The sequence below is a fragment of the Nothoprocta perdicaria genome, unplaced genomic scaffold, assembly GCF_003342845.1.
Source record: "Nothoprocta perdicaria isolate Ctin4 unplaced genomic scaffold, notPer1 scaffold_20, whole genome shotgun sequence".
In the NCBI taxonomy this organism is placed as follows: domain Eukaryota; kingdom Metazoa; phylum Chordata; class Aves; order Tinamiformes; family Tinamidae; genus Nothoprocta; species Nothoprocta perdicaria.
The window spans coordinates 221,167-365,345 of record NW_020455205.1 but is presented as its reverse complement, the minus strand read 5'-3'; the positions used below and the strand labels follow the sequence as shown (position 1 = coordinate 365,345).

Genomic DNA, 144,179 nt, shown 5'->3' with positions numbered 1-144,179 from the left:
ACACAGGGACACCCAAAACACTTTACTGTCTTCCAGCTAGTGTTGGAAGAGGGAGGAGACTTGGAAGATCSCTTGGAAGGGATGCCTACATATTCTGTGGGTTTTGAAATCTAAGAAAATTTAGGGAAGCCTGGGRATTACTTTAACTCAGAAAGCTGTGCTGTATTGAACTGCACCAAGATCAGGGAGAATATATGACCATGCTTTACAATGACTGTCTTTATTTAAGAGCATTGTAGATGATAAATCTAAAGTAGAGAAAATGCACACCAATTACATTTGTTCAGAGTTTACATGATAGTTAACTTTTACCTAGCAATTGGAACATTTCATGTGAAGAAAGTTAAGTAGATACATTGCGACATTGGTAACTAGATATATTATTTTGCCCTTTAGTCATTTGGGAGACAAATCTACACCTCACCATCTGTCCTTATCGAACATCTATATCGCTTTCCCTAAACGTTAGCAAAGGATGGCAAATCTATTTTCATTTCTGATCCCCTTTGTCAAGTTACCTTGAATGGTATCTCATAAAAACATTTCATAAAATGGTTTTACAAAATCTGACTGAATGTAAATGATGTACCAGATGCAATTGGAAAAATAGCATAACGACTATGCAATKAGCAAGAGACTTGTAATTTTGTCCATTAATAGTTGAAATATACAGAATCTTCTGTTTGTGACTGTTTCATAACATCAACTTTTTAGATGGATTTTCTGGCCTGTCTGATATCATGCTGTATCTGTTGTCTAATGTAATTAGCAAATTGCTACAATTTGCAAACTGTGGCTATAATAACTGTGCTGTGTTTTACTGCCTGTTTTTCTGTAGATTTTCTTATGACTGGACTGGCAGCTAAATATTTGGTATTGAATAACGCAGGCAGCACAATTCCAGCAATGGCAGTGTCCCAGCTGCGGACACATTTCTTTGGAAGAGTTACTGATCCCTTGGAGGTAATTGAGTCTTCCTGCAGGTTGCCACCTAACCTCTTGCTTTTGAACATCACCCAGTTGGTATTTACCCTTTTTTTTTCTCTCCCCGCTCCCCCCACCCCTCTCTTCTCACAGGTGGGGATAAGAGCTGAAGGGCTGCAGGAGATGTTTGCTAAAGGTTACTCCCCTGACCAGGACTGGGAGACCAGCTATGATTTCAAGGAAATCCTGAAAACGGTAAATTCACAAGAAAAAAAAAATCTCTAAGGCATTACTATATCCCCAGTTTTATGAAGAATCAGACTTTCTCCTTCTCATGCAGCTTTCAGACTGGAAGGCCTTCTCTAGTGACAAACCTTTTGTATCAGGCTACCTGAAGATGTTTGGCCAAGAGTTATTCTTCGGCGGACTTGAYAAAAACACCATCCAAAATGCACTGCAGGTATTACTTTGATAACATCACTGGATAAGCATCAAAAGCTTTAAATGCTGCCACACACATTCCCTTGCCTTTTAACTTTTTAATTCAATTTTTTGTCCTTAGTATTAATCAAGGCAAATAAGTTCAAACTTTGATCAGGATTAGCTATAATCATTGCTAGCAGAAATTCTCCTGTGGAACAGTTAATGATACAGGTTGTGATATTCAAGTTCTGCTTATTTAGACAAGTTGAACTCTGCAATTTCAGGCATGGTATGGACCTGATGAAAAGAYCCCTTCAGTAAGGAGATTACTCAGTAGCCTTCAAAGTGGTGTAGGGAGGCAGTGGACCAAGGCTTTACTGTCCTCTGAGATCCGCCATATTGTGCCTACCTGTACTGGATTGCCAATGGAGACAAGCTTCTATCATACATCCGTTGCAAAAGCGGCAGGAAATGGTAATGTATTTCAAGAATTTAGCAATACAAATGTGGGTTTTATTTATATAGAAATATATATATAAAAAATTCTTATATTTTCATGCTATATATATTTCATATTACTTTTGTATATACATATAACTTATGTATGAACGCTTTGCTTTCTTTGTAATAGTTCAAGCGCAGATTACACCTTCTCCAAGGTCTGATTTCAGACTGACTGACTTACTAAATGCCAACRTTAGGCTGCGATCCAAAGCGAGTCTAAGGTAAATATTTAGTCTAGAATAAGAGAAGCCATATTTCCAAGTGACAGAGGCCTGTCATAAAAATTCAACATCTGTTTACTATATGTACATAATTTTACCATCTCATTCTAACTTTTCAGCATGGCTAAGGACATGATCTTTGTAATGGGGATCAATACACAGATGATCCAGGCAGGACTGGAAACGCATGCAAAAATGAATGTTCATGTCCCTGTGAATGTTGTTGCCACCATCCATATGAAGGAAAAAAGCATCAAAGTTGAAATTCCAGCATGTAAAGAAGAAACTAACGTTATTACTTTAAGGTAGGCTACAACATTTATTATCTTTCTATATAGCAGTACTGAATTTTTCCAAATAAGATGAATCTGTGTAGGGATCATACCTTCAACTGACAGTTTGGGTAATTGACAGTATAGTTGATCTAATTTAAGCAGAATGATATGAACCTTTGCTTGTAAATACGCTGTTTCCTGTGGCCTTCACTTGAAACTTGAAGTCCTTGAGAGTCCCGAGCTAACATGTGGCATTTAAAACACATGTGGCATAAAACTTTTATCCCAATGCATGTATTTGTACTGAATTTGTACTGAAGACTCTAGGTAAGATATGTCACGTGAATCGTACTAGTTATAAAAGACGAGCCAGATATATATATTTGTGCTTGATTCCTTAAAGTGTAGAGGACTTGGTGTTTCTTGCGTTTTTATCTGGTTTCCCTGTGGCTGGCATCTGGTTTTCTTGCCTCTTAGGTCTACTTGATTTAYTATCAGTGTATGCAGTTAATGGAAGACTATTGTAGCCAGGTGCCAAACAAATGAAAACAGATGGAAATACAAGCACAAAAAGAAGGAAAAAAAACAGAAAGAGTATGTCCTAGGAATCAAAGCAGTAGACCAAAGCTTAGAAAACCTTTACACACATACACAAAAAAAAGACACTGAGAAAGACAAGCTGAAAATTCATTACATGGGACAAAACTGATAAAAGAAATCAGCTGTTACACAGTCCCCAGAAGTGTTAACAAGATTCCACTCTAGAAATATGGCTGTAACAAAAGAGCTCAGCTGGTTGATCCAGCTGCAATTAGCAGTCATGGCTGCTGGCCCAGGGGAACTCTGATGGCCCAGGGGAACTCTGCAGGCCCCTTCAGTTTAGCCATCATAGAGGCTAATTCTCCCTTGCTTTTTGATGGTCACAGACCATCTTATTAGGCATTTGACACCACAACCTCCTTCTAGAGATGATTCCTCCACTCTCTCAAACATGGCTGTAATTAAGTTCTCCGGCTTCCTTGAGTGTAACGAGCACATCCACAGAGCAATGGTTAGGCATGGGTGAGCTTCTTAGGCACCACAACCCTGAAGTTGTTTGTTGGGTCTCTTGTGAAAACCATGAGAGCACCTTCCCAAGTCATCTGGGATAGCAATTGGCTGCTCTCACTAGCTCTTGTTGGAGAGGGCAAGACAGACATCAGAACTCAGAAAGGATACTGAACTGAAATAAGAATATTGGGCCTTTATATGGAATTTAGAGACTCTAGGTGAACTTTAATGTTAGCAGAATGATCCTCCCCGCAAAGCAAAATAAAAAATATTTTCCTCAGTTGACTTTGGGGGGAGGAATCAAATCAGAGAGAAAAGGGTTAAAAGACGGGCCAAAAAGCATGGATCAAATTAGTATTGAAAGTAGGACATTACAGCAGAGAAGCGTATATGTTCCAGCTCAAGCCCTGCTCTAGACCCTGCAGCATTATCTTTTATGAAGTGTTCAGCTGGAAATAGTTCTATAATGCCAAGCGTATAACAAAGCTAATACTCAAAAGTTAAGTTTTAGCATCACCATTTTTTTTTTCCTAAAAAACATTCCAGTTCACTGTTACAAAACAAATGACCAGTGGAAATCACACAGAACAATGAAACAGCGTTGAGTACAATGAAAGTAAATCAGTAATTGGAGAATGTAACATCGAACCATACCTCTGAGGAGGTCAAAGAACAAGCAAAGTAAAATATGAATAGTATGAGGAGAAACAAATAGGCATGATATATAGAGAGAAAGAATGTGTGTATATTCTGTGTAAAAATAATTCCAAAAGCTTAGTCTGAAAGAGCCTTTCTCTTCCTTTTGCATAACTCCTCCCCCCCAAAAAATAAATAAAGGCAACCTAATTTTTTTTAGATATTTTTAGAGATATTCTGACACTATCCCTTGTGAGCTTTAAATTCTCCATTAAGGGAAATGGTTCTAGAAAGTTATCGCTCTTTCATTTGTTCATGAGCAACGTGTGAAATATTTTGATATAGGCACTTTTACTTGATGGTCAGTAACTTGTCTGCTATTGTATTGAGATATTAAGGCCTGTTAAGATGTATTATTACTTCCCCCATSGTCTCTTATGCCTAGATCCGGGGAAGTAAATAGTTTTCAATAGCATTTAGCTCAATTATATCATATATGCCACACAGGTTATAACCTGTCACAGCTRTGGGATTTATATGAATTTCCAAGAGCCATATTTCCAGGAGACAAAGCACAATATTAAAGACTTAACTCTCATTAGAGAAAAATCAGAGCAAAATAATTAATCATGCTATGTAGAGAATATATGTGTTTCATTTCAATCTTCTCAAAGTTAAATTTAATTAAAAATAATGGTTATTTTTAAAGTGCTTTTAACATAATTATTTGGTATACTACAGATGGCTACTTAACTATATATTTTAACAAAATTTACAGGAAGAAGTAAAAATCAAATAAATTTCAGGGAAAATTAGAGTCTGTGTAAAGTACAAATATGGAGAGTTGCCAGAGAATGCACTTTGCCAATGTATCTCATATTCATAATGACAGACTACTGAAGTGGATGCATAATCTTGAATAGAACTTGTAAAAACCTGGGCTCTTTTTTGCTTGCTTTAACTGCAGGAAAAAYAGAAATTGCTTCCTATGGCATCTTATAATATGAATTACAAAATTACAGCACTGTATACAACATGTATACAACATACATAAAGGAAAATGCAAAAGAGTTGGCTCACGAGTTCACATGAGCGCTGAGTTTGGGGACAGAGGAGGGAAGTGACATTGCCCTCCATATCTTCGTTTTTATAATACCTTTATAATACCAAGGTCAGGATGACACTAGGTAGGAAGGACAGGAATCTTSATTTCACAGCTTGGAACAAGAGTTTAGGATCTGGTGCTAGGATTGTCACTTCTCATTTGTTTAGGTATGTTGCCATGCCATGCTTTAAAACCTCGTAAAAATAGTCTGGGGCTGATTTTTCTTGTTTTAAACAGACATTGAGCTCTTGTGTCTCTGAGTCAGAGATGTATATAAGGCCACACTCACTGAAACATTAATGGACCCAACGGAGTTGAATTGCTTGCCCGTTTCCCATGCAGTGAATTTGGCTTGTACTATAGCACAGCTTCTTCTCTCATCCAAAAAATACACTAATACATATTGGAAAATCTCCCTTTTATTTTTTCTCCCTTGTGTGGGATCAGAGAGAACAGATTCTTTCATACCATAGCTTTAGGCCTTCTTTGTGACTGTTTTTCTTGTTAAAGCACCRGAGCTGGCTCTTGTAGCCTATTTTTACTGTGTCGTGTGATTCTGCAGACATTGACATGTGTCACCTGTGATGCAGCTACATTTGTCAACTCTCTGTGCTCAACAGGGAGGAATCGATCCTCTACTTTCATTAGGTTGCAGAAGTAGACTATTGGCATAAAAAATACAAAAAAAAAAAAAAAAAAAAAACACCCCACAACAAAAAAAGAAACCCCAGAGCTTTCTCCTTGGAGACCCAGCCTGCAGTTCAGCGGTCATTTGAATTATTGAATGGGATTAAAATAAAAGCCACTTCCTTTCTTTGTCCCTTTACCTAGATGAGCCATCTGAAATGCAAGTTGATTTGTATTTTCTTTTATCCACTCAGCTTGTTAGGAAGAATATTTTATTTCAGATTCCATTCTTCAAGGTTCTACTCTCACCCAGCATGGAGCATTGCTGTCATGTCCTTATCTAAAAAAAGAAAGAGATGGAAAAGAAAACAAAGCCCACAGGTGACACACGTTTTTTGAGGTGTTCCACATGAAGTGCAATTGTGCGCTTTRCAGTGCGCACAGCACGGCAGGAGCCTTCAGGAGGAAGAGAGCACTATCAAATGAATACAAAATCATCTTTCAAATAGGTTAGATTGGAAATTCTCAGACTGGTAGTGTGGACCATACTAAAATAGAGACCATTTTGAAGGCCACCTTTCCATTCACTGTCACAAAGGCCATCTCCATTGGCATGCCACAGTGACCCCATGGCACTTTATACATGAGTAACAATACATGGGGAATTTTGAGCTCCATGGTACTGATGATAAATGGCTAATAATGTAGAGTTAGAAAATGCTATTAGCTGAGGCAAAGAGGTTTCTTCTCTCAAAAGTGTTCAGTGTACCAGATGTTTCCCTGAGCCAAGACAAAATGTATAGTTGTCGTAGCACTGCAACAACTTTATAAAGAACCTAAAGTAGTCRGGACTGAAGGATGTTGAGCTGTAACAGCTTCAGCTTCACGTTATATCTTATGCCACTAGAGCTGGATCCTAACAGTCTTTAGCAACATAGGAATCTCGGTGTTGAAGGTTTAATGTAAATAGGCTCTGAACCTTCTGATATGTCTCTGATATCTTGCCATGTCATGAGTTGGTACTAGTACAATTAGATTGAGCTTCAGACACTGACTTTGATGAGTCTAGGCTTCTTTCTTAACTATAATTTAACAAGAGTTGCAAAGGAAACGCCATTTAGTAACCACCACTCCCTAGTGCTCTTTTTTGAAATTATACCAGTATTATTTAATTGTAACATTTTTGGAAATAAATTTAGCAGCAAATACACAGATCTGGCTTCAAAAATTTTAAAGAACAAAATACACAAACAGGAGGACCAAGATTTTAGTATCTTAATGCACAGACAGATTTCTAAGTGGCCTATTCTTAAATGCATTAGGCATATAAAGATTCCATCAGCTACAACATTATTAACCTGTACGTGATAGTCCAAAAGTGCATCTGTGAGCTATGCGCCCCTGAGATGGGTCCGATTTTGTATTCATTATTGGCATGAAAATATCAACAGCAGGAAAGATGCTGTGAATATCTGTAAAGCATTTTGTGAGGTRTGATACTGTTGCTGAGTACATGCTACAAGATGTTATTCAGATCTTTTCCTTAGCAGATTCCCTCTAACATTTATTTTACAGGTCTAAGACKTTTGCTGTCACTCGAAACATTGAAGATTTGGCTGCTAGTAAGATGATTCCAGTTCTTCTACCTGAAGCAGTGCCTGACATAATGAAGATGTCCTTCGATTCAGATTCTGCATCGGGCGAGACTGATAACRTCAGGGTAACTGATGTAGCATCTGACTAGTTCTTTTTTGACTTGTAATCAACGGGAGACCATTTCTTTCTATGCGTTGGAGAAATGTATGGTCTAACTCTGACCAGTGCTGTGACTCTTAAAGTAGGCCAGGTTCAATYTAACTACACAACTAGCACTGTAGTAACATTATCTTAAAATCTGGAGTGTAATCACATCCGACGTGCATCGCTGTTTTCAGAAGCAAGAGCATTTCTTTGGTAATTAATTTTACACTGCCATCTACAGGATAGGYTCACAATCTTTAAAGTCTATTGTAACCACTGAGCCATCATTGCATCCCTAGAACAGGCATAACAATTTCCCCCAATGCTTCAGCACCTGACTGGTGGAACAAAGTYTGTAGGCCTGTAATGTTTGTAGGCCTGGCCTCTCCTAATTCAAGGATGGATATCAATTTGTGTGTCAAGTCAAATGACTTTATAAGCTGCAGTTTTCAGTAAAAGCMAGCACCAACTTTCTGCTAAGGATCATCATGAAGACATCACCATGACAATTAATTCAGTGCAAGATTGACAAGGGCRAAGAATACACTGCCCTGTTTCAGTTTCATTGTAGTCCCTCAATTTTAAATGGTTTTCAGCTAAAATAAGGGACAACTGAAGGATGAGTAGAGCACTTTCCTACARAGAAGGTCCATATGCAAACATTCAATCAAATACAGAAATTTCCAATGTACTGGAACAAGACAAGTTCTTCCACCTTGTGCCTCTATGTTAMGTTCTGAAAATATAGCAGTTTATCTTAAATGAGGAGCAATTGAAAAAAGGCACTAACTTAAGCAAGTTAGCAAGTTGTGTTTTGTTTCTTTGTTGGTGGGTTTTGGGTGTTTGTCTTTTTTTTTTTTTTTTTATGCTTCATACAGCTTGGGAATTTTGTCAGACATAATAATCTGAGCAAAAATTTAATTGCAAACCTTGTCTAACATATAAAATGAAAGCTTATGGTTATGTGTCTTCAGCTATTTGCTTCATTGCTCCAGGAAATCATAGCTTTGATTTCATGGATTTGATTCTTATTTTAATTAATTCTAATTCATTCTTCTGGGAGCATTGCTTAGCATATGYGTATTATATACTTTGGAGTAGAAATTTCTAATATCTAATATACTTTGACCATCTAGGAAATCTCTATGATCGTCTTGCTTGATATATCCTTGCTAGATTCATGGACTTGGATAAAATTTTGTAGCKTGACCAACCATAAAATAAAGAACTCCAGTTGGTCTAGAGCACATTCAGATTCACCTGGAATCCGTTAATGTAGTTTAATACTCAGGGAAAAACAAAATGAAATATTTAGCATTATTTTTGTGATATAACTTTCTGGATCCTGAAGCACTCTCTGCTCTACATAGTGTAATCAAGCGATTCAGCTAATAACTTCATGGTACTGAAGAACAAGCTGTTCTGTGTGATAGTCTTGCTATCTCAGGGTAATTGGTTAATTGCTTTTGCAGAATCTATGTTACTCTGTTACTGAAAAATTGGAGTCATAACATGCTAGAATTGCTCTTATTTTGTCTGACATGACTTGTGTGTTACCTAATAGGGCAGACAGTCTGTAGAAGATGTTTCAACAGGARATTCCTTTTCTTCTGGACACTCATTTTCCGGGAAGCAACCGTTTGTTCACTCCATGTGCTCCAACGCAAGTACATTTGGAGTTCAAATGTGTGCTGAGAGGAGAAGCATCCATGCAGCGTTCATCAAAAATGTGCCTCTTTATTACCTTGTTGGGGAACATGCAGTCAGAATGAGCTTCAAACCAGGTAAATACCTYCGATCAATAGAATATAATGAACGTATTATTGTATGTGTATTTAGGTATGTACATACCAGTTTTATCGGGTTTGCCTACTGTGTGCCATTAGAACTACTGGTACAGCTCTCAAGACTGCAAGTTCTGCCAGCAGGTTGCACGTGTGGCGGGAATGTTGTTTCTCCCCACCTTGGAGCAGTGATTTCTCAGCTTCCTTAATGAGTGTCCACACGGCAGAGCTCCTCTGTGCGGGCGCAGTGTGAGGCGGAGCTGATCTGCGCTATCGCGAAACATTGGATTTGAGATGCTGGCACAGAGCAATTGGACATGGGCAATGGATCTGATGCAGTGTCCTGCAGCTACACTCTAAAAACCCAGACTCTTAAAGGGAATTATGGATTAACCTTGCCAGGATCTGCTCCTTAATGTCTTAATCCCTAATTTCATAAGAAATGGCACAGCAGGCCACTGAATCTAGGTCTCCTAAGTATCACACTAATGGCCGTTGGACTGTTCTTTACAAGAATGCTTGTCAAGAATCAGGTTTCAATTCCTTTCTGATGCCTAATTTGCTACCCCACAGTGTTATTTGTGTAAGCAAACCCATTCAGTGRCTTAGATCTGCTGATTACTGGTTTTTGACTTGAAAATAGAGTTGCATTAACATTGTAAAATTTGCTTATGAACATTCAGCTCTTAAGGAAATATTTCACTAGTTGCTCAGCACCAGAAAAAAATTTACATTTTCAGATGTGAAAGACTGAATAAATTATTTGAAAATACTTATTCTACAAATAGCTGTTGCTAATGTTAATTTTTGTTCATTTGCTAATACRCATTTTTGGGCAATTTCAGTTTCTACAGAGGCACCTATTGAAAAAATACAAGTCACAATTCAAGCAGGTGCCCAGGCTCCTACAAAAATGGTACGTCTAGTGACATTTGAAGATCCAGAGACACAAGTATCTTCCAGCAAAGAAGCAGTTAAAAGAGTAAAGAAAATCCTTGATGATACTGATGACCAGGTACTTTTGTAAAAATCCACTTTCCAGATTTGTGTGAGACAATACATAAAGCATGGTTATTTATACTGTTTTTACTAAGTAGCCTTCATTTTTTAGCTAGTACACTAAAAATGTAAAATACAGACAAGCTTTTAGGTGCATAACTCTTTCCACACTTTTGTGGGGATTTTCTTGTTTTACTTTTTTTTTTTTTTTTTTTTTTTTTTTTTTTTTTTTTTTGAGTTCATTTCTTTTGGTGGTGGTGCTTCTGGTAGGTGAGATGAAGGGATGATTAGGGAGAGTAGGTTCAGGTTGGTTTTACTGGCTTCTCTGAAGGTCTCTGGCACAACTATGTAAGGCCAAAGATTCTGTCTGCCCAAAAGATTGTCTGTTCTTTCCAGCTACTGCAGCTGTTGCAAAAAGGTATGGTTTCTCCTTAACAAGATATCTTGAGAGAGTCACAGCTGCAGCACTGCCATTACTAACATTAGTTATATAGCTGTATGATCAGTAACTTCTRCACGTGTTCATTATCACATAGGTTTTTGATCTGCTACTTAACTGTGTTTTTAACACATTATTAGGAAWTGGTTTTATTGTGATGTATTGCAAGGCTGCTATCACAGGCTGCTATCTTATCTTCTAAGACAGCAAGGAGTTTCATAGCACTCTAATTTTGCTTATAGCTTTCTACATGGATATAGAAAAATAATTCTCTTTTTCCAATGGTACTTTTGACTAGGGAACAAGAAAATCAAGAAGTTCGTCATCCAGTGCCAGCAGCGCCAGTAGAAGCACTGAGAGTACCACGAGCAGCCCCTCCAGCAGCGACTCTGACACCAGGGCTTCACAGGGAGGCACCCGGATAACTCTGAAAACAAAACAGTCTAAAGCCAAAGCAAAGAAATTCTATCCCTTTGGGGACAGCAGCAGTAGCAGTGACAGTAGCAGCAGTAGCAGCAAGAGCAGTAGCAGTAGCAGCAGTAGTAGCAGTGGTAGCAGGAGCGGTAGCAGTGGTAGCAGTGGTAGCAGGAGCAGCAGCAGTGGTAGCAGTAGCAGCAGGAGTAGTAGCAGTAGTAGCAAAAGCAGCAGTAGTAGCAGCAAGAGCAGCAGTGGAAGCAGTAGCAGCAAAAGCAGTAGGAGCAGCAGCAAGGGCAGTAGCAGCCAAAGCAGCAGCAGAGGGGACGGTAGGAGTAGTAGCAGCGGCAAAAGCAGTAGTAGTAGCAGCAGAGCATCTGGTATGAAGCAGGCAGGCCGAAAGCATCCCGAGACCACATCATTTCCCCGTGCCAGTGCTGCTGTCGAAGGCACAAGTGTTTATGAGCAGAAGCCTAAAATGCAGAGTAGCAGCAGTGGCAGCAGCAGAAGCAGCAGCAGAAGCAGCAGCAGTGAGAGTGCACCCCATGGCCACAGCCAGGAGCGCTTCAGCAGATACGACAGGCGAGCTGGAACAAACCACGTCAAGTCCCAATTTAACAGTCACAGTAGTTACGACGTTTCCACAGAATGGGTAAAAGTTTCGAACTTTTTACTAGGAGGTGATTGTCACTGAGCTGTTGGCTTTAACTTATTCTGGAATTTTGCAGACTTACCTTCCAAAAGTGTACCGGCTCCGCTTCAGATCCGGCCACGTCCATTGGGTAGGTCTGAATTCAAGCATGCCTTCCTGTCGTTGTAGATGATATGATCAAGCCTGTCACTAAGGGGATTTGGTAGGTTCATTTCACCAGGTATTCTATAGAATCTACCTTTATTATTCAGTAATACCACTGATGAGGCCCAAAGTAAGCTGATATGTTATTAAAATATCTGTCAAGTAGCACTTKCAATCATAGATTTTTGGCAAGGACATTTTAGGACTAGGTACTGAACAGTGCAGTGAAATCTRGGACAAGATCCATAGAGGAAATATAAAAACATAATCCCCAAAGACCTGTTAACTTTTCATTTTTTTAGACAATCATAGCAGTAAAGCAAACTCATATTGCACGCAGATGGTGTCAGAAACCAGACTGACTATGCRCTGTGATACAGAGAAATGTTAACTGTGTAGTGGCTTTTGGAGGTGTTAGATGGAAAGTTGCTATTTACCTTATTTGAGAAGGATGATGTTTTTGCAGCATTTTAGATTAAAAATGGGTACTTTTTAATCACTAAGTTAGGATTTCACCTCGTCTAATGTTAGACCTCTACAAGGTGAAATCCCCATTTCGAGTCACTCTCTACATAGCCTTCTTGATCAGCAGAGAGGTACAGGTGGATTCAAGACACATTCCTATCCAATGTATTTCATGTTTAAATAATAAGAAACACACTGAAAATATGTCTGAGCYTCTCCATTGCATTTGGATTGATACTGATAACTCCAGTTTAGATGCCTGTGCTGTAAAAATATAATTTACAAGGATGAATCCTGACCTGTAGTATTGTTTGAGGACACTATGTGTCCTCATATATTTGTAATGCTAAAGAAGTAACAGCTTCCATTAGCAGACACTTTTCATTCTCCTGGATCTAGAAGCCATGTCCATAACTTCATAATATATTTTTGTTCCGTAGCATCCAGATCAGAAGGTATCAGACAGCTCATCGTCTTCCTCCACATCAGGAAGCAGTCACAGCAACAGCAGCAGCAGTAGCAGCAGCCACCACCACSCAGGAAATACTGGCAGCAGCTCCAGGAGGAGCCGCGTTAGCAGAGGACCGGGCCTTGGTCACGGGAGTGATTCCAGCTTAACACATGAGGTAGTCTCTGCAATCTGCTTGTAAATGGTAGGATTTGCTGACTGCTGAGCCAGAACTTTAGAGGCGGCTGTACCCTAACTGAGTTAAGCCCAGGAAGTACTTTGCATGCTGAGTTTGTAAATTGAAAGTCAAAGTAATTTGGCATTTTTGTGAGTTTGCTTGGCTTTAGAGTTTCATTTGTTGTTTTCCTGAGCAAGGTTTCTTTTAGTGTTTGCGGCATGTGAAAACTTGGATTTGGAAAGGATAAAAACTGAAGGCAATGGGGTTGTAAGTTAAAGCGGAAAGAATTTTATTTTTCCTATAGAAACCCTCACAATAGAATGTTTCGCAGTTACATAAAAGTGTAACTGGTGAGGACATAGATTGAACTTTTTTTTTTTAACTTAAATTCTCCGACTTATTTTAAAATAGTGGTAGACTCAGGGTCATGGGAGCATGTAGGGTATAACTGAAATCAGAATCTTCATGCTTATTACTGGTTGCTATATAAAAAGCCCCATTAAGCACTAGTTATCCTTACCTTGGTATGCACTTAATTGTACAAAGTTAACGTAGATCTACATAATAATAGGACAAAAAGCCCTGCAAAACAGTGAATATGTAAGAAGACTTGACTAGTTAGAAGGATTTCAAAACATCTGGTTCTCTTGAAAAAGCTGTAACTGATATTGTGAATGCACCAAAATGAAGATATTTACAATCTCATAGGCATGTTTCTAATATTACAATAATAAACAAAATCTTTAAAAGTATGTAGAGCTAGTTCAAAAAAATCTTGAATTCTGCATCCAAACAATCAAATCTTTGAAAATGGTAATGAAATAATTAATATTCTAATCAGATTTATTCTTAAATATTTCTAACAATCAGAAATATTCTTAAATACGTGCAACAAACCAGGATGATGAAAGATGAGGAATGCTCCCTGCTATCACTGCAGCATAACTGGACTGTGGGTTCTCCAGAGAATACTGAGAAATATGTAATCACAGATGGTTGGGGGTTGTTTTTCAGCGCAACTTCCTGGGAGAAGTTATTCCACCTGGCATTACGATTGTGGCACAGGCAGTAAGGAGTGACAACAAAAATCAAGGTTATCAAGCTACAGCATATGTTCGTTCTGATGCTGCCAAAGTTGACGTGCAACTAGTTGTGGTTCAGCTGGCTGAAACCAGTTGGAAAGCATGTGCTGATGCTGTAGTACTGCCTCTGAAAGCCCAGGTAAGCACACAGKCAGCTTTGCCAAGCGAGAGCTCTAGAAAGCCCAGAATGTATTGAACAACCACATAGCTCCTGCTGATTAGCATAATCAAACAGGGAAACATACATATTTTAAAATGTGTCTCACAACACGTTCTTAAAACTTCCGAAAATGTACATGTCTTTTCCCATCCTTTCAAATTAAAGAAAAAGACTTTCTAACTGTAGAGAAAAATGAGGACTTTGAAGATGTATCCAAATATGACTTTTAAAATACGAASAAAATTTAAAAATTGACTGACATGATTTGTTTCAATGACAGTTTGTTTTTCTGGGAGTCTTGTTATTTTTACTCTTCAGTGCAAAGTTTCAGTGGCTGCTTTGGAAAAGGAACATCTCTGTGAAGCTTAGCGCAGCCTAGTGAACTTCATTTTTCAATTAGCCTCAGCTTTATCCAGATGTACTCAGAATTTCTCCATGAGGATATTTCAAGGGTAAAACTTAGAGGCAGTAAATATCGTTTTGACGTTTCAGGAAAGCAGGAACATTTAAATTTTCAAATGGCATTAAGTGCTGTGATTCCAATTTTGAAATTTGTGTAACCATTTCCCTGTTTCTTAAAGGCCAGACTGAGATGGGGCAAGGAGTGCCGAGACTACAGAATAGAAGTCAGGGCTACCACAGGCCAGATGGCGAGGAAACCAGCCGTGCAGCTAAAGGTGCAATGGGGAAGTCTTCCATCCTGGATAAAGAAGACAGGCTCAGAGTATGTAATTTGCTCTCTTCTGGGTTGTTGTGTTGCACTCCTCACATTGATTGGGCTGTATAAAACCACTGAAAGAACTGGATGAAACTTTTCAACCTAACTTTCTTTTTTTGTTTTGATGGAAAACACAAGTTCAATGACACACAGGAAATGTTTTTATGTTTTTTATTTCCCTGACATTTCATATTAACTGTGTCACATTTTCAGATATTTGGGTGTTACCTTTTAATTTTTGAAATTTAATGTTCTGATATTTCAGTTCAAAATGGCTTTTGTTTTGAATTTCCTTTTATTCTTTCTCAAAAAAAAAAAAAAAAGGCAAAAAAAAGCATGTTTCCTTTAGATAAAACAAAGCATTTAGTTTGACCTGAAGTCATATTTTTCTTTTCAGTTCTCCCATTCTCTCCTCAGTTTTTCAGAACGGCCAGCAATGCTCATCCTTTGTTCATGGATCTGAGTTTGTCATATCTTGTTTATCTCTAGATTCATGCAATATGTTCCTGGAGCAGCACTCATGTTGGGCTTCTCAGAAGTGCATCAGAGAAATCCATCTCATGAATTTACAGTAAGGGCAGCGGCAACATCTGCACGGACAATTGATGCAGTAGTTAAAACTTCTGGGGTACGAGTCATTTTTTTCCCCCCTCCACACCTTGAATGGATTTCAGCTAATTATATTAATATAACATATTAAATATTTTATATATAGATGTTCAATGTTTATTATTAATTATATTAATATATCTATTAATATATAGTTATAGATATTTAATATAAAAGAAGAAAAAAAGCAAAACGTTAGCTCTTAGGGAAGCTGCTCTGTCCCTAAAGTCTGGTGAAGTTTAGACACCTACTCCTACAACTCTGCCTTAAGCAAACTAGAAAGGTTGTACTTGCAGAACAGTTTGCATAGGCTTCATCTGCAGAATCCCAATGATTAATTGGCCCTTGTCCCCCAAATCCCTGTGCACCGTTTGGAAAAAAAATTCCCATGTGACTCTGTGGCATGGTAATAACAGCTCGCTATTCATAAACAGAGAAATTATTTAGTCTTTAACCTCAAATGCTGCTTTAGTACTGTGGGATCTTTAATATATGGTAATGAAGAAGTAAGCACGTTAGGCATTAATTTGATTCTCTTGGTAAATGTAATTTGTTTGTAATCATGGTAAAGGATTTTACCACTTCGGCACATTATGCCAATTTTTAGCCTGTAATGGATGCTGCCTGCTTCTGCCAACACATTCATCCACTTATCCAGTTACTTAACTTGTTGGGGTTTTTTTTAAGAAGTGAGTTAATTATCACTTAGACTTAGTCTATTTGTGTTAGCTTCCAGTGTCCATTTCTCATAAAACTCAGGAAGTGAGACTAGGGGAAAAAAAATAAAAAATAAAAAAATAAAAGACAATTATTGCTCATAGAACAACTCCTTGTTTTGTTTTTCTTGTTTGTTTGCAGTTATAATCTTTGAATAAATGAACTTAAATTGTTTTCCTGTCTTCTTTTTCAGGTAACATTTTACTACCAGGCATTCCGACTTCCATTCACTCTGCCCTTAGGCCCATCTTCAGCTTACGAGGCTCAAGATATCACTGCTTGGAATTTCCTTCCTGCAATAGCCTCACAAATAGCGCAAGAGGATCAATGTAAATATTACTTGCATGCCTATCTCATAAATAAGCAATGCTTATAGATCCCTCYTCTGCCATCATTGGGTCTTGCCTTTCCTTGTAAGAGAGGCATAACATACGCTTTCCCAGCAACTTCCATCACTTGGAAGYGTTATTGTTGGGTAGTGAATAAAGAGACTTTGAAGTGCTGTAAAGGTTTTTCAGAGGGACTATTGTCTTTTGCCCCTTCTAATAATTTGCCATCGCTGCATTGACAGGCATCAGATGATGCGTAAACTGAGATCATGAATTTCTTGCCTATTTATTTTCACCAAAAGATATATGTATTTTAGCTGACTGCTAACACTTTGGGGAAATGTTAATGATCATGGTTTCTCAAGAATTTAGTACATTTCAATCATTTTTTACCTTGAGTTTAATATTTAACATGTAATCAAAATTGATGCTAGTACAGTCCACATCTTTTAATTTTCTGTAATTCTATCCTGTCCTTAAAGACTTTGGCAGCTTTGAAAACTTCTGCTTAGGAGATGGTGAAGATTTGCTAGATAAACAAATCTCCAAGGCAGCCTYCAAATACTTAGCAGCAACACACATACTCTTGTTACACCTGCCTTTTCTTTTCTGTTTTTTTTTTTTTCCTGCAGCCACATGTGAAGTCAGCGAGGGAGAATTCAACACATTTGATCATGTGAACAGTACATACTCTTTCAATAAAAGCTGCAGCCTGATAGTGGCCCAAGACTGTACTGAACATCCAAAATTTATCATTACTACAAAAAAGGTTGATCCAAAGTCCTTCTCAAGAGAGGTTCACATAAATACAAGCTCACTGTAAGTGCAATTTATCTGAAGATAATGAAGAATTAAATATAGAAGTTTAGAAAGTTAGTCTGGGGATGGATGATGTCTCACTCCCACACGAAATTAAATTGCAGTCAACTATTGTAGMGATTCCTGGAAGGAATCCCTGTCTGAAATGCTCTTGTTATTTGCCCTCATCAACATATCACAACCCTCGCTTCTTYGATGACTTGCTCAACACGTCCCCATTCTCTCTTTTCTTTACAGGTYGAATCTCAGCAGCCAAAGTCACAATGAATTTTGGACTTTGGAAAGAAAACAGTTTAATTCATTCAAAATCCAGATGCTCAGATTGTTTTTGTTTTGTWCAGTTTGGTCATAAATAATTGTTATACTCTGCATTATTAAATTAATCATGATTTTTTTCTTTTTTTTCTCCCAAGAAACATCACTATCTGTCCAGCACCAAATTCATCTCTTCTTGTGACATGCAATGAAGAGCCAGTACTAACCTACAGTGAAGATTCTGAGTATGAAAAAGGTAWGCTGTGATACCCACTTTTTCAGCCAACTTAAAGATATTTAGTTTGTAAGACTGTATTTCTGTAAATGTTACAGAAACATATCCTCATAAAAAAAAAAAAAGTGTGATTAAGTATAAGAAAAACTACAGACTTCATTTTCTTAAGATTTGTATTACTTTTGTTCCTATATTTCCTGTACTAAGTATACTCTTCCTTTTCACTATCATAACTGAGAGATAAATAAGAAAGGACTTTTTTATTTATATTGTATGTCCCTGTTGGTGTTTGCATAAAGAAGTTGCTTGTTCCAGATATTTAGCTGGACTCCACTCATACTATTAGCACTTCAGGATTTAGGAACCTGGATACAAAAGTCCATTTCAACTATATGGCCCAGCAGTAGATTTTTCTATTTTTCCTTTTTCTCTTTGCAATAGAAGATATATATTCCATATTAACAGCAAATATATAAAAATATTATATATCAAAATAAAATACATTAAAGAAAATACATTGTGCTAGTCAGTTTCTTTATTATTTTATAATTAAGTAGATCACCTTATCTTTTCACAGGCAATATTAAAATTTATAAAAATGGGACAACAGTTATTGTGGAAGCTCCAACATATGGACTGAAGAACGTGACTTTTGATGGTGTGATCCTTAAGGTATAGAGCCTTTTTTAAGGGTCACTAGCTTTCTTACTGTTTAGTGCCTTACAGTGTAACAGACTTCAGTATCCACTACAAAGATGTGCTGTTTTGTAGGTTACTGTTGCTTCATGGATGAGAGGAAAGACCTGTGGAGTTTGTGGAAATAATGACCGAGAAAAGCACAATGAGCTCCTAATGCCAAATCATAAGCTGGCACACAGCTGTTCTGCTTTTGTTCATTCATGGGTACTGCTAGAAGAAACCTGCTCTGGTGGTGAGTAGAGCTGAAAGTAGTTTATGCTGGGGAAAATACAATATCACTTTTACATTACCAATTACTGGAAAGATCTTTTATTCCTTCTTTTTTTTAATAGAAAGAAAAGCAGCAGATACAATTTACTTAGAAAAGACAATAGCGCTATATATCCATTTTAACTTCAGTGACTACTGACTGCTTAAAATAGTGTTTGTGAGCATGGAAAATTTGTACTCAGCAATAGTCTTTGTCTCATGTGCAAGTCAATGCTAAATAATTAATTTGACTCTAACGCTTTACACTGAGTAGCAGCTTTCTTCAAGAGGCAAAATCAGCCTAATTTTTCACCCACAGAAGTCTGTGTGGTTTTCACCAGCCAAAGCAGCCTCAGCTTTTGTTTGTAGAACTCATTTAATCAAACAAGTTGCAAACATCATAGATGTCACACACAATGTACACGAATGCAGTAGGTCAGATCTTAGATTTATATACATTTGCAGATTGTACAAAATTCATTTTTGTTCTAAACCACCTGAGGGAGAAATCTCAGAGAAATACTTAGGAATATTTCTAAGATAAAAGAGTTTCCTCTCATATGGAGCTGGAAAAATAATCACGGTCTCTCAACATCATTACAGTTTTGTTCTGCAGGTTTCCATTTACCTTGGACCTGAGACAACTTTATTGAAGTTAATGGCTGTTTTCTCCTTGACTTCAGTGGCAGTGGAATTGTACTTATCTCTGTGTCAGGAAACAGAGTSATAGCAGAGATCCCGTTAAGTTACATTATACCTTTCTAGTGAGATGATCGCGACATTATAAAAATCATCCAATACAAAAATTATCCTTGATGTTATTATATAAATGCTGCCATTTTTTATCCATTCACTCCAGTTGACATTTTTGTGTAATGCAATTAAGTAACCATTGTGCTGACAGTATCTGTTCTTAATAGCTTTCAGACATGAGGAGTTATTTTCTGTGTATTATGTAGTTCTAAAAAACTGGGTATACATGAATCCATTTCAGTTATATTGTGCAATTCAATTTTAAAAATAGCTCCCCTTTCAAAACCTTTCCTCTATCTTCCAACTTATTATCATCCTATCTTGATAACCTCACTATTGTGAAAATGGGTTGTCAGGGACCTGTGTTTTAATAAAAGCCGAGGCGAAAATATGGGCCTTTATTATTGTAAGGATCAATTGGGATTTATTTCTACAATTTTAACTACCTTTCCTTTTTCTCATAGGGTGCAAACTACAGCGCAGTTACGTGAAGCTGAATCGAAATCCTACTGTTGATGGAGAAGAATCTACGTGTTACTCTGTTGACCCAGTACTGAAATGCATGAAAGAGTGTACTCCAGTTGAAAAAGCTCCAGTTAAGGTTGGCTTCCACTGTTTCCCAAAAGGTACAGKGTTTTTTTCCTCTTTCTGTGTCACATACTGTAGGAGCTCTGTCAGAACACTCGGAAGAACAAAACAGAGCACAGCCACGCACAGACGTGTGTTGCTGCAGCTCCTTGAACTGCTGCTTTTAAACCCATTAGGATTTGCAATAACCACTGACGGTACTGGGTAGCTAAAAGCTAGTTTGGATGATGGCAGGTAGCATCATCTGAGGAAAGCATTTGAGGTGGTAAAAGGGGCAGCAGTAATCGATAATTTTTTCTTTTGCACCTTTTCAGGATCTCCATAAAGTTGTGATAAGCAACAGTGAGTYCTCTTATGCACATTACAGCCTGCAATTTTGTGCAGACCAGGGCAAGCAAGGCAAGTGAAAGTCAGTCAAGTAGTCTGACACAAYTGCTGTGATTAGACTGCCATGCTATGCCACTGTGCAATATATCACCAAAAACACAGTGCTGAGATATTCTCTAGATTTTTTCMAAAAAAATTTTTTTTTTCTGCTGACGTTTTATACACCCACACACTTGTGTTCAACATTTTTCAAAGAACTGGGCCTTTTGCTCCTTTCCCTTACATTGATTTGTTATGTATGCAATATATTTCCTAATAGAGCTTTACACTCAAGTTATAGAAGCAAGAGAGAAGAATCCAACCTTGAGCTTATAGGTATTTTGGTGTATTTTTTACTACATCTTCTAAGATATCACACAGGACATATATAATATCCTAGCAGGAGACCTACATTAGGAAATACCTACTGAACTGGTCTGTTTTCTATGTTAAGCATGCCAGCTAAATCCACAGCTGGGATAATACGTTGTAATTTCACTGAAGCCAGTGAGATCTCTATGACTTACATTAAAGAGAAATTATGTCYGATTTAGAACAACTACCACATAGAACTTTACAATTTGTGCATGTTATTAATATGCACAATGTGCTGAATCAGCCTCTAAAAGCAATGATTATCTTTCTGTAATAGTCAGCCTCCTACAACAGCCAATTCAACAAGTAGCCCAGGGAGAGTGCTAATAGTTTTCTGACAGCTCCCTGAGATGTGAATAGATGCATCCTTTTATAAAAAGRAAAACCCACCTTCAACAAAAAAACCTTCTAAATCTTGTCATATCCATGTTTCACAGATTTCTTTTGTATGTCCAAGTCTCTAGCTCTGAAATGTCACCACCCCAGGTCACTCGCTGCTTCAGAATATTAGGCTATAATAAAGCTGTCTCATTCTCTCACAAAAAGTGTGAGAAAAGAGGGAAATCAGAAAAAAAAAATATATTAGTTGTCACAGCCAGTGCTGCTTTTACAGCAACTGCAGGCTCCTCTGGTTCATTTACTGAACCAGAGGCTGGGAAGGCTGCTAGCAACACTCCTAATCAAGGGCTTTATTTATTTATTTATTTATNGAGTCCCTGGAAGGCAATAAATTAATAACACTGAGTTCAGTACTACAAACCTTCTCTTGGGAAGTCCCCACGAAACCTCTGCAGAGATTTTTCCTGCATAGTTGTGTGCATTTTGCTGCCAAGTAGTTGCATGGATCTGCTTGTGTCTTCCTGAAATTGCCACCATGCATCTTCCTCCTCTTCCTTTTTTTTTTTTTTTCTTTTTTTTAGTGAATATGATTGCTTTTTCTCAGGCTAAGGATCAATAGGAATACAATGCTTAAGGACATAAGGAATGTCTTAAAACATTCCTTTTCTTTCTTTCTTTGATGAAGAGGAATAGCAACAGAAGCACAAGTCCTTTTCCCCCAAGTTGAGTGCATGTATTTTCATGCACAATGCAAAGACTTTCCCTCAGCCTTTTATAGAGGAATTTATACCTGAGAATCAATGGTCTCAAAAGAGTGGAACCACATCCGTGTCAGCAGTGGAGTAAGGACAAAAGGATGTAGAATGTCCTCTGTTAACCTTGAAATCTGGTAGTCTGTAGGCTTAGGAGCTTGACTAAGGCAGACATGTTTATGTTTCAACTATGCCACAAGCCTTACCTTTATGGTTCATAGTTACCTAGTCATGATGCAGTTTGCACAGGAAACTGTTTCCTATAGGAATGTGAGGAATATCCATACTGTACACAAGAGGTAGAGCAAGAATTAATGTATATAAGGAAAAAAAATAACACACACACTTATGTCTTCTCTCATTTCCTAGCTTGAAAATACCTATGTTTAGAAAGCATCTAAAGCAATTGTCTAGGAAGTATTTATAACCTGTGTATTAAGTACAAGTTTTGCCTAAGGCTGGACAGTAATTCAGCCAAGAAGACCGTTAGTTTTTCAGGAGGTGCTGCCTCATACAGCCCTGTGATGAGAGAAGGCAGGCTGCAAATGTACTGTCCAACCGAAGGCTAAAACAAACGGAGATAAAATCATGAAAGCTTTGCACATTCTCATTATGCAATTTAAATGGAGGTCCTAATATTCTTCCAGATGCAATGATAAACCTCCAACTACCTAAGAATATTTATTGGGAGGATGAATATTATTATTCCATTTACATTATTTCAGCATTAAGGGATATGGCTCATTCAAGCTGCTGTTGATAAAGCAGTGTGGTGAGGTTAATACTGCAACTGACAATGCTCTGCCAGATTTCCCAATATATGGGAAACTTTAATTAGAAGTTTATGAACCTCTGAAAATTCTCTGAAGGGCTTATCCTTCAGAATCAACTTCAACAAATAGTGAGTTGAAATATGCAGTGATATGCAGCAGTTCCTAAAGCGAGCTGTCCATCGCTACATGATGGTCTTCACTTGGAAGGTGGCTACCTCCAGCACCTTCACAGGCTCCTGCCTCTTGTCTTTTTGTTTCATGAAGCATTATTATATGCAAAATAATATGCTATTATAGCATATCATTATTGTTTTTAGGAAATTATTAGTATACCTGGATGAAAATGCTGCTCCAAGTCAAAGAATTGGTTAGATCTCAGTTGTGAGGGCAGAATTTCATTCTTTACATGGTGGAGTCAGCAGCCATCAAAACAGTATTTTCCTGAAATGTGTAAGTTTGCCTGGTGTTAGTTAACAAGGGCTTTTCTCTTCTGACAGATACAGCTGTAAGCCTGCTGGAATGGCAGAGAAGTGGTGATAAGAAATCTGCAGCTGAGGATGTTGTGGAGTCCGTGGATGCCGACATCGACTGTTCCTGCACTGGCAACTGTAGTTAAGCTCATGKGTTAGTGTTGTGCTACAGTCAAACTAGACAAATAATTGAATAGCTGGACAGGTAAGAAGGCAAATAATAGCTGTAGTAAAATACTAAGAAATGTGCTTGAAGACAATAAGCGTATTGCATTGCATCCCAAGTCACATGCATTATGTACAGTCTGCACTGCTTAATAAATATGTTGTTCATTAAATAAGTATTCATGTAGTCTCTCTCTCTCGCTCTTAATTTCTTCCCTATCAACAAAACAATCAGGCGGCTATAATATTATCCAGAAATTCTGCTTCCTTTTATCTGAAATATAATTACAGCAGTCCTCTCTTAAAATTACGTTTGCTAGGTGATGAAAGGAAAACATGATTACGGCTACTGCTAACATTCCATTGTGTAAAGAATTTCAGATTTAGCATACTAAAGACACAGTAAGCATTTGTTTTCTTTTATGTTTTCTGGTAAAGAGCAAAGCCTGTTCTTGGAACCGTTCTGCAAAAAAATACATTTTACTCCCAGCAAGACCATTAGCCTTAGTACATTGTACAAAGGATTGAATTGGACTGCTAGACTCCCACTGTAGCTTTCCAGAGAGCTATAGTGTGCGACACAGTCCCCATTTTGATTTAAATTTCAATGGGTTTGCTGTTACTTCATGAGCTAAGAGCATGAATAGGAACTTTTTTCTTAGTTTGCCATTTCATATTGTGTTTATATATGAAAATGATGTCTACAAAAACTTCAGGGAGCAATAAGGTAGCAGTCCAAAAAAAGTAATGTACGGAAAGCTCCATAACATCATAAAGCTAAAATGAAGTATAAGCAGGACATCAGCCTCTCTTTAACCAGTGAGCCTATCACTTTGGTCACTTGCACTTGGCCTGGGCAGAAATGCAGTGCCCTCCCACGCTGGGGGACTARGACCTGGTGGCACCTTCAAAGGCCACATGATGGGCACAAAGATCCGTTGGCCTCAGAATGTATCATGATCGACCTTCATACCAGCGTCTAGCACGACCCTGGCAATACCAGATTGCCTCATRCCAGGCAGTAGCCCCAGGCACATGCTGGTTCCACAGAAACCTTAGTACGAGCTACATAGAGTTCAGAAGCTGTTATTAAATAAACCACATTTCGTCCTAAAACCTGAATTATCAAAAAGAAGAGGACTGAATACTAAAGAGCGCAACACTTACAAAACATTTTTTTTCAGAGCTTGATTTTTTTTTTTTTTACCAAGATTATAAATGTTCATCTCCCCCCTCCACCCCTGCATTGGGGTAAACCCCACAAAGCCGGAAATTAGAAAAGATCCAGTCTTTAAAGAGATTAGCAACATCAAACTAAAATTTGAAAGGGTAAATTACTGTCACCCTATTGTATCCTGACTTTGCTACGTGGTGGAGAGTAGGTCATTCTCAAGGTACTGCAATTAGTTAATGAAGAAAATAAGGCATTGCACSGCCAAAGCTAGGGCCATGGGCTGAGTGCTGGAGCTGGGTGCAGACCCCAAGCCCTTCTGCCTGTGCGTGGTTGCTGCTGTCCTGCTCTGGCTCCTTGCTGAAGTTAACCAGCTGCAACGTGCACAAGATGTGGAGTTGGCCTCTATACAGGGACACAATGTTCTGCTCAACAGATTTGTTGGGGTTTTGTTTTGTTTTTTCCTTTCTCTCCAGTGAAGTATATTCATCTTAGCTTGAACAGCACAGATTTCTGCACTATGCTTTTATTTGTGATAAAGCATTCACAAATTCCCTATTTAAAAGCTGTGCTGTTTACTAACTCAACAGAAGTGCTACCCTGCAGAAATGTAGCYCCCAAACAAGAAAGGAGATGACTAGTATTACATTCCACTTCCCTTCAAAAATATCACACTAGCATTACACCCAGAGAGCCTTTTTTCTTCCTGCTATTGTTTTTGCTGCAGCTTATAGGAGATTTGCCATTGACTTTCATAGGATCAAACTGGGGTCTGTCATCTTTAATCCAACACCTTTCTATTTAATCCACTTGTTTACAAAAGAGAAACTTTTGCCAGTCAACCACTTCAGATGAAAGAAAGGTACTGAAGAGATCTAGTGCAGGGGGGAAAAAAAAAAGAAAAAAAAAAAACCACTTTGATGTTTAACTACTGGAATAGGAATTGAGTAACACCCATTAGTAAATGAAGTAATTATGCTTGTAGTAAAACATAGTCATCTACACAAAAGCATGACACTATTTAACAATGATCAAGCTGGAATGTACAGTAGGAAAAAATACAAGCAGCTCATGAAGGCAGAGCCTTGGCCCTGAAACAATTTACAGACTGGTAAAGTCACTGGATCAGAAGCTCTAAACACAGACCATAGACAAGTTCCCGTCAAAGATGTTAGCATGTCCAGATGGGACGAACCACTAGTGAATCCAAGGCAGTCTAGGTGCTTCAGGACATCGCTTAGTCCCAGCACATGTTATTTCATTTTGTCCAATTCCTGTTCATTAGCACCTTCTTACTGAGATGGTTCGATATATTTGGCTGAACGACTCCACTGATTCTGCAGTGGTAAAAAGTCCAAATATGTCAAGAAAACCTGAGGTTGGCATTGGGTACCATGAAGCAAAACACTGAGAAACAACCTATTTAGCCAAAGGAATTAGGAGGACCATTACCAGTGCAAGTATGAACAAGCCAATTCTGCAGTTCCTAATACACTACACAGACATTTCTAACGCACCTGGGAGGCTATCTGRAGTCCAGATTTAAAGCTCATTTGGAAACCATGCCTGCCCTATCTTATAAAGGAAACCGAAGTTACATCRCCTAGTGCGCATTAAACTGTGTATTTCACAGGCTGAGCTTTTGTGCACTCTACTTTTCTTTACCAGTGCTTCTCAATGATGTGAATAAATCAACTTTAGACTTTACTGTAGTAATCAAGGAAAATGACCTTGCAATTATTATAGTGCTCCAATATTGTTTTGGAAGAATGAGCGCTAGGAAGAAAAAAAAAAAAAAAAGCTATAGTGCTAAGCATGTGCCAGCCTCCAGTTTTAATCCTAGCGTTGCAACTTCTGACATAGCTTTCTGTGAGGTTTGGAATTTCTCTGCTTCATTTTTTTTTTGCATCAAGATAGGGAAACCTACCTTCTTGACAGAGTCAGAAATACTTAAAAATTACATCCTGTATGGCTTTTGCAAGTTCTTCAGCRAATCTAGAGATGAAAAGAAAAATTATTTAGAAAATAATATATAATTTTAGAAAAATTATCTAGATCTCCTAACCTCATGAGCATATTTTGTTGCTAAGTTTAAGATTTTCATTTTCAGATTCAACCAACTGTAAAATAACTGTACATGTGGAAAAARATCAAAACTATGTACTTTATTTGTTCATGATCAGTTTTGGTTAAACCCTAGTGGATTATTCATAAGCCTAGCGTTGGCTCACGCTCATACAGTGGAGCAGGCAAAAGCTGGTGAAGACGGAGTCTTTTGTAMCCCGGACCAAGCCACCGAACCTTCTCACCACCAGCCCTGGCTCTTTTGACACACTGATTTTAAAAGGCACAGTGACTCTAGGGAAAGCAGGGTCATTCCATCCCCGAGAAGGAGCTGCAGCATGATAGGAAAGACAAAACCATTAATATCAGAGCCCCTCCTGGAAATAAAACACCTGCTCCACAGCATGAGTATTAAAAAAGATAACGGGTCCAATTCTAAGCCCACAGAAGTCCATGGTTAAACGCAAAAGAGCTAGGATTTTACTCAGCATGTTTAAATGAGTTATTAAATGAACTTTAGTTGTTCCTAAAAATAAATGTACTGTGTGGATCTAAGTGTAGCTGATGAATAAGAAGCCTCAGGAATCCAGCAAATATAGTGGTTAGGCCCAAAGCCAGAGCCAGCCCAAAAGGTTGCAGAGGAGAATAGCTATTAGCGGCTGTCTGAGCATCATGTTGGATCTCAAGGTCTCTCGTGCCATCTACTGGCTTCCTCTCTTCACTAGCAGTGGCTTAAGTCTGTCCCAGGTTTATTTATAGGTCTGATACATTCCAGGCCGTTTTATATAAATTCTAATCAAGGGTTAGGATTTTTTTCCTCTCTAACCTCCACACTTGATTACTATTTGTTTTTTGGTTTTTTTTTYCCCCCGCTCTAACTACATTACAATTCTCTACCTTTCTGAACACCATTTCACACGGTCTCTGGAGGAAAAAGGCATTGCCTAAGACATTCTCATTTCAGTTATTGCTGGATAGGCAGTAATTACATGGCAAGCAAGGCTGAGAAAAGAGTTCACTAAGAAAACCCAAAGCCGCTCGAAAGCAGTGCTTATGCTTCTTCCTCAATCAGCAGGAGATTGTTATTTTGGTACCTGAAATCATTTCAATATACCAAAAAACAAAACAACAAAAAAAAAAATCTAGTCTATTTTTTTTCTTCTTCTTTCCTCCCCTAGCATCTCACTCAAATGGTTACTAGGAATTACAGCTATTTGTCCTCATGCTGTTAAAACTTACTTTCAGGGGGAGTTAGGGGAGAAGGAATTACATATGCAGATGACTCTAGGTATCAGCACTCCCCTCTGCTGTCTTAAAGCTGCCCCCCAGGCTCATTTCTCCACTTCTCACTGAGCACAGACCTGCTCCCCATGAGCAGGATGAGCTGCAGCACCACGTGGCACCTGCAGCCAGCCTCTACAAATGCACCTTGTGCCAAGCGCTGTCCCGAGTCCTGGACGCCCCGCGGGGTGTCCCAACAAGGGGCCATTCAGGAAGAGACAAAATTTCCTTTGCACCTTGTGCTAAGGCACTGGTTTTTTTTTTGCAGCACTTCAAGTTTGCATCTCTCACCATGCATCCTCTCGTTGCACTCTCTGCCTCCAGTAATCCCACCCAGTGGCTACAAACCAGCTCAACCCAGGCACCACGTGCAACGCCGTGGTTGTGCTGCACAACTCGCTGGGCTGACCATGTTACACGAGGTTGGAGTTCAGGGCCCTGGAAGAGTCCGGACATCCAGCACCTCTGAGGGTAACCCTGGAAGACACGGATTGCCATCTGCATTATGAAGGCAAAATAAAAACCAAAATCTTTACAGTAGCAGCTACTAAGTTGTAGCCCAAGTAAATGTGGGTCCTATTATGTTTTAACCAAGTTCTCCATTGTCTTTGATATATTTTCCCTTTATTTAAATTGAAAGCGCTTTGGAGAAAGAATAATAATTGGAGATTCACACTGAGAAGCCCTGGGTCCTGCATGAACTCAGTAAGGTTTACTAAAACAAAAATAATGCTAAACTACGATGCTGAAATAATGATCCTTGGGCTTTTGCCACATCTTTCTTTTATCTCACTGGGAAAATGGATCACAGTCTCTTTTAGTTCTGAACCTTCAGGGCACTTTCATGACTCTCAAAAATCTTCTTCTGGGTAATGAAATGAATTTCAAAATATAGTAAGTGGTGAAAAATGCATGAACATTGTGACTAGCTCGCCTCAAACCTGCCTCCATTATTTTTTCACATGATTTCCTGCATGTATCGTCTTCCCTTCAAAACCAGGAGTAATTTGACATATAGGCACTATATGAGGTAGTATTTAAACATCTTGTTTAATAGTGGATATTTAAATGCCTTCTTTAGTAGTGGTCTCATCTGTCTCATGAGGTTTAGAATTTATTCTGGCTAGAGTTTCTTTGATGCTTTGCTTCTTAGCAAGCTGAGAAAATAATTGTAGGGAGAAAAAAAAAAGAAAGAAAAACATCAAGAATTTGGGCTGAATAAGCTAGCTCTAGAATCCTGCTCAGATTCCTGCTTGTGTGCTCCAAACTAAATTGTTAATATTCAAGAGCTGTTCATGAGCGTGAAACTTTGGGGACCATACACAGATTAGACTCACCATGGGCACTAGAGACTGGCGCAGGCTCAGACTAGGGCTGAGACTGGCAGCTATTTTCCTYGTGATGACACCAGCCAGTACTTTGGACTCCATGCGGATACGCYGTGTTATACGATATCATACACAATATCCGAGGCGCTGACACCTACCTTGGCCCTTCTGAAACACAACTGGGGCAACCAGAGAGAAGTYGTGGCACATCTCTGGTAACTAAATCACTGTATGAAAACAAATGGGAACCACTGCTGTATCAGTGAGTGTAAGCACAAACCCCACRCAGCAGAAACACTTTACAGCCACTAACATCTACAGAGACAATCCTGATCATTAGCCTACTTTCAGAAACATTCAGTGAAAGCTTTTGCTCAAAAAACCCATTTTAAAGTTTTTTTTTTTTTTACATTAAACTAATTCTACACTTTGAGATTCAGTGATCAGGACTGTATATGTGAATTGCCACAATGATTATATAGTGGCACTCTATAAGATTTGCAATTTATAATTGCAACCATCCCTTCCCCATGGCTCCAAGCACCAAGCTCCTTTTGGCTRCAGCCCTGCATTCAGCAGTGAGCCAGGCAGGGCCCTGCTGCAAAAGCCTTAGCTTTGCACAACCTCCACCAAGCCTTGTGCCGACAGCATCCCGAGATTTGCACCACTGCCAGTTCATATATATATACACGCATATATATATATATATATATTTTTTTTTTTTTCTGACTCAAGTCAGAACACAGGAAGTTTTTCTGAGCAACCACCTGCGAGGCTGGATCCCTTGTTATCACAGTGCAAATCTACCCAAAAGCAGGGCTGTAGCGACGGTGCTGCCAGCACGTTTCATCCAGCAGAACAGAGCCTCGCAGCACAACCCGGGAGCTGCAACCAGGGCCCCTGCTCCGCACCCGCTGCACAAGGGCCTGGGGCTGCTCTCCAGCCTTGGTCCTCATCTCTTCGGGAGCAGGCAGGGAAGAACACGCGCTTCACCAAGATAATGCTTCCCTTATTAGGGGTGGGAGGGATGTATAGGAACTATATGCTCACCACAGAGACCGAGAAATAGACTGATTCATAAAGCAAGCCACAAGAGTTGAACAAAACCATCATCTTTGTTCTTTGCAAGGTGCCTCCACTGTGCTGGTTTCTGGGAGCCCCTAGTTTGTAAACTCTCTACCACTAGAGGGTAGACTTGTCCAAGCCATTAGCAAAACAAAAGACATCTCTATACACCAAAACATATTTAAATATAATCATGGTTGATTCTCTGGGAAGAAACCTTTTTGCCTAACTGTACCTTCAGAGAAGTTAAGGCAACTGCATCATAGAATTTAGTATCAGATGCCCTAAAAAGATTCAATTTCAACCATGCTAAAACAGRCTACCACTTCATTACATGTGGCCTTAATTATAAATACCCAAGTCAAACACTCCCATCACCTGCTCCAGTAAAAATCTGGTATACATCTTGAGATTAGTCAAATCAATACAAACGATAACAAGTTAGATCCATTTCTCCACATGGAAAAAGAATGATTTTTGAAGAATACATTCAAAACAGATTTTCCAGAAAACCATTAAGATACCCTCTCTGGGAATGTCCTATTAAGGGAGAAAGCAATACAGTGAAAAACCTACTGATCGACTCCTACAAGTCCTAGGCCTGATTTTTGTTTTATTCTGAAGGAAAGCATTGGCRGTGCTAGTCCAGTTCAATAGCTCCCCAGAATGGTTTCAGAGTCTGCTTCTGAAGTTAAGTTTCACATAATATGGGCTTTTAGCACCGAAATACAAAAGGCAGTCTGCAATATAACAAATTGAAAGAAAGAAAGCAAACACTGCATAGTGAATATCCCAAAGTGTAATTCCAGGAGGAAAAAACACTTTCTCATAATTTCTTGAAAGGTTTATGCAGGTGAAAAAAATATAGCTTTGGAAAGATCCTACAGCCTTGTAAGACTGCAGAATTGGTATTAAAGCTCAGGAGCTGGTGAGTCTGTTCTCCCTTGAATGTAAACAGAGCCAATATTTTCTTAAAAGGGAGATCCAGCATCTCTAACAAGATGCTATTCCCCAGATGTCTCTGAACTTGCATCTGCTTGCAGCAGCAGCGTGACCCTTCCAGTGTCAGGATTTTATAAGGATTATCCCAACAAGCACACAAAATATCAAAAGCTATAGGAAAAATTCAGCGTTTTCCTTCAGCAGCTCAGAAGAGAAGTTGTCAAAGTAGCTGTCTGCTAAACGTATCATCTGCCTTACTATAGAAAGCAGGATGTCAACACTGCACGTCAAATGCAACCCTGAGAAGTTTTTTTTTTAAATGGACAGGATCTGACTTAGACAGATCCCAAATCTCTCTGCAATTACCTGCATCTGTAGGAAAGGCACAAAAGGGTTTATCTTAAAGAGTTCTCAAACTATTTCCAGACCTGCTTTTGTGAGAGAGGCAAAGTAAAAGTCTTAGGAAAATATTTTCAGGAGCATATTTTGAAGAGACTGTAAGTTTTAGTTGCTCCCATGCCTGCACGCAGGCCATGGCACACAGTGCCACTTATGTGCAGAAAGGGTGCAGAGCTGGGGCAACAACAGTCCACCCATCCGCCCCATCCTGGGGTCTTGCAAGTCTTGTCCCATGAGCTCAAGCCCCCTGCCAGGACCTGGGCACTCAACTCATGACGGAATTCATAAAAGAGTCTATATATAACTGAATGTTATATATCACCTGAATGATGCACCTATCACTGCAGCCCGCTGCCTTCAGAATCAGGGGTTGGGAGGCTGCAGCATGGTTTGCTCTGGAAGTTATTAGCCCTGCACCTTGCAGACATAGGCAGAGAGGATGCAAAAAATACAGATACATGATTAGCAAGCTGAGTGCTCCCAAAGCATATCAGCTTGAGCAGGGTAATGCATCAGGCATGCAGATTATCTCCTGACACACACATCAAGCAACCTACCATAGCAGCTGGAAGGGACACTGCTTCCTAAAGCCGAAGTTCCCAGGGGCACAAATGGCAATTTGATTCATTCATACCAACACAGACTTATCTTTTCCCTGCTAGCCTTCCTATCCGCTCAAAGCATATTTCAGTCATGAGAGAACRTGGCCCAAAGACTAAATCCCAGCGCAAGCTCTAGCTTCTAGGTGCCCTTTCCTTGGCAAGGGGATGTCACATCAGCCAGGTGTAAAAATTATCATGTACTGTAGCTGGTTTCTCACATTCATTTTTCACATCCTGCTGTAAATAGTCACTTTGCAGCTGTATCCAGCCAATATACGTAATTAATTGCACTCTACTAGCACAAGAGCAGGGATAGTGATGCAAATCACTAATGACAATAGTTTAAGACTGTGACATCCTTAGCAGTCTCTTGTTTTGCTTCATATTTACACCTACTCAAGGTGGGTAGAGAGCCCTAATGTGACTGTTTACAATAACCTTGCTAATAGAAAATTTTTTTAAAAATTAATCTTAAAGAAAAAAAAAGAGAATCAAGAGTTCATAGTCAAAGGTTTCTGGTTTAAGTTTTGTGTGTATGTGGGTTTTTGTTTGATTGTTTGGATTTTTTTAGATTTTTCATCTTCATAACAAACCTTTATTCTCTCCTCTGTCAGATTCACTGAGCATCCAAAAATGCCCTTTGGTGCCTCACAGAAGCAAATCTCTCAGTAGCTTTTTCAAGTGTCTCAAGATTCTTAGCAGCCAGGCACCTGGGAACTGCTCATAATTAAGCCAGCAGTGCTCAAATATTAAGGGACAGCACATCAGCTGCTAAGCCAGCACACCTGAGTGTCCTATCTCATTTCTGCCCTACTACACAGGAATCAAAATAGCATAAGTGCTATAGAAAATGATATTTTGAAACTGTGTGAAATACACAACGAGAGAGTTCCCAGTTGAACAGCTATAACAAAACACCAGCCATTGCGAACTGAACTAAGACAAGGGGTTCTAACTCTTACTTTTTATGGATTATCGTATCTTTTTCAGCTACATCACCAATTTATTATTTGAGGGATATGCAAAATTTCAGCACATCTTAAAGTGGAGGAAAGGCAGGACATGCAAGGATCACATTTATTGTGTGCAACTTTTCAAAGTGTGCCAGTCCATAAGGGGACACAAAAGCTACTGCTTACCACTGYATTTCTCAGTAGACTTCCTTGTGCCCGAGTACCTTCCTCAAAACACTTCCTTCATGCAGGGGAAATGACATTCTTGTACCAAGCAACTGGGCAATCTTCTAGAAACCATTCCCTAAATGGCCTCACTGCAATTGCTTCTGGTGGAAGACAACGTAACTACTCTGTTTTGCATAAAGGCATCAGGTAGAAAAGCTTTAATAATTAAAAGTGTGTGAATTAAGCAGATACTGTGCAGCACCTCCAGTGCCTTGGTGAGAAGGCACTCTGTAAACAGAATTATTATTTCATCAACGCAGTAGACTCCTCACTTAATGGCTCACTAACTGGGCCAGAGATGAGATTCGATGTAAAGAAATCAATGACTCAAAGCAAGAGATTCAGAGAATATGAAACACCTACTGCTTAGCTCTCAAGATCACACATTGTCTCCTGTGGAAGTGACTCATATCACGCAGGGAGAAAATAACAGTCCTGCTGCTGCGTCCAGCTGTAACCATAGGAGGTAACAGAGAACTCGTGCATGCTAGTACTAGACTCCCATACTTTAGGGGTTTTTTATTTGCCTTCTAGTGCTCTCCTTCTGTGCTGTAGCTGCTAAATAAATATTGCAGCTTCATTTTTCCAAAATAGTCCTATTGGCTTGCTTTAGGAGGAAGGAGGGAACCAGGAGGCAACCTAATTCATGACATCAAAGTCAGTATTTCTCAGTATTAGCAGCTTTATCTTGGTGCCTACCAGACGGATGCATCAATCAGGACAACCTCTCCTGTATTGCAGAGAAAGAGTATAAAAGGGCAACTTGCAAAACTAAATGGCGAGAACAAAATGCAATCCTTCACAACTACTCTTTTTTTCTTTTCCTAACTTTATAGTAACTCAGAGGAAGAGAATATTTAACACGTGTGCATGACTTCAGACGAGAGCAAAGGTGAGAGGGTAAAATCAGTTCAGTACCTCTCCTCCCCAGGAGAGAGTATGGTTCATAGATGAAGGATACTTTATTTTCCTACTCACCTGTATGTATACTCACAAGACTTTATGGTGAAATTACTTCTTCATTTTYCCTGTTGCCTTCAGTGCTAATTTAGAGACATAAAACTCACCAGGCAGCTCCACTTCTTCAGCTTCTGTTCTGAACTCCTAGGGAAAAACCTCGGCTTTAAATCCATCGGCTCCTAAACAACAAACGAGATTCTTCAGAGGAAGGTTCTTGGTGTGGTCTACAGTACCTGAACAAAGAGGAAGGTGTGTTAAACTACAAGGAAAGCAGTTTTTATACCATCATAAGATGGTATAAAACCTAAAAGAGAGAGAGAGAGCCTTCTTTAAAGGAAGGGATTATAATGTCCTGTTTTACAKGGAGAAAAGTAAAATAACAGAAGTAAAAGATCAGACAAATTAGTAGTCAGGATCTCAACAGCTTCAGTTTCATATTCAATTTTGGCAGAAAGCCAAAACTGGTCAGAAATTTTTCTATTTGTGGAGTAGGGTTTTTTTTAATTTTTCCAGAAGAAACAGTCCATCAGTATTTATTTGAAGTGATTTTGTGCAAAAGACACTATTGTTTTGTGTTGGTCTAGTTTCATCTCAACATCTGKTCCAAATTTTTGGAGGTAATAGGATAGGATATTAGCAGTTAATATGACAGTAAACTATTAGAAATGACAGAATTGTGTTGAAGCCAAGGTGTCACCTTTCATGCTTTTATAAGATATCTGTCTTTCTGACACATCTTTCCACATGCTTTTGGATGAAGGGAAATAGCACAGCACAGAAATACACTGCTTAAAAAATGGTAGTTTCCAATATATTTCTCAAAATAAACAGAAATATTTCTCCATAAGTAATGGCATTAAATTCGACAAGAGCATATAATAGACATGGAATAGAGAATGAATCATAGCATTTCTATAAGAAACAGCTGCTTCATGAACTGGACATGATACGACTGCATCCCTAGTTTGGAAACAATTAGCCAGAAGCAATAATTTATCTGAGTTGTCACACTTGTTTTATCATCTCCTCAGGGGATTCTCATGTAATCATAGAATTGCAGAGCTGAAAATGCTTGATTTTTCCTGCTTCCGTTGGATGAAGAAATAAATTGCAAATCAGTGACAATATGCACAATATGTTTAAAAAAAATGATTTTATTTCATCCATAATTTTTTTCCTTTTCTTGTTGAGACAAATATTGGATGCTCTCAAACATTCAGGAGATCTCAAAACATAGCTAATACTCACATCTGTATACTGGAACCAGGAGAACGCAAATAAATCCCTTCCTTCACTTTGTACTTTATACTTCTTTGTACTTTCCATTCTTCCAATTTCAAATTTACCACTGCAAATTAAAGAGTCTTCTTTTGCAGAAAGAGATGATCACTTTCAAGTGTTCTTTGCAGTCAATGGGACATGCAGCTGGGACACTCAACACCTAATGCAAATCCAGGTTGAGTTATCTGTAGTGAGACAACTAATGCAGCCAAGAAAGTCCTGCTATACCCTCGCGTAAGAGGGCAAAGCCTCAGGTTATATGCAGCTCTATTAGAGGTAACTCAATGGCATTAAAATAAAAGTAAGTAGCCTTAGGAATAAGTTAGAAGTCATTAGGAGGCTGGCATTCAAAGCGAAGCAGTGTGCAATATACAGCACCATCATGCATTCAGGAAAACAGGTTCAGGTTTTATAAGCCATAAATGCAAATAAGGCCTGGTAAGCTTTACACTGTGAACATGATTAGATTTAAGGTATGTAAAGCATTGTGTAGCTCAACTGGAAGACTAATGAAAGAATTTATCCAGGTAATGTGGTGCCCACATAGTAAGAAGTTTATGACTAGAGTGAGATGAACAGTATCCAAGACTCTACTGTCAAGCTTTCAAACTCCACGTTTTCGAAAGAACCATGATGCATCTTACAGAATTGCCTTGCTTTTACTGCTGACACCAGACATGGTTTTCCAGGAGGTCCGGAGCAGCTAGCCAAGTGCAGCATAGCTTCATGAAAGAACCTGCTATTACTCCTTTYTAAGTTATCTGACTTAATAGCTATGGGACACAATCTCTGGATAATCACTGAGCATACTACACTTGCTAACAGTAAACATTTTTTCCTCATGAAACTAGGAAAGTTCACGTGTTAAATRCTCATGTATGTATTAGAAGACTATTTTCTTTCAGAGCTGAATTGAAACCATGCATTTGTACTTATGCTTTTTTTTTTTAAATGTCCAAGCTATTCTCTCCTTTTATAAGCATCTTTTGAATGCACAAGCAGACTTGGGATCTCCCTGTTGAAACACTCACATGACTTTTGGGCTGAACCCTAATTCGCAGGGTCCCAGACGCTGCCAGGCTTGTGCCCTCACACAGGCTGCAGCGCCGCTTCCTCCCTCACTCCTGCACTGCTCTGTGGGCACAAAACCCTTCAACGGGGCTCTGGGGCCCAGCTGCTAGAGGTGCACAGGACAGACACAGCTGAATCCTGGATGCCAGACGCCAACACTCTGCCTCACAGATCAGAGGGTAATGAGAACYGAAGGCACACGGGGATTTTGCACTGGATTTTTGAGAAATCCAAGATGAGCTGGCAACCTAGGCATTTCTCTGTCAACAGAGGCTGGCTGGGATTTTCAGCCTAGCTGCTCCTCCTGAAGAGTCTGGTTTATCTGGGCTGTTCTGAGCGATCCTAAGGCATGCCAAGTTTGTATTCATAGCCATGACATTTTGCACAATACCCAAGAGGTGTCTTTGCTTAGGAAGTAGTGCAGCTGGATTCCAGGTGTTCCCCAGCTGATGAGGGCTCAAACTACAGCTCCCACCTCCCGCAGGAAAATACAGCAGTGATTAGGCCTGACAGAGCCCCAGAGAAGCTCAACCATAGATCTGAGTGGAAGAGACCTGGAACAGAGTTTCTGCTCCCTGGGGTGCAGAAGCATCTAACACTAGATGGCATCTGGATTGAAAAACAAAAACAAGCCAGAAATAATCAAGGACATAGAGACTGGAACCAAGAATACATGGCTCTTGGCTAAGCTCCATAATCACTAGATTAGATAAAGATGCCACTCCTCTTGGCAGACCTCACTTACAACATGCTGATGCGACTATATTATTTCTATTTTCTGCAACAGCTTGAGTGCTATTAAGTATGTGGCTGTGCACCTCCTGTTTAAAACACAGTGTACAACACAGTACTCTCATCTCTTCTACTAAAACGGTTTGGTACGAACTACTTTACCCCTCCGTGAAGAAGAGGACACACTATGGTTACTGACTAGTACTTATAGTTTAACTATTGTTGCATTATTATCACACATTACTAAATTTGGACTGTATATATCTTGGTATCCATGGCACTACCTGCAAGAAGAACAGGATTCCTTCCCTTAAAATTTCAAGGAAGTTACATAATTAAGATAGTCCTGTCAAGTTCCATACCTACCCACGGGAGTGATCCATATCAACAGGTAGCAACACTTCTTGACAACCATCAACATCACTCCCTGGTGATGTTCCCTGACTCAATACCTCTTGATCTACACTGACCTCTAGCTTTGACTCTCAGGAGGCACTGACTACCATCAGCATTGACCATTCCCAAAACTGAGGCCTTGAGGAGCGCTCATGTCACAACCTATCACTATGGAATGATATCCATAAATATCGAAACCCACTGACAGACACTGATACCTCACATTCTCAACAGGTATCTAGTGCTTTCACTCTCAGGTTCATTTTGCATCTACAGTCAGCAATATCTCAATATCAAGAAGAATAGATGCCTAACAATGTCCATATCTTTATATAGGAATCTATTGATCCCTATGAATAACCATCAATATTCTCAGTTTCAGTGGGTATCTAATGCTTTCACTCCTAGTAGCATTGACTGTATCAATATCATCACATCTTGTCTTCAGAATCTTCAATGAGGACCTATTTCCATACTTATCAATCAACATTGATGACTGTTGATAGAAATAGGAAGTTAACAGGTATCAATGTCTCTTGATATCAAAAGGGGTCTATATYGGTATCAGTTGATACCTACGTGCAGCAACATTGGCTCTAGACAAAAGACACAACACTGAAACAGCACATCTCTTTCCTTATACTATTTGTTTTTCAGGCCTATSTTGGGTCAAATAAACTTAGTTATTTTCTTTGCCTTAATGACCAATATCATGCTACTGTTTTTATTGCACAGAAACACTGCTCAGTAACTGGCACATCTGTCCTTCTTAAAGCCTGAGTCAGATTGCCGAGACATGCATGTTAAAATAAGAACCTAATTTGGCTTTTTCCTTTTCTGATTACTGGCGATTTTGATCACAAATATTGATTTAGCAAGGCCTCATCAGAAGGAAGAGATTTTTGTCACTCGACTAGAAAATATTTATATTCTAATCCTTCAAATGATATTTTCAAAACAATTAAGTGATAAAACATGTATTTATTTATATAGATAGATTTAAGTATTGATAGATGTATTGTTATCCTGAAAGCATTGCAACAGAGAAATTGAGAATGGTTATTTAATAATGGAGAGCAATTACTCTATAAGAAAGAAAGAAAATTGTACTCAGTGCATTTACAGCCAAAGCTTTTAGGTATAGAAGTAAGAAGCCCTAATTGTTGAACTATGGTGTATGCTACATTTTGAGAGAGAGAAAAAAAAAAARRAAAAAAAARRAAAAAAAAAGAAAATGGAGAGAAACTGGAAAGCACTGAAAGCACTGCTTTGAAACGTCTTAAAGCTCCACTGACATTAACAGAAGTTTTGCTACTGGGATTAGAAATACATACTGTAGTACTGACTGACTGTACTTTATATCCAAGTCTAATTCCCCAAACACGGGCACAGATGGTCAGAGCAGTAAAATAAAGGTCTCTACTTCCCCTCACCTGCACATTGGCTGTATGTACCTGTCCTTGCCCGATGATCCCTCTGCAGAGGAACGATACTGGGAGCTGCAAGGCAGGGCAGAAAGATCAATAAGGCAGTGTTTATTGGACAAATTAACCTACTCAACCCTGTTTGCTCTCACTGTGCCCTCCCAGCATGGTGCTTCAAGCTCTCCTTGTTACTACTAACTTGTAACTACCTCTGATCCTAAAGTTAAACACTCAACAATTCATTCAAAGTCTCATTGCTAGCACTTAATCTGAGTAACTTTGTGGGCAATTTCATACATTTTTGCCTAATAGATTTTAGGCAAAGGTACTAATACCTAATATTTGTAAACAAAGATATTTGTGTCTTAGTGATATTCAGGAACAACCCCATGCATGGGCTTCATGAAAAGTACAAGTACTTCTGGAACTATGTAAAGAGGTAGGTTATAATCTCTTATATGAAAAGCCAAGGAAAAAATATTTTCAAACTTTTTTGTTTGTCATTTAGTGTTCTAACCAAACAAGCATACGTGATTTCACTATAAGAGATCAGCTTTCGAATGGGGGAAAAAACATTAAAGACAAAAAAAAAAACCACAAGAACAACAAAAAAAAAAAAAAAAAAAGAAGTTTCCTGCAAACAGATGCAGTTGAGAAGTGAAGAATGACCAATTTTCTACGTACCTGTGCATTTAGTGGCACTACTAGAATCCTGTACAGATGTAAGGATTTTGAACAAAAAAAACAGGTAGTTATTCCTCTCAGAACAAAATGCAGCAGGTTTACCACAGGAGGCACCAATACCTTCAACAAACACAATTTCACAAATAACAGCATTCAGTTCAGACTAAGCTGTCTGTTACATGAAAATGTTTCTTTTAAGGAATACTTCTTTGTAAAACTATATTTCTTCATACAGTATTTGCACCTAAAGAGCATTTYTTTTCACTCTCAGAGGAAAGTAAGAGATGAGAAAAACAGTCTTCTTTCTCCAGTGGTGATTTATGAAAGGATGAAAGAAGCGATAGGGTTTCAGTAAGATTTCAGTTGACCTGGAAATGGGAGGTAGAGAAACCCTCTTTGAGGGCAATAAAAGGTCTAGTCACAATGGCAGGGATTCAGTCCTCAATTCTATGAGAACATRCTCACTACAAAAAGTAAAAATAATGAGGTGTAATTAGATTTTGAACTTAATCTCAAAATATATTCCTGTGAGTTCAGAAATAGTTAATTAAATGATTTAACCGTACATTTTTACAAAATTTAAACCCAACCCTTTCCACATCTATAGCCACCTCAGTTGTGCTTCATCCTATCTTTAGAAGCCTCAATTTTGTCTGGGACCTGCTTTGACTTTCCTCTCACACATACCTCAATATCCCCATATCCTCTTCAAAAAGATGCTTGTGAAGTGGCTCTGGATGATATTTGTCTTCTTCCACCGCTCTGTCATTAGAAGACAAAAAAGAAATATGGATGTCAAAACTTTTAAGGGCCAACTTTAAAGGGATGTTTCCTTCACTGCAACTTTGGATTGTGGTTTGTTTTTTATACTTCTGTCAAAGGATATCTTTTTTACTGATGATGCTTACATTGCTTTAAAGCTAAGATCAATAGCTTTACAGCACTTAACTACATGTTTGAGTGACTAGGAGTGATTCAGGAAGTGTTGATGTTTTGCATAGACTTCATAGAATACCCAAGGTTGGAAGGGACCTCAGAGGTCATCGAGTCCAAYCCCCCTGTACACGCAGGGTCACCTAGAGCACGTGGCACAGGGCTGCATCCAAGCAGGTTTTAAAGATCTCCAAAGAAGGAGACTTCACAACCTCTTTGGGCAGCCTGTTCCAGTGCTTTGTCACCCTCACAGTGAAGAAATGCTTCCTTAAGTTCCTGTGGAACTTCCGATGCTTCAGTTTGAAGYCATTTCCTCTAGTCCTATCACTGTCCACCACTGAAAAGAGGCCGCCCCCCTCCTCCTCACTGCCTCCCTTGAGGTATTTATACACGCTGATCAGGTCCCCCCTCAGCCTTCTCTTCTCCAGGCTGAAATTGCATAGTTTGGAATCTTTTAATCAAGATAATATATTTACTCAGGTATTTCAAAATAAACTATGTGCCACAGCTAATCTTCTCAAGTTACATAAGAGAATAATAAATTCTGCATCAGTAAGCATAACCACTACGAAGAAATATATGGTTTCTTCTTAGTAATATTATTCAATATCATASAGAATGGAGATATTTCCATTACATTTTAAATCAACATTTCACTTAAAAAAACACAATTAGGTAAAGATTGGTAACATTATACTTACTCCTCAAAAGTCAACAGCTCAAAGGAGGATGGAGAAACAAGCTCCATTCATTAAAACCCATCTCTCCCAACAGAGTTGGCACCTAGACTCTGACTCACCTAATTTGGGCAAATCAGCAAGGGAGTGAATTAAAAACTGGTGTAACATTTCACGATGCTCACAGCTCTGTGCGTTTTGTTCATGAACAAATGTGGCTTTGCTTTTGTTCCCAYAAAACAGCCACCCTCATAACAGGGCTTGGGGAACACGGGGAATGGACTTCACCCAAACATAGTCTGTGGAATGCACTACCGCAGGCAGTCAGCAACTACAGACAGTTGTTCTATTTACACACTACATATTTTTAAGCAAGTAAAAGCTGATCAGCATCCACATTGCARAATCTAAAATCTAAGGGATGGAAAGGTAAGATATTATTTATTTTCCATACAGTAAGAGAGGTGCACCACTCAGTGAAAGATATCTGAATGTGCCACACTGGGGTCCTCTTCCCAAGAAGCTACTAGATCAGTAGTTTGGACAGAGGCAGTGGTTGCCCACAGCATTTCAAAGATAAACTGTTCTAATAAACTGCAACTCAAATGCTTGTTTCTACAAAGCTGCTTTGATTTCCACTAATGTCTGTTGTACCCAGCTTTTACTAGATTGAGAACTGTACGTTCCCAATGCCCTTTTATTGAACTTTCTTTCACCCTAAATGTATGAAAGTAACATTGCAATAATATATTAATTTTTATAATGCAAGCACCAATACAATTACCAGTTTGAGAAGCAGCAACATATAGAATCAAAATTCTTTAAAAAGATACATTCCACTTATAYGCACTATGAAAAAAAACAYGCACACACACACAAAAAAATCCTGCTTCTTTTAACAGAATGACTTACAGAATGTCACTTCTCATACTCACCACTTTTAAAGAAAAAAAATCAAAACATCAAAAATTACGGTTTAAATGTTAATTTCAGTTTAGGACTTTACAGTCCTAAACAGAAGTATAATTTGTGCTAGTTTTTCTCCCTCTACTTACTCAGAGTTTCTCAGGTACAGACCATGCATTTCCTCGATCTTTTCCTTCTGCTTCAAGTTCGATTTATTCCTAGCGACAGCTTTGTTTAGTAGCAGGCAGGCAGCCATTTCTGATACTTCACTTATCCCCCAGTCTCAGTCATATTCAGTTTTGCAGCTCTAAAGAAAACATCTTTGGGGAGTTGAGACACTATTCACACATCTTTTTGCCCACCACCCCCACCCCAATAATAATCATCAGAGACAAGGTGTCCTTGTTCATTCCTTGCTGCCAGAACATTCACGATTGACAACTCTATATTGAGTTGCTCGGTTAATCACACATGTTCTGCTGGAAATTATTACCTTTATTACAAAGCTGTGTATAGATAGAACTAAATGCTCATCTCTGCAATAAAGAAGGTGCTCTTGTGTAAAATAATTACTCCATTATCAGATGTGCCTAAAGTATTGTGAAGCTGCTAGTCATTTTTCCTGCTCTATGAGGATTATAAGAAAGAGCCGAAGTACAGAATTTAAGACTATCAATTATTTCCTTTGTGGGGCCATCCTTTTCCAAAAGGAAATAATCTTCCCTGGAGAGGGTGTCATTCTGATGACAACAGATGGGTGCAATATCACACATTCGCTTGGAACGCAGGCCTCATTCAAAGCCCAAAAATTCAAAGTACTTGGAAAATATCTTATTAACATTAGAGAGCTGTTGATCAGATCCCTTGAATACAATCTCCCCTCTTTTAAGGCCCTACTAATAGTTCTCAAGGCCCTTAAAGTTTTGACATCCTGGTTCTTGTTACAGCAGCTCTCAGAGAGACACTTGCACAGTTTTTCAGCTCATCATTAGTGGCTCCATTCACTCCTCTGTCCTTGCTTGAGGAACATGTTTGATGGAACTTAACTTTTGGATATTTACTTTACTTGCCCAACTGACAAGCATTATATGGTCCATACTGACGGCAGTACTAACGCAAAATCACRACCCTTTTGGTATGCCCAGGTTTTTGAAATCCAAAGAATTCCTCTGTGCATTACCATTCATGCAAGAGTAAGTTTTAAATAAATGACTGCTGCATAATTACCATTTCGCACAAAAGATGATCACTAAGATGACTCAATTTTCTGATTATCATATGTACCTGAACTCATTTATATCTGCAGAAATGTCAAACAATTCTTTGATTAAACAAACAGTTTTGATAACCRATGGGCTAAACAAGTATTCCTGGCCAGGTGTCATCTTTTATAAAATAAAGCATCGCAGAAACGAATCAAGAAAAAATAAAATTAAGACACTTACAAGCACCAGGTAGAGACAGAGAGAAATAAATATCACAGGACAAGACTGAACAAAACAGGAAACTCAGGCAGGCAAAGAGACAGGCAACACATCTTACAGTACAGCAGGTAAAGGAAAGAGTATAAACATAGGCAAGATACCACAGGAGATTCAAGTCAAATTCAAAAGCCCTTAATTTTTTTAATTTTTTTTTTTTAATCTAGAAGCATCGTTTTAAATTTTTACTGAGTTAGAACTAAAGACTGAACTAGAATCACAGCTGAAAACAACACCACATTAGAAACTATCTCCATTTAACACAGCATTTGATAATTGTCCCCAAGAGGGCAAAAACAGTCCTAATCAAAATCAGCCCCAAAACCACAGAGGACCTTGCAGTCCTCCGCTCACAGGCAACAAGCAGGAATAATTCAACCTGCATGAACCACAACCGAAGTATATCCTTTGCATGTGCCCAAAGAGAAGATTAAAAACAGGAGTTGCTCAGTATTTTTCACAAGAGATTGGTTTGGTCTTTACTACTTTACTATGGACAACACATTCTTGAGCAGTACTTACCACAAGATCCTCCCCACAACAGTCAAACTCATAGCAGCAAAGGCAATCAAAATTGAGGGAAAATAGGTAATACCAGCTAAGTGAGGCAAAGCTATAAAAGCAGCAAAGCTATAGTGTTCATACACCTATTACTACTTCTGAAATAGGCCCATCAATCTTGCCAGTACAGTGACATAGTCCATGGCAGCACGGTTGGGCTGTTCTCAGTCCCAGTAGACCCAGTAGTACAGTGCAATATCACACTATGGTGTGGCACTTTGGTGTGACATTACACTTTGTTACGACTTTACAGTGGGGAAGAAACACTGCTGTGTATTTTGGAGCGAGGTGTCTCTCTGGACACTCAAGCTCTAGTGCTCTCTGAAGGGACACCGTTACTCTGAAGGACACACCAGGATTTTGATCTCAGAAGACCCCATCCTGCTCCCTCGCCTCATTAATGTCAATCTTCTCTGCAATAAATAAGCTCAGTAGTAGGTCTTCACTAGCCTCTCCTGGATGATTTATGTCATCAGCTTGCAATAAGTCATGCTGAAGTTTCCCTGCCCTAGATTCACTCCAGTATTGTAACTAGTTTGGTGACTTTCCAATCTTTCAAATCCATTATTCAGAAAGCGGGTGCTGATGATGCACTTTCAGCCAGGTTGCTTTCATCTTTCATTTTATTAAACACAAATTGGATTTGAAAATGAAGGCGGACAGTACTGTAATTGTACTGGCAGGTAACAGTGTTATTCAGCTGTCAACAGAATTCAGCCTAAATAGATCACAGCACAAGCAAGAAATTGTGTCAATGACTTTGCTTACTTGTCTTTAAATATTACATCAAGCCGATACTGTCACAAGGGACAAAAAAAGCACGTATAAGCTGCAAACGTAGCATTCTTATTTTACATCCTTTTTCTTTCTTCTGGCCCTTGCCACATCCAGGGAGAGTTCTTACATAGGGAAATTTGTGCAGTGTTTTCCAGAAAGCTGGCAGAGTGGTAATAAAACTACATAGCACCAATGCCACAGGGCCCCATATTCTATTATTATTTTAGATAAGCTAATTAAGTAAAAGTTAAGAGCATGCTATGTGTGTGAATGCTCCAAGTTCTACACGGTTAAGCATACATCAGCACAAAGTACTACACAGTTGTGTGCCTTTAATACTGATATGCTCAGTGGTATGTTATTTATAACAACATGTTGATCTGCTTTTATCAAAGCAGATATTAATAATTACTGACATTAACCCTTTCTGAAATATAGATGAGTATATGCTTGATGTCAAGTACTGTGGAAGAGTTGAAATTTCTTTCACATCTTATKGAGGCAAACAACTTCACTAAGGGATATGTAATCTGAGACTGGACCTGAAACAAGCCGTAAGTTGCTTTCCCTTTCTCAATTTAAGAACACAAATGATTCGGCTGCCTGAGTCTTAATTAAAAACTATAAGTACCTTTATACGTGTTTTAAATGCATCTTGGATAGAAATGCTAMAAAGGTTCAGAAGCTCAAGGAGAAATATTTCCATCTCGCTAGTAACATTTTTATCTTTTAAAATATCAACAAGTGCTAAATAATTTTAGAGATTATTTTAATGAGGCCTGGTCTGTGATTTAGGCAGTGGTATTTTCCATCATTGCTAACATTTTAACATTTAGGAGCATGTTATTGATCAGTATTCTATTATTAATATTAAAACATGATGAAGWTTTATCTATCCAGACTAGAGGATGGTTGTTTATATTTTCCACACTGGGGTGATTATTCTCTACAAAGAGGAAAGCAGTGCAGCTACAGTCCCTCCAGAGGACAGATTAAATCCCCTGAAATGTCCTGGCACATGACACAACATTGAGCATTGTCACAGATGGAAAACCATTGCTTTGTTTCTTTCAGTGGTTGCATTTTAATAACAAGTGGCAATGCAGAAAATAAAACCTTGGCAAACGTATGAGGCTGAGGTTACCGCATCCATCTGCTCACTTTCCCTTTGCTCCCCAAGCCAAATCTTCTTTGCTAAGCTCAGTCATCCTAAGCAACTGTCCCAGCTGAGCTGCAGTCTCAAGCTAAGCTCCATTGCACATTTCAGCTGTTTTTSTTACTGAGAGTTTAAAGGGATAAGTCACTTGGGGAAAGGACTGTGAGATCTGCAGAGTCCTGTCCTACACAACACTGAGGATGGGATAGAGAAATACCTGAAGGCTCAGGTGCAGCGTCAGCATCGTTCCTGACAGGTTTCATTTACTCTGTACTTCTGTGCAAACATCAAGTCTGTTGTCAAGTATCTAATTGTTTAATTCTGATGGCAGCAAGCAGCTTTCTCGCACTAAAGAGCTATAATTTCGTGCACTTGCTGCTCACAACAAATGCTGTCAGAAATAGAAATGAACAAGCGGGAGAAGTACTTAAATCCTGCCRCTATCCCAATTAAATGAAAAAGCAGAAGGGAGTTAGTAATCCTGTTGGCAGAGATAGAAAGACAATTCAGCCTTTCCACTTGCCCATGCACTACCCGAGGCGAGAATTGACCTGCAGGCTCCTGCTGCAGCCTCTCCATGCCAGAGAGTATCCAAGGCAGCCACATGCCAGGACACGGGTGTCCCCGTGTGTGCCGACAGCTCCCCAAGACAGCCTGGACCCAGGAGCCTTACAGCTCGGGGACCTCAATCGCCCAGATGGGAAAGGAGGTAGCATTAGAAAGCAGTTTTCCACCAAGTTTTCCCACAGACTTAACATACATATATGATAATCCACCTGCCAGGCTGTATATATTTCATATCTGGTAGGGAGAGTTATTTTTTCAGCACCACAAGCAAATTCATAAAAATAAATTTCCCTGAAAAAAGGGAATTCTGAAGTACACTTTAACACCATAACTCATCYCAGCTCGCACTCCGTTAGCGTGTCAGAGATTTCTTTTCCCCACAGGCACAAGTAGGTGCTGGATACTGACCTAATGAGAAAACCCCCTGTCTCAGCTGACTGCAGACAGAGAGCTCTGCTGTGACTTAAAATCACGAGTCTGCAGCAGAGGGCACTGGGGAAACCTAACGTGTGCTCACCTCACATCAAAACATACACGCCGCTCGTGCCAAGCAGCTGAAAAGGGAGAAGCGACATCACCGCAGGGGACCAAACTCCTGCTCTCTGCTGCTTCTCTCATTCTCCTCTGGAAAGGTGGCCAAGGGTTCTTCCTCTAGGCTGCCATCCAGAAGGGAATTTGCTTCATCACATTGTGCCAGGGCCAGCTGAGTCCTACCTGGTGCTGTGGACGAGACCTCCTTGCAGAGGGATCTCTCATGGCTTTAGCTAAGGACGGGTGCAGACACCCATCTCCCAGGCACTGCTGAGAGGCAGACTGAGCTCGATCAAGCTGGAGAGACCCAGCACCCATGAACAAGGCATGTCAGGACCCCGTGGCCACCCAGGAATGCACCCGCTGCACATCTGCGTCCGCCTTGGCTGGCCTAAATTGCAGGAGAACCCTGGGGAAAAGAGCGCCTTTCAGATACAGGCTTTGCGTTCAGTTATTTTCAACTGGAAGCTGAAGCGAGCTCCTCCGCTCTTCTTTCACATTCAGCATTGTCAGATATTCCCAAATTCCCTGCACAAGGTGGGACTAGGCCTGTGGAACTGAGGAAGTATTTACAGCAGCGCTGAGCAGCCAGTGTCTCCCAGGCTACAGTTCCTTGAGCAAGAAAGCAACTCAGCCTTTCTCTCTCTCTGCACATTGACATAGAAGAATAGTTGTAGAAAGCAGATGAACCATTATGGAGCCATTAAAAGAATTAAATAATCCATATGCAACAGCAAAATAGAACAAAAAGGAAAGCTCGGTGTTATAAGCGAGGTTTGATATGCATGCAAAAAAGCTGGCTGACAACAAGAAAAATGTTTGGTGACCCCGAGCTGTCTGCAGCAGACCTGCAGCCGTGTGCAGCAGGTGGCACAGGTGTGTTTTCATAAACACACTGCTCCTACAACCGAAAAATCCCATTAATCAGCCATGGATCAAGGTCCTGCAAACTAAGCAAGGCTAAGCAGCTGCTTCCACTGGGGATGCRTTCAAAGAAAACTCCTGCCTTCCTTGGGAAGTTCCACTGTGGAGGGAGGGAGGGGAGAGCAAGGGGGAAATGGATGAATTTTTACTTTGTATGAAATGAGAGAGAAAAAAAATCATATTCAACTTTACGTGCCTGTGATCCACTGCATTTACATGGGCAGGCTTCGCTCTCAATTCAGTGCTGTTTGTCTTYTGTCCTCAGTACTGGCACAGAGCTAAAGAATGAAAGAACTGAGGAAACAAAACCAGAAAGTAATTAGTGCAGACTAAGTGCTTTGGATGATAACTATTAAGTGAATTTTCATTCTTGTTTAGATGCTTTATTAAGTATTAAAKGTATTCTTAACACTTGCACACTGAAGGTATTTTAATCCATGAATTTCAAAAAATTTTTCTACCTTGGAGGATGAAAGAATTTTCCAAGACAAACAGATATGAAACATTGATCAAGAAAAAAGCTCTGATTCTAGTTATTACTCCTGCATCAGCCTTCCCAACTCATAGAATAGTTTTTTCACAGCATTGGCACAGGATCACAGCTAATGCAGCCTAATTTATGCTAGGATTAATGACCTGAAATAAGTGGAGCTGCTCTGTTCCATAAAGCAGATTCAAATCAATTTCTAACTATTGAAATCTAACTAGCAGTATCTTCAGATATAGAATAAACAGAGGATAAACTTCCTTTGACCACAAGATGGCCCTCCTAGTATATTGTGTGCGCTAAGGGATAAACATTCTTGTTATTGTACATGTATATTTCAATATTCTGGGGTTTTTTTTTTTCTGTTTTCTTTTTTTCCATTGTTACCTTTTGTTAGCATAAGACAAGACAAAAATTACAGGAATGAACTTTTCTTCAGAACTACACGCCTACAACACAAGAGCCCAAAGGCAGCAGATGATTTTACAGCTGAGTCACTCGTCCCCAGGCTGGCTTTGTGGCCTGCCTGTCCAGGGACACGGGACCTTGCACAGTGGCTCAACACAGCAGCAAACACACACGTTGCCACTGCTTCCTCTGCGTAGGAGGAGACAGGGATAGCATCACCCCACATCCCAAACACATCCCACAGTGAAGCCCAGGCCTGCCTTTCACCGAGGTGGGAGCCAGGCTATGTGTGTTCATAGACACTTAGAGGTCTTGTCCCYGTCTGCAAGGGCAGGATTCAGCCAGGCCAGACCTGGCATGGGCAGAATCCCCCTTCCACAGTCCCTATGCTTTTCTTTTCTTGCCTTTCTTGAGATTATATTGGTTTCTGGCAGTCCTTCTGCAAGCATCTGCTTTCTGACATCCTTTCCCCCTGTCTAAGGCTGAAGAAAGGCAAGTGAACCCCAGCACTGAGGTTTTGATGAGGCCAAAGTCCACAGTTTCATCTTCTCAGACTCTCACCTGTCACCTCTGATAGGACGTAGGATGCAAATTGCTTTGAGCTACCAATCTATGATGCTTTCATATCCTTACCAGTTCCCAAGTTTCCAATCTATCACAGAATTTGGATTAGCAAAGTATAAGAAATAAAATAATAATAATAATAGTTCTCTCACCCTAGACCAAAGTCAGTTTAGCCCAATATTCTCTCTCCATTAGCGGTCGTCTAAGAAACAAGAAGAAAGCAGCATTTTTCACTGCAATTCTTCCCATCTGAGTCAACATTACTACTGCTACCRCTAGGCTTACTGATCTCTTCCTGTAGCAGATTTAAAACTTATGCTGAAAGCAATAAACAACTATAACTGAGAATATGCATATCAATAACAGGCTTCCACAGTGCAAAACAGAGGGCTAATGAATTTTAAAAGTACAAAAAACTCTAAGGAAATATGGAACGAAAATAGATTTCTTTTGTGAAAAACCTGGAAATTTTCTAAACAAAAAGACACCACCACCAACAACAAAGTATTTTAGCTCAGTGTATGATGACTCATGACTGTTCAAGCAAACATCCAAACTACCCCAAAATGCACCAATCTCTCATGCTCAAAATCGGAAGCCCTGCCTCACGTCTTCARTTTGGCAGGGCACAAATACGAGTTTTTAGGTCTCTCCTAATCCAAACCACAGAGGGGTGGGGGAAAGAGACAAAATTCAAACAGAAAAGATATCAGCAAAACCATCAGTTCATTCCAGTGTCCCCAGAATATGTCTGGATCCTAACTTATTGAGCTTACTCAATATGGAAAAAAAAATGTTAATGACATTTTCATTGCCCTCTCTGTGACCCTTCTTTCTCTCTACCCCACACTCCATTCAGTTTCTTCCCATCTTAAAAGGTGAACACTCTTGCCCTGAACACTTTCTTTATGTGAAGTTCTTTGAGCTTTACGTAATTTGCTATTAGGATATACACTCCTATCTATTAATATTAACTATATAACATGCTCTATATATACACACACAATTAAAAAAATATATTTTTTTTTTAAAGAAAAGCTGTGTCCTCAATGTGACTTCTCTAGAACTGCCAGTCACCTCACTGCTGTTAAACAACAGTGAGATTGCAGAAAGATGCAATGYCACTTACATTGAACAATGATGATGATCACATTACAACAAATAAATGCAGGTCCRGATACTAGATGGCAGTAAACTCGCATTTTCCCATGAAAGACAAGAGAGGAAATAAATGCCAGATATGGGTTTAAATAGCTGTCTGGTATTTTAATTGAATGGTAGGTATAAGTATGGAAATGAAAGCTGAAAAACAGATTATATCACAGAAAGACACCCTAGGTGTGAGCAGCAAGAACAGTCCTTGCACAGTAACACATCAGAGCAGACAGGCTACGAGGGGCACAGGCAAGAGCAGCTTTACAGCATCTGTCAACTGGGTGCAAGAGGCAGAGGAAGGGAGGAAGARGGGCTCCAACAGCTGCCCTCAAAGGGTCATTCCAATTTCTCTCTCTCCTCCAGAGATGAAAAGTCTCCAGGCAACAATCCATCATACTGAAAAATCTGCTTCACAGTCCTTTGATGGAAACAGAACAAAAAAGCTTATACCRCATTTTATACCTCCTGCCTTTCTGACCAACAAATACAACTGARAACCCTCAGGCCTGAGAGTCTTCATGGGAAAAGATTTCCAAACCCTCTCCAACCGATACACTGTTCTGGACTTTTTTTTCCCTCCTTTCAGCGCTAACAGGCAACATTACAGACTCTCATTTGCAGAACTAGAGCATAGATGTCATTGAAGAACAGCCTCTTCTGCTGCTGAACACTTCCCCACTGCTATAATGCAAAACATGTCGCTGCARACCATTTCCAGAGCAATTTGTGTCACTGCCTCTGCTACTTGGTTGCACAGGCAGGTGTGCTACAAGACAGAATTTTGGCTGTGTCTCCTCTTCATTATTTTCTAGCCATCTGCTCAGAAACAAAATAAATTGRCCCAGTCTCTGCATGCAAAATTGAGCAATGAGAGTAGGAAGATAATTTTACAGAGAGCTACTCAAGAAAATTAATGCAAGCGTGAGTCCGGGTGATTATCATGAACCACACCACCCCAGCAGGACAGGCAATAAATAAGAGAATGACACACAAAAAAGTGTTAAATTAGGAAAAATAAAATTTATTGCCAAGTAATTCTAAAGCTGTCTTTAAAAAGTTACAATTAAAAAATTTAAGGCATTGAGATCAGTATCCATAAAGGCATCAGTATCAAGAAAAAAAAAAAAAAAAAAAAAAAAACTCATTGCCTACTACGGGCAACTAATTTTCTTGAAACTAATGAAAGTGATTCCTTTTCACAGCAAGCTGGATGATCACACCATAATTCCACTACGTTGTATTCACTGATGTTTTGGAGATTATTTCTCTTAATGCTGATATCAAATTTTTGACTGATGTGAGGCAAACTACATCAATACAGAATGGCCACAGGAGGGAAAAAGAATAAAAGAAGAGAATGGTTGGAGGGCATTCTGAACATAAGCCCTRTACTAGAGTGATGGAAATAGTACGTTACACCCACCAGGGTGTCTCCTATCTGTTCATCCTTGTTCAATATTAAATGAAWTTTTTTTTAACTGATTCACTATTCCTGACATGTTATATGTCCTTACTCTTAGGAAAGTATAAATTTGCATGTAGCCACTAAATAAATACCAGTACACAAGCAAGAACTAGTGCTAGTTGGAGAAAAATCAAAATAAAAATCAGGTAACGACAGAGTTGTTTGACTTCATTTTACTGAAGTTGAGCCTGCTGGTCTTTTATACACCTTGTATACTATCACCTTGTTCTGCTGTGCTTATCGAGTTTTCCTGAGAAAATTGTAACCATTTTCAAGGAAATGACATATATTTTAAAATAAAACATGCTTTAAGAATGWGTATGTTTATATGAAGATTGACATTTTCTGGTTTTACACAAAAGTCCTTTTGATTTGTATAAATTCAGGATGAACACCCATAGCCATTTGTGTTCCTAGGTCATAGAAGTCTTATACGATGCTGTGAACAGATAAATAAAACAGCTGCAAATCATGGTTACTCTATCCTTRCACTTGACCCAGGTGCAGGAAACACTTATTGTAGCTATTATATGATTTACACTATCCCTGTACAGGGGACACACGAGGAGGGGGACACATGTTGCTAGAAGAGGACAGGTCTAGAGCACACAGAGCACCAGCCTGGTAGATGTCTTCTTTCATGACTGATATTCCTCAGAGACCCATTCAGGGGCATAGGACTGACCAACATCACCRATGAAAAGCCAGTTTTCCTGGACAAGTGGGAGCTTACAGCATCTAAAGAACCAACATCAAAACCTTGGAGAGATCTGCATTTTTCTTTGAAAGATAAGATCATGTTTCACTCTAAACATATATGTGCTTATTATTTCCCTCTGTCCCTGAAAACTATAACCATACAATTTCACTGTAGCTGTTYTTATTTCAGTGAGCATCAGGATTCTGTTGCTCCTGAGAGGCTCTTATTTTGCAGGGCTATCAAATTGACTGCCTACTGACACATGGGTTTTGTTGCTGCTTTGATGCTAGCAGCCCTCAGAACGGATTATGCACTGGGAGAATAATTTGAGCTGCTGGCCACTTAATACTGGTAATGATATAGAAATAAAGAATATGATTTGACTGCCAGGACCAAAAATGAATTTTCTCTGCTGACAGTTACAGGAAAAAAAGATATATTATTATTATTTTCAGTTGAATACTGAAGATATTTGTCTTTAATTCCTGGCACACAATTTGAAGAGACCCTTGAAATATATCTGAGAATGAAATTAGTTTTTAATGCAGTTCAAACACAAGGGGGCAGGGAACATTTGGATTCCAATATTTCAAAGATATCTCCCCTAAATGGCGACAAATATTCTTACTCTTTTCAGACTAACCCTCAGGGTTTTCATACTAACCTATTCAGCCAGGCCACACACAGTGATCAGATACAAGACATTGCTTTTTCATCAATGTTTGATTTAAAACATTATCATCTTTGGCAATCTGCTTTGCCAAACACTTCATGAAAGGCGGGAATAAAACACTGTAAATCATACAGCCCAAAGACAATACACACATTTTCATCCAGGCAGGTCTTTGGGATATACTAAACTTTTTGTCATTACAATTCAAAATATATCTGCAAATCATCACATAGTTTTTGTTTGTGAGGAGTGAGAATACGAGCCACCCCCATTGCGACAGTAAAGAAGAGAGAGACCAAAACTGGTCTGAAAGTGACTTTAGATTTGCTAATTCTTTCAAAGCATCTAAGAAAACCRGAATGTTATCCATCACACAAAGCACATTGCTAGTGTCATCGCTGTCTGATGCGACATCTCCAAGAGCTTCACTGACCTCTCTGTAAAACAGGGCATTACTTGCTGATCTCTGAATGTTGAAGTCAAAGATGAATCAGCAGGAATGAGGGAAAGGGTAAAGGAAAAGTGATTCGCCTTCATCACACGCTAGGTTCAGTTTCAGACCATCTTTTCTGTTCAGTAACTTCACAGTCAAGAGGGACTGAAGGTGACTTGAACAAGACATTAGAGATTCACAGCATGCAAGAGTCATGCTAAAATGAAAGAATGGGTTGCAATGTATTAATCATATGAGGAAAATCTAGAGGGAAGCCTCAGCACTTCCACACTTCTCTTTGTTGGGGCCAGACTTCACAGTAAAGTTACTGCACTTTGCTGTATGAAGCAAGGAAGCTTCTGTCCTGCTCAGAAAGATATCTTACTGTACCAAAAGAACAAACATGCTCTCAAGATCCAACAGCTTTAGAGACATATTTACTAATTCCAGGCCCGATTTTCTTAGACACCAGAACTCTTGGATCTTTAAATGCTGGAGCCCTCCAGAGAAACAATTTAAAGCACCTCTGGAGCATCCACGATACCTTTCTTCATGGCTAACCAGCTGTATGAGACACTGTTAAATATGTTTAATTACCTCTTTCACAAATGTTGCATTTTTCAGATATCCTATGGAATGGAGAATTTCATAACCTTTTTAAACTTGATCTCTTCTCRGAAGTACTTCATGTTAATTCCTCAGATTCCTCATTGATCATCTCACCTACCGGGTAACAAAACTTTGACAGAGGGTAGTCTAGCTCTCCAACCTTTGGCTCAATTTCTCCTCACCTTCTCCAGGAATTGTGATCTATTAACAGAAAACAAGTATCTTCAACACAGCAGGCCAGAGTTCTTAAAGCATTTCCCAAGGAGAAAGCACAGAGATTTTGGACAAGAGATTCATCCAGCTGTCTGTTATCCAGAACAAGAAAAAAACTCTATAGAGCTATTTATATACAGAAGCCTTAACCTTTTGGCCTAAAAAATGTGACCCACACGTTTACCCAGTGCAACCCTGGTTACCAGCACAATCCATCTGCTATCTGGCTTCCAAACATTGCTTTATGCAACATCAATGTCAGATGTTAAAAAGACCAAGTCTATTGCAGATGCTCCATTTTCTTGGAAKCTTTGGCAGTTTATTTGGCAGTTTAATTCATAGCTGTCCATATAAATCTCAAGGCAAAATATGAAAGTCCACAAAAGRTGCTGAGGACAAGCAACTTAGCTTTACTGAATGTCACAAGTTGCTCTCAGCAAACTCTTTTTCTTCTGCATGAAGCATTACCTCCTTTTCCCCTCAATTGCATCTTTTTTGTGATTAACTCAACAAATAGGTCATCTATTACATATTGGGAAAGCCTCAGTATACATTTTAAAACTAAATTAAATTCTATTAGCTTCTAGTTCAGAGATAATACCAAAAGTCTGTCTCTGTCTTCATCTTGAGTAGAAAAGTGCTCAATAAGCATCTATCAGCCCCAAACATTTTGAATATAACAGGTAGGTTTATTGCCTTTTTTTTTTCTTCCCCTCATTTTAAATATTTTAAGAGGGCCATAGGTCACATTCTCATTAAGCTCCTTCTCTTTGAAAAAGTTCTTATTCTCACAGACAGGACAAGAGTTCATATCATTTAACTTTACCTTGAAAACTAAAAGTAAGTGAGCACAAAATACCTTTTCAATGAACCAGATGAGTGTTTTACCAGACAGGGTTTGGTCTTATGCAGCTCTGTTTTGTATGTGAAAAATCACATTTTCTTTGTCCATTTAACAGGTAAGTGAAGTCACCAGCTCCAGGTTCTTACTGAGGCTGTTATTATATGTTTTTGACTTAGTGCGGTGCTTTTTAATACTGTGAACTGAGGCTGAACTAGCTCAAAAAGTTTTCATATTTTCCCAGGAAGGGTCAAACAAATCATGAGGGTAGAAGGAATTAAAAGGTATGGTTGTCCAGAAAACAGCACACACTTTGGATTTAAAAGTTCCGAGCCTGTTGCTATAAGAAAGGAGAGAGTGACAGAGAGAGAGAGACAGAGAGATCCTTGTAAGAGAGATTTACATGAAGCAAATGGCAATGTCCACGTAGGATGGAAGAAACACACATTTAAGAGCTAGCTTTGCTCCGTTTGGACTGGAATCTCACTCTTCCACATGCTGTAAAGCTGCTCCCATTAGAGGATATTTTTTGTCTTTCTCTATGTTCTTTAAAAAAATTTTATGCTGAAAAAGGTCTCAGAACTAATGCATGCACACATATAATGAAGATATATTTATGTGCATAAATATCCCAAAGCACAAATATTTCATACAGCAAAAACTTTTTTCTAAATATCCCAAATAGCAAGAACTTTTTATAAAGCAGGTTTATTGGCTTGCTGAACACTTTTCAATTAAACGCTGGGAAGAGGGAAAAAAAAACAGCAATGGAAAAGCATTTCCAGATGAGTCTGCTCTCCCGAAATCTCTTTTGGCTCTGAGCCACTGGGGAAGAACATTAGGAAAGCAACATGACTACATACTTCCCACAATACAAGTCACAGAATAAAATTAAATGAGTTTCCTGACATTAGATGCCATGCATTCCCCCACTCCTTACCTAACCCAAATCTTGTAAAGCCTAGAGGGATGATGTAGAAAGAAGACCTGGCTTATTCCCAAAACACCTGAAAGCACAAAATTCCAAAAYGGATGAGAGAAAATAAAATGCATCTGTTTTGCTTTTGCAACCAGTACCCTTTTTTGCTCAACTATAACCTGGGACTCTGAAAGAATAGAGATACCACAAAGAAACTATACATTATTGACATAACTCTTTAWTAAAGTTGTGAGTCTCAAATCTTTCTGTCATTTTTCTTCTATGACRATACGAAAGTGACATATTGACCTTTTTAAGGCGCAATTATTTGCCCTAGTTCATATTTAATTAACTTTAAAGGASAGCTGTGGGCAATAATGCAAATCTCAGTAACTTAATTGAAATAGGCATATTTAATCCACATATTCAGGTTCCATACACACAAGTATCTATGTATGAAARCAAAATTAGTTACAAAAATTACTTTAAATGTGTAAGTTTGGTCTACGGAAACCAGCTCGTAGCCTGTTCAGTTGGGCTTGATTTCTAAAATAACAACTGAAACATTTACAGGTACAACTAATGCACAGCTAGTACACAATATGGAAAAAGTCGTATCTTAGCATGCTTTACTCAAAGTACTATATGACAGTGGCCCACTAGTTAAAACACTTATGCTTATTTATGAGGTTAATCTATATTAAGAAAAAATAAAGGTACTAGGATACTCTTCACTGAAGCAGATAAATATAACAAAATCCTATTGAAAAAAAATGTCACTCAAATTCAAACAAGAAATAGAGTTTTTGTTCTAAAACATAAATGGGGTTAACCCAGAAAAGACGCTTCCAAGCGATGCAACAAACTCTTTTCTCACTGTAAGGCTTTAAATAAAGCATCATGATTCCTCTAAAAGGAGGCCGTTTTCCAGCCAGTCATGGACCGAGATTAAAAGTCTGTTGAATGAAATCTCTGAGCAGCGTTTGCTTTCTGAAGCTACAAGACTTGTCATGGCAACAGAAGAAAACCACCAGAGATTAGGCYTTCAGACCTTCTTTTTTAAACGCTTTTATGAAACTAAATCTTATCTATAATGTAGTCAGCACTAAAGCAGCTATTCCCATTTTGCCATCATTCCCTCCACAAGTTTGTAACTATAAATACTTGCAAACGCGTTTGTCTTTCAACACGCACATTTAGCTGTTATTTGTTGAGCGCACAGCAGCGATATTCACGGACTTGTTTAGATTCCATGCACCGAAAAAGAAAGGCATCATCCCCACGTAGGAAAAAATCCCTTTCGAGTCCCAAGCACTGCTTGTTCCTTCATGCCACTTGGTGCCATGCTGATAGAAGATACATCTCTTTTCTGACAACCGTCCCAAAGCTCAGTCTCATCACAGAAATGCAAACATTGGTGACTATATGAACGCCAACRGTTCAAGTAAAGCTACTTGCCCAAGTAACTCAAATGACCATAAAGAACACAAGTACTACAGATACAAATTCCCTGCCTTTTTCAACATTTTGAAATAGCTGTTGAATATTTGCACATTTAACCCTTTGCACAGATGTAGAGGGAAGAAAGGCACAGATTGTAAGAGTGGTTTGAAATCTTTAAGTTACCAAAAAGCCAAGCCTTTTAGCGAGCACACCTTGAACTCCCTTGAACTCAGGTGGAGCTGAAAGCCCCAGGACACTTGAGCATCTCTTTCCATCAGCTGAGCACTGCAAAGTGCCGGCCTTGAGGGGCTGAGATGAAGAAATCAAAGCTGAGAACASTGAGGTAAGGAAAGGGTATGGAAAGCTCACGTTCAAATATGTCAGACATGGTGCTCTCAACAACCAGAAAAAAAAATGTAAAACTGTAAAATGCACAGTGCAGAACAACTATAAAGTCTCAGAATACAAAAAAAAAAAAAAAACCATTAAAATGGTTACTAGCATGAGATAACAGAGCTTTCAAGTGCATAGTTACACCTATACATTGTTATCCTTAATAGGTTTTTTCAGGGAGCGTTGTTAGTTGTTTTCCAGGAAGTATAGATGAGACCTTACTCTTATGTAAAAGTGAAAAAAACATATTTTTCTATTAAAGACTTAGAGGTGAATCAGTAGTAATTAGGAAATTAAATTATACTGTGGAAGCTCTGATTACAGAAGGAGGATGAAAATTGGATTTTTCTACAGAAATCCATTTTTTCTGGAGCAAAAAAAGGTTTGCACTGAGAGTCAGGAGATGAAAGACAACACACCCTTGCTTTCACCTTTCCTTTACTGGCAATATACTTTTGCCATTTTTCTCTTAAAGTAGGTTCCTGGCTCATTAAACTGTTAAAACCACCTGGCTTTTTTCATCCTCTGTACTGCATCACTGAATTTTGGTGTTCAAATACTGTTTCTTATGCTAACAAAATCTAGCCCTGTTACTAAAGCAAGGAGAATGAGAACTAAAACATTTGAAATGAATGCTGAATTTCAAGAAATTTCTATATATGATTCAATAACGGTAGTAAAGATGGTGGAAGCTTTTCCTGCATTTGCAAACTATCTGCACATTGCCCTGAACACCATCAGGGATGTTTACTATTATGAAAGATTTTCAGACAAATGTGTGATCCAGAGCAGCRGATCAACTTGCTTCTCTAGCAGAAAGGGCAAGAGGAAGTAACAGTAAGAAGGGAAGAGATGGACAGCTCTGTAGCAACTGCTAAAATTATCTTCTTTACTACAATCTAACTTGTGCTTAGACACCTCTGTGCTTGCACTAGCTAAGAGTACTACAAATATTTCTCAAAGATTCATTAAGCAAAGATATTTCACTTCCTGGTTAGCTTGGACTAACATAAAAATAAGCAAGTTGTAATACCAACACCTTTGGTTTCTTAGTTTTCTGAGAAGTTGCTCCTCCACATTGTCTTCACAACCACTCGTTCCTGTGAATTTTATTAGCCCAGTAGCACCAGAAAGAAAAGAGAGCAAGAGTGGAGCTGCCAAATGCAAGATCAAATTGCACCACCACTTAGCCATGTACCACAATACATGCGTAAACACACTAAGGCAGTATTGTCACAACATACTAAAAATAACAAATAAAATAAAAGCACACAATAAGGAGCAACGAGGAAACTCCATACTGAGTCTCACAGCACAATTTTAACCCCCCCCTTTTTTTTTTTTTTATAATTACTCAGGCATTCAAGTACTTAGAAATAACAGAATCTCATTCAGATTTCTACAGAAAGTGTCACAGATCTTGCTTGCTTTAATTTATCAGAAAAAAATACAAACACGTTTCCTATAGAAATACATTTTTCTTGCCAGTTACATCCTGGAGGACAGCTACTCCTGTATCCCTGGTCTCACTGCACCTAACTTCAGGGGTATCACAGGAAGAACTGACACCGGCTGCAATGCACAACTTTTCTACAAAGTAAGTGTTGTTCTTCACAGCAGGCTCACAGACAATTTCCCTTCTAATACATAGAAAAAATAAAATCAATCAGAACTATTCCAGGAGATTTGACAGGGAATTTAATGATTGATAAAGAGTCAGAGCTGTTGGGGTTGGTTTCCTTAGAAACCAAGGAAAGGTTTCTACTCCATCTTCATGTAAACAACAGTGCAAAGAACTGAGGAATGTCCTGTTATCTTCCTTCCTCAGGATGCATATCAAACAATATAGCTATCCTTTTCCACTTCCCAATTGCCAAAATTAAAAACATTTGGCTTTACATGTAAATTCATGACATTTTGAAGCTATCCTGAAATCAATGAAAGATCATTTTTCTACCRCTGAATATTCTAAACAAGCTGAAATATAATTTCACAGTATTGGAAATCAAGGGCTATTGATTGTTGAAAGAGAATTCAAAGTGGAAATTTTTATTAAGTCAGGCTGTTTTTCAGCACCAATGCATGACATGAGCTTCAATAATGCTTTCCAGACAGGCCAGCCTTCTTAGCCTAATCAGGGTATTTCTGCCCAGCGCACAGGACTGAGTCCCTGTAGAATCAAGTCCTGTTTCCTTTTACTGACCTCCAGCACATTAATTTCTCTCTATGGACCAGGAATGCTGATTTGCAAAGGCCTTTGTGATAAKCAGGTGAAAAACACTTAGAACACTCAGTCTAATCCTTACTCATTAATACCAGAATAACTGGATCAGTATTATTGTTTATTACTATAAAACAATTCAACCTATAAAAAACTGTTTTGAGATCACTGCCCAGTTAATAAGCAATACAAAGTCTTAAGTACAAGAAATGACAGTTTAATCTGTATCCCACTCACTCCTTCAGAGAACAGACACATGAGCCTCATTACCTTCAGTTCATTGATAAAGTGAGGATGCCTTCAGCCATAACAAATTCTTTATTTCATTTCTCTAGTTCATAATAAAGCCCAAAACGCAGCAAGCAAGTCTAGGTTCTCTTTATTGATTTGATTGGTGCTCCCTGACTTTCAACAATTAATACATTCCTCTTCTCATATTTTACTATGTTTTTCATTACTACAATTGTCAAGCAATAGAAGACCTTAAACTGTTTTCTACATTTGCTGCCTACTAAGCCTACTGGCAGTTCAAGCAAACTGTTAGCAGCTCTGGAAGCTTTCCTCCAAACAATCTGAAGTCTACATAATCATGAATCTCTGCCAGTTCCTTTTAATTCACAGCACAAACAAAAGATCACTCRAAGCCCTTGGAAAAGCTTTAAAGCAACTCTCACTCATTTTAGAAGTATCTACTTTAATATACTCATTTTCTGCCAGGCCGGAGCACTGAAGTTAAAGATAAAAAATAAGCACACACTCATACTTTTTTTCATAATTTATAATATATTGCAGAAGTTTCTTCAGACAGTGTTTCTTGAGCAGTTAAGACCAGCAAAGGGAGAGCTCGCTAGCTGCCCTGCTGGTCGTTACCATCATTGATAGCACTTCACTTTCTCAAAAGTAGGAAGCTCTGGATGTTTAGACTTTGTGGGAACTTGAGAGTAGTTGAACTTTCAGCCTAGACTATATGCCCCACTGTTGAAAGAACTGTGAGAAAAATAGTTAAAAGCTTACTATGTCTGCCATATCTGTGTAATGCTTTTGGTTTTATTCTTCTGTGTCCGTCCTGTGGTTCTGTAGAATTATGATATCTACAAATATCTGTGATATCTACAAAAAAAAGGGGAATGAAAGTGAAGTAGGGAAGAGGTGAGAGGTAGAGAAATGTTAAAAGGAGAAATCAGAGGATTTCTGATTTCTAAAGGAGAATAAGGAAGGATGGAACGTGGAACAGAAAATATATATATAATAATTAGAAATACACTCATACAATACAATTGTCTTGATGTTTTTACCTCTGCAGCGCAAGTTCATTTTGGTCCTTGCATACACGAGGAAGATGACAAGGAGGGAGGATAGGCTTTCAGCTGTTAGGAAGAAGCATTGGCCAGCTTTCATTTACTAAGAGGAGCAAATATGCTTACCAAATGAGCCACACCAAGCACGAGAAACTTTTTAACTGAGAAAAGGCACTGGCAGAGCAAAGCTCTCAAGAGAGATCTGTGAAAGTACTTGCATAAATTACTTCAACCACCCTAATAAAACAATCAGAGCAATTGTTCTGTACACCTGGAACGCCTGGTTTTCTGCTCTTTGGTTCACTGATCGCATCCTCATGTTTCAGTTTCATTAGAAACCTGATGTTCTCCAGGCCAGTCTTTCAATATTGAAGAGAARTATCCTGGTAAAACCTCCACATTGAAGTGCACTAAAAAAAAAAAAAAAAAAACACTGAATTGATGCATGAGAAAGCATATGGTACACATATGTACTTTGAGTTGTATCCCTTTGCCATCGCTCTTGGAGAATACCTTACTGTTCCATTCTGAGGAAATGAGGAGTAAATACAGCCTCCAGGATTTCCTGGTGCTCTTGCCTTGTTATGGTTTTACTAGTTCATTTTGTCATGTAAACACTTTCACAGATGCATTTGATGACCTTCTCTATGGAAAAAGTTCCATTACACAACTTTCCTTAACAGATTATTTATACCAAGGGTTGATTTCTTGGGTGAATGTTTTCTCCCATTTGCATGAAATGCTTACAGATGTTGATGTCAGCATAAATTAATATTTTAAAGGCCAAATTCTTTACTCATTTGTTAACCCATAGGCCACCTTCTCTGCACACTAAATGAAAAAGCCTGTCGCAGTTACATGTGAACCATAAGGCAACACTGATCAAGGCCATCCCATCAATAAGATTATTCTCAAGAATAAATCTAGAAATCCAGATATTTTTCAGAAAAATAATGTGCTTAATGTGATAGACTGGGCTAATTATGGTATAGTGATCCCGGACTTAAATGCTTGAATCTGTTAGCAGGATATTTGTGACTTAGCAAAGATTTTTGCAAGAACCTTAAACAGGCATGGAAAAAATGACTTTTGCACCCRGAGTATTTTGCCCCAGGGCAAGGCAGAGGCTGATGTGAAGAAGCTCAGGGAACTGAACACAAGAGTACTGGCAAGCACTTTGCAGGAGTGGAGATGCATCGCTACCTTCCTGTGCTCCTGTTCAAGGCCCTGTGTGCTTCTTGGCATGAAAAGCCTCGTGCTCACATGGTACACAGTGATGAACCCCTGTGTTTCCCTAAGCTTTTGCTAGACAACCAAACTTTGGATTTCATCTCATTGTGGTCTGACCAAGTTTGGTAAACATGGAAAATAGCAATAGATTTTTTTTTTTTTTAAGTTTAAACTGCAATTGCATTTATAAAGGCCAGTTTGTGATCAACTTACCATATGTCATACATCTGGTAACAGAGATTGCAATTAGAATCCATTTTTTTTTTTTTTTTTTTTTTTTTTAATATTATGCCTCTCCCAGAAGGGAAATTGAGAGATGTTCGTTCATACAAAATGACTTATTTTATTTAGCTAAATGCTGGCAACAATATCATCAAGAGACCTCTCTACATTAGGCACTATTTAGTAGATTTGAGAAGTACATCATGTCAAGTGGCACTTTCCTGAGGGATGAGTTTAACGCTCAGTTTCTCTGTTCAGAGATCTTAGGAGACAAAACTGCTCAGAGAATCTGTCACAAAGCAGCTGGAACCAGCAACAGGCTGTGAAAGAGACTGTAACCCAGGTGGGTACTGGAAATGTAATTTGAGTCTCACCAGCATTAAAGCACCAGGAAATCTGGAGACAATAGCAGCAGACACCTGTATCTATAAGCAGTGGGAGGTGAAAGACAACAGGTAGCAGGCATATTTATTTCTGGAAATTGCTATTTCTCAAATTGTTTTTAGACGATTAAATGAAGTATAAAAATGCAGAAGTTGTCTGAGATCATTTTAAGAGTAAAATCCTAGTCAAGAGTCAATCTCTTATGAGTGGAGCTTTTTTTGGACTGTATTACAAGCTAGGTCTACAACTGAACGTGCAGAAAAACTGAAAGACTTAAAGACTATATTCGGGAAAGTAAAATTAGCCTAGTTTGAAGGGTGAATGGGATCCTGACACCCAGAACATAAGAAAGAATCCAAAATAATGCAAAAATAGAGAAATAGAATTTGAACTTAAAATTTGAATCTGCAAAACAGAAAAGAGAAAAATGTCACTAAACAAGGCCCCAGCATTTGGGGAAAAATGCAAGAACTTCAAAGGCTTCTAAAAGTTCATAAGAATTTGGGAATATCAACAGAGCTTCCAGAGCATAAACACAAAAAAAATAACAGTACCAGTAACTCCAAGGAATTTTTCGCAGAAGTGGTGAACAGCATTACACCAAAAGACAAATGAGCTACATCAGAAAGGAAGCGCCCCATCAAGTTTGAGGCATACATTCTTGGCTTCACATTACAGCAGATTCATAAAGCCAAATGAATATTCCAAAGTACTAGAAAGTTTTCATGTCTTGGCTGGGCTCTGCATTTCTCTACCACCTCTGTTTATATGGTATTTATGTAGTTGTTTGGAAAGTAAGAACTAACAACAGATTTGTTGAAAAAAAATCTGAAGGCTGTTGCACATCCTGCTCCCCGTCTCAGCATCCACCTTGCTAAGGCCACTAATAGAGCATCACACCCATGGCACTGTATCCAAACCTTCATATTTGCACTCCATGTAATTTTATTTTCCATGTACTAGCCTGTGTAATATTTGATTTAGGAATCATCATCCYGATGCTTTAAAGCTTTTAGAAACAGGAAAGCAGAAGACTTTCAAGTTACTTTTGGAAAAGTACCTAAAAAAAAGCCAAAAATTATCTCAAGCAGCTCTGCCACATGAAAATGTCTTCTTGCATAGATAAAACTATAGGCCTAACCATATAGGAGCATCTATTCCAGGGGCATAAGAAAGAGAGAAAAGAAACAAAAAGCACAGTGCCCGGCAGCAGTGTCACATTATAATCTTCATTATCCCAAGAGAAAAGTGTATCAAGATATTAGAGCTAAGTGCTTGCCAGATCTGACATTAGACCATAGTACAGTGGCAYGACTTTAAGCAGTTATCAGTAAATTGTGTTTTGAAACATGTTACAAGTTATTCCAGTTTCTCTCTAATTTATTCTTACTGTTTATCTAACAGAATTAGTTTTATTATATCTGAATTATCGAGGTTWACATGCTTTAGCACATAGCATTGCAAGAGGCAAAGCCTGCAGTGCCTCATCCTAAAAGAACATCATCAACTGAAGTTTTCCTTAACAAAACAAATAAAGAAAAGCATTGTTTAAAGAAGACAGCTCTGTTTAAACATTATGTCAAGCTTCCAAAGGCTCCTTCACTCAATTTGTTGAAAGTGTCTAGTAAAATATTCTGTATCATTAACCAGGCCTAAATATTTTTTTCCTATTTTATTCTACACAAACTTGTGTTTGGCTGGTTGATTTTATTTAATTCAAAACTTTTCAATCATCCTAAGAAATGAAATGATGTGCTTATGCCTCACTTAGAATACAGCAGACAATTCCATGAGGAGGGATTTTCCCGTTATGCACATYAGACCTGTGGATGGGATGGAAAATATGACCAGCAGCTTGTTTCAATGTTCTGCTCTAGAGTCTTTCAGGACTTTGGGAAAAGAGGCCAATTTTCTCTTCTCAAATATCTGAGGAATGAAGCACATCTCCAGCTGTTACCGGCATCATCTGGGCAGATTTCTGCCGCTTCCCACATGAGGAGTTTTACCACTGAACTAAAGGGAACAAGACCAACTGATGGCACCCACAAGAGCATTTCACAGTCCTATGTTTTCTAATGGATAACAAGTTCCCACCTGTCCCCACAGTTATCCATCAGACTCTGCCTTCATAAACCCCTGTGTCTTCTGTACATAAAACCAGACTTTAAACATCATGTCATAATTTCAAAATTTAACAGATGAAGTCATTAGTTTGCACTGGCTCCATCTGCTCAGCTATGATTTTCTTCCTGCAGGGCTAATAAATGCAAATGGGCAAGACAATTATACTCAATTATTTCTTTTTACTTTTAAAATCTCCTGGAAGTTTGGATGGGTGGATAAATGAAAGAAGACAAACAAATGTGATAAAATTATCATCTAACCCAAATAAAGAAAATAAGCAATTTATGATAATCTTGTGATGTGGAATTTTTGAAGAGAATTTACTGTAAACCATTACTGGATAAAAACTATGACAAAAATACAGTAAGTAAAATAAATTAAAAGATATGAGCTCTAAGATGTGCTAAAGCAATTTTTTTTTTCTATGCGTCATATCTTCAAACAAAAATTCTTTCAATTTCATAAACAATTTCTGGCATTGAGGAAAGAAAAATAATTTTTAGCCTGACAAGTCCCACTTGAGAATTCCCTGTTTTCTCAGTCTTCCCATCATTCTTCCTCCCCTCATCACAAAAGAAAAACAGAAAACCCCACAAATACACATACATCTCAGCAGATATCAGCAAAGAGCTTTGAAGTGTGTTAATAAAACCAGCTAAAATCCCTGAAACAATAGGTTGAGTGATCATTTTGGAAACTTGAAGAAACATTATGAATCTTTAATACATCCTTTTTATGAACATAAATGCATCCTTTTTATGAACACACACTATCTTCCATAATTTCAGGAAAGTGCTTGGCAGTACATCCATGGCAAGGAGCAGTCGGAGCAGGAAGGGAAGAAAGGCACAGACTCTTTGCAGAGCACATGCATCACTTCTAGAAGCATTTGACAGAGTTCAGGGACTGAATACTGGCTGATAGGACGTCAGTGGGTCCTATGAGATCCTTAGTGGGTCATATATAAACAAGACAGATATTTACCTGTAGCTTTACATACATGCTATGTTTCTCTGCTTTAGGAAGTTTTCATATTTGCCCTAACTGATGCTCTCTTTTGAAGGCATCCAAAAACAAATTTCATTCATGGGWTATTTCGCAAACTTTAAGCTAGCAGGAGTATCTACATTCTTCAATACAGTTAATGATATTAATAGTTACAGGGCTAAAAGTCTGTTACTGCTCAATTAGTAGAAAACCAAAAAGTGCTGTTACTGGAGGCTACCACTCCAAGACAAAGGGCAATTGACCAATAAAACTGCCACAAATTTCATGGGAAGTCAGTGCCATCTGAGCAGAGGTAGCTACAAATTCAATTAATGAGACAGAAAATATCAATTTATAAGGAAAAGTTGGAAAGCAATACTTTCAATGAAATATTGGGTAGGGAGAGTTTTTCAGSTCAGCAGCAGAGATTTTCCAAAGTACATTGATGGTCAATGTTTGAACCCTCAATCAACATTACAGAAAGCAGGGACTTGAACTCTTATTACCAGTACAGCACAGCTACAAAAAGCACATATTGCTAAGTCTCCCTCACTGCAGCTTTTCCATTTTGAATTATAAGCTCCCTTGGTAGCAACAGCTTTATTAGTTTCCCTCAAATTCTACATCAATACCTCAAAACTACCACTTGAAATCACAATCTCTCACAGGTCAAAGCCAGGAACTTATGCTCAAACACAACTCCTAATGGAAATTATTTGTATACGGGCATACTTTTCAGTGCAGAGTTACATGAAGAAATTACAGAAAGCTCAGTGCAATAATTCAGAAGGAATCAAAATTCCAGTAAGGCAGCAGTTTGGGGTTTCCACCTGTAATTTTAAGTTCATTTTCTGCTAGGAAAAAGCAAAATAGAAAACATTATTTAAAAATAAAAATAAAGAACAATGTGCAGGAAAGAATAAAGAAATATATATTATCACATTCTCCTGTGGTTTTTAATTGATTTAAAAAACTTTAATGCCTTGCAACACTACAGGCAATGATTTCACTGTAGTAGTAACAGATGTAAAGAATCACATCCTCCCAAGGGTGTTCCTAATTATAGATGAGTAATACGATGGTGAACACTGCACACAATTACGTGATGATTTATGTAAACTGCAATCACTGCACTGTTGAAACAACCATCTCAAGATGAACTTAAAACATATGCAATAAAACTATTCCAGATACAGAATAATAGCATATCAGGCTGAAACCATAAAARTTATCCATTTTAGAAAGGCTATACATGGCTTGTCCTTGGTTACATTTGTACCAATGTAACTTCTAGATTGAATTCTAGATATCATGTATTTTATTTACACAGGTTATTTACCTGTAATAGACTTTTTGCTCACAAACTTGGTCTTTTTCTTGGTATAGAAGTAGTTTAATCTTGATAAAAAGTAGTACAGCCTTGGAGGTTGTGCTTCTGTACATGAAGGCTTATATGGAAACCTTTATGTTATGCGTGTATGTACGCACAGCCTTTGCGTGTGTGCACATCTGTGTGCATACCCGTACTTCCAGCAGAAAAATARCTTGGACTCCTTCACTACTTCCTTTACTATTCAGTCCCAGAAAACATACATCCTTGATGCAGAATACCAAATTCTAAAAATGGATAAGATTTATTGCTACCATTTGTTATTAGTGCACGTTAGACGTTAAGATCTTTTTCACAAAAGATAGGAACCAACTTGGAGCTGTTCTTCTTTACCGTACCAGTAGAGCAGCTGAGACTCACCAAGTACTACTTGTCAGCATGAAATGAAGTTTTTTAAAAATCTTGTCTAGGAGTTCGGACCAAGCAAGCAGCTCTCCATGGAGCAGGTCCTGTTTAACCTTCATTCCAGACCACCCCATNAAAAAAAAAAAAAAAAAAAAAAAAAAAAAAAAAAAAAAAAAAAAAAAAAAAAAAAAAAAACCACCCACACACACACCCCACTTTCTTTGGTTTCTCTTTTTCACAAGTCAGCTGTACAACAGGCTCTTCACAGCTATCCCTTCTGTAATTCCAGAAATATTCAGAATAGATACAACACAGGGGAAGATTTACCAGCTGCTGAATGCCTTTTCAATTTCTCAATGTTGAGATTATATATTAACCTTTTTTTTTTTTTTAAATAAAGCATGTTGCTCGATCACGTATACAACAGTATACAATATATACAACAATAAAAGTCTACATTAAAGACATTATTGTTGCGAAGTCTGACATTCAGAAGTTAGAAAATGCCCGAGTTAACATTCTTTCTGGTGCACCAGAACAACAGCAACAACAACCGTGCACCATGGAACCACTACAGAGAGTGGTGACAAGGAGGCCAGTTTGATTTCACACAAGTTACATGTCAAAGAACTTACACGGCCCTTAGAACCATAAAATGCAGCCCCACCACTCTGTGAAGTACTTCTCATTTCAGCTATAAAAGTTCATAGGATTTCTTTATGGGAGAATTTGAATCATTTTTTTTAAATAAAAAGTGAGCCTTTTAAATTATTTTTACTGTAATATTATTACATATCTATAAATGGAAACAAGTGGTTTTTCTGAGATACCACTTTGAGTAAATCTTTGTCCTGAACACAAGAAATTTTTTTCAGCCTCTAGTGAAAACAATAGCTTACCATGTACCGTTTGCTTTTGACTGGGCAGCACTTTTTGCCTATTATAATATTTCAAAATTAACCAGACATTCAAACAAAATACTAATTTTTACACCTTTTCAAATGCATTCAAGTTGCCTGAAAAGCCTCATTCTGCCTTGCATTTCTTAGCCACTGCACAACCAGCTTTTAAGCTGGGAATCTGCTGCCCAGATTTTCTGGTTATTGGAAATTTTGACTATAGAAGTGACGTAAATATAAATAGAATTCTATGCAGACAAATTTCTCTTAACATAGTTAGAGGAATAAGGAAATGTGTAAGTTAAATAGGCAATTTAAATTACAAAAGAGCATGTTGTAGAAACCATTCTATGATTTTTCCCCACCAAAATCCCTTGAACATAGGGTAGTCCTATTACTTTAAATAGCCRGTAAGGTTGGGAGCCTTGTTCACTACTCATTTTTCAGGAGTGATAGACAGGAAGATTTTGGGGGCAAAATTTAAAACTGCAAAGCTGATTTTTCACGGAGCACAAAGAAACAGCCAGAAAAGAGCAGAGCCCAGGCGCTCTTTGGAAACTCTTCTTTCTGCAACCTCTACATAACCCTTAATATTGTGGTAAACAGTTTGCCAAAGTCACATGCATTGCTTCACACATGTTGCCTCACACATACACACAAAGTCACTAGCTGACAGCAAGCACGTTTTACATAAACTCTTATGCTCTGGAAAAAAAAAAAAAGAGGGAGGAGAGAGAAGAAAAAAAAAAAAAAAGACACACAAGCAAGCAAGCAAAACCTTCTAATTCCTTTTCCACAGGAAAGTGGAAATTTTCCACTTAATCATAGCTCCAGTTAAGTCAAATCTTGTGAGAATTGATGTTCTTTCATCTAAATTGAGGAATTTAGGAGCGTTGGGATTCCCAATCTAAAGCTATCACTTGATAGAATTTTCATGTATCATCTTTGGCAAAACTGACCTTACCGAGTACCATAATTTTAATGCCACCAACACATCCATTTCTAATGGATGAAGGCCACATGATTGTCATGTTAGATTGAGGAATTCAGGACTAGTAGACATTTTAATAGTCATATTAGAGTCATGGAAAGCTGCAATGTGAATCACCATTCACTCATTTACTTTGATGCTAAGGATTGGCATGCAGAACAACAGAAGCACGTTGTTGACCATCTCACAGAGAAGTGGTGGAGATGGACTGCTGATAGAGYGAAGTGTGTTATAAAATAAAATACCAAGAGGTCCTAACAATGTTGCATCTCACTATTTCCATCCTAAATCCTCACCACCCACACATGAAACATGAAGCAATCAGAAAGGGGGAAAGGAGAAAAAWATAAAAATAAATAAAAGCACGAACACTAAAGAAAAGATTAAAATTAAAAACTGCAGGAAAGCTTAGCAAAGCAAGGGTGCTAATTAGAGCTTTTGGAGTGACCTTTCATCTCTCTCTTCTTTTGTTTTCCTAATAGTTTCTTACATASAATGTTATGACTACAGATGAAGCTAAATGAATGAGTAAAAATARGAGATTTGTTCTCAAAGTGAACACTGCTATATGGATTTGAAGGGGCACCATCTTTATGCTGGGATTTACAGAGCTTTAAAATGAGGTCTCTTCACATTTAGCTCCACATTTAGACCAAGCAAAACAAACCCCCCAGGATTCTTTCATATCGCCTGATACAAGATAATATCAGAAATTCTTCAGGGGTACAAGGGGAGAACAAGACAAAAAAGCAAATAAATATATATATAAAAATCTGCTTTCATATGCTTTTCAATTCACAAAATAAAATCACTATTTGCCACAAAAAGGCTGATATCTCTACATTTGCTCGAGGACATTCCCCGCAGGTCCCTCCTCTCTCTGGTGCTGCTGTGGGCAGCACAAACCACCTGACCCTGTGTTACTGATTTACACCCAAGGGCGCTTTACTCCTTGGCTTTCTGAACCTCATAAAAGTGCCACAACCAATTGTGGACAAGCTGAAACTATAAATATTTTGGATATGCTACACTGAGGCCCCTGTTTAGCTGAAAGGAAATAAACTGCTTCAATCTTTCTCCATGCCTGCACTACGAGAGCCCATTGTGCTGAGCACCACAAACTGCACAAGACCACATGCTTTTAATCTCACTCCACAGAAAATGCTTCCTGTTGTTCAGGCACAGCCTCTTCACTTTTATTTATATTGCATTGTGTCACATCGTACATTTGCTTTGTTAGTACTGCAAACTCAAGTTCTTCCTTCAGTAATTATTATTGGCACTCTAAATGAACTCCAAAACCTCTTCAGAATCAGAAGAGGTTCTTGCTCCACATGCCCTTTCCACCTCCCAAGCATGTTATTTTATTCTTACCTCTACCAACTCCACATGCACTGTCTTGGCCAAATCATCCACCTTCCAACTTCTTCACCAGCATCTTTTGGTTTTTTGCCAGAGAAGAAACACCAGCAACTGCAGAGAAAATAGCAGAGCAGCTTGCACAGAGCTGAGAATACAGCCTCCAGATGAGAAGGTCCCCAGCAATTTATCTGCGAACTTGCCCACTCTGAACACACAGAAAGGCCTGAGGTAAGTGGAGTTTATAATTAGTTATTGTTCTCAGGTGGCTTCAATCTTCCTTCACACGCACAAAAAAAAAAAAAAAAAAATTAGTGTAGCTAATTGGAGCTGACTCCTGGGTACAATATGCTCACAGAAGAATCTTTCATGTTAATTGCTTTATTATTTAAAAAAAAAAAAAAAGACTCCATCAGAATTGGGTGCTTTTTTCCACTCTTTTCACCTATGACAGGAGTTTCTATTCAGCTTGTTATCTCTCTCACAGAGCTGCTCACCTGGTGTTTCAGCCACCCAGGATAGAAATTTCACCCACCTGTGATGGAGATTAGAGGCACCTGGGGAGCTGGACAGTGGACCTCTCAGAACTAGAAGTCTTTAAAGGACTTGAACCTCCACCCCCCCCAACGGCAGGGACTGTGTCCTCATCCCACTGATCCCCATCATGTCTGACATTGTGTCCGACCTGGGAGGGTCCCCTTGGGGGGTGCCCACACGTGGTGTTTGTGTGGGGCCAGGAGGTATCTGCTGTGTGAGGAGGAGGAGGATAAGGATACACATGGCATTGCCTCCTGGCACAGGCACCGTCCAAAGGGAGGCTCTTCTGGCAGGGGTCTGCTGTGTGACACAGCAAACTTCTTTACCCACTTTATAGATTTATTCATTTTTCCTCCAGCCAAGTTTTCTCCTTGTTTGGAGATACGGATTAAAGTATGGAGATACAGGCTAAGCTCATTCGCTCAGGCCTTTGCACTGGACTCTGTCAAAATCCATTTTGAAATCAGGAGGGCTCTATCTGCACCTCTCCCCATCACACAGACTGCCTAAAAATAAGTTTACCAGGCAGCATCAGACTTGAGATTTTACCTTTTATGAAGTTATGCTGGCTTGGATTTGTAGTGCAGGATTTTTCCAGATGTTTCATGTTCTCACTTCTTATTAAGATATCTGGGACACAAGCCGAGGATTAAGATCGGTCTCAGACAGATGCTCGCAACAGGCAAACAACAGTCTCCATTTTATTTTATTCCCAACTCCCAAGCTTTTTCTAAGGAAAGCAAATAAAAATGCATGCAAATAATRAGTTAGAACATCATCAGCTATTCCTATTTATCTCTTTGAAATTAATGATCTTTTTAGATTTCATGGTTTAGCATGTATTCTGTGAAACGACTGTAATGCCCCATCTGTAACAGAGGATTGCAATTGGTGCACAGACTCCACAACTCTGAAATTACAGGGCTATATTTTTTAGCTGAAGAAGCGAAATAAATTGAGCAAAATKTTGCAGTAGATATGACAGTAAAGCACTAATTACTACATTGAGAGGAGCCRCAGGCACTGTCATCACAGTTGGGGTACATTTATACATCCCAGAAGCACAGCATACAGAACAAAATCAAACAAAAACAGTCATAGCCCTAGGAAGAAGGCTCTGACCCAGAAGGCTAATTTTCTCTAAATGAATATCCTAAAATTCAGTCCACCCTCATAAACTAGTGACTTCTTAGCACTAGCAGGACTAATTAGAGCACAAACTGCTAGCCAAAGACCAGTGCAGCTTTTTGAYGCAGTAGCTGGTATTCCACCACTGGCATGTCAGCACTACAATGCATGTCTTGCTTTGGTTTTGTTTTTCTGTCCTTTAACAAAACATCAACCTTTCAAATTAGTAACACTGAGGAAGGTAATTCTTAATAAAGGCATGCAAATTGGAAGAATCATCCCTGCTCAATTAGACTGAGAAGTATAGTTACTGCTTGATAATCTGCAATGTTTTTATTACAAAAGTAACCTAATTTTTTTAAGGTATGAATCATGCTAACATTCACTTGGCAAATACCTTTCTTTATTTGAAGACAGGAATATTACAAAGATTACAAAAGTTCAGGTGAGAAATATGTTTATCCCTTCTATATTTTTAAATCATGTAGTGCATTCATTTTAGACTCCCACAGAAATAAACTGGTTTGCAGCAGGCCATACACACAAGCAGTGATGCTTCAGCTAAACATGGTGAAACAATAACATTTACGTGGAATTGAAATGAAGCAGCAAGAGATGTTTAGATGGATTCACTTACATCAAGTTGAAAGTTATTTGCTAGGARGAAGTAATTTAAAATCAAACAGTATTTCTTCAAACACAGAGTGGTTTATTATGGCTCTGTCARATATTCTCCTAGAACTTAAAACTGCTCCATCTAAGTCAATGGGAAGTCTGGCAATAAACTCAAGAGGAGCAGGCTTGCAGTAAGCATAGCAAATAAAACATAATACTAAACATTTCAGCTCTTTAAAAGTCACTTTACTGGTTCTTACACTCTCTTAAATTGAACCAATAAAATACCACAGCCTTAAAATGATAGTCATTCACTTAAGTGGTTTAGTGGTTACTAAACTGTACTAGATTGGTATTTCTGTATAAAAACATAACTACTTGTTGTACAAAAGAGAATAGCTCAATCAGCACTGAAAGAAAAATCATCCAAACCACCATCCATCCTTCTGGCCATCAGCCTCTAATTAAGCACAGGAGAAGGCTTACCCAAAGAGCAGGAGCAGAGATGCTGGCAGACACAAAAAATACATGAGCTGCAGCTGTGAGGGGATTGTCTACAAACACATAGCAGCAGAAAGTGAAAGGGGTCTTTTATCGCCTGATGCTTCTTTGAGAATTGTTATTTACTTTTTAAAGATAATTTTACAGGATTATATTTTTGTTGTGGTAGTTTTTGATTTTCCCAAGAGCCTCTGCCATTTGCACAACACATTGCTTTCTATGATTTTAACTAAGGACAGGAGAAAAAAGTCAAAAGCATGACTGAAAAATAAGGCGTTAACCGTATCTTGTTAGAGTCATACACTTTAGATTGAGCATATAGCATTACATGGCATCAGGGGTTTTTTTGTTGTTATTTTTTGGTTTTTTTTAACAAAACATTCAGTGGGAAGAAAGCCAATTTCAATTCCAGCTTTTCCCCCCAAATTCGCCCTGCCAAAGCTCTATTAATCTGCCAGTTTCTCATTCTACCGACAGTACAGAAGTAGAAATGACCTCCTTGTTAAGTCTTATTGCAGTGAAGCATATAAAGGCTGGCGCTCCTTGGGGGAGATAAAATTGAAGGGGATATTTTAATGTGCAGCATATAAAACTGCATTTACGCAACACATTCTCAAATCAAATACCCTTTGGGTTGCATGGCCTGCCTCCTAAAATATAACAGGGCACATTATTTATTTACTTACAGTGGATATGCATCATCTCACAGAAAAGCAGGAGTGTGATTTTTAAGACAGTTATATTTTAGGAGGCAGGCCATGCAACCCAAAGGGTATTTGATTTGAGAATGTTTTTTAAAAAAAAAAAAAAAGATTGTTTCTATGGACAGCCTGGGAAATAAAGGAAGGTTTCATATATGGATTCAAAGGAATGCAGTTCCAGGGGCTAATCCCTGCATCTGTCTCCTGGACAAAAAAAGAGATGCAGAGTAGTCAGGAATCTACTAGCTTAAATATTACATTATATAAATGTATGTTAAATTAAACACAAAGACGTTGTAGTGATCAAGGGAACATTGATGGGTGAACAAAACTAGCCAGACTAGCAAGGAGGATGAGACTTGCATATCTGGGACTAGGGAAGCTTGAGGCCTGCAAATACATCCAGAATTTAAATCTGAATGTAATTACACAAAGCCATTTAATTGCTTTTTAAGAAAACATTTCTTTTGGACAGATCTAATTCATAGCTATTTAAATTGTGATTGGGAGTTTGAAARGGAAAGTCCAAACAAATCTAGCATGAAGTTTGTGGTCAAAAAAGATGACTTGAAAGTACCTACAAATTTGCCAGTGCGCCAGTAGCTAGAGTAAAAGTCTCTGCTCTGTGTTTCAGGTTGATGCTTTGGAATCAGTAAACACCAGTTGAGCAAGTTGACTAAGCCTCAGATACTCTCCTTCCATTGCAATGGAAAAATACCAGAGAAAGAGAAGGAAAAATTGTAACAGAGGTCACAACACCCACATACCAGATGAATGCTTCAAGTTCAAGGCTTCGTATTCACAGAAACTTGGTTGTCAGGAGTGAAGCAATAATTGGACCACTGGGCTCACCACAATTTTCTATTTAAGAGTGAGGACTCAAGCCATGCATTGCAGAATCTTGCTCCTACACTGCTTTGAGTGTTTGTTTGTTTGTTTTTTAATTGCAAACCAGACTATTTTAATGCAAAGGATAGACATTAAATTACCATTTTAGAAGGTGGATTTGGATGTATATTGCTTCAGGCAACCATGGATTCACCTTCTGCCTTCCTTATCTTCCTCTTGTGCCTATGTTACACAGAACAGAGGAGCAGCCCCTAGCACGGGACACTTCAGGCACATGGTGAACTTCAGAGCTGAAAACTAAGGCACACTAAAAATTACAAGTCTRTTAAACAGTGTTCACCTGGGATCTTAAAAATTTGAACTCTCAAATGCRTATGTATAAATATATGTATAAATACATATAAAATGCATACACATATTAATATACATGTGTATACATACACATACATTCACATGCTCCCCACAAACACATACACTTTTGTAGGGAATTGTAGCTACTTGGTAGCACTGACGACAAATTTTAGTCTTATCTGTTTTAACAAGTCAACCCATTACTGCCAATAAATGGGAAAAAAATGGAACAATCATTGCAAGATGCTGATGTGTGTTGTACCTATCTGTAAATAGGCAGAGCTCCATCTGCTATAAAAGTTGGAATGCAGAACTGTTTTGATTCACTAGGCACTATTAGAGAGAAGTCAAGCTAAGAAAAAGTATGAAATATTACTTACCAGACAAGAGGTAGAGATGATACAAAAAAAAATAAGTCTGCAATAGTCATTGCCTTTTTCAGCCTTCATGAAAATAAAATAAAGGTGACCTAATTAGTTTAAATAACCAAGGGCTTGGAAAAACTTGAAGAAAGAAGAAATTAAAGAGTATGATTTACACTTCAGAAATCTATAAGGATAAGCAATATAGGTCCTGCTTACCAGCCTGATCTCTGCCTCCCAAGGGCATGGGTTCACCACACAGCTGAGTGAAATTAGCAGCTCTTCCAGGAGAGAGGTCCAGCAGTCCCTTGCCATGCTGCTGTGCTTCTCCTTCATGCTGTTTCTGGCATAAAGTGATCCAAGTTTGCTCCTTTTTTTTGATGGGTTAATTTTTTTTTGTTTTCAGTCAACTCACCTCATCTCAGAGCAGCACCCAAACCCATGSTGGGAGCACATGGCCAAACACCTCCCCTTTCCTTCCTTCCAGCCACAGGGAGCTGCAGAGTCAGCTTGGGGTATAATTGAACCCACAGCCAAAGCTGTGATTTAATTGCAGCCTGGCAAACATTTGAGTGCAGAGGGGAACATCTTGTTGACAGTAATCGTCGTATTTACCATGAGAAAAGGCCTCCTTCTAACGCATCCATCTGGACATACAAATTATCAGAGGAGAGGGGATTGTGACAATGGTTGTTCCCTGTTGAGAACCAAATATAGGGTATTTTTCCCCTTGTTTACCAAGCCTTAGGTGAGAGTGGAAGCAATTAGACCCAATATCTGTCACTGCCAGATCCCACAAGGCTGCGTGCACTAATAATGAGCAACACACCTTTGAGAAGCCATTTCTGTGAGGATAGAACTAACTGTATTTGTTGCTGAACCAACATATCAATACAGTACTAATGAGCACCATTGCTGAGACATATATTCATGTCATCTTTTGACCAGAGGGCACTGGATATTATACATTTTTTCCTTGCAGTTTTTTATCGTCACAGAGAGATAAGCACTGGGTTGTCTTAAAGACACAATATGCAACCACTCGTGTTAAATACTCTTCTTTTCCATTACCTTTGGATCGGCATATTCCCTTAGTAAGTATTCAAATTAACCCCCATCCAGGATGAAAACATCATTTGTTTCATGAATAAACATTTCCCTCAACATAATGACTGAATTGGAAGTCATAGTTTATGGAAATCAAAGAACAGTTTTGTCATATTTGATGTTGGTGGATCAAAGAAATTTAAGCTAAAAGATGTGTTATTTTTTGGCAGTAATRTGAGTTATCATAGTTGTTATAAACTCCCTTGTGACTTTAGGCCTTCTTCAGAATTTGACTGTTGAGAATTAGATGCCACGCTAGTCTCTGTGGCTGCCCAGAGGYGGGCTGTGTTACCAGTGAGCTCCTGGGAAGTCTATCAGGAGGATAAACTTGTCTAGAAGGCGCCAGTACTCTGCTTTTAGGGATCACCTGGCTATGGTAGTGGTACATAGTCATTAGTGATCCTTAGCTTATTAATAGCATCAGACAGAAGTAATAATCAAATAAATACTTGCATACAAATATCTGAAAATAAACACCCAAGTAACAGAAAGGGGAAGATTTCCCTCAACAATCAGGTTGAAAAGCCCTTGAACTCTTTGGCCTATCTCTGTATCTAGCTAGCAAACTACAGGTATTTCTGTAATCCCTGTGATGAGCAACTTGTTACTGATGTTACCTTTGCCTTTGGGACTTGGTTTAAAATATCATGCTTTCTTATATAGCTTACCTTTTCTTTCTCTTTCCCACCTTAAGGATTTCCTCGGTCATTAGTCAGGAATGTGATTCAACTTTCTTCCCACCAGAACATGCCTGCCTGCTCCAGAGATGCTCATTACTGGCAACTAATGACTGCAGTCATAGATGAACTCCAAAGCGATCATTACTCACCACTACCCTCTTCTCCTTGCATGGGTGATATTCAGACCCTAGTGTGAAGCTCCTCTCCTCCCCCTTTTTTTTTTTTTTTTTTGATCTTATATTCTGCAAACCACTAAACCACACAATTGCTATTCACGCAATACAGCACGTTGCTGAGTCTCCTATGAGACCAAATGCAATGATAATCAAATCATTTTGGTAGCAGATCCTTGGGTGACTGTATCCTGCACTGTCTGGGTAGGCTACCATGTCAATAAGCAAAACAAAATAGTTAGCGGAAAAGCTTCATTTTTCAGTGTATGTGAAACTAATCAGAGGCTATGTGGTATGTTGACAATTATTTGAATAGAAACACATTAATCCAAACACTTGGATGCTCTCAGAGCTGCCTTCAGTTRTGCGCATCCTCAGCGTGGATCATCTCAAGTTGGCCTTATTTGCCTTAAGCTCTTGATTTCAGCTGTGTTACTCATTTAAAAGAAAAAGGATGTAAAGTCACACCTTCCATTTAAACTCTCACTGTCCTCCTAGCCACCTTCACGCTATTACCACATGTGTGAAAGGCACTGGTTAGTGTGAAGCCAATGTGAATTTTTGTACTAATGGTTATCCTTCAGCAACTTAGGCTACCTTTTGTCAGACAAAAATATCATCACTCTCAAGGTACAGTTTAATAACTTTAATGAGGCTCTGCAATTTACATTCAATACATATCAGCACACAAAATATAAGAAATCACATATACATATAAACTTTTTTGTTTGTTTTACAATTCAACCAGTATGAAATACACGAGCTACATTTATTCACATAACAAAATGGAACATTGATGAGCTTCATTCACTGATCAAATATTTCTACAATTTATGGACCAACATTTTTCTGCAGTTACTAAAACAACTATTTCTCTTGAACAACAAATAATTTATGTCAACAGATACATTGGCATCACAGTCTATGAAATTAAAAGGTCAGACTGAGCATCAACTTAACACTCTCACAGATATCAGTAGAAGCGACATGAAGCAATGGTGTCTGACTTATATCAGCACCAGCTCTGTGAGTGTTTTATCAGCTCTATAAATGAGGAATTAAATCACATAAAAAATTGGGGTTTTTTAACTTCATTTCATTCAACAACCACTGGGTGATTTAACCCACTTATTTCTATCCTTTTTAAAGTAGGAAGGAAGTAATTTTTAAACCAAAAATTAAAATATTTAAACCTTTTATTTTTTATTTTTTGACTCAAATTGTTCTCACATACAAAATGAATTTGTATTTTGTAAACAGTTTTGGTCCCTCAGTCTGCCTCCTTGATGGAATAATTTTTAACTGCTTCATCCAAATATACCAACAATTCACTAATGAAGCTATTTGAACATAAGCATGTAAAAAATAAAATTTACATCTTAAAACAATCTCTCTGCTACAAGGTCTCCGCTAATCTCTTTTTTGCTTTTAAGCAAAGTACAGTCACAAAAATTAAAGCTTTTTCTAGCAGCATTAAATCAAAGGGTTCCTTGCTGGAAAGGAACTGGAAACTTCCTTGTACCATCAATTACATTGGATAGACTCAGCACTTAAGACACAGACCCCACAAAAACTGAGCACCCAGTTTGCTTTAACAAACAAACACACACTGACAGTGAGGTTACCTGCAAAGGTGCTCATCTGTTAACACAAAATTTTAATGTGAGACAAGTGTGACCATTTATAAATTAAGCAGATGTGCCTTACAGGCATTTCAATATATGTATTCAATACATGAGGTGAACTCATTAGGAAACTTGCCTCAGCCAGGAGAAAATAAGACTATTCTTTATACAGACTGCAAAAGTTTATGTCTGTCTGTTAGTCAAAACCTAGTGAAAGGACTAAAAACTGATCGATAGATCTAAAAATGTAACAGTAAACAAGCTGAGCTGATCTACTTCTAATTCCCATGGGGATCACACGGTACCTAACAGTTTATCAGGGATTCGAAAGCAACATTTCCACTGATAAAGTTTGCATCTCAAAAATTGGCAGAACAGTAAATACTTAAGAGCTCAAGTCACTGAACCAAACCAACTAGGTCATTTAGCAAGCTGGACACAAGCAAAGTGCCTTTTATAAATCCAAATGGAAAAATTCAACGCCTAGAAGCAAAGAGTAYCCTTATGGAATGGATGGTGGACTTAGCCCTAGGAAACAGCAACTCCAAAAAGGACTTCAGGGTATCATTCATAGTTACAACCTACCCCTCTCTAAAAACACCTTGGAAACCATCTTCTCATTTGARTGTGTTCTTAAGAATTTTGGCAGGATTCTTAAGAAGCTTGTGTACTTTACTGTGTGTAAGGAACTCTGTTCACTTAAGTACCTGGAATGAGAAATACATGACGATTTATCATTATTTTATTACTAGTTTTGGAAGGAATGCATTCCAAAGTCACTTAAAACATTCAAGTGCATCTTCTGGAGTAGCAATATCAAAATGGTAAGCAACAAAAGCAAACCACTCACAATTTTAAACAAATACCAAACCACTGAGCCTTACAAGGATTCATGTAGGGTACTGCCAGTGTATGATCCTTGCCTCCATCATTTCTTCATACACCGTGTTTAATTTCATTGCCCTGTAATGCTGAGCGGCTGTAGATTTATTTGTTTGGAACTTACCGGTGACTCAGATATTGCTGCAACCTTTAAAGAATTCTTGATGGAGCTGAGTTCCCACATGTGCAAGTTTATGATGYTCATGCCACAACATCCTCTGGTAATCTTGTACAGGTTTTTAAGTACAGCTTTCCTAAGAAGAATGTATACCCAGGGGTCTAAAATCTGATTCCACGTTGCCATTCGGAGAGCAAAAAGTATTGTTTCGCAGGTGTCCTTTGAATGATTTTCATTTATCCCAATTCTAGCCATAGTCACCTGAAAAATGGAATTTTTTTTAGTTATATAACAAAAGAGTACATCACAAGATTGTGTAAATGTGTGAAATCATTTCAAGATTATCTTTTATCTTCCTGCCTTCAGAGCATTATATTTACAAAATAAACACTTTTGTACATGTAACATTATTCTAGAAAACACCTCGTATTTTATAAAGGGCGTACATCTATGTCTACTGAGCTACCACTGATCAGACTTGAGCAGAGGATGGCAATCAGCCAGACAGCATCCTCCAAAAATAAGGATGGATTTGTGCAAAGATTAACAAATTAGCCAGAATTTGAGGTGGCAAAGCAGGACAAGGCTATTCCAGAACTGACTTTTTCAAGCATATAGGCCACTGTTGTCCCAGACCAAAATATTTTCACAAAGGGTTTTTACTTTTTTTTTCTTACATTTTCCAAATTAAAAAATCTGCCCAAGGAATATAGAACCTTGATTTCATCAAAAAGCTTCATAATCATAAAAGCTTCATAAATCTTAAGCTGCAACAGAACACAGTTCATTTACCTCAAAGAAGAAGGGGTTCATATGTTTCTACCACAATTCAAGTCACGGTGACAAAGGCCACCGCTTTCTCTCCTCTTGCTAACGGGGACAGAGAGGGCTTCATTCACCTGTGGAGGCAACAGAAATGCTGCACATGGACACACCTCACCAGCCTATCATTGACTCWGTGGTTTCCCATCACTAAGGGCACTCATTTTGCAGCACATCTCAACAGGATTGCTGCTAGCCGAGGATATCCAAAAGCTACGGTAACTCTCTACAGCTTCCCAAGTAATGCCTGTCTTTGCAGAGCTGCAGCCTAAGCTGTGAAATACCAGACTTGGTGAAAATCAGGCTGATGGTGGCTCATGCCCTGCAGAGACCTCCTTTGTGGGCATTCTGCCACCAAAGTTTTGTAACCTGAGTTCCTGTGTGAAGAACACCCAGCAGTGCAAAGCCAGGAATCTGCCAGTAGATGGTAAATTATCTATCTCTATTATTAATGCTAAAAGCACATGAAGACTTTTTTGGTAGAAGGATGAAACACTATAAGGCTTTTAGTTCCAAAGCCTTTAAAGTGATAGAGTAACTAAGAAACAGGGTATTTTCCAGCTAATGCTATGAGTTATTGGGCACTGAAAGGTAGGGTCAGTCTGTCCAGTCCAAGGACTGGTATTTGCACAAGATATGTTACAAAAAAAGAAGATTAAAAAAAAATGAAAAAGAGGAAATGCAGAGAGAAAATGCAGAGCAGTAGCTACAACTCAAGAATCCAGTAAACCTCTCTTATTTTTTTGCAAGTAATTCACTGTATTCCTGGGCCCTGCCTACACCTCACAATATCTGTGTATAAACATGCAGCCTGCAGCAGAACGAACACATAAAATGAAACTGCACATCTTTGCTTGAGGATTTGGTCAAGCATTTCTATATGGACATCTGTGGGAGCAAAGACGAGTCCCAGAAATGTTCTTAGGGAAGCTGGTAAGACTGGCAGCTGCACAGTTGGGAACCAGCAGAAGGAATGTCTGAGCATCATGCCAACACAAACAGTTATAATTCAGTTCCCTGAATCTGCTTTTCACCCTACCACTGTTGGGTGCATTCCTTRCTGACATCAAACTTGGACAACTCCGTTGGCTCCTTCATGGGATGTTTTCTCAGGACGGTCCTACATTTTATTCATCAGAAGTCCCACACTGCAAACCAGACTCAAGTAGGTCTCTTCCTGCTCATGCAAGCAGACCTGGGCATGGGACAACAGCACTATAGATTTCACATAGCAGTGACTRTTTGATTTATTTTATATTTTCCTTAATACAGACATATAGCTTGCTGACCTACTTCTTGATGTTTGTGTGTGTTCTTCAAAATTCCATTTTCTTCTTCTTGTCTTGCATTCTGTAAATTAATAAACGCCACATCCAATGGAATTGTACACTTGTACAAGGAGGCAGCAAAGATTTCCATCTAAAAATAGTTTTTGTAAAACTGTATTGTTTTCTCACATGTTATCTAGCAAACTTCTGAGATTTTTTTCCATATAGTATTAATCATCTCTAAATTATTTTTTTTTTTATGTTTAATTTGCTGGCAAAACAAAGTCCCATTGTTTTGATTATAGATTTACCATGGATTATGGATTTTCCTCAGGACAAGGAAATTTGGTATATAGTTGTATGTATTTCAACACTTGGAGAAGCTTCATCAGCAGGACTTCAAAGTTATTCTTTGTGAATACTGGATACGCACAAAGTAATATATTTAAACTCATAAGTAGCAAGTAAAGCTTATTTACATAACTAAATGCTTAAGAAACTCAGCTGGGAATCCCATTACTGGAAGTATTGATACAAAATAGGTTACCTATAGATTTTGTTTCATACAGTGAGATTCTTTTAACTGTGTTATTTAAATTATTGGGGAGTATTATTCAGAATTAAAATGCTGCTTACTTGTATTACCAAAAGCAATACAAAATGTTAGCCTGACTTTTAAAGCTCTATGAGCTAGAGATTACCATACAGGCCTGAGCTAACACAGATATCCCAGTCCAGTTCCAGGCATTTTATCCCAAAATTCTTATGGCAGAGTAGCAGTAGTGACAGACATGTTACCATAAAATTGCCCCTAGTTGTGAAGTCAGACAGTTTCTCCACTTCTCCAAAGAGCTTACATTATACTGGGAGCTCTTCCACATCTTCTGAGAAATAAAGTAAATGGAAGACAGGCAAAACCAACTGCAAGCTTATACTAGCAGAGGGAAGTCAAACGGGAAAATATACGTTGGCTACTGGAGCATTTCTACAAAAGTAGTCTCATGAATTGCAGAACAATACTCTAAACTCCATCTAAAGAAGGGCAGAATGAAGACTTGCTACTTTATCATATTTTTTGTTTCAATATTTTTCTTTAAATTCAAAAATACTAAGACATGTTAAAATAATAAACAACAAAAAGGCCTACTATGCTACCATCTATTTAAAGTGCTTGAATTAAAASATTCAAACAGCCTGTATTTGCTCCATATGTTTATGAAGGCCGTGCCCCTCAACCGGCAGAAGTCACTGGCTCAGGAACTGCAACAAGAGCTGCCGCACTAAACTAACGTCTGAGAGTGGCACCTCTTCTCCAGGCACACAAAGGACGCTTATTTTTCTTCTTACTTCAGTAATTGTGTTCAACAATAAGTAAAGGCATGAAACCAACTCAAAAACTATTATTTTTCCTATCCTGTAGGCTCATCAGGTTAGTATGATTAAGGAATTCTGCTCTCTTCCCTATAGCAATGAGTACATAGGCAGGGAAGTGAGAAGAAGCAATGTGATTATGTTCGTATCTGGTTGCCCTTGATATCTTTAACTGAATTTAATACCCACACAGATTCAGCAGTTTGAATCAAAYAAAAATCCTTATCTGCTACATAAATAACTCAGAATATTTTTATTAGGAATCTGAGTAGTATTTTGTTAAGCTATATATTATTTACATGCATACAGCTGCAGTATGTCTCCCTGGTTTGGAAAAAAAAAAAAAAAAGTACCATACGATAAAACAAGTACAATTCAACCTTTCTTTAGGAATGTAACTATAACAACATCAGTGTAAAACAATAACTTTTTAAAACAAACCTGCCTGCTTGTAGGACATAAAGTTGTTCTGACTCATGTTAGTCCTTGCTGGCTTAAGGAAAGACCTGAGATTTCCCTGTCCCTAAAAATAAATAGAGAGAAGTCCAAATATGTGTCAGGCAAGAACTTGACACACTACATTAAACACTGACGTTCGTTTTTTCCAAAGTCAGGTTTCACAAAACACCAGCTTACTTTGCAAGATCCAGAAAGTCTGATGGAAAGTTTGAAAACATTCTCAAATTGTTGACTTCTTCAATTTTACATCTAGGAGACAGTATCAAAGAATTGCCACTGCCCAGAGGGATAAAACTCAATGCAGCAAATTGAAAAAAAAATAGGTCCAAAGCTTCACACCATTCCAAATATAAACATCGTGTCTTTGATTTTCCTTCCAATTGGATCTCAATTATATGAGAACAACTAATAAGCTAAATGGCAGTGCCGCTTACTCGCATTCCTGTTAATACTCAACGACAGCCAGGCAAAACAAGAAGCAGACTTTACAGTTGGTTAGGAAATAAGAGAAACTGTGTTACTACTTTGATGCCTTTCAGCTTAGAGACTCTAAAACCAGACCCTATCCTTGGCTTCAGGAAACTGTATAAAAACAGGTCACCAAGAGGTTGTTTTGGAAAGCAGACAGGCCAGTCTTGTTTTGTGCAAACATACATATCAAAAATTCTCTTCTCTGTAGATCAACCTTCACAGACTCCAACTATTCCTCCTTTGTACCCCTGTGGGAACCTTGCAGAATCTTCCCAACTCCTTCCTCTTCCTTTGGGTTTTRTTATAAGCATAATCCACTTTAACAAGCTAATCTACAGAAGAAGTCACGTTAATGGAAGACCACGGCGTGACTCTTTCAAAACTTGCAGAGTATTTCTCTTTTGTCAYTGATAAATCCAGAGGCGTGAATGTCCTTCCCCTGAACTACACAGGAAACCTGGTGGTGTTCTGCTGACTTTGATTCACTCCATCGAAATGAGAATTATTTTATTATTTTGAACTTTTAGAAGTTTTCATAACTTCCTTATCATAGGTGCTGCAAACAAGTTGCAGCCTGCTGTAAGCAAGAGCTGACTAGAAGATGATATTTTGCAGTGCTTTCATAATACAGAATTTAAGAAAAAATGCAAAAGGAAGGAAAGAGAGAGAGAGAAAATTGGAGTTAAAAAATAAGTACTTGCATCAAATTACCTATACTATTGCTATATAAACATTATAGTATGTAAACAAAGTATTTGCAACAGAGCAGAATATACTTTATTTTTATTTGATTCTGTATATATCAGTTTAAGGGAACTTCCAGTGGTACAGCACCACTTYTGTCGCCACAGTGTAAACATATATGCTGTGCTGCTTTTGCCACATACCMTTTTCTATGTTATGGACCTTCAAGCTATGTTTTCCCTCATTTATTTTCTTTCCTTTTAAAACATACCTGAACTGTTCCTTCAATTACAACAATCAGTTGGCCTAACAAACAAATTTTAACCAAGTACAATAATTGCCCTACAAAAATCGTGAACTGCAGAAGACAAAATGCACTGGTGTGTTTTCCACCACACTGAAGTCCAGAAAATGCTTTATGGGATTATTTAATATTTCCATATTTAAAGTTTTGCAGGATCAGATCTTAACAAGCAAATGTAAAATAATGGATTCCCTTTCAGGTATTCTTCTGTGAAAAATAATTATGCTATTAAAAATTAATAACGGATCCACTGACTCATTATTCATTATACTACCTGACATTATATACATCCTCAAACATGCAAGTTTACTTGTTGTCCTGGTAAACACAGCAAATCTGTGAAAGAGCTTCCACACACTTGAGTCACACTCCTCTATGTGAAACACAGAGCCCTAATGAGGATGTGAGAAAAGGTTCAGATGAATCTATAGGTAGTCTCCATGTGCCCCATGTTTACAACCCAAACAAGGCTAAGTAAATCTTTTAGAGGTTTTATAAAGCTGGAGGCACTCACAGCTGTGTGCTGTTCTCAAAACACTAGCACTATGATAAAAGTCAAAAATAAAAATTTAGGAAATTCAGGAACACACAGTATTTCACATGAAATTAGGAAAAATAGTTTCTATTATTCTTTTCTCAGACTCAGCTGATTCTGAGGTTAGGTGATTCTCACATGCACGAGACACTGCTTCCTGAGCACTCTATCATTGTTCAGGGTTTGCGTGGCTTTTCTCATTTGGGCAAGATCAAGGTTTGACAGTTTATCTGATCACCCTTCAAAATCAGTAGGACGGATCTGGCAGGACATCAGCTGAGCACCGAAGAAGGGACTGCAATAGCACAATATATTACATGCTCTACAGCCATTTTATTAAATTAAGGCTCTGTGGGTATTTGCCATGCAGCAGTTCAGCCACAGCCAAATTAGCAGCATAATCACTTCTCTCTGATGCCAGGCAGCCGTTCTGCAAGAGCTTTCTGCTCTTCCCATGCAGGCCCAGGCCCTCTGAGGACCTTCCCATGCTGCTGTGCTCTATTACTGTGCTATTAGAGTCAGCGTGACATGTTCACCATCTGTGATTTTATAGCTTTATGCAAAATACTAATATATGGCAACATACTTTCTAAACAAACATTCAGAAATATGTCATTTGAAATGAGATTTTTATGCATATAAGAAATTATGAAAAAWTCCTAAGAAAAAAACGTAACGTGCTAAGATGCTATACTCTCTGTTTACATTTTATTAACTGTCTTTAACATTATCATGCTATATATGGGGGACGGATGCAATTGCGAAGTAAGCATTATCCAAAAATAAGATCGTGTGTGTTTGTGTGTGTATACAAGGTAGCAAACTTTAACTGAAATCGCAGCTTTCATCTTCTGTTCCTTGGATCATGATCTTCCTTCTTGCAAAATACCTAYGTGTACATGGTTTGTCGCAATATAAATTCAATTTAATTTTAAACAAAATATTCCTAGTGCCCTCACTTAGATCCTCCAAARGAATCCAAATATTTTTATCTTGGATTGACAGTCCAAGTCCCCTTCCTTCCTTTCAAGCACTCCTCTGAAAATTAAGAATGCTTTTGGTTCAATTAGCTGAGAATGTAATTACTCTCACAGCTTAACTGATTAGCTTATTTGAAGGAAAAATGGAATGGACATGGATATAGAAGGGTGYTAGACCATAGCTGAGATGAAACTACTTATCACCCATAAATGCCTAGATAAACTTTACAGTGTAACTCCTAAATCTCTTGAGATCAGAAAGTAATAGAGCATTCCTAATACCACGTAATAAAGACTGTCATGAGAAATGCAATCAAATAAGGTAATCATTTAGGGACATCAGAACTGTACCTATTTAGGGTCCATTCATTCTTCCATTAGGATCAGCTGGGAAAAGCTTCAGATCCTGATAATGGACTATCATTTCCTCTTTTATTGCTTTGCTCCTTCAGGTTTCATACTTAATTAGAAAACAATCATAATTCTAATGGTTGAACAAATAATCTCATTGGTTTATAAGAAATGAAATATCTCTCACTAACAATGAATTTAATCTCTGAAAAACTACGGAAAGAAACACAGCAACGGATAAAACTGGGAGAGGAGGAGAGCAAAGAAGCGAAGATCCATAGTTATAGAATGAAYGCTACAATTACTATTTTGCAGAAGATCAAAACAGCATCTTATAAGTGGACTCTCATTTCAAACCACCACGTTCACGCTGCTTTCTTTCTAAAGACATCCTCGCCTGGATTTACAAGACTGAGGAAAGACATGATACAGACTCAGCACTCACTAACCACAGGTAAACCTGCTACCTACTTCTTTGAGAGAAAAGAAATGTTATTCTATAAAGAATACGCTCTTTGGACATTTTTGTTATTCATCTAAGAATSCAGCAATTCAGATTATGGTGGAATTATGTAAGGATTCCTTGGACAGATTGCTCCTTGATTCCATAAAAATACCACATAAACACAGACTTTCCAGAAAGAACCACCAAAACCACAGACATCTGTGCATGTTAGAGGTGTACAAAGAAGGGGAGAGAATTCCATAATGATTTAGTCATCATATACATTGGTGTTTTTAGTCTCTTCTAGAATTCAGAAATGAGAACAGCATCAATGTGTAACCGTGCCTGCAAGACCTCAAGTAGTGCCTGGTGAAGGACATATTATTTACAGTCACAGTCCTTCAGTTTAATTATCTGAGAAATTATGTGAAAAAATGCTTATACGCCATTATGCTTCATGCCTATTTATGTTTAGCATATATGTAATGAGACTCACTGCATCCTGTAAATCCTCATCCATTCCTGCAACTCTGGAGYGCCCACGGAGCAAACGTGTCCTGAGCACTGCTAAGTTACCTGCAGCCACTGTCTGCACAGAGGTATGTGTCAACCACCTGCGCACTCAAGATTGATCATTAACTTCTATTTCTCCGATGACAAAATAATCCTCTACYGCTGTGAGTTTCATACTGAAACTTAATTTTCTTGAAAACTCCACTCCAGGACATTACTCATGCAAAGGTTTATCTTCAGCCTTCTTCAAGAAATCATATAGAAACTCAACTCCAAAGCTGTCCAAACCTGGGCTTTGCTGAACTAGGTCTTTACGCTGCCCAGTAAACAGGCGGCCTGAAAAAGGGCTTGCAAAATGTTCTGCCATTCCCTGAAGCAAACAGGAGGAATCCTTCAGCAGGAGAATTGCATTACTCACAGCACCGCTCCGGGTCACCATACACCCAGCAGCTATTTCACCCCATCAAATATGAGAAGAATGAACTGCAATTACTAAAACCTCACTGTACACTACACAATTTCTGCACTGCTCTGCCAGTACAGTGCTGACCACTGGTACTTTATAGAGCCCAATGGGACTAGACTGCTCTTTTGCAGAGCACTACACATACACGTGCTAAACAGACACTTCTCAGGGAGTTTAATAATACAAATAACCATGTAAAATTCAAAAATTTGTGAATATTTCAATGTAAAAACTTAAATCTTAAAAGCCAGTTAAATAAGAATGAAAATCAGTATTTGAATCAATGAACAGYTGGTCTACTCTAAAACTGCCACTGCCTTTCTAGTTTTACTTAGAAAGTGGTGTCTTAAAAACTAAATAGGGTATTTTACTTAAAGTGTATTCAAGCAATGCTCTCAAAGATGAACTGATCATACAGTACCATTGAGATAAATGCTTTCTGGCAGAAGCTCCTTATCACAAGTGTAAAAAAGCTAAGATTGTGAATTAACACCATAATAGTAAGTATTTCATAGGATGTATGAAAGTATAAGGAACACTGAAGTCTCTCAAGTTGCAGCTGGTCAATACACAGGAGTTTCTGGAACAGTTTCATAACACTGTTTGTCCGGGAGACTTTTCAGCAACAAGTTTACCATTTAAAGACTTCTGATACTCAGGAAAAAAAGATCTTTCTTAAAATAACAACCTAATAATAATTATGCGCTGTATGACATTTTCCATAAATGGTTATGACGTACAAGATATTTTCAAGCAATGAGGTACAAATAAGTGTCATGTCTAGGAAACAGGAACGAGCCGACTGAATATTGAACAAAACTGGGATGTATCCCATACAGACTTCCTTCTCAGTATCAAGCACAAGTGCAATAAGTAAGGCGAGGTACTGAATGGCAAATTTATTTGGCTGAGGATTTCAAAAATTGTTCTATAGCGAYGGCAACTTCAAAATTGAAAAAAAAATCCGTGCAAATCACAACTATTTGGAACTAAATATTTGCTTCAATGTTTAGATCATTTTGTTTTAATCTTATATTCATTTAAAATTAAAGTGGGAATCAATTTTAAAACAAAAGAGGACCGTGTTATTTTGAAAGTGTGATGTTTTCATGTGGCTGGAATTCCTTCCTACCTTCCCTACATTTTCACTTTTTTTTTTTTTTTTTTTTTCACATTCTGGTTTCAGAAAAGTGTGACAACTCGGGTTTTCTAAACAGCACAGGTAAACATAAATAACAAAACTATAATTACGCTTTATCAAAAGTGTCTGGTAGTAGACACTTGTGATTCTCTACTCTTATTTCTTCCCTGGCTCCAATCATTTCTGCAGGACCATATGCCATCCACTGTTTGTTTCTTCTCCAGAAATTCTCTACTGGTGAGAAAAATATCRCTGCTACTCAGCAACCTGCCTTCTGTGAAAGGGAAGTGCACGCTTGATTTACAAGCATAGCCACACTTAATACTGAATTTATAAGCGGTCTATGATAAACTATGCCCCGGCCACATTTAAAAACATTTTTAAGCAGTGATTCATGTTTCTCAGAAAGGCTCTAGACCAGAGCTGTAGAAATTTTAGAAGGTGAAAACAGGCACATTCCACTTCCATAAACTAGAAGTTATCTCTGAAATTCAGCATCATTTTCTGTAGACACCCTCTTCTGAGAATACTTGAAATGACACACTGTATTTCTCATCTAACTCGGTGGAAATTTTCCCACTCTTTTTCTTAATAATATAAAGTAAAAGAAAGATGAACAATATTTTTAAAAAGATATGGAAATCCAGGGATGTTCAGTACAACATAAATGAATTTGAATAATCTGACCAAATTTTTAATTGCATTAAGATTTTTTGTTCTCTCTGCAAATCAGAGATATAATTTAAAATAATTTTGGGGGTTCCAATAGTAGGAATGCCACAGTAACATTTCAGTGACATAACCTCACAAGCTCATTATGAGGAACTCCTGCAAGAATTGAATTTTCACAGTGTTAAAGGATTGAGAAGCTTAGCTGGGAATTGGAAGATGATCATAAGAGGGAGAGCCCTTCTTCCAGCATTGCTTGAAAGATGAGCAAATCCATATAAGAAACTCTTTTTCCTCCAGARGAACTCGGGGATCATTTTATTCAGTCAAATGTCTGCTCCTGTTTTGACTGAGCAAGACCKGAAGAAGAAATAAAACCCTACAATAATCATTACTGTACGGATGCTTTTCACTAAAGAGCCCTACCTGGCAGACATTTGGCCTTTCGCTTTCCCTACAATTTTCCTTACAATTTTTATTAAACCCTCTGTGTCAGAACTGGGGTCCTGAGATGGCACTGCCCCAAGAGACACAACAGTAACGTCTTCGTAGCTATTAGCACAGGGGCTCCTGCAGCAGGTCACCAATCCTGCCAGGGGCAGACGTCAATTATATTTGCTTTATTCTGACACCACACTCCATCGTCTTAGGGCATCAACAGACAACAAGTTTCCCATATTTCAGAACAGCAAAAGAAGACATGGATTCAATGACAAAAGCCAGCTAAACCACCAGAAATTATCACCCTTATTTTTTTGAAAATCTGAATCCTGAAGAAAACACTTTTTTCCTCCAATAGCAACTTTCACAGTGGCATTAAAAGCAGCAGCGTTCGCTAAATAAACATATTAAATAGGATCTCTCTCACCCTTGAGAAGTAGATGACTGGAAAATGAAAAGTATTCTATGAAAAGAATTCTCGCTTAAAAGAAACTCCTGGTTTGCAGTGCCCATGTTGTGCGCCACTTTGTGCCCAAGCGGCTGCAGCTTTGTGCAAGCCAAGTGACAATTCTTTAGTTATTGTTTTTTGTAGGGATAATAAATCCAGCAATACTTAAAGGCATCCAAGGAGCAACAAAAGAATCATGAGCCCATGTAAACGATCCCCATTGCTCACACAGATGCAAGGGGTATAAGCGTAATCCAAACAGCCTGCTATTAAAAAAATGCACAAGAGAGGCATGGAGTGACAAATTCATGGCACGTGGTCACACAGTGCACAGTTACACTCATGCAGACTAAAACGGGGTGTGCAGAGGACCACCTTGGGCAATAATGCAGGTGAAGTGACTCTTAGGCTGTGATAACACAAGATATGTCAAGCACACAACCCGCTGACCTCTGCCAACATGTGAAAATGTTGGGTCTGACGAACACCAGCACCCTGGGGCAGCAGCCTCACACCCTCAGCAAAAGTTTGGCCAACCAGAAACTCAGTTCAGACCTAGGTGCACCCAATCGCACCAGCAAGACGCACTCCACAAGACAGCACAAAGTAGGGACGAATTCAGGGAGACCCAGGTAAAATTACTAGTTGGAAAGGGAAGAAATGGCAGGAGAAAAAGCTGCTAGAAACTAATCTACACAGTGGAAAAAAAAAAAAAAAAAAAAAAAAAAAAAAAAAAAAAAAAAAAAAAAAAAAAAAAAAGTAGATGAGTGAGGGCCAATTTATTCACAGGAAATAAATAACTGACATCTTTTCAAACACAAAGGATGGCTATTTTCTGTATTAGAAGGAATGTAAACTAGAATGAAAGCAGTAAGTCAAAAGTATGGAAAAATATATTAATAATTAAATCTAAATGTAAAAGTATTTTTCTCAAGTCAAAACTGTGCTCCACAGATGAAAAGGATTAGACATTTCTCCATATCATAACTTTTTCCCTGTATAAAAACTCACTCTGAAATAATTCCCTCCTGTCTCTAATTTCAGGATGTTCACTTTGCTACTCCAAAAACAAAACTTAAAACATGTTTTTGCCTTGAGCCCCACAGAACTTGTCGCACTGCAGTCAGAATCTGTTCATAAAAATATAGCTCCCAAAACGAGCTGTTTCATGACAAGACAGACTTAAGAGTCACAGCCAAAATAATAGTTTTATATAACAATCTATTTCATCACTTTCGTCACAAAATCCTCAGAACTAACAATTTGCATTAGGAATCCAGACCTATGGGCCAAATTTACCCAACAAAATTCACAATTCCTTAGGAAAGAAATAAGACACTTGTAAGGATTAAGGAAGGATGACTCATTGTGGAGAGAAGCTGAAGTGAGYATCTCCAGAAGCCATTTTCTGGAATGACCTCTCCCAACACAGAACTACTGGAATTGAAAATTTAGGCTCTGATAGCCACAAAGCAGGGTGCTGCTGCAAATCACCAAGTATACAAATTATCAGAAAATTCATTATTTTAATGTGAGCTTTTTTGTGATTTCCTTTCTCTTCTCAACTCCTCAGATAGTGAGAAATGTTTCCCCACAAGAGAAGTGCTTGATCATTGCCCAGACAGCACATCCCTCACTCCCTGGATTTATTTACCCAGAATTATGGAGCTCAAGACCTGCACAAACCTAGACTGACTTTGTGGTCCTTTCTCCTGCATCCCTGGGTTCCATTACAGGATTTCCATAAAGTTCCATAAAGTGGCAAAAACCTGAGAACACTGTTCATTTTTAAAGAGCAAGCAAGAGGGAGCTTCAAAAGGATAGAAAGGAAATCCCTGTCCAACCACCACAGGCAGAGACACATGAGCCATGTACTGGGCTCTGTGTTTGAAAGATGCTCCAGAGCTCCAGGAATCTTAAAAGGGAAGTTGTAATAGATTAAAACATATTATCTATATTATATAAGCAGGCAGAAGTGGTGAGTAGCACTGGTGCCAGGCATTTCGTAGCCAAGATGGCAGCGGGTTTCTGTTTCTTTTAAAAGAAATGGGGCAAAAAGCATGAAAAAGGTTCACCACCACTGATCAGGTGCGGAAGCCAAGATCAGTTTCAAACTAGATACCATAAAGGAAGAGTCATATGTCCCTCAAATCATTAGAAGATAATTTTACACCAGAACAATGATTGAATATGTCATTCCACTTTGAAATTATAAATTAAAATATAAGTGAAGTAAATCTGCAGATAGATTACAGTATTGGATGGACTTGATTTTAGTAGTCATGCCCAATGAGAGTTAGTGTAACTCAGAAAAGATTAAAAAGAGGTAAAATAAACAAACCAAACCTGCYGTCAGATAGATAATCACAGTAAATAAGTCCCTGCTCTTGCCACATGTAGCATAAACTGTTTCACCTTCTGCTTTCTMTTCGTAGGGTTTGTTTGATTTTACCTCACTTCAGTTTAGGTAGAGGCAAGTCATTCTCATACAAAGCTTTACTGCAGAAATGCATACATTCCTTGGACAGAGAGCAAGGGTAAAATTCTCAATTTGGAGATTAAAAGATCAAGATTTCACTGCGAGTATATTTTACRTGGCAAAAACGAATTATGGGGACACTTAAAAACAAAAGCAAGCAGCCATTAATAAGATACTGTATAAATGCTCAAGATTTTAAAATTGAGCTATCTAAAATAAGTATTACATCAGCTTTCTATGGGGATTTTTCCATCCATTTGTCATATTAATTACTATTTGCTGTCCTTTCACTAAATGCAAACGTTTGCAAGGTGCCGATCTAGATGTGCATATATATATATTTATATATTTGCAAATATATTTGCACATATGTCCAGGGACGTTCTGATCTACTGAAGTAAACAGAAGGCTTTCTATTGATTTCTCTGTGTTCAGATTTCACCTGTGTGATTTACGTACATCACTGGGTAAGAACTGTTTAAATATGTAAATGAATGCAATACAAATATGCATTTAGCTATTATAACTTCATCGATAGACACCTGCTCATATTTTTTTTTTTCAAGAAACATTTATTTAGGCAAATGCAGATTAAGYTACTGAGTCTAAATCACTCTTTTCACAAATGAAACAACCTGAGAGGTTCCAGGGAAGCAAAATGTGTAGATTTGCATCAGCAATTCATCATTAATCATATGCCTTGATAAATTTTGAATCTTTGTATCAGTATGCTATAGCACTGTATGTTCTTGACAAAATTTTATTCCACTTAACCTGTATGATTCACTACACYCTAATAAACTAATTGCTAAATTAATGCAGTATGTATAATTCTGCTTGTGTTCAGCGGACAAAACAAAATCAAAGATGTGGTAATTCACAGATTTAACTTTGATGTACACTCTACAAGCCTAACACGTAAGAAAGTATCTATCAAGAACTCCAGCCCTGGGACTAGTCACATATGCAGCATTTAATGCAAAAATCATACAAGCAACAGACTGTGGCCAYAACTCCATTTCACTGTGTAGACCAGGCACAATCTATCAAAGTGTATATCACCCTGAAAAAAAAGTGCTTATTCTTATACTGTTCTGGACTCTAGCCACATATGACAATTCTTAGGTACTCATCTCATTGCATTTCTCTGACTGCAACAGCCTATGGCTATCATTCACTTCCTTGACACTCTGTTTCAAGAACTAAGTCCTATGTCACACTGACCTTTTTTTACTTTTTTAATTCTCATTTCAAATTTACATTTGCCTATATGACAGAACTACTTTCCACGCTGCTAGGCTAATTTTGTTGGCAGTTGGGCTCATCTCATTTCTAAAGAGATTTAGAAGCAAAGTATGGAGAGTTCTGAGTGCTGAGACAACACTACCAGATTTGCATCCAGAATTTATACAGTACCTGCTTAAGCAAGCTACGGTTGCTTCTCTATCAGCTCCCCCCTGCCACACAATCTCAAAAATTATCAAGCACAAAATTAAGCAAGAAGTAATTCACTGGTCTACCTCATTAGCTATGAGAATGCCAAACTCTAGAAAAAAATCTGCTGGATTAATAATTTCTTTTCAATTACAACACACACCATGTTAAATACTTCAATGAAAGTAGCACTACGATTTCACTGAACAGTGTTAAGATTTAAAAATATATATTTGCATAATTCAGAAAAGAGAGAAGAAAGTCTTAATAAAATGAACAACAGTGAAAAAGTCAAAGCAATTGCATTCAGGGTTTCTTCATATACTGCAAGAATGCAATACTTCTTTTGAGGAAAAARAAGTCTACAGATCATTTCACACCCAAAGGCTTTTGAAATAAAATTAATTGCAATCCTTAAGTTCACTTAACTGAAAATAAATATTGAGAATGGATAATATACTCCCATTCATAGAAAAGTAAAGCAATTGCTTCCATTGCTCTTCTTGGTAATTTTTCTGTGTTTGCTCCAGAGTAATCTAATGAGGTGAGGGGTATCTGGAAATAACAATGCGTTACAAAAGCTTGCTATCCTGTTCTGATTACTCTSTTTATTTGCTATATACAGCTGTCAGGACAAAGACAAAAGCAAATATGAATTTAAACTACTTTGCAGGCTTTGTCTAGAAAAATCAAGAAAGAAGCAGCAGAAAAAAAAAAATCTGTCTCTACTGACACAAGCAACCAAGTTTTTGTGCATTTCAGGGAAGTGTGAATTGAGACCAAAGCACTCCTAATTCCTGCAGCACTGACAAACTTAGATGCTGCTTGGCCAAATATACTCAGCTGCTGCAGCTAGGTTACTCCCAGTATCTAAACCATTTCTAAACTGGTTCAGAGACCAGTTTAGAAGATGGAGATATTATAAGATTGGAGATATTATAGCATAGCCAGTGAGCAGATGAGATATAACTGGATCTGATTCCGATCTCAGACTTAATTTTCTATTTTTATGAACCCTATAGCTAAAACCAAAATTGCTCCTCATTCACGTCAGTGGAAAACTATGGGACCTTGTTTCTAGGAAACAAATTAAGATTTAATATTATTTGTGACTTAAACTCTCACCCTAGACAAAATTAAAACTGCTTCAGTCAGATTTACTACACTAGACAGACAAAATTAATATTAGGTTTCTAATGTCATCAGACATTATCCCACATTTTTTTTTTCCATATCATAATCCTGTTTCTTTTGACACAGCGTCCTGGGAGAGAACACACTAATCTGACCAACACTCACAGCTTTGAAAGAATCACAACAGCCAGTGCTAGTGAGCAGCCCTAAGTCACATCTGGGACAGCCAAGAAAGCACCAAGTACGCAGAGAAATCTCTGTGAGGGATCTGTCCAGACTACAAACCCAGCTTGTTCAGACCTAAGCAAATTTTTATATTAACCCCTGGTCAGCAACTATTTTTTAACACAACTCTAAAGCAAAGACCTGAAGAAGCCGTAAACAGAGAGGAGGAATTTTAGTTTCWTAATTGCAATCTTCTGTAGCATAGTTTGCAAGGAGCAGTAAATCACAATGAACACACTATGATCAGTAAAGAACATTACAAACCTCAGTACAAACCAAGCAGATAAGTCACCTCTTGTTTTCACTGAATTTCTTGGGTAAGCTCAGCAATTGCTCTAGTTTATTCTAGCCCCCCTGTGCCTCCCCACCGCCTGCTTCACTGGAAATAAACCCTTCATTGTACATTTTGCTAACTCAACCTGTTTCACTTATGATTAGAAGTGAAGAATAAAATTACTGTTTTTGTTGCAGACTCACAGGTACATATATCATGGGCAACATGCTGTAGAACTAACGCATTGAAATGTGAACGACTAGAGCGCCTTAAAACCTGGGGATAAAAAAGGGTAAGTTTTAGACAGCGATGTGCATTAAAAATTGGCAAACACGTTAGGCTCTTACCAGGAATGGACTCCAGCAAATGCAAGAAACACACATTATAGCCAAGAGCTGAATGATCATTTCAAAATGATGAGATCTGCCTTGTCTTTGTTGACTTTTAARTTTGACTTTTAAGAGGGTAATTCCTGTGACAGCATTGCACAAGAATGATATAGCAAGGGCCAGTAACCCAAGGCAAGAAAAAAGTAAGAGATAAAATCTGTCTTCCCAGTCCTCAACATGTTCTGTTTTATAGAAGCACCAGGTCCTCGATGCTTGAATTTGATAGGCTCTAAACCTAAGAATAGGCAGCAAAGCTATAAGAACAGCAAACAGACATACCATAGTCAACATCATTTTCACATGTTTAGAAGTCATTTTTGTAGAGTGAAAGATTGGCTTTGTGACTCCAATGCAACGTTCAACAGCCATCACACTGCCCAGGAAGAGCGGGCACAAACCAAAGAACACCATGCAGATGCCAAAAACACTGCAAAGGATGTTGGACTGGTTAAAGCGAATCCAGTCTTTATCAGATGCATACACGAAGACTGCGATGGCTCCGTTGATGAGGTGGCCAAAGAGATCAGTGATGACCAAACCACTAGCAAGGAGCAAAAAGGAGGCTTTTGATTTCTGTCTAAATCTCTGATACGCCTTCATAAGAATTGCTATTGCAAGACTGTTGGACAATATTCCCACCGTCATGAAGATTATTGAAAAGAAAACTGAAATCTTCTTCTCTGTGTGGCAGGTTGTGTTTTTTAAGATTCCAAATCCAGCCAGTCCTGGTGATTTTGAACTGTTCATGGTTAGGAAAGGAGAGGCGGTGCTCAAAACATTTCAGCAGTCTTGCAATCAAGAGGCATCTGTAATATTAAAAACAAATAAACACACATTGTAAAAAGCATGCCATTGTTCCAGTGACATTTGAAGCACAAATTCCACAATATTAGTCTGTGGTACAAATCTAATTTCCCCATGTTCTCAGTGATATGATACAGCACCACRTTTTAGCGCATCGGGCACAGGGTAAAACAATTATCCACGTGCATTAGAGAGCATAGACAAAATGCACTGTATGTTTATGCTGTCAATGTATGAAAGGTAAATAAAGTATAAAATGTATGTAATGCATATATAATGTACACGTTCATTAAATATACATGAATCAGAGCAACCACAAGGACATGCTGGTGGTCAAACTGCAAACACGAGCAAAGGTTTTTGCAACCTACTCCTACTACAGAACTATTCATCAACCCAACCACAGCGAGATAAACAGAGCTCCGAATGGGCAGCTTCGAGCTGAGCGCGGCATTTCGCTTCTCTCCCCTCGCCGCTGCTCGTTTATGTTCCAGGCAGCGCCGACACCTCCCTGGGACACCCCGCGCGCGCGCGCCCGCCGTGGGGCACGAGCCCCGCCGCCGCCTCCGCTGACGCTCACACTTCCAAACCCGGCGGCTCCGCGTTTATCACCGCCGGGGCCGGGCTCGGGACGCGGCGGGAAGCCGGGCCGGGGCACGGCGGCTCCTACCTCCGCGCAGCGCAGCGCCCCGCACGCGCCCGCGCCGAGAGCCGCGCGCCCCGCACCGCCGCCGCCGCCGGCCCTTAAGTGCGCGCGGGCGGAGGCGGGGCGGGCGCCGCGGGCCCGCGCGCTGGCACCGCCGCGGGGGCGCCCCACGGGCCGCCCCGGCCCGCCCCGCGCCCCGGCCCCGCTCACCTCGGCTGGGCGGAGAGGCGCAGCGCGGTGCTCCCGCCGCCGCCTCCCGCGATGCCGCCGCCGCCTCCTCGCCCGCCTCCCACCTTCCCTCCCCGCCCTCCGCCGGGACCGGCCGCCCCTGGGCTCAGCCTCGCCCCGCAGCGAGCGGCGGGGCGCGGAGGACGCGCGGGTCCCGCGGCGCCGTGACCGCGGCCCGGCAGCGCCGCCGCCAGCGCCCCTCGCGGCGCCGACCCCTCGGCGCTAAGGAGGAGGGAGAACTTGTTAAAATCCGTTACTCCAGCGCAGCCGTGATTTGCACTGCTCCCACCTCGGGGAGGCAGGGATGCTGCAAGTTTTGCCAACCTCCCTGCTAGTAGCACTGGGAATAAAACCAGCTGCAGCCCCGACGGCACAGGCCACTCTGGTCCCTCGGCAGTACCTCCCATCACACACAGGGACAACTAAAAGCACCGTGAAATCTTCCTGAAAATGACATATTTGGAATTTATTTTGCAAAAGCAAACAGTTCTATAACAGAGTAGAAAGAAATTCAATTTCAACTGATTGTGATTATAAATTCCCAGTAACTCTTTTAAGACCAAAATAAAATCCCCCAAAAAATCAAAAAAAAAAAAATATTGGCCATTAAAGTTAGTTGACTTTAAGTTTCCTCTTCCAGAAGTAAATTGACATGGAGATTTCTAACTATGATCTTATGCTGAACCTTTTCCCTAGCAGGATTTTTTCACATATCTCCCTGTTGAAGCAAGGTTGCTGCTACTTCACAACTCTCTAGTTTGGGCAGAAGTTAAATGGCTATTTTCAAGCAGACCAAGACAAATTTCTGCTAACATTTTCATTTCTGAAGGCATGCTTCCTTCTACAAAAGACAATAATTACTGAAGGAACAGGAAAATAATGAAGAGAATGGTAACTGAACCAAAGTCTGTTGCAGAAGGCAGACTTTCAACATTACATGCWATCTGTACTCCAAGAATCCATTTTATTTACAAATGCTAGGATATTTTATATCTCTGTGTATATAATCCCCCAGCTGCTATAAGTTAGGTGTTGAACACTGGAGCTGATGGCTTGGTGAATTCAATACTGTTAAGATCATACTTCCTTAAAGAGGATAAACCCAGCAATGGTCAAGTTATTTCAGCGTACTTGGAAAAATAGAGTTACAATAAGGAAGAAAAACACAGACAGTAGAGCATATCCAGAGGAAAGCCTTGGTCTGCTGAAAGGAGGGAGAATGAAATTTCAATTGATGGGAAAAGGAGAACAAGGAAGAGTCATAGCAAAATAAGTCTATAAACTACCAGTAGCCTTCTCAGACAGCAGGTTTAGTAAGTGCTCTTCCCCACACCATAATTTTGTGCTGTCAGCTCCAAAGGAGCAGACAAGTTAGGCATTGCCATGAGCAGGCAGGTATGTTTGTAGCTCAGCACTGTAGAAATTTGTGTGCCCTTGCTATGAGAAATGCTGAAATAATAATTCCTATAGACTGAGATGATTGTGAGGTTGTGGTTAGATAGGATTTTGACTTTGAAAGGTTGGAAGGGAGTGAAAACTGGCCATAGCAGAACTAGGCTGTTCATGCTGGTCAAGTCATTTCAATTTCCCGTTAGTAATGAAAGCAAAAACAGGAGTAGGAGTGACCAAAAACCTCACCTTACAATCATTGCTGTGGGCCTGACTGGAAGGTCCTGCCTTGCAAGGGCRGTCCCTCCTTGGGCTGCACTGCTGAGCCAAGAGCTATTGCTCAGAGGAAGAGTGAATCTCCTCTTCCTCAGTGCAGCAGCTCTTCAATGTTGTCACGATTTTGCCAACCAGCCAGCATGGAGCCAGGTTTGACAGGCACCTTGGTACAAGCAAGAAGGTCTAGGTGCAAAAGCAACAGAGGGGTGAGTCTTAGAGTCYCAGTATTACTAGGGCTGTTCAAAAGCCACAAAAGACTGCACAACAGCTCAGTCTTGGCATTGGCTTTGTTCACTATGACTTCAGCATTTCTGAATGTGTTTTGGAGTCTGTGTTTGTTTGTTATAAAACCTTGGACTCCTGAAAATATAAGACATTTCAGGACTCATAAAGATATTTCTTCCTATCATTACTATTTCTTCTTGCCCCCAGTTACAAGGTGAAAGAAGAAACTAGTATTTCCTATCCATAGCATATTCATATTCATAGAATCCCATTCATTCCCCAGTGACTTTCAATAAAGAAGGCAATCTTAAAGAATTGGTGTATGCAGAGATAAAAAGACAGTTTGCATGCACTTGGACAATCATGAGCCACCTCTTGGTTGTCAAACTCTGAACACTATGAAAAAAGTTAAAATTTCTTTTTAGGACTATACTGCTGGTTGGTGAATGAAGTGTACAGTGATCAGCTCCTCAAAGCCTCTGGCTACAAATCCAGACACATACTCAAGCACTGTACTAATTTTTCCCTAAAGACCAGAAAAGCTAATGGTAAATAAACAGGTAAACATTTCAGTAGAATGCACATACAAGCAATATCTCTTCCTTTATACCATCTTTCTTAAATTTTTGATGYAGCTATAAATGATGCCTTGTATATGCTTTGATTTCATGATTGACAGTTCTTCGCACAAAATTTCAGGAGTTTTTTCCCYTTTTATATGATACAAAATGTCATCTTTCCAACTAATCAAATTCCGTGAAATATCAATGATACCAAGTCCTTATTTTTAGGAGACAAAAGTAATAAATCAGATCATGATAAACGGAAATTAATAAAACAGGATCAGGTTTTGGGCTCCTCAATCAAATGAAACTGTCAGTGAAAATCCCTCAGTAAAATGCCACATTGTTTGGCCCATAATCATTTGAGATGGAAACAACTCTTGAGGTCACAGACGCTGACAGCAAATCCTGTAACACCCATTTTTGTGCAGGGTTCAGTTTACCAAGTTCTTCTAAGTTAGCAGCCCTTCAGGACTCCCTTTTTCTGTCCCTTCCATAAGCAACTTCTATCAAGTTTCTATATCATTTCTACCCAACTCTACAAGTTGAATGAGAAATTCAAATGAAGAAGCAAACGTTCACGTGAAGGTTTTGGGTAGAAAGGAAGGTTTTGAGTAGGGGCATTTAGATAAGGCAGTATTGTGCATCTTTTTTGATTTGTATATATTTATATATATATTTATATATATTCTATATATACAGAATTCTATATATACAGAATTAATGGTTCAAGAGCCAGAGTCTTCCCTTATTCCAAAGCTAGCAGTAGGCAGGCAACAGAAATATAAAGACAGAAAAAATACAGTTCTGGAAATCTCAGAATTTATCTGACTCATTCTTTTAAAAAGCCAGTCMCAATTCTTGTATTATTAGTAGTAATGCTTAGTAATCTCATTATTAGAAAACGAGAAATAATTTATATGTCTTTTTTTGGGAGGGAGGGTATTAACTGGGCCTTACACCAGATATTTAGACACAGAGGGTTTTTCTTTTAAATCACATATATATGTTTAAATGAAGGGCAATTCACAATATCACTTTATGAAACAGTTAAGGTAGGTGAAGGACTGATTTTGCATTAGGAATTACCTCATTATACCTCATGTGTGGAAAATGTAGGCAGGAAATAAAGCCAATATTATGGAAGATAATTAGGCAGCTAACCATAAATGCACAATAAAGGATGTCACCTTAGACATCTTAAACATTAAATAAAGCTTTTTTGTGAGTAGTACGTAGCCGTTATGTCTCCTTTCAAAATCAGGTGTAATTTGTGAATTGGGTACTGACTCACTAGTATTAAGACAAAATTATAAATTTCAACCCAAATTTGAAAAAAGATATTTTGTAAGAATATCTTATTTCTTGGGCACTCTCATATTGACAGACTATTTAGACTATGTAGGTGCAAGAAATATATAATAGWAGTTGTAATATCTTTAGAGATATCATCAGGTCTCCTGAGACTAGTTTTGATTGATTTCTGGGGAGGGTAGATAAACTAAACACTTCCAATATCCTAATATGTTCAGTACTAATTTCAGAATATGTATAAAACCCTTCCATTAAGAAAACACGGTTCAGCACATTGCACTAAATAGTTCATTCATGGCTTTGTCATTCAGATAATACATAGRCCACTGTGACCTTTATGCTTCACTATCAAGTACTTAATAAAGCAGCCACCAGTTCTGGCATATTGCCTGAATTGGGACACTGGCCAATGCAGTTAAAGGAGGAAATTCCTAGGTAGTTAAATATAAATTAATGGTGTTCTGTAACAAGCCCTACATGAGTGCAGAAGGTTAAAAGCACCAACATACCAGTAGGTACTCACTATCAGTGTGGAATAAAAACAAGAAAGGTCATCRGGAATCATAACAACAAACATAACATCACTCGGCTGAGATTTCCACCTGCTGATATCTGAACAGGGACTGTTTGCTCTTACTGGAAGTACAACTGTGGATAATGTTGTTTTGTTTTCTAAACATTCCTATCAGCAAGGAAGCTCAATTCTTTTCTTGATAATGAGAAACATCCCCTGGAAATGAGGTAAGAGTTGCAGTAGATAGAGCAAAGGGGAAGCATTCCCTGGTGAAATTTGAAATTGGAAGACAGGGAACAGGAGAGGGAGTGCTTACTACGATTTGGGACATGCTTATTTTCAGGGTGTTTCTTCTCATCAGATAAAGACAGGTTTTCTGTCTTAATGTAGGTCTTGATTCTGTCACATTAAGACTCCAAGAAGTCGTTCYCTTAGCGCAAGAAATTGCCCTTCAGTTGTTTGATGGGCCCATTGATACCAGCTAAAGAAGCAGATTGTTTCTGAGATACCAGCAGGCCTGCAAAGCAATGGTTTGATGAGCAGATCAAAATCATGTGCTAAGTTTCTGAAGCAGACAGCTTGGCCTAGTCATCACAGTTAAGCCATATTAATGCATGAGGAAAGAGCTCAAGTATCCATCATCCGGCTATCCAACATTCACACAAGCCTTCAAGTGGAAAACAATGACTAAACGCAGAGGTTTCCAGTCTAAGCCAGGAAATTTGCAGTATGCCAGGATATGCAATACTAAAAAACAAATTAATTCTTGACTCTCCTACTCACATTTGTTCTTTGAAATGTTTTTATGAACATAAAAATGAAGGTGCTAGTTATTGGTCAGATGATTCACTAACAAATCATGCCAACAAAGGGTAAATACTAAAAGTGCCTACTGAAACCTTTCATTACATCAGTTTATTGATTTATATTTTCTCATTAATTAGAGACACTTTCTTCTTAATCACATAGTGTTGCTCTAAAATGATTTGGTTACTACAAACGGTGCCTAGCATAGGTATAAATGAAAGAATGGGAGGATAATAATAATCCCTTATTTTCTTCTTCATCTGCATACCTTTTCTAGGCAATATTTTCTTGATACTCACTATCTTTTGTGTCAGTACAGGATGTGTGTGAGAGATAATTCAAATCCTTCTGACTAGTTAGACTCCTCCTTCTGTGCAATTGCACTCATTATTCTGTACAATTCTTCAACTTAAAAAAAAGGCAGGAGGGATAGAATAACAACAAAGTGATTACATAGCAGATATGTCACTGAAATATCTTTTAACTCCTTTTTAAAATTTGGCTACAAGAAGTGTGTTCTTTCTGTCTACGAATTTATAAGCACTCCCATGAAGAGTTTCTAGGAAGCTCTGTATTGCAATTCTCTGACCATTTGGCTGCCTGTAATCAATAGCAGAGAGGGCAATCAGTCCAACAGGACACTTTAAAAATTATAGCTGAGGAATGTCTGCTTTACAATCTATTGTTTTCACACTACCATAGGTCCAGATCCTTAAATGGGAAGAGAAGACTCATGTCACTGTTACTGATGCATTTTGCCCATTCTAACTGGGGTAATTTGTCACGAGTGGGTTTAATCAAGACTGGAAGTACTGTTCTACCCATAACAATAACAGTAGACTTTGCCTTTGTTCATTTTAAATATGTGGGACAAAATGTACTCCCTTATGACTCACCTCTCTTATATTCTGACACATAAGAACAAACAATCTGCAAAGTGATATTAAAGGCTGTGCCATATTAACTCCTTTTCTCTTCTTCCTCTTCCAAAATGGAAACAAAACAAAACCAAATCAGAAGAAATCCTTCATCAAGTATTCTTTTCAATCATTCTGCTCAAGTCAAATTAAATAAAGAAATCATTTCCTTCATATTGTCCTAACCTATTATATTTATGACATGTGATGTAATTGCCAAAATAAGTCCATTACACAAATAAATCTCATTAGGATATGCCTGCAGAACGTCCTCCACTTGTGTGGTATTATTTGGTTTCTTTGCATGTACAGTTGTTCAAGGATTTAATGTGTGGAATTTTAATAGGTTCAACACTCTTACAGGATGTTTTGGAAATAAAGTGTCATATTGTTTGCAAACAGAATTTCAAAGATATAATCCACTTAAAATCAGTGACCCATAGAGACCATTCCAGTTCTAATCATCATGCCACACTAGCTCACCAGTTTCTGTCATCAGTCAGCAGGCAGAGAACTATTTTTCCAGACTTTATCAGTTTCCCAAAATTAGTCTTAAAATTTATATTCTCTTAAAGTCTCTCTAAGTATTTATAGAATCAAACCACCAAGTAAACATTAAAACTACTAGTTATGACCAGCTGATTTAAAGAGACCTTCGTTATTCCCTGTTTTAATAGTGTRATTCTGAACCTCTTTCTTTGGGAGATGTGGCCTATCTGTCACTTTTAATTGTAACTCWAAACAAGGGTGAAATTCTGTTAAATGGATTGCTTTTCATATAAGAAATACGATAAAGAATGGCATTTTTGCTGAAGGTTCTTTCTAATATATYAGTTACAAATCCACTCATCTTCTAATTAAGAGGTCAATTAAGCAAAGAGGCAATCAAAAACAGAATTCTAAAGGCATCTTAATTTGATAATATTTCTCCCATTGACGTGGTAGAATAGACACCAGACATATCACAGAAGCCCAACATTGATATTTATTACGTGGAAGGCTGGATTCACTTCCATGCTTCTCCGGGAACCAGTGCAATTCCTGATGGGGCTGATTTACCCTGAGGCAGGTGAGAAATTTTGAGAAGACTTTTTCATTTCAGAAGAATGAATTGGCCTCGTGGTATTTTCAAAATCTCTCTCTGATCTGCAGCAGAGGACTCTTCCGCTGGAACTTTTTTCTTACTATTTAATAGACAAATAGCATGCAAACTTTGGCAGGAGACTGGGTGGGTTAATTTGGAGATCCGTGGCCTTCAGAACTTCCAATGAGGAATTAGCTGCCTAAATCTTGGAGAAAACAGACTTGAGGGTTATGGAAGTCCTGTATAGGGCCACAAGGGCGACAATCCTGCTCCATACCTGCTTGCATATGAAGTGATTTGGACACTAAAGTATGTGTAATGCTGCATTTAAACGTCATTATCAATTGCCACTGGAGGTGCCATTGGAGGACAGCTGAAGAGTTTGCAGGAGGCAGATAAGGGAGAGATGCAGGTAAMAGGAGAAAGCCTGCGGGCTTTACAAGTGTCTCCTCTTGTTTCACAGCCAGTGCATCATCAGGATGGCATGGACATCAGGATAGCAAGGGACAGCCTCTGCCCCCAGGGAATTACAACCTACATAACCAACACATAGGAGAAGCTAAAGTGATCTCTGCACAGAYAGAAAGCAATCCTTGCACTTGACTCACCATCGAGTGTCATCTCCTAAAAGACCATGCCGGGCCCTGGCAGGCATCTCCTGCAAGCAGCCAGGGGGAAGCATGATGGTTTCAGTTTCAGGCACATCTATTACAATTCATACAAAAATAAAAATAGTCTTGAAACTGCTAACTCATCAAAGAAATGAAAAATATAATCGATTGTTTCTTGTGCGCAAAAACTGCTGGGATTTTCAAAGCTGTGGCTGAGTGAAATTCTTTCTCTGTATTTAATAACTTGTAATTAATGCTGCTGGTTGCCAAACRTGCGTGTTTTTCCAGATTCCGGTCTGTTACAAAATCACTGTCAAATTACTACTTCTTGGTCCTGATTATCAAAAGTATCAGGAAACAGAACACAGCTGCATTTAAAAAAAAAATCCTTCTAATACAGAACCCTCTCACATTTCTATTGAAAAGTCTTAACTTTTCAATATGTTGYTATTTTTTACCATATAAAAAAGAGACGGCAAACATTTGACAGAAATTATATTTMAATATTCAAATGTGAGAGTTAAAGAATTCTTGTAGTCACTAATCTATGAACTAATAGGTGTTCATTTCTGAAACAAGATCAAAAGAAATCAGCTGTGAATTTAACACTGTCAATTAAAAAAGATTTTCTTTTAAAAATATTTTAGGGATAATGTAATGGGTTAAAGTAATCTAATGGGTTAAATCAATCTGAAATAAACATTTCTGAAAGTGGTTGTTYAACTGTAAAGTTATTTTCCAGAGATAAAATTAAATTGTTATCATAAGAGGAAAATTTCTATAAAAGCTAATAAAAACGATGGAAGCGATTAGCTTGGAAGAAATCAGCATTGTAACCTTTAAATTTTAAAACTATTATCCAAATTATTTTATMCTCCTTCTTCCAAAATTTGAATTTAACAAATATTTGGAATCATAGAGGAGTTATTTATATTTTAATTGTCTGTTTAAAAAAAAATCTACCAGAGTAACTATCGCCCATCAGAGATGTTAACATATTTTTTTCAAATCTAAGACAAACTACTGTTATTTAACATTAGCTATATAGGAGAATATTCTAAACCTTTGTTCTGTTGTAACAGTAAAGCATGAATTTTCTTTTCAAACACAAAGTATTTGAAAGGTGATCCTAGCTACCTATTATATTTCCTCAAACAAAAATATATACTAGCAATCTGACAGCATCTTTTTCTTTGTTTGTTTTTTAATCTTCTTGTCATTTGTCCTATTTTTAGGTAATGTATTTCAATGATAGTTTATATGCATATGATAAAATGCAAATCTAAAGTCTGCTCAAAAGCAGTAGAAAGATTTCCATTAACTTCAGGGGCTTGGGCTTGTAAGCAGTACAAAAAAAGCAGCCCTAAAATGCAAACTATTTCATTTCAGTGATATAGATCTCTCCTTGAGCCATGCCACCACAGCTAGTATGAACAGAGATGCAAGAATATGTGATTGCTGCAGATAATTGATTAAAAAAAAATCCCCATATTTTGAAACATAAGAGTGAGCAGAAAGGGGCTTGGCTTGTATATACCAAAGAAAATAAACTGAAYTAAGAGCAAGGTAGCAATCTATACAGCCAAATTCAATTTTGGAAAAGGCTTCTTATTTTACAACTTTTTTCTTAGACTTTATCAGTAAGACAGTATCTTACAGCAAAGTGTGCTTTGAGTTAGAATCAACCACAAACCAAAACCATAAGCAGGAACTCTATCTCAAGGATTTAAAGAAGACCAAAGCGTTTGCGTTTCCTAGAAGAAAATTATTTTTGAAGGAGAGAGAGATTCAGCTTAATGAAAAGAAAAAGCACTCATTTACCATGTGAGAAGGTCTCTTTGTGGCTAAGCTGGATTCACAAGAACATATAGAGATTAAGACATCTGGCATACAGCTGCATAATGAAAAGTTGAATCTGCTCCAAAATGTGAAATGCACGCATTTCATTACATCAGGACATTAGGATTTCATTACCTTGCCATGTACATTAGGACTATTTTTTAATTATTTACATTAATTAGTGACAAAACAATTAAAAGTATTTTAACATTCTGATTGCCTGAGGTCATGGTTTGTTAATGGTAAACCCAAAAGTAATGTATAAGACTTCTATTCYCAAGCTTGGTAATCTGGAGTAGGCACAGAGCCATTTACTCAAAAGGGGGAAAAAAAAGGAAATGGAAAGCGGGGCACAGAAATGCACAGCACTAGCACTGTGCTATCACTATGCCTGATTTGAATTAGGGAAGTGTGGTACACGGATGTATTTGTAAGGATATTGAAGAAGGACCTTGTCTGCTGGCCAACTCTGAGCAAATATCAGGACACTTACAAGAGGAGGTTTCATCTCAGCTAGAATAATGGCTTTGATGCTTTGACTTTCATTTTGATTATTAAGCTATGGGCCAGAATATTGTCAGATTTATTGCTTCTGAGAAGTACTTGGTCTTTAGGATGAAGTTAGAACATCTACTTATTATTTCAGGTCTTGTTGCACTTGAAGTGTACTTAAAAACGAAAAACCACCAGTGAATTTCTATATTCTTTTATTTTTTTCTTGAAATGGATCAATCTTTCCTATTATTTTTGTTAATTTTCATAGTTAGTTATCTGCTCTCCCATTCAAATAATGGCTGTCTGGCATAGAAATTGCTTAGCAAAGTATGTTACTCCCTGCTCACTGATGATACTACAGCTAGAAGAATGGAGATGGCTGCACCTTGCTACCATAAGGATAATCAAGAGTTTGGAATGAATTATGCAATGTTAAGAAGTTGAAATGATAAATGTGAATTTTGAGGAAATATTAAAAGAAGTAAATCAGAAAAGGCTGTCTAAACAAAAATTAAGTGGGAAATGTGATTAACTTCTACATGCGCGTAAATACCGAAAGAGAGGAACTGTTTAGGATGAAGCCCAAAGAAAGATAGCTAGGACTAAACTGAGCAATGGAAAATAKCAGAAGAATGCAAGAGCTGGTGGTTTGTGAAGGTTTTTTCAAAAGGTCAMTGGTACACCCTGAATAGGATGGACAGGATCAGTGGCATCAAGTTTATTCAGTAGATGTTTTTTCAAAAGAAGGGTGGGAGCTTTCATGTTTTACTTTGCCATCATATTACTATTTTCACATTAAAGGACAGATCTTCAGCTCGTCCTTACTAACTCCAACAACAACACTGCATACTACAACATGCTCTAGACTAGTTTTATAAGAGCAAACAGGTCATGAACTGATCATAAAATAGATTAGACTTAGTCATAGTCCACAAAAGGTTATAGAATCCAAAAATCTTCTTTTAGTGAAAGCAGAAAAAAAGGAGAGTGAATCACTGCAGGCAAGGTTTGCCTGCATAGATTTTTTTTAATAAGAGAATGGAAAGATAATGTGTGTGGAAAGATAGCGGAGTTCATGGCAGTTACACAGGCCATTGCCTTTTTGGAAGGATGCTAGCAAAGTATGAAATAATAATAATAAACATTACCAGCTTTGCAAAGATTTAAATCTTAGGCAAACAGTAACAACTACATCATAAATGCAAAACGTAGTGCACATGCACAAAAAGATCTTCATTTGGAATATAAAAGTCACCAATAATAATGTCACTCTTTTAGATGAATTGCAGGACTAGTATATTTTTAAGAGAGTATCAATTTAAAATTGGTTTTTAAGCATACTGTGCCTGAGTTTCCTTGGCAACTACATTCTTCAGATACAGATAAATTAAAGTGACTTAAACAACATTTTCTATGTTTACTGCACTATTGATTTAAGTCTAAGATCACTCTCGGACTGGAACTGTACATCCCATACTGGTAACATGGTAATTTATATGTATGTATTTGTACTTCTACTTTTATAAAAGTAGAAGAAGTATATATATATATGCATATATACACACACACACACTTAAAAAAAAATCCAGACCTGGTTTAAAAAAAAAAATAGGAACTATAGCTATATTATTGACAGAGCCCTGAACAGGCTGCCCAGAGAGGTTGTGGAGGCTCCTTCTCTGGAGATCTTCAAACCCCACCTGGTTACCATCTGTGCCACGTGCTCTAGGTGTCCCTGCTTGAGCAGGGTTGGACTAGATGTTTTCTAGAGGTCCCTTCCAACCTTGAYCATTTTGTAATTCTGTGGTTATGTCACTGCCTGTTCCATGACAGCTTCAAAGCCAGAAGGTCAGGAGAACTTACTGTTTTCAAGTCTTATGTTTCCAGGTTTCACTTTGAAAATAACATTTTTTTAGTAATATGAATGTAAAAACAGCATAGTCCAGCCACCTCAATAGCCTCAGTAAATATCAAGGCCAAGTAAAATATATCGTTAACAATATACAATACTAAAAAAGAATAGGTCGAAGTGACTTAGAGTTTTGTAAGAGTACTGACCAGTGTCATTTCTTTGCCAATATCGACTCTGATGAAATTCAGTGTAATCTGATATTTGTCATCAGTTATACACAGCAAGTGCCATTCAATGTTTTGCCTAAGTTATTTATCCAGTAAACTGAAATAAATCTCTGCATAACCATAACTGTATACAACTGTAGCTCTACAACCATATAGCAGTTTCTGTGCATTGTATGAACACATTGTCTATGAAGTATTACTGTATCCATAAGATACCCTTTACTTTTGGGGAAATACATAAACTCTAATAGGAGATAAAAAAGACAAAGTTTTCCTAGGTGAGCTAATATTGAAAGTACGGTAACATGCTATAGGGCAATCCTTTTCTTAAAGAATTCAGACTTAAATAGTTTAGCTTAAGAATAAATTAATCACCACAAAATAGTTATGTTATTGCTTCATCACTGAGGAAACAGTAAAATCTAATAGGATATGGCATTAATAACAACAGTATCTATAATAGAATCCAAATAGAGAAATCATCCATAAAAATGTGAAATTTTTGCTTTAAAATTTATTGGTTATTATATTTATTTCCTTGTTCTTTTTACTTCTTAAACTATTTTTGTGAATTCCAATTTCCAATAGTTCCTTTGTCCAAGTAAAGCATTCATGAAAATTCAGCTTTTTCTCCCAACCTTCAGGAGTGAAGGATGTGCAAAGCTGACCTGAAGGAAGCTATTGCTTTGCATGTTTCTGTGAAAGGTTGAAGAATTTAATTGACCCTCCTCTAAAAAATCTAAACTCCAAGCTGATGGACTTTGGCTATTGAACACAATTCCATAGCACAGCAAATACTTTTTCACAGTTTTTCACACCACAACAAGGTGGTTGCATTGCAGTGCCCTATTAAACTACGGATTGCAGCATATCACTTTCTGGCTGCATTGTGAAGCCGGGGTTCCCTGAGGACAGCATCTCAGCTGTACAGTTCCAATGACCTTCCCCTTGGCATACATCCAACCTCTGTCAGCTGACAGTGGATAGGTTGCGTTTGCTGTTAAGAGTGGTAGGAATAGCTACCGCTCATTCCAAAGCCATTCCTGATGCGCAGTTATTACTGAGCAATTTTTTAAACTCTTTCTTTTATTATCAGCAGAAGGAAAGTCCTCTAGCAACTTTTCAGCACGAGAGAACTTAGAAATGTTTCTTGAGGCAGGAGAGTGCAGGAACGGAAAGGCTGGAGCACCACGAGCCGGGGAAGCACACTCTGCTATTCTCTCTGACTGCCCACAGGGAAATGGGAGCCTGGGGAAATTCAGTATATAGAATAAATTCAGTATATAAGAATAAATACAGCTACATTTAGATATAAATGGAGCCATCTCATTTACAAACACTGTCTCTGTTCCTGTAGATCATATATTCACTTAAACATAAACCGTGCCTATGCCACTGTTGGCATTTCCCCATTGACCTCATTAGTCAGAGAGAAAGGACAAGTAACTAAGCCTGGGGACAGTTTGAACACTAAGAAACAATTTGCTCTTAGTTAGGTAAGAGATTTCAAGCTGAAGATCAGAAAAAAAATAATTAAAAATCACTTATACTAAGTAAAATACCAAAAGTCCTCCCATACTTAGAAAATTGACCTAAAAACAGTGTGAAAAAAGAAAAGTACAAGAAAAAAAGTACAAAAAAAACTTTAGTTGTTTTAGGAAACAGGACATAGCAATTCCTCATGAAATGTTACAACTACAGCATGTTAAAATATTTGGAATTATGCTGAAGCATATGTAACTCAAGCTTCAATTCATGCTACTATAAATATATAAAATGTTGACAGGAGCATATCTGCATCAGAAATTGAATTTCTGCCCCCTTTTTTTCTCTTTTTTTATTTTCTTTCCAGTAGGTCTGAATTTTAATAAGTAATTCGCTCAGGAAGGAAGGAGTTAAAATTCTAACATAGTCTTAATTCTGCTGCTGCCAGCCAACTTTACAGCTGACAGATWTATATTTGATGCTCCTTACTTCACTCATGCAAAGTTTTCTTATTTCTCACATAAGAGCTAATCCTTAGACTGCAAGGAACCTGGACACTCGAATCAATAGCGGCTTGCTGCAAATCAGGCCTGTGGCAAAGAGCCATTATTGAATTTGGAAAACAATAATTCAAACAGGTTTGAGCAGCAATAGTCTGAATCTCATCCTATTTCACTGAGTTTTAATTAAATGCCATAAAGTACATGATCTTTGGCTGTTCTGTATTGATTATAAAATTAACTGTCGCTGGAGTTCAGAGCTTAGCAGTCCATAGCTTTCGGATTCAGAACACATGAGAAAACAGCTAGACATTATTTTTGCTAAAACCGAAGGGCTGCCATTTGAGGAATCAGCATTCGTACACCTCTATGTAGTAAAAGTTTGATTAACTTGAATATGGGACAGCCCTAGGCCTACTTCAAACCTGGAACCAGCACATCAGTAGACAGGGCATCCCTAAATGCAGCTCTTGACCCTTCTACTAAAGGAATTTAGGTTTTCTTGCTCTGACATGTTCGCCTGGTTTTGTGACTTCTTCAGAGAAAGAGGAGTAAGTCATGTCCAACACTTGGCCTTCACTGCAGATTCTCAGAGTGCAAAAATGCTGCATGGATCAACTGACACCTCCTAGGTTTTTCTTTGTTTAAATCTCCAGATCACCTCCCTGTGATCTGATTTTACTCATTTTCATTGACAGAGCCTTTGAATAAATACCATGCTTCACATTTACCAAATCCCTTCACTTGGAATATATTATTGTTATGACATAGTACTTGGCATAGTTTCTATGTCTATTTCATTACTTTATTTAATGCTTTTTTTAACTTCAAACTCTTTCCTACTAGATAACTGTGTGATCAACAGTCAAATATTAAGGCACAAAAGAATTCCCAAATCCACTTACATTACTATTTCAAAGGATATTAAATGGCAGTTCTCATCATCTCCTGGCTACTGAAAAGGTCACCTTTACCACAGGATCTAGTACGGCTGTTTGAATCTTAAAGAAATTTAATTATTACTTTAAAATACTAGACTCTCATACTACTGACTCCTCAACTTCAACATGTCTTTCAATGTGGATTTCTCTTTGACTTCTTCAGCAAACACTGCCAGACTGCTGATGTATTAACTTGTTTTTTCTTAGTGGAGTTAATCCAAAGTGACTGTTTACCACTTATCTGAAATCTGTGCATCAGGACAGTCTGAAAGATTAGCTATGAGTTCAGCCTTTTAGCTTCCCTGAGCAGAATCACCTGAGCCTTTTCTCTGCCAGTATTACAGCACCAAGGAAAAAACTCAGAATTTTCATGTTATGCTTATTAGAAAAATTGAAAATAAGCTCATTTTCAAAAATGCTTGGATAGAATATGGTAAACTACTATCATAATTAATCTGTTATCATAAATTAATCATAAATTAATAATAAAGCATAATTTCAACACTTAGAAATCCTAAAATTTTCTTGTCCCAGTCAAGGGAACACAGACACATGTATTTAACAAAACAGGTTTCTCACTATGAGCCCACACTCATTGTATCCCCCAGCTCTGATAAGCTGAGAAGTCAACTTGGAGTACAACATATTGGGACACATTGCACTGCASAGCACAAGGAAAACATTGGTGGGAATTCCAATTCCTACCCAACCAGTTTGCAGTCTGCATTGCTTTATAGCATTTTCCGGAAATACAGCAGAACCCTTGTATTGGCTGAGATTTCCTGCCATCAGCTTCCTGGTTTATAATTAACCTTTGCAGTGAGCACCTGTTTTGCCCTTATCAAGAATCTAGAGAAAGATCTGATACAAGAAACAGGGCCAAGAGTGGATGAAGGAATTTTTTCTGGCATTGGAAATATAATTTCTACTCAAACTGTCACCTTTAGTTACAGCAGAAAACTCAGCTTAACAGGCAAAGCACAGCTATAAATTATTAGAAACATTGATTTAAAAAACAATAGGATAGAAAAAATAGGAAATAATGCTTTGGTTTTAAAGCCTATTTGAATTTTGGAGATTAATGATGCATGTCCAAGGGTCTTAATTATAGATAAAGTGCTGAGAAAGAAAAATTATGCAAGCATCTAAACTGTAGGTGTRGAAGGAAGGAAAACAGCTGTCCTAGAATAATCACCACTTACCTGCTTGAAAACAAAACAGTGTATTTCTTGGCCTGATATATCATCCAGTCCTCCTGAAAGCAGATTYATGTGAGTAGCTTTAGGATATCATTCCCCTGTGGCATGTCCTGTTGGGACATATTGAAAAAATGTATAGAGTTAAAATACTAGCAAGCGAAAGAAAACCAATGCCAAACAAAACAGAAAAGGGAGGTCAAAGAGCAAGTGGATGCAATAGTAGGGTAGGAGTTTTTGAGGGAGGAGTAACAAGGTCACTCATGATACTAACAAGGAAGTATCTGGATATATACAATGAGAGTAAAGACAGTAAACAAACAGCAAAACCCACACACTGTAAACCACAGGGGAAAAAATACTGTAAACCACAGTGGAAAAGTTAAAGAGAGCTGTAAAGATCTATAACGCTCAGCCCAAGCAGTTCTCTCTCTCTTTGTGTTTTTTTAAGCACCGTTCTTTTCCATCAGTGACTTGAGTAATATTCTTTCCAGAGGACAGCAGTGAAGTGACATTCAGCTTTTTACCAGTATGCTCTCCTGAAGCAAAGAGCTTTCACAGATAGTGGCGGGTAGAGGTTTTTTCTTTTCTTCTTCTTTTTTTTTTTTTTTTTTTTTTTTTTTTTTTTTTTTTACATTTGGGATATATTTCAAGAAAGAACTGTGAAATTCAGGAAGTGAGTATAAGATTGCTTTCCTTTGTGTAAACAGCCCCAGGGAATTTGATGAGACCGATTACTCAAACAAGCAGAATTTATTTCATAATAAATGAGTTTTTAAATTATTCTGGTATATTCAATCACAAAAACAATTTTTTTTCCAAATCAGAGAAACTTTTATTGATTATTTACTCTGTCAGAAAATAACCTTACTTATCTCCTTACATAAGTTTTGTCTTTTTTTTCCTGAATCTTGTGATCACATCCTCACTGACATCATTCTTTTCATTAGGATTTAGAGATTTATTAAACATTTCATGTTGATCTTGGTAATGTATTTGTGATGTATTGAATTCAGTCTTAATGAAGTTTTGTTTTAAAGATGTGTAAACAAGAGGGACTAGTTCTCTTCTAATGTAATTTGGCAGCGGAAACTTCCATGGAGAGGAAATGAGTTGTCCCATGGTTGGGATCTTGGGCTGGAACTTGCAAATTCCAGGTCCAATTCCCCATTCTGCTGTAGACTTCCCAGGTGACCTCAAAGCTATCAGTGTACCCCTTCCCCTGATGCCCAGGAGCAAAACAATGCAAGTCAAACCCTTCTTTTCAGGTACAAAACAGGTGATTTTTTAGACTAATCAGTGCAAATGATACTTTTCATGATTGTCTGGAAACTCCACAAGAATACATTGGATCGTTTAAATGACTGTTGTAAATTCAGCATGACCTTGACACGTGTTTCAGGCTGGGAGCTGAAACCAGAGTGCCCTTTGGAGGAGGCCCCTGAGCCCGGGTTTTGCAGCCTCCACACACGAGGTCCTGCATCCACAGCCTTGCTCTGCACTGCAGCAGCTGGGGAGCTCTGGCCAAGAAAGAATTGAAGCTGCATTGGAAAAGAAGCAGAGGGTTTCACATATTTTAAGCACCAATGTTTTCTTTCCAATTAAATCTCAAAGTTATTTTAAAATTAAATATTTTTAAATCTAGACCAGATTCCTGACTGTTAACAGAGTATAAAATGTATTGTTATAAATATTAAATATGGCACACTTTATACTGAGTACATTTACAAACGGCTACTAATGCTTCATGATAAATGGTTAAAATAAGCAACAAGCAGTTGAAAACCAGGATAAAATGTAAACCACAGAGCTTTTGCATTTTTGAAAGATCTCTTTTAAATGCTATTACCCATGTATGTGCTATTAATAAATACAATATTTGTGTAATACAACCTAAATAAAGTTTAGATAAAGTGTTGCCACTTTACAAAGAAGATGAAACAAATACCCAGAGTAATCAAAAGTGTTCTTTGAGAAAAATCAAAGGAGCTTGGATAATGCAAACAACTGAAAAGCAGAGCGCTGTTTTTGAGAAAAGATAAATTTTAATATTTACTCTGTAACCAAATATAAAGCTGTTCTGCATAAACCACACCAGAAAGTAAGATTTGTTTTGATTCTGAGATTACTAGGGAAATAAAACAGATTCCCCAACACCTCTTTTGTTAAAGAAAGTGGAAATCCAGACTTGGGAGCCTCATACTTTCTTCTGCTCTAGACTTTGATCCACATCCATGTATGACTTGTTTTTGGGGTGTTTTTTTACATTCTTAATCCCAGTTTCAATACTGTTAGATCTGTTAGATCTATTAGCCAAGTGAGCACCAAGGCTGCATGTATGGTCACTGCCAGTAGAGCTTAGAATTATAGTGGAAATTCATGACTCAGGTTGATGGTTAATATTTCTAGCAAACCTATCACATCAGATTGCTATATTCCAACTCTTTGTCTCAGGAAGCTCTGATTATTTTTACAATATGTTCTTGAGTAGAAAAAAACAGCATCAACTTAAGCTTTTGGGAATTTCACCAAATCCTTTTGGATGTGCAAGAATTAATAATCATAGTTTACCAATAGCCTGTTCAAGTGCTGCCATTCTGACTTGCTTGAATTCCAGGCAAGAGCACACAACTTTTTCATGTTACATTTTCCTTCAAAGCTGCATATGTGGGAATACTTTCACGTTCTTCCATTTTGAAGGTGTAGATTGTAGATACCAATCTATTGTACATACTATTGTACAGAAAGTTATTCTTTGTACTGAGAAAAAAATACACTTGCAAGATGGAAAAGTTATGCTAGGTATTCAAACAATTCTCTTACACTTTTGTGAAAAATAATAAGAGATCCCTTAAAGAAAAAATATGGAAAATATATTAGAAAAAAGTCCCATATACTTACTCCCACTACATTGTGTTTGGGGTTCTAGACATCATCTCACTTTTTCTTAGCAGCAAAAATAGGAAATCAATCAGAAACTGACTTGCCATTGGATTGGATTGTCTGCTCTCTCTTTCTTTGAAATAATAAAGCAAGCCCTACATGCAGGGAATGCAAGTGAAGATTTCTGACAGTTGAGAAACAGAATAAGAGCATCAGTAGAGGTCTTACACTGAATTTCTATACCTATTGCTTTTGGCATTACCATTATAAATTCAATTTAACTATTAACGGAAGGATAAAAGCTCTGTAACTTTACACATGACCAGCACAGCTTATTCCCAACTTTTCTTTTCTCAATCTCCTTAAATATTGAGCTCTCTTCTACCAAGAACTACAGAAGTACCTGTACGGTACATGCAAAACCTCCAYCAGCTCCAGACTTCTGTAGAGAGATGTGACATTTGGTGGGTGACCCTTTGTTTTCTTTACCAAAGCATTTTCACACAAGAGATTAAAAGAGAAAACTTGGAAAAGAGAGAAAAGACTTTCACTAAAGCTGCTAATAACCTTTCCTCTGCAATAAATAACCTGCAGCATGGAGCTTGAGTGGGGATTAGTTTGCAGGCAGCTTCAGGAGAGAAAAAGAAGTTGCAGTTTCCCTTCCCTGAGCCTCTAACACTGTTGCTGCAGCACCACTTTATAACTCACGTATTGCAAAAGAAAGGTGTAAAACAGATGATTTTGTCTCTGGATCTCATATCCTACAGCCTGAGAGGGTTATACAAATCTGGAGTTAATGCTGAGAAATCAAGTCCTACTGAAGGGGTTTAGCTCTGTACATAGCTCAGTAAAACAGCAGCACAGACACTGCAGGGCACTGGCACGTTCAGCACTGGGAGCAGATGCTGGCTGCTGCAGTGCATTCAGACTTTTCAATGCGATCGTGAAATCAACACCACAAAGCTTCACTTATTTAGTGAAATTTCGTCTTTTCTACAATGCAAGATAACTACCTTCAGCTAGCTGGCTAATTCCTCCCTTTTTCTTTTACCAAAGATTTCCCAGAAAGCATGGCTACTGACTCACGCACTACTTTCCACAGAATTTGTACATCATTTTGTTTTTCCTTTCAATTATATGCCAAGCCTACTATGCTGTTAACAAAACCTGAAAGTGATCCAATACTCTGCTGTCTTTCTGAACTTGGAGCTGGACAAACACGGTTCTGATGGGAAGCCTCTAGAATGCTTCAAAAAAGCTAATTTGGTGCCCTCCTGTTACAGCTTGTGGCTAAGATTGCTGGAAAGAAGAAAAGCAAAGCAAAGCAGAGCAGAGCAGAGAAAAGAAGAAAAAGAAAAAACCTATAACTGTCARGTGTCCCTGATAGTCTAACATAAAAAAGACCTATCCAGACTGTCAATTTTATTTGCTATTCTTTACCACTTCTTTTTGATATAAGCTTCTTAGCAGATAGGTTCTTTTTAAGTTGAATATATCAGGTAACTTCTGTAGCACTGTCTTTATGACTGCAAAGCAGAGTAGCGGTATTTGTACGCATTTAATTGGGTTGCCAACCAATTCCCGGTCATTGAGATGAWCAGGAGGAGGAGGAAGAGAGGGAGCAAGTCCCTAACCAGCACCTACAAAAGAAATTTCCCTCTCTCCAGTGCTGCAGCCGATKAAGCAAAATGCAGTGAGCTAAATTGTGCTTGGACAAAGGAGAAGGGTTTTTTTTTTCACTTAATCCTTGTTTTCCATCTGAGAATCAGACCACTTCAGAAGCAAATGCACTAGAAGGGGCACAAGAAACAACATCCTCACACTGGCTCCATGGGGGAGGCAACATGGGTTCCTTCCATCGCACGCCTGACTCCTTCCTGCAATGAGATACAGCCAAAGCTCTTGTTCTTCTCCCTAAATTGTGTTTGTTTTGGATAGCTTCTAACAGTGCTAATTCCATTCCTATTTTCTGCCACATTATCGTAAAACAAGAACAAAAATATTGTTGTTCTTTCAGTCTCCACTRCATTTTATTTTACCTTTATTTATATCTAGATGTGGACCCAGACTGGATATCCAAATTAAAGACACATAAATTGATGTTGTCTGGAAGCTGTAACTCTGATTCTAACTTAAAGTGTTAAGTCAACCAAAAAACTGCTGAATTTTAACAAATTTAAGATTTGTCATGGAGTGCTGATCTATCCTTGCTGCTCATGTTCTTTAATGGCAAATGGAAATGGTCCTTACTCAGAATGTGTGTATCACCTCAAAAAGGATTAGATTCAATATCTAGAATCGACCTTTGCAACATTATTTCAGTATAGGATTGAATAAAACTCTGAATCTCAAATAATATAAACTTTTAAGAAACTCTGATATAAATGTGCATTAAATTTAAATAGATCACAATWAAAAAAAAMCACAAAAAAAAWAGTAAACTATTCTCACTTATCTATTCTGGGAGCTGCTCAGAGCTTGCTTTATTTTTGATCCATAGCTTCACATTTAACATTGATTTTCAGATTCAAACAAAAGCAGCATCTTGTCGAGTTTCCCCATAGCAGATGTTAAAACAGAAATCATGTAAATAATTGATTTATTTCTGTTCAGTAGCCAAAAAAAAAGTTAGTGGTTATTGTCCTGGTATCATCCCAAACTGAAATGTTTCCACACACCCAGCCAATGAAAACAGATCATTTCAGCTTGAACAAAACTTTTAATTCAAGCAGAAACAAAACAGACATGTTTAATAAAGCCTGCAAGCCAAAGTCAAAAAGAAATCAGARGAATAAGTAAAAAAACTTCTTGTCCCTGATACCCTGTACCAAATGTAATGATCTTGTGGCCCTTGCACCGCAGGCAGTTGCGCGTGTCCGGCACAGCAGGGCTGTGCAGGACCGGCTTGTGCAGAGCTGCAAGCTCTGAACCCACAGCATTACGGAGCAAGGAGAACTGTGGCCAGTGCTGCTTGTCTCACTTGGTGACAAATGCCGTGCTCAACCTCAGGAAACTGCTGTCAGTTCCTGCCTCCAAACCGCTTTCAGATCTGCCTCTCCTCAGCTCTGGACTTACAGCCTTTTGGCCTCAACTATGTGAATCTCAGTACGCAGCCCCCAGCGCCAATGATCCTCACCATTCTAGCTGCTGGGAGAAGCAATCCAAAAATATGGGTGACCTGAACACTAACACCGCCTTAGTTGCACAAAGAGGCATTTCAGCCAAGAGCTTCGTCCTACCGGGAGATCAGGACATCAGGAGACCGAATGCTGTTCAAGAGACTTAAGTGGCATCCAAATGTCTTTGTTTATCATATTCAGAAATCAAATGCTTCATTTTGGAAATATTATAACAGTTCTCTGGGGCATATTTTTCTTCATTTTTGTATTTGTCTGAAAGGGTACGTTTGGGGGGATAAATTATTCTCCAAAAATGAAGTCATTCAAAGCAATTGAAAAAAAGATGACACAAATATCTAATTCTGATGGGATTTGATGTAAAATAGCATGATAATCCAGTTTGTTCAAATATTTTTCAGAAGATATTTAAGGTTCTCAGCAATTCCCTGCAATTTTAGTTTTTTAGAAAAAAACTTTGGTTKATTCTATTGAAAGTACTCTGAATAAAATTAAAATTATATTGAAGCCATAAATATAACTCTAAAGTTTTCTTCTCTTTTCCTCTTAATATATAACAATTTGAAATCCCTGCAAGCTTAACTTGCAAGYTAATGGCTAGGCAGACAAAAAGTAAATACCGTGAGCATGGCCAGTAATAGAACCACCATGCAGAAGAAATGCGCATGTGGGAACCAACCACAAAGGAAAAAGGTTAGTACCATCTGGGGTTTCAATACAATAAGAGACACCACTCCTTTTTGGTCACTCATTTTAAAAGTACTTCTGACAGCCAAGTATCGTCAAACTGTTAAATTTAATAAAAGCAAAGGAAGTGTTGCATTTTCAAAGCGCACGTAATACTCTAAGTGAAATGCAGATGTTTAACTCACCACAAACATCAACATTTTGTTTATTTTATGGTGAGTTTGAGGAATTTGTATGTCTCTTCTTGAGTCACGTTGTACGCTCCTTTACGAGACAACTCCCACTGATGTCAAACTCTCCTGGCTTATAARTTTGGCTTGAAACTAACTGGCTGCACTAGTTCATGGAAGGATTGAGATTAGAGGACTGTGAGCAGTGCAAGGTATGCCTTCTCATTCACATATAGCCATTGCCTGGAAAATAATAGCAAGAAGATCAAGAAAGAACTAGGATTTCTATAAAAGTTTAGGCCTTCTTTTACTGGTAAAAAGAAAAAATCCTTTCCTACACTTCCAAAATTTAATAACTCTGTTATATAAAGAGAATTATCCTATATCAGGGTAAGTCAAAAGATATGAAAAGGTGGTAGTTGTAAAAATGGTGACTGTTGTAAAGAAGGTAGGTAAATTTTTCACGGTCTTCTGTCTTCCTGACTTCTTGTGAGCCTTGTTTCATCCTATAGCTTTCTTCACAGTGTTTTATTGTAAATCATAGGAAAAGATAGCTCCTACCCTTGGACTAACTGCTTCCATTGAGAGGCTAGCAGCATATGAATCACACATACTTTTTTTTTCCTTTACTTATTCACAATGTCTACCTTCTGCCTGCAACCTTGAGCCACCAAAAATAAACACTACGTCAAAGGAAAATGTTAATGTAATTTTCAGCAGTTAAAAAAAAAAGAGCAAACTGAGCGCTAATATGGAAATCCTTCAACCATCCAAGATAACCCAGTAATGGAGTACCACATTGATTAAATAAATATACCAGGCATATTATAGCCACTGAAATAGATGAACAAGGAGACACCACAGCTTCCCAGCTGTGAAGATCAGTTTTCAGATCACATTCCTAGTTCATAATCACCTTGTAACAGAGTTGAGAATAAAGGAGCCTAAGACCAGACCTTCACTTATGTGCAGCCAGTGAACGCACGTGGGAGCACTGAAAGCTTTTGGTTTTGCTTTGCACATAATGGAAATGTTGCTTAAGACTTGTTGAGCAACCTCCTGTAAGGAAGTCTGTGCTTATGAGAAAACTTTTCCTAAGGGATTTTCTGTGTTTTGGAAGATGTTACAYGCTGTGATTTGTGAGGTGTTTCAACTTGACAATGCTTTGGAAGGGAGGGTTAAAGGCTTTTTATTTGTTTGGATTCTAGATTATATTGTATTTCTTGTTTACAGATTTTTTKGGGGGAAGGCAGACAATATAAGCCTAATAAACAGTTCTAAACATTTTCCCCAAAGAGAAATAGCTCCTATTTTCTTATTACTTTACTTCCTCAGATTTACTGATAATCCAAAAACCAGCATAAGGTGCATATGATTGCATTGCACAATTTCAGACACTTTTGGGCTGCCACCATCCTGCAACTGAATCAGAAACAAATGAAGTCACCAGGAACCTTTTGTGTGACCTTAGTGGTCTTGGGAAAGGCCTGAGAACATCATTTTGTTGATCTAGTAAATCGCTCTGAGAGTCACCAGGATAGTAGAGGCACTAGGTTAAAATAGCACATTTCATTCCAAAATGACACAAGAAGTTTTAACAGGTTCCCTGCTAGGAAAACTGTAAAATTGGACAAGGGCACATGCACCAGTAAGCCTTTTTTTGTCCCTTCTCCCCTATGTTTCACAGGGCTTAAGTCATCTTTACATGTTATCCCATTGGGAACTGCCCAGCAAGAATATTTTTAATACAAACTCACTTTTCCTATTTGGTCTGATGAGAGATTCCTCTCAATGCGGTTTATTCTCTACTTATCTCATCTTATAGACAGTGTTGAATTCATAGTATTTTAATAAAAGCAAACTTGCAGTTATGTTTGTACAAAACTGTGAAGCATTTTGACCTCTCAAACCATTTTCATCACTTCCTCACAAAACATAACCGGCACAGTATAGCCAATAACATAGTAAATAAACTCTTTTTCTGTCTGCTTAGCAGGAAAAGAAACGTTGGAGTGCTGCCATCTTTTGGTTACACTCTACCATAATTGCCATCAATTAGATCTTGTTTTCTAAAACAAATACAGGAATAAATATTCTCAAGACACTCACAGCTTTGTGGAATAAAGAGAATTTGTAAATAAATACAAATGTAAGAGCACTGTCTGTGTAGTCACTAAAGTTTCAGAAATAATTTTGATATAGCTGGATAAGAATGTATAGAAAGGATTGTTTTAGGCAATAAAAAGTTGGCGCCCCTGAAAACAAGCACTAAATATCATGTCACTGCTTCCATGAATGAAGCTGTGTTGTCTGAAATCTTTACAAAAATATTGTTAAACTTTTGTGGACTTAATAAACATATAAAGATCCCAAGTACCTAAAGCCTTGAATGCTGCATTCTGCAACCCACCCACGTTAAATGGCAACACGTGGGCAGAGGTARAGACACTAGATAAAAAGCACATGCTCCCCATTGGCTTTGCCTTTACGTCAATTCATGAGCAATTACTGAAACTGCAAAACTGCTGGAGCACCGCTCCAGCTTTCTCAGACTGTAAATACAAGCACAGCTGTTGTATTTAGAAGGACACCAGAAGAGAATCCATGCAAAGGATACTGTTTACTAACAATTTAGCAACTGAATGGATATAGCTCCCAAGTCATCACGCCATCTGGGACATTTCAGAAAGCATTTAGAACAAAGTTCAGAAAACTACTCTTTCTTAATTTCATACTAGCCATGATCATTCTCTCTGACTTTAGTGAGAAAGTAAGATGAGAGCCTCTTACTTCTTGGCACTCCTCTGATAAGCAACAGAAGAGATTGGAAAAGAAAATATTGCAGCAAAGCTGTGGTTTCTCAGGACTCCGTGGTCATTCCTCCAGTCTACACTACCCACAGTCAGGATTTCACAGTATAGGAGCAGATCAAGCCTTCTCTTGCTCAAAGTGCAGAACATTTTCCCCTTAGCGATATAAAGTCCACCATACACCCATCAGCCAGCTCTGAGTCACTTGGAAAAGATGTATGTGGTACATAAGTCCTAGTCAGCTAATTAATGTTATGTTGACCAATCAGCTCATGTTGACACATGTGGCTCTCATACATCTCATGTACCTAAAACCAGTAGGAAGAGCAACAAGTTAACACAATTCAGTATATAAAATCATTTATATCTTTGAGGGGCTGTTTATAAGAACAGCACAATTCCAAGACGTTTTAAAGCTACCCTTTTACAGTGCCTGTATAATTATGAGATTACTAGTTTTTTACTGTCATTAAATGCATGCGTTAGTGCTCAAAAGGTCTCAGTCACAAGCAGAGACCCTTTGTGTTGGATACTGCCTAAACACAGGCTMCGTATTTCTTGCCAGGTCCTCATATCAGCCTGACCGTAAACCCCAAAGAACTCGATGTATATGGACTGTCGGCCTGCAGCGTTACATTTACTACTGCTCATGTTTTTTTCTGTCAGTGACTAATCTAAAAGAATCTGTTTAGCTGGTAAGCAAGAGTTAGACAGCTCCTTCACCTTCCTCCTTTTACATCTAGAAACTGCAGATATGGGAGAGCATTTTGGTTTGTATACAACATCTAAAGATGATAAGAAGATAAATCCTTGTTCTGAAATCAGTTTATGCTCTGGAAATGGAACTTATGTAACAGAAATATAACATGCCATTTATATATATATATATTTCATGTGGGAATTTCTCTTCTCAAGGGTTTTAGAACCTATRAAGTTTGCTTTCTTGTTGGGAAAATTCAAGCTAAAAATAAGGTTTAAATTTTTGTCAGATGGGGTGCTGAAAAAATTTTCTTTTTGTTTTACTCTTTTCCTAATTAACTGAGAATTATAAGAAAAAGCTTCAGCTACTAACATAACCCATGACAGTGTGTAGCTGTAGAGCAGAAATACCCAGGTAGGTGACCAAAAATAAATAGGAAATGCCTAAGATTTTTCCACCTATGTCCCTCACAGTACTTTGATTTTCTGAAAGCTTTTTACCACAAAAGACACTTTCCTCTACTAATTTACGGAGTGTAAACCATAGCTGTCAGCAAAGTAGTTTGAACCATGCTGTGAAATCACAGTGATATATAATTATCTAGGAGCAAAAATAATCATAACCTTTAGAGCTCTTCCTGAGCAAGGTGAGAGCCCACATTTTTTTCTGGAGACAGAACTGTATGTCTGTATATACAGACATGTCTGTATTTATAAAAAGTGAGTAACTCTTTACTCACCCATTACTGAAATATCAGGCAAATTTACCTGACACTGAAGAAAACATATCAAAATTGGAGAGGAGGGATGACAGGGTGCTCAAGACTTCTGTGATTTCTGTTGCACCTAAAACTTCAATTTTACATCTTCCTCAGATATATGTTCAGACTCTTAATTATAGGGAAAAAGAAACACAGGAAAATGGAGTTGGGAGGAACCACAAACTAGGAGGAATCTAGACCACCATCCTGTGTACCAGGCGAGTGGTAACTCAGAGAAGTCTTTCCCATCTAGCACATGTGGCTGCTTCCTAGAGAATTCCTTCTCATGACCCGATTAACTCTGATCCTGCTTATTTTAAGCTATTTCAAACTGAACTACTATGTTATAAAGTTGACTGGACATTCTGCAATATGTCAATTCAAGGCCTTTGAGTAACCCAATCAGACCTGATTAGAACATCTCTRGCTTTGATCCAGCTCAGACCCAAGGCTACTAAGCCTGTGAAACAGAATAGGGATAACCAGAAACACAATGGTTGAACCATCRGATCCCAGGATTATCCCCGCTTTCCAAAAGGACATTTGATGCTACTTCCCCCTCACGTGCACACTCTCTCAGCATTGTTTAGCCGACTTTCCTGGGACTGCACTGGGAGAAGAAACTGTTTCTAATACAGAATATTTCACAACAGCATTCCAGTCAGTGGTACTGGTCAGATGCCAGTCATGTATCATTAAGTATTGTGTTTGAATAGTAAATCGGGCAGACTAAGCTAAAATAACACAGCTTGTTTTACTAAGACTCTATGTAAATAAAGCTATTGTGCTTTTCTGATTCTATACTTATTGGTTCTCCCTATGGGCCAGATTCTGTCTTGCCTCTACTCAGTAGAAATTAATTTCATAACTTTTTCATTAATTTCACAATATACATTTCACAACATACAGTACTTACAAATTTGACCTTTCTCCAGCCATTTTCTGCGGAACTTCGCTCATTCTCTGTGAGATGCAACCATTTCTTCATCACTTTCCCTGCAGGCAGAATGAAGGACATAGATTGTATGTCATTTACTTGCAAAAACAAGAACTGCTTTTTCCATCTCATAAATACATCGCCATGCCACCTCAAGGACCCAAAAGGACCAGCAAAGCTCTTTTCGACTTTCAAACTACAAAAGTAGTTCAAACTCAGTATAAGCTGTAGGTACGTGGCTTATCAGTCAACTTCGTAACTGAACAAATGCAGGTCAATGGAAAATGAAATAAAAATCAATTTAAATTAAGAAGTTACTCACTAGTAACTGTTGCCAAACCAAGCAAGTTCTCATACATTCCCCAAAATCAACAGGCACAGATGTCTATTGTCTGTACTAACCTCTTTCTGCAAATCTCAATTGAAAAAAATGAGTCTATCTGACCTATTGGAGGGGCTGCCTTTATTTACAGAGCCAATAAATTGGATCAGCCAGACTCTACAGAACATACCTTTTCACCTGGAGACTTGCCTATACAAATTTCTCTAAACAGTGCCAACAGCTAATTAAGAAAATCTGCAATATCTTGCAGAATTGTGAAAGTCTGCAACAAATACAGCATAAAGAAATCTGATCTGAAAACTGGCTACTACTGCCATGAGTCACATCACTTAGTCTGCACATCTAATAACCATGAAAACCTTCTGACTACATGTATTTCAAAAATATGTAGGCATAGGAGAAATAAATAAACACGGGAGAAATTGTTTGTTATGTGTCTTATCCCGCACAGAGAGTTACTGAACATGTAGCTACCTCAGCCTTGGTAAGTGTTCATTTGTGGGCACAGTGGGGGCAATCGGCTTCTCCCTCTGAGAGTGCTGCTTTCCAAAGGGAAAGTTCACTTCGAGAAGTTGATGCTGGAAATACAGGAGACTGATTGCAAAACACAGAGCAAAATCTTTCCTCCAAAGCGCAAYCTCAAAATTAGAAACTGAGTGACCATTTTTAAGGAATAAATGTGACTTGGCAAGTAAGGTATTTATAGCTGTAAGGTAAAACAGATCTCAGGCAGACTCTGCTTTGTATCAAGAATTATTTGTCCCATCTGTTTGATGGCAAAAATGTAGCATTAGCATTACACTAGGCTTAATCAATCTACTCATAATTCCTAAAGTCATGACCTAATATGTCTACATTTAGTCAAAATATACACCACTTGAGGGATGAGTTGGGATATATTTGATACATGCTTTCGTGTACTCTCCCAACAGAATTTGGCTTGACATCTTGCCTAAATGTCAGTATCTAGGGATGGTGGAATGACCTAAAACTGCTTAATACAGTCAGTCAGACTGTCACTGGAGATACATGAAGAAAAAGAAGAAAAATGAAAATAAGTGTCCACATGCTCTAAATACACATTCAGAGATGGTCTTGTATCAGTTCACATTGTCCATTACTCAGGTGAAAGGTATAGTTATTTTGATATCTATTCTCCTCACAACTTCAGCATATCTCCATCTCATACACTTCCCCATTTCTTAAAATCTCCATTTATTTCACATTCAGGTACCACCATATAATTAACTTTCGCTTCTGCTCATTGTTAACCAGTCTTTGATTTTTTTTCTTATATGCTTGTCCTGGGCTTTGCTTATCTTGCGGGAAAAAAAAAAAAAGAAAGAAAGAAAGATGTTAGACTATGTCACTTACAAGAGAGCAAGTGCATCATCCAAATATCCTACAACTTCAATAGAATAAGTAAACAGTTTTCAGCACCTGTAAGAAATAACTTTTCAGGCAGAAAGCTCTCTCTTGATAACACATAATATTACATGCCAAAACCTAAAATGATAAATGTGTCTCAATCTAAGATGATGAATCTTAGATGATGAATGTCTGACTCAGTCAAGTCAATTTATGTCAAGTTAGGATTTGGCATCCAATCTGCATGTATTTTGCTACAGCTTTTGCTACTGATTCTTAATTTTATTCATGTTATGTCAAGTAAGCCAGTAAAGAATATTCAGGGGATATCTGCAGTTATAACTGTTCATACAGAGAGATACTTGATGTATTTCCAACTATCTTTAGTGCCAATTGCAAACTAAGAAATATACCTTATTTCCCATTCATTCATGAGAATTTCAGATAGACATATTATATTCTGGTGTGACAAAAGACATCTCAGGATAGTTTTTTTTTACTGCTGCATTTTTCAGTGTGCAAAGTCATTTTTCTCAAAATATGTGCTGGCTAGAGATTTTAGCACATCTCAAACTCAGATATAATATTCTATGCAGATTTGATAAAACCATTCTGTTTTAAAACAAGGTATCTCTGAACTGTGGATATTATTTGCTAACTGGACCACTTTAGAGTAGGATATAAAACAATTTGATGTGCTTGTCTCGAGTAGGAAATAGCAAAATATCTTGTGTTATTTTTTCATGGACAATAAAGAAAATAGTTATTCCAGAGCATCTGAAGAAACATGGAAAAAGATGCTCAATGAGAAACCCCAAATTCTTATCTGTGTCCAACAGAAATTACATTCATTTCCTTAGGCAGCATCCTGAGAGCACTATTGTTTGAAGTTTAGTCAAAGCACACCGCATATKACCAGGGAGCAAATATCTGGAATCCTCTTCTGTCTCCACTAAGTTGAGTCATATATTTCATTTCAGGAACCTCTACTGGGCATGTGGTGTCCAGTGACCAAGAACTGAACCAGCACTTCCTGCAASTTCAAGACCAAGGACTTCAAGTGTCTGACTTCCAAAAAGTTTTAGTGAGGTTCTTGACTGATTTCAATTAAAACGTGTTAGCGTAGACCTAGGCTAACAACCCATTAGTATTTGGAAAGGATATCTGTCCTTTGAAAGCATTCTCATTTTGTTTGAAAATTTTAATCTTCCTGCACRCTTTTGTTGTAACGCACAGAGTGAAGAAGGTCCTTTTCCATAGGAAATACGGGAATGATTTAATCTGAGAAAAAAAAAAAGTAATTTAGGCAGTATCTTCAAAATTTCTATTCCAAGGACAAATGAAATCATGAAGAAAGGTTAAAAAGGACTTAAAACCTAATGGGGAAATTCAGAGTGTCTATCTTTTGGATATGTATTAGGTAAAATACTAAAATGCATTTATGCTTTTAATAACTTAATGTACTGTATGTTGCAAACCTTGGGGKKTTTTTTTGTTTTGTTTTGTTTAGATTTACTAAGCAGAAACACTTTCAAAGAAAATTGCAGACTCCACACAAGCATCCATCTAGATCCCATGCTGCACAAGGCKGCAGTTGTGGGATGTTCGTGGCTGTGTAAGCTCACAGAGAAGACAGTGCCAGACAGATTGTATTTCTGAATTGGCCTTCTCCAATTAGACATTTGCTTCTAATAACAAATGTCAAGCAGTAAYAAAATAAGAAAAATATGAGGGTTTAAACAATAAAGTGTATCTATGTAAATGTTCTCTTTTACTTTAAAAAACTTTCTTAYGTGAGGAAAAGGAGTGAGGACACCTGGAGTTCTGCACTGCCTCTCAGAATAACCAGTGTTGTAAGTTTGCTATAAGGCAAGCAATTTTTTAATCTATGCCTCTGTTCCCCAAGCTGTAACAGTCTTACATGTCAGTTGTGATAGGACTAAAGAGCTTTGTTACCTTTGGATACTCACATGCTGAAAAGTTTATAGAGACWYTGATAATGGAGGAAAAGCATGAGAGCCCCTGGTAACATCTGTGTGCACCAAGCAGAGGATGCTGCAGTAAAGAGATCACTATYGCTAAAAGGATGATGGCCATAAAGAGGTCAATAGATCAATTCCAAAGAAACAGGAATTTCAAAGGGTACTACACTTTTACTTGTCATCTGCCAAGCAAAAAGGAAGCATAAAATCATATAAAGTAATGTAAATATCAGCAGGTGCAGCACAGAAAGGGCATGGGCTGTTTCTCCTTCGTCTGTAACGGAGGGGAAAGTAGACTGCAACTCATTTGCTTTGCCTTGTGCTGCTTACGCTGGTGCCTCGCAGCAGAACTCGTCCCACCAGGCACACATCCATGCAGCTTCTTCACTCCTCAAAGCGCCCTCCCTGCAACCACCTGGGGAATAAGCAACAACTCACTGGAATACAGAACAACTTCAAATTAGCAGAGAGAAGACAAGCACAGCAGTAAGGAGCTCAGAACTATCTTCTCTGTCACAGTTACTGAGTTCCTGAGGGCAGCAAAATCACTTACAGCTGAAGGAGGACTCAGGGCTGCCTATGAATCACTGCCTGTCTCTTGAGCATCCTGAGTCATCTTCATTGTGCACAAAACAATGTTATTTATTTATTGCCCATCACTGCAGCATCTGGGTGCCATGCAGAGTTTAAAATCAATATGTTGGCAGACGGCGCAGCGCAACGCAGATTGTGTCAGATGCCTGTTGGATGTCCATGCTGTTAGCATCAGCTCTTCTGCTTTGCCTTTTCCTATGGCTGCGGTCGCTCTGGCAGCTGCAGTGACAGTTTTGGCATTTGGCAACGCTGCCCTCCTACACAAACAAAGAAAACCATGAGAGAACATTTATTTACTGAAAAAAAAAAGGCAACACACCATATCAAGAGTGTATCAAGAGATTTTCCTAATTTGACATCTTTAACCTTATCGGTTTTTGTGTGTTGAATTTAAGTTTCTCAACCATCAGATTTCAGGTMAATTAATACATATATGGCTAGGTACAGTCAGCTTTAAATGTAAGCCAAGTATCTGCAAAAATTGGGCTGCATAGAACAATAGGACACTAACCTTAATATTTTGGATATTTCTCACTTATAGCAAGTCTGAAAAGTAAAAATCTCACAAAGTTTCAGTAACTTACATACTTGCGGTATCTTTTGATTTTTTTGGAGCGCTCTGCATGAATATTTACAAATTTTTACAAACTTCTCAATCCCACTGAGTTTAATGGAAATATGCAAGAGATTATTACATTCAAATATGTCAACAAATCTCCCCATTAATCGCAYGTACAAATAAGTCAAAGCACTACATACTTGAGAATACTCAAAAACTTTGGACCTGAAGAAGTCCAGCAGAAATACTGAAAGCCCACAAATATGAGGCATTTGGAAATGCTGTATACATAAGGAATCATTCCCCACATGTAAATACAAGAAATCCTACTAGCTATTCTCTGTGATTTTAAAGCCTGGAAATTGAGCAATTCTTGAGAACTTTTGAGCAAAACCAAAATTTCAACAATAAGAAAAAAAAAAAGATGCCTATGAGATAGACAAAAGTATTTTTCTGTACTTTTTTCTCCTAATTTTCTTTTCTCCTYGATTTCTTGCTTTAAATGACATGGCCCCTGTTCAAATATGTTTTATTGCAGGTACCTAAAAAGCAGCATATAACCTAGCATAAAAGTTTTAAAAGGGCATCCAGAAGAAATACAGCTGGAAGAGCCTCTGAGTTCCCTGTGGAGAAATGGCAGCAATTTGGAGTAGAGCCTGTGTTGGCAGATAGTACCATCAAATCTCTAAATCCTGTTCCCACATGAATACATCATTGTTTAGCTTCTCTCACAGGGGGGAATGCAAGCCGTGGTTGTAGAATTTATTTGTTTTTAACAGCTGCTTCAGTCTGTATTTAATTACACAACTACACAAAATGCACCATCACCTGAAGCAACTATCACACTATGTGTCRGTTCCAAAGGTAACACAAATATGACTGGTTTGGAATAAAATTTTCCATAAAGAGTCACTAGACAAGAACATGAGAAATGGAGAAACTTCTCAAGAATACCATTACGTTACACAGAAACTTCCATCCATTTATCAATGTACCTTGCATGAAGATAAAATACTGTTTAGAGAGCACATCAAGTGGAAATAATTTGGAAGAGCTTAGCAAGTCCRGAGTGCTGGCTCACCACCAGCCAGCAAAATACAGGTGATAGTGCGGGTGAGTAAAAGCAGCAGAAAAAGCTTTGTCAGAACAATGAATAATTAAGACACTTCAAATTTTCCATGAAGAAATGCAGGGGAAAAAGTAGTTCTGTGGTCTTTTTGCTTAACAGGCAATTCCTACATACCCCTGCAGTGCAAAGGTTGTCCAAGGAACCTGGTAGAAAGGAACAACTTAGTATAATAACAGAATGGGCAAGTAAATAAAATATAGGTTGCATATTCACAGAATCACAGAATGGTTGAGGTTGGAAGGGACCTCTAGAGATCATCTAGTCCAACCCCCCGGGACAGCTAGAGCACATCCCAGTGACTGAGAGCATCCTCTTCCCACCCTCAGGCGAGGTACCCCATATCGGGACATGACCTTGACCTCCCAGCAGCTGTAACACAACTGCAGCTACTTCTAACGTTAAACCTACCGTGAAGATGAGACCCCACAAGAGCCAGCCTTCCCAGGTAAATATCAGCTCCTGACATGCAGTGAGTGGATTAACAGAGACACAGGAAATGYATAGCACGAAGAGTTGGTATCAGAGTGTCTTCAAGGAGCTGTCTCCGAAACCACCTCACATCCATAGGTTGCTTTGGGAGCATTCTCCTCTATGGTCCTCCAAAGTCCACATTATTGCAGTGTAAGATAGAGGTGGGAATTTAGAAGACCAATTTCCATGTGGCCTTTCAATGCCATTCAATGCCTCCCAGTGGAGGCGAACAGCCAACAGAGGCCTGGCCAGCTGGACCCAACAGCCACCAGCCAGGGATCTCATTCATAGCTGCAGCTCATCCAATTCAACTCAATTCAAGCCAATCTTACAATAGAAATTTAATTCATTCTTATCCTTGGCACTTCTCAGTACAAGGAGACTAGAAGATATTTGATATATAGAAGATATAGAAGATATAATGATATGGTTTATACATCTTTCACTTCATGAGCTGAAACTGCCTTACATGTCTCCATTTAAACCACTAGCAAACTTCAGCTGAAATCTTATACAGCCTATCAATTATTTATAGATAAGGATTCATACAGGGGTTCATTTTCCTTTTCTTTAATATACCTTGAGCTTTTTATGATTGATTGTTTTTACATAAAGATTTGAGTATAAAAGCATTTTCTATAGGGCACCGAAAAATAATACTATAATTTTTAATTTATCTCTTGAGTTATTATAGTTTCAGAGCTACAAGACATACGTGAACATTTGTGGGCCTTAGCGGACAAAAAGYGACCACAGTGATCCAGTGGCCATCTAAATATAATAGTCACTATCGCCATCTAAACACAATAATAGCTGATTTGGGCCAGCAATTCAGTATGTTTTTACCATTCAGTTTCAAAATCAGACAAAGAAATCTTTCATTAGAGGTGTCACAAAATACATATTTTTTTTTTTTCTGTGGAAAGAACATTGTCTGCATGATGAAATATGCACAAAATATGCTCCTTTAGTAACTTTCAATCCTTTTAGCAGAGYATGGGGAAATTTTCCTTTACTGCCATTTAGGAATATGTTTCTTTAATTTCTCCTAATTATATTCAGAAGAACCACACTTTGATAAGTTAAATTTGCTGGTTTCCATAGTAACTTCTCATAGAGCATTTGAAAACAAACAAAAACAAGACACCAGCAGAAATGAATGTGTAGTAAAGAAAAATAATATTTGCTGTGGTTTTAAGTAAACTCATGCAAGGGCAGAGACTAGGAAGTTGATAAGTGAAAATAATGAAAACAATAACAACAACAATAGTAAAAATCATGTCTTTAAACATTAAAATAGGGAGATGATCTTCAAAATGTTATAGATATTGGATATAACTTTCTGGTATGAGAACACTTTTCAAATGAAGTCATGTTGGCATGTTCTTGTGGAAAATTTTATATGGCTAGAAAAGGTAAGTTACCCTATACTGATTTGTGAAGATGGACCAATGATTGACCATAAAAGTAATTTTGCAGTCATATGAAATATCCTGAAGTATCCTAAGAAGATATGAACATGAAAAATGTTTTGCAGAAAGGTATTTTAATGTTTTGGACTGATCTAAAAGATTTGCTTTTGTTTTGATCTATTTGTACTTAGCAGTATATCCTATTTCTCTTAATTGACAAGGATAAATCTACATATTCCTTTTAAAGAAAATGGTAAAGTAGTAACCAACGGGCAAGGAGCCACGCTGTAAACTGTGAGTGCTGCTGGAGCGCTAATTGCAGGCAAATACTTGCAAAATTGCCTGGTTATTCGCCTCGCGGACTAGAGCGTGCAGCTTCTGGGCTTGCATTACGCACGGCAACAGCACGTGTAGATCATCAATGAGCCAAACAGCTCCACAGTGCCCAAACGCTCCCTGAAAAAGCTGCTGAWGTAAACAAGGCTGCGTGAGGCACGTGTGCTGCGAGCTTGGCTCGCGCCGCAGTTCCCACGCAGGCACGGCTTGTCCTGAAACCTGAGAGTTTGTTGTGCTGCCCGGCCACAAACGCTGCGTGCGCCTCGCGGTGACCAGCCCCTACACGCAATGTTCTCCTGTCCTTTGTGCTCTTGTTCTTTATTTGCAAGTCCTAAGCACACCATTCCATCTGTCAACAGCAAATATTGTTTCTGTTATGTAAGTCATAAAAGCATATTCAATCCTTTCTGCATACACTGCCTGTGCTCATCTCTAAATCTATGGCTCCACTCACAGATGTATTTGTGCTGAATGTCTAAATCTATGGCTCGACTCACAAATATATTAGTGCTGGACTGGTTAGTGGTATGTGCTATAACACTATACTGCTTTTCGGAATATCTGGATTCATATCCCAGTATGCAATATGCAGACTTGCATATTATCATAAATTATATAAGATAATGGGCAAAAAAGAATTTAAATGAAGAGCAGTCTAACAAAGAAAAAGACTCTATGTATTTTAACCCTCAGTGGGCAAAAGATTTAAGGATATTGTTGGCAGCGTTTTGTAGACAGAATTTTAATATTTCATGCGAATATTATTAGTATATTATTTCATGCGAACTTATTATAGCACAGCACATTAAACTGTTTTTAAAAAATAACTTTAAAAAATCCCTTGATTTATGCAGCCCATATTGAGAGTTTCCTGGCTTTGAATTAACAAGGAGAGTAGGTAGTGCCTGGTCACTTGTTAGCACAGAAGCTAAGCAGATTAGCACTGGCAGTATTTGACTCTGAAATCAAGGCACCAAATGGCACGAGGCCTTGCTAAATGTTCTAAGAGAAAAATACTGTAAAATGGGAAGTTTAACAGTGTAAATGCTGCCAGACCAAGAATCCAAACAAAAAATTCAACAGCATTTCCACCAACCTTTATAATCCATGGACTGTGCTGTCTGGGAGAAGAAGTTACTTAGAAGTAAAAAATACTAAAGGGATATATACATATATCAGAATTCTCTGCAGGATCTCTTTAGATATCTGCTAATAATAAAACCCAATAATCATGAACAGCTATTGCMAGGATATTTATTTCTCTTTCACCGAAACCATTTCCTCAACAATTGAGGTGACACAGGTAGCTGAGAAAGAAATGAAAAAGGCAGCCAATGCTTTGAGAAAGTGCATTAAAATGACACTGGTTAATTAAAATCCTCTGAGGCCCCTCTGTCCATTTCCTCATTCAGTGAGAATTTATAATGCATGGCAATCTTCTGTAATACAATTCCCTGGTAATTGAAAGGCTGTAACCATGCACACTGATAGTGTTGTGCACCCCATTCTTTCATGGGGTGGACATATTTTTGCATTTTCATTATATTTCAGTTTAAACCTGCAAGGCATCTCTATGTGAGCCACAAATAAAAAGGATTTAAAAGTTATCTGTAAACTACAAAACAAGTTTCTATGTCTAAATACGCATGTCATGGATTAACTCTTTTCTTAGTTGAGGGTCCTTTTTTAAATGATTTTTTTTAAAACAAGTCTTCCTTGATATAAGCATAATTACAGGTTGAAGAACATAATGCTGGATTTCTTCTTTTAATTAATTTTGAACAGAGTACTGGTGCATATCTGTAGCATGTCTTAACAACTTGAAATACGTGCCAGGTAAATGCCAAGGGGACAATTAGTTTCATATTGTTGGTTCTACTTACAGAGCAATTTTACTCTGAGAAAATACTTAAGGAAAACATGAGCTTCTACATCATTTTTGAACTACATTTTAGGGGTCTGTTATGGAYTCAAACCTTCCTGTCTTGATTGGAGGAGCTTTCAGCACTGATTAGACTTACTTTGGCATAATTTTTCTAATCAGCTGAAGGAGGATGACCTGCTCCACTGCCAGACAAGTCAAAATACAAGTGAGGAGCCAGGAGGTTCTTCCACTGGCACAGCCGGATCTGGAAGAGAAGGTCTTCTTATGTAGGGACATCCTTGATCCTTCCARCACTTGTTCCCCTTGAGCTAGGCAGATCATAAATCTCATTTAACTAAACATTTACAACTTTCTCACCRCTTGAACTACAGTCCGCAATTTGCTAGCTGAAGCCAGGTCGGCCACACACGGGTCAGGGAGGGAACTGGGCTTCACCCATCAGTGGCAGCCTGGAAGGGGACACTTCTCACTCTACCTATGACCAACATGGAACTGGTGACATAGCACTGCCCAACTCTTTATCAACATGTWAAGGTGCTTACAATATATGCAAATACATTAAAAATATTTGTGTGTGCATGTGTAGTTTCTATTTGATAACGCAATCTTTGATCGTAAACACCCTTCTTTAAAACAGTCTTTTTTGCAAGACTTTCAAATACTGTATATGAAATAACTCATCATTTCTCATTAAATTTATTTTTATAAATACATCTCTAACATGTTATTAACCTATTTCTTAAGTAGTGGTAAGTAACACCATGCTCCGGATCTGTAATTGTACGGAGTAAAATGAATTTTAATTTTGAAAGAATAAGCTGAAAATAGTGATTGAAAGCCAACAAAAAGATTGGCACCAAGGAAATAAGTCAATAAGTCCAGCCTTATCATTTTGTTTTATAAAATTCCTTTTTTTTAAGCTTATATATAGCAAAAGGGAATATTCTAAACTGATCTGTATAAGAGACGAAATCAAAGAAGCAATACTTTCTATTTCCAGAAAATATTGGGTATAAAATAGCATAGAAAACAGGAAAAAAAATAGAAAATTGCCACATATTGTTAAAAAAAAAGGGGGGGGTACTATATTTGCAAAAAAGGATAAGAAAATTAATTTCCTCAATTCTTCTAATTTACTAAAAATTAGAGTAATCTGAATGATAAAAGTACATTTTTACTATAATTATACTCCATATATAGTTTTTACTTAGAAACCTTTATAATGTTGTAGTTTCATTTCTAAAACAACTGAAATTTTTTGCTAAAAACACGACAAAATTCTCTGAAAAAAGATAAAATGACACGACTTATTTTTCACACATTAACCTTTTTAGYTAGCATAACATTCACATGTAATATGTATATATTATGTGTTATAGAGAGAGGTGTATATATTGGCATGCTTTAAATTCTACTTCCTGCTGCAGCAGTATAAAGCAGTATGTGGTGAATGATCAATGTATAGCATGTGACAGACATACATACTAAATAATAAGGAATAAAGAGATAGGAGAACTCAGAAAATTGCAATGAAATACAGAAGACTGGGCTTAAAAAGCCGTTCATATCAATGCTCATTATCACATGCACATTTAGAAGCTTTGGAAAATCATTTAGAACCCAACTACTTCCTGTAGCAAACTAATGTTCCCACTGCAAAACTACTATTACTGATCGTACTGTCTCAGGAGAGTTATAAGCATGAAAAGTAAATTATCCAGCAGTCACAAAGCAAAGAATAGGTATTGTGTGGAAAAGGGACAATGTCCTGGGGATTTGTGTCCCCGCATTGTGAGTGACAGCATAAAAGATTGCCCAAGCGTGTGGTTGCAGAGCAAACTTCCAAAAACGTAAATAGTAATGTGGACCTGAAACGATGGTTCAGAGCAAGCTCCTCATATCAATCTCACAAAGAAGCTGTTTCATTCTTCCTCCATAAAGATGCATAAAAGCAGAGGAATTACCAATTTGTGCATGCCTGCCCAGCAYTGCGTGGTTTGAATCCCAGCCTGATGTGAAGAACAGACTGAGCTCAGGTTGCTCGGCACATAAGAGATTACAGTTTGCTTTCTTATTTCAATTCTGATCCCTGGTCAGAGCAGTAGAAAATTGCATTGTCTCTGGAGTGAGTGTAGGATACAGACTCAGGTGGTCTTTTGCCTAATGCATTTTAGATATTTCAGAGATTACAAAAAGCATCAAAAAGCATGATTTTTATGCCAAAATATAACCGAATTTTTAATTCAGTTTGAAACATGATTTCTGATAACCTTCATCAGAGCAACTTATCAACTTTTAATTGAAATTTTAAGTACATAGTATGATTATAAACATATTTCAAAATAGCAAAAATAATGGAACTTTACGATGATTACGGAAGCCTCTGAAATGGACATCACAATATCACGTATTCCAAAATATTAGCATAAAACCTATACAGTACTGAAATATAATTTGGGCTATGTGATTTCACAGGAACAAACCACAACAGATCATACGGGACACCAAAAGCAAAATGCAAAACATTGTATTGGCTTAATCTCTATACAGGATARTTTAGCTGGCCTTCTTATGATTGCTTAATCTAAGTGTGGATGCAGCCACACAGAGACATCAGCATGTGCTAGTACCACTCAGACAATGTAAACCTTCCAAGAATATTGACTCCATAAATATGTTTCTGGCATGTGACAAAACACAGATCACCATGTCTCTGCAACCTCTGCTGAAGCTGTTTTGGACACCTATATCCCCCTTGCTTCACAGCTATGCTTCACCAGGTAGACCGTCCCTCAGCCTGATTATCCTACTACCAACAATTGCTTTGCACAGATCTCACCTTCTCTAACAGAAGGGCGACAACGATGATGTTTCACCAGGCTGATGTGCTTTGAGAAGTCCAGTAACATCCAAACTCCTACCAATACGGATGTATAGAGTATGCACTGCCTTGACTGCTGAAACAGGTCCTTAGAGCCAAACCTCGCTTTATTAACAATAATGGAGCTACATTATGGAGTGAATTCAACAGCTGAGAACTCTGTATTCAGAGTAACACACTTTGAAAACATGGCTATATATTTTAGCATTTGAAACAATACTCTTTAAGAAAAACATCCCCCTTTGAGCRACGAGATTACGTCATATCACCCCGTACCCACTTTTGCCCAACAAAAGAACTTGTTCTAAGAAGAAACTCCATAAAACTGTCAGAGAAAATGTCAAATAATGTTAACTTCCATAGCTCCTGGGCCCGTGTGTTGCAGAAAAATAATGCTCACTTACAGTCATGAACTTCAGCTCAGTCCCAGTAATCGCCCTGGGAGGCCCAGTGACGCAGAGATGTCCCGATGACTCAAGACACCTCCTCGTCTCTTTTCACTCAGCAGTGTGGCAATTTACTTGTAGCCAGCGACAATTATCCTGTATTTTCTCATCTCTTTGGTAAGTGAATTGAAAAGATGGGGGCAAGGCTCTGAACAGTCTCATTAATCACTGTATCATCCTTGTGTGAGAGGAGCAGGTCTGGACAGCACATGCAAGGGGCAAGAGGAGACATCTTGCTCCTAAGCGCATTTGWATGGCTATTGGACCAAAGTCCCTAGATCCTGTTTCTGAGAAATAGTATCTGACAAAATAATTATTCCCCTGATCATCGCACCTCCTTTCAGATTCATAGTCTATTAATTTATTTAATCCCACAGCACCGGACTCTGCAGTTCAGCATCATTCCCTATTTATTTCCACCACACCATTCAAGACTGTCTGACCTCTATGATAGCAGCGGGGCAGWTGCATCATGTAAGTCATAATCCAGCCCTTTACCAGAAAATGTGTTTTTTAATTAATGCCAGCCCTGGAAACTCAGCTAACAGCTTCAAAAGCTGGCTGTGTTCTTTCACCCATACATCATCAGCCTGTTAAAGATTTAATAGTACAAATACTAGCTCTTATCAAGAGTCTGCTGAATTTAACGAGACTATTGTCTGGAGCTATTGTCTCCAATGAATCTTGGGTGCAACTTGGCTGTCTGTGGAGTTCACCAATACAAAAACTCAGTGCTACATATGGGAAAATATGAAGTCAGTGCAATTACAGAGGATTCCAGAAAGTAAAGAACAAGTCTTTTCAGGAGGGAGGGACACTGAGGAGACTGTTCTACAGCCCAGGGCTGGAAATGTTCTCTGAGACTGTTAGATCTTAAACACTGAGACTAAAATCTCCCCTGCTCATCAATATAGACATCTCTGACTCTTCTGGTAAGCATTTCTTTTCTTTCTTCAAAACATGAAAGATTTTTCTTAGTCATTGTGTCCTTGAACAGAAAAAAAAAAATGAAAACCTAGAAATTTTGTCCTTTCTACCCTTTCTACATTCTATGAGGAAAGTCTTTGGTCCTTTCTGCATTGTTCTACCAAAGCTGATGTTGCCTCCTGAGGAGGAATTGCTTGTTTGCTGCACATACCTTGGTAGGGTTCTTTGCCGTGCTTGGCAGGAGTCCAGGCAATGCTCACCTCCGTGGTTGTGTCCAGTTTCATCTTGAGTGAATTTAGTGAGCCTTTTCCTATTGATTTAAAGAAAAAACTTCTATCATTGAAAAGAAATTCAATATTCCTCTCCATGACATCTTAGTCCTTTGTCAAAAAAGACAACAGAGATACTAATCAGTGTCTATCATGATGTCCACTATGAAATTAACTTAGATTGATAATCAATTTTATGTAAGGTACTGGTTAATATGGCAGTGACTCTCYACCAGTACTTACCCAGGACCACATCTGACACAGAAATTAAAGCTGGTTGACTAAAGCCTGGATCCATCCATCGTGTCTTGATTTTGCAG

At 38.2% G+C, this 144,179-nt stretch overlaps 2 protein-coding genes and 2 long non-coding RNA genes across 7 annotated transcripts in view; 1 reads left to right on the top strand and 3 right to left on the bottom strand.

Annotated features, from left to right (window-relative positions):
* LOC112946214 (vitellogenin-1-like) overlaps positions 1-23,472 on the top strand; it is a 40,232-nt gene extending 16,760 nt beyond the window's left edge. The window contains exons 14-35 of the mRNA XM_026038010.1: positions 839-963; positions 1,078-1,179; positions 1,265-1,384; positions 1,632-1,821; positions 1,979-2,072; positions 2,192-2,377; positions 7,341-7,485; positions 9,070-9,289; positions 10,135-10,304; positions 11,026-11,793; positions 11,870-11,923; positions 12,843-13,028; positions 14,043-14,249; positions 14,852-14,994; positions 15,478-15,616; positions 16,508-16,643; positions 17,276-17,462; positions 17,876-17,973; positions 18,530-18,624; positions 18,724-18,883; positions 20,118-20,279; positions 23,344-23,472. Coding sequence (XP_025893795.1) covers positions 839-963; positions 1,078-1,179; positions 1,265-1,384; positions 1,632-1,821; positions 1,979-2,072; positions 2,192-2,377; positions 7,341-7,485; positions 9,070-9,289; positions 10,135-10,304; positions 11,026-11,793; positions 11,870-11,923; positions 12,843-13,028; positions 14,043-14,249; positions 14,852-14,994; positions 15,478-15,616; positions 16,508-16,643; positions 17,276-17,462; positions 17,876-17,973; positions 18,530-18,624; positions 18,724-18,883; positions 20,118-20,279; positions 23,344-23,462 — 3,806 coding nt within the window. The 3' untranslated portion in view covers positions 23,463-23,472. The remainder of the gene's footprint in view (positions 1-838; positions 964-1,077; positions 1,180-1,264; positions 1,385-1,631; positions 1,822-1,978; positions 2,073-2,191; positions 2,378-7,340; positions 7,486-9,069; positions 9,290-10,134; positions 10,305-11,025; positions 11,794-11,869; positions 11,924-12,842; positions 13,029-14,042; positions 14,250-14,851; positions 14,995-15,477; positions 15,617-16,507; positions 16,644-17,275; positions 17,463-17,875; positions 17,974-18,529; positions 18,625-18,723; positions 18,884-20,117; positions 20,280-23,343) is intronic.
* Positions 23,473-39,408: 15,936 nt separating this feature from the next.
* LOC112946181 lies at positions 39,409-40,803 on the bottom strand. The gene is made up of 3 exons (XR_003249174.1): positions 40,750-40,803; positions 40,063-40,182; positions 39,409-39,453 (listed from the first exon to the last, which is right to left on the bottom strand). It is a non-coding gene; the product is annotated as an uncharacterized LOC112946181 (long non-coding RNA).
* Positions 40,804-61,675: 20,872 nt separating this feature from the next.
* On the bottom strand, positions 61,676-73,571 carry LOC112946180. Of its 2 annotated transcripts, none has more exons than XR_003249172.1 (3): positions 73,415-73,571; positions 72,344-72,442; positions 61,676-62,807 (listed from the first exon to the last, which is right to left on the bottom strand). It is a non-coding gene; the product is annotated as an uncharacterized LOC112946180 (long non-coding RNA). The 2 variants fall into 2 exon arrangements; XR_003249173.1 differs by lacking the exon at positions 61,676-62,807 and adding an exon at positions 67,872-68,198.
* Positions 73,572-80,697: 7,126 nt separating this feature from the next.
* On the bottom strand, positions 80,698-117,255 carry PTGFR (prostaglandin F receptor). 3 transcript variants are annotated; one of them, XM_026038046.1, is made up of 3 exons: positions 117,180-117,255; positions 99,219-100,066; positions 80,698-82,218 (listed from the first exon to the last, which is right to left on the bottom strand). In XM_026038046.1, the coding sequence occupies exons 2-3, from the start codon at positions 100,005-100,007 to the stop codon at positions 81,913-81,915; spliced, it is 1,095 nt and encodes a 364-aa protein (XP_025893831.1). In that variant the 5' UTR covers positions 100,008-100,066; positions 117,180-117,255; the 3' UTR covers positions 80,698-81,912. The 3 variants fall into 3 exon arrangements, with proteins under 3 accessions (XP_025893831.1, XP_025893833.1, XP_025893832.1); XM_026038048.1 differs by having other exon boundaries at positions 99,540-100,066; XM_026038047.1 differs by lacking the exon at positions 117,180-117,255 and adding an exon at positions 100,436-100,499.
* Between the last annotated feature and the right edge of the window lie 26,924 nt (positions 117,256-144,179).